The following is a 142,790-nucleotide window of genomic DNA, read 5'->3' as shown; positions in this document are numbered from 1 at the left end:
CCCACCTACACCAGGCTGCCTGTTTGGATCTGTTCTTGCACAAGGCTTCACACAGCCAGAGAAGCTGCAGCTGAAGAGCTCCAGTGGCGGAAGCCGGGTTGGTGGAGAGAGAGGGTCCTTGTCACCAGGCTTTAGTGTGTCTGGGATGCTGATAGGATGAGAAAGAAGAGATGTCATTACTTAATTGGTTACTAATCACCTCAGAGGCTCTGAAGAAGTGGGGACAGTGGCTTCTTAGCCTGTAAGTGTCCAGATGACATTCTTTTTGGTTTTGGCCTCTGCACTGTTTCAATTACAAGTTGTTCTGGCATTTTTCTGCAGCTAAAGTTCGCATAAGTAAAGTGGAGCACTTTATCATTGAAAACTGGAAAACCTAGTGTCTGTACTGTGTTTTAAAATAACCCAATAGTCTAAGGGGGCTGGCTCTTAACCTGTATAGGTCCTAAAAATCTAAACATTTTTTTTAAACAGCTTTATTTCACACATTGTACAATTCACTCATTTCAAATAAGCCATTCAGTGATTGTTAGTATTCATCACTATGAATCCATTTTAGAACACATTCATCCCCCAGTAAGATCTCAGATTTATAATTAATCCTCATTCTGAGCCCCAGCCCCCAACCACCATTGATCTGTTTTCTTCCATAATTTGCCTTTACTGGACAATTCGTATAAATGTAGTCCTACAATTTGTAACCTCTTGCATCTGGCTTCTTTCATATGGCATCATGTTTTTGAGGTTTATCCGTGTAGCATGTTTAACACTGTCCTTTTATTTGTTTATGGCCAAATAATACAGTATGCCTGTATGAGATTTTATTTTTCCATTCATGAGTTGATGATTATTTGAATTATTTCCACTCGGGGCTCTTATGAAAAATGCCACAATGAACATTTATGTACAAGTGTTAGTGTGGACCTATGTTTTCATTTCTCTCATGTAAATACATGCCTAGGAGTGGAACTGCCGGATCATGTGGAAACTATGTTGAACCATTTGAGAAACTACCGGACTGTGTACCATTCTACATTCCCACCAGAAGGGTGCAGAAGGGTCCTGGTTTCCCCCACATCCTCCTCAACACTTGTTATTGTATGTTTTGTTTATTATAGCCACCCTCGGGGGTTTCTAGGTGTTTCTATCCACTTGCCAACTTAGGAAAGAGCCATTACATTATCATGACAGCAGGAAGGGGAATTTTGGTCTGGTTAAGAATATAGGCTGTTCTAGATGGAAAGCTTGGTTCTCTACTTATTTAGACACACTTGTAACTGTTCACAGAAAGTGGGATAGTAATGATGAAGGTTAAAGGAGCAGATGTTTCTGGTACCCTGGGTTAGTTTCCTAGGGCTGTCACAACAAATTACCACAAATTGGGTAGCTGCTAGCGGAAATTTATTCTCAGTTTTAGAGACTAGGAGTCTGAAATCAAAATGTCAGCAGGGACATCTTTTCTCTCAAGGCTCTAGGGGAAGATAGCCCTGGTCTCTCCAGGCTTCTGGTGGTTGCTGACAATTTTTGGCATTCATCACTTCAATCTGCCTCCATCTCCACAAAGCGCCTGCACATCTGTCTCTATGTCCTAATTTCAAGGACACCAGTAAATGGATGAGGGCCCACCCTACTCTAGAATGACCTCAGTCTGATTACTTCTGCAAAGACCGTATTTCCAAATAAGGTCACATTTCCTAGGAGCTAGGGTGAGGGTTAGGACTCCCAGGGTATGCACAATTCAACCTCAGACACACATTAAGTTTATTTATTTTATTTATTTGTATTAAGTTTAATTACAAGTTTAAGTTTATACTTAAGGTTTAGGTTAAAGTGTCCTATTCAAAATAACAGAAGGAGGAGTCTAGGAGAGGACAGAGAGGATCCTAATCTCAGCTGCACTGAAGCCACCAGTGCTTGGTGACCTGCATGCATGAGGTCTCATGCCAGAGAAAGTAGAAGATTATGTAAGACTGGAAATGTTGCTGGGATAGGAATGGAGGGAAGGCCGGTCACCACAGGTGATGGATATAGGGGTTGCCTCCCAAAAACTTAGGCCCTGACCCTGATCTTGGGCCACGGGAGCCTCATGCCAGTGGGGGCCCTCCCAAGAGCCCCTGGCAGACCAGGGACAGAGATGAAGTCCAGAGGTATAGGCTTCACTCCAATCTATTCATCTTATACTTGGCCGGTGAATTTCAGTCACCAGAGTCACCTTACATGTTCATTTGTTCTTTCAGCGCAAAGAAATCATAATTTGGAGAAACAGTCTAATTTCCTCTAAACATGGAGTAAAACTGGAACTGCCCCTTTTAACCCTGATTCCAAAGGCAAGTGGCCCTGGATAGCTGCATTATCTCTGGCCCAGGAATTGGTTTTTCCTCTTCTGCAGTCTGTAACAACTATTAAAGTTTGAGTTTCAGCTGATTGGAAACACTGCCCAGTGCCTTTTTAAACTAATTTGTTCTTGGCTACCTCAGACTTAAAGCAAATTATTTAGAGGGAAAGCTTTGTAGGAAGGAAACACTTATTTGGCCACTTACAGGTAAGGCCTAGTAAAGCATGGGCCAAAAGAGGATAGAAGCAAAGCTTTCAAGATGTTATATTCAGTTTCCAAAAGTAAATTACAAAATATTTCAATCATAAAGAGTAGAGCAAATGGTATAGTGGCCCTTCATTCCCATTACTGAGAGATGAAACAATTATCAGGATTTTGCTACCCTTGTCTTTCTACTCTCCCCTTTATGAAGGCTTTAAAAAAAAAAAAGACTCCAGACACAGCACCATTTCACCCTTCCATAGTTCATCTCTAAAAACGTACACCTGTAAAAATAATGAACTTTCTTACATAACTACAATGTTATTATCCCACCTGGAAAACGTTAACAAATTTTTTGCATATTATCCAATACCCAGCCCATATTCACATTTCCAGTTGTCTCAAAACAGATTTTTTAGGGGTGCCTGGCTGGCTCCGTCCATCAAGTGAACCCACTAGTTCAAGCCCCACATTCAGTTTAGATGAAAGGGGATACAAAAGCAGAAGGAAATTAGATAAAATTAAGTGTCCTTATAACCTGCAGTCCATTGCCAAATGCTTGAGGCAGGCAGAGTATAATGTTACTCCAGGAAGCTCCCACCCATCTTCACGTTAATGCCTTGCTAGAGAGAAAAACAACCTTAATTTGACAATAGCAAGGCCATTAAGTTTCCAGTGATATTTAGCATATGAATATCCTTCTGGAATTCACCTTATCCATACTTCCCCTAACCCCAAAGTATTTATCAATAGCTCCTCACAATCCCAGAGCAGCAGCCACTGCTGCTCTTTCTGCCCAAGAGTCCTGTCCCCATGTTTTAATAAAGTCACCTTTTACACCAAAGACGTCTCAAAAATTCTTTCTTGGCCTTTGGCTTCGGACCCCACCAATATTCCAAAACTACATCATAAAGCTTACTTAAAAATAAGATCTTAGGGATGGCTGGGTTAAACCTCCAACTCTTGGTTTGGGCTCAGGTCCTGATCTTGGGGCAGTGGGATGGGGCCATCCTGGGCTCTGTGCTCAGCCAGGAGTCTGCTGGAAAATTCTCTCCCTCTGCCCCTCACCCCCACTTGTGTCGGTGGACTCTGTCACTCTCTCAAATAATTTTAAAAAACAAAATCTTAGTGTTTTTTACAGTTGGCTTATTAGAATCAGGATGCAAACAAGGGCCTGAGGTTCCTTCACCAGATCTCCCACGGGGTAAGTAAATTTGAGTGAAACCATAATTAGAATGAGTGAATTCCCGAGGGTCTCATCAAGTTAGGGAACGGAACAGCAGGCACAACAATCACCAACCTAGATCTGCTCCCCAAGGCAAGGTCCCTCCCGTGCCCCCCAGGGTGAGTAGCTTGCTTTCCAACTTCTTGCTGACTTCAAATTCTCAATTCTCAATTTTTTTCACCATTCCGTCTCCAAAAATAGTAGCCTCTAGGTGTTATCTCAGCGTCCAAGTTCTTCCCAGTGGTTCTTCCAAGTGGGAGCCACTGGGTTAGGTGGCCGACAAAACACAGGTCTAAGGTCAGTGGTTCTCGAAGAGGCTGCATGTTGGACTCACCCAAACAGTTTTAAAACCTGCTGATGTCTGGGGTCTGCCACCCAGAAATGTGAATGTAAGCAGCCTGGGTTATGGCCTGGGCAGGAGGAGTTTAAAAAGTGACCCAGGTGTGGGCCGCCTGGGTGGCTCAGTGGGTGAGCGTCTGCCTTCCGCTCGGATCCCGATCCCGGGGTCTTGGGACCGAGGCCCGCATCCTGCTCCCCACAGGGAGCCTGCTTCTCTCTGCCTGCGTCTCTGCCTTTCTTTCGGTGGCTTTCGTGAACAAACTAATAAAAGCTTTTAAGAAATAAAAATAAAAGTTCCCCAAGTGACCCTTAGGGCGCAGCCCTGGCAGAGAAACACGGAGGAGCCCCGCGGGGCGAGAGGTCCCACCGGGCGGTCCCTAACTCGGCTGCAAGGGTTCAGCAGGAGCCGCGGGGCGGGGCGGGGGCGGGGCGGGGGCGGGGCCAGGCCAGAAACCCGGCGGGAGAGCTCGGGTCGCCGCGGCCAGCACGCTCGGCTGCGGCTGAAGCCCGCGGAAACGCCTCCGTTGTACAAAACAAAGGGAAGAAGCGGGAGGCGTGCGCGGTGTGCTGGGCGCCGACCTCGGGTGGGCTCCCGCGCCTCTGGGTAGCGATGGAGCGGAGCCCGGGGAGCGGCGGGCGCTGGGAGTGCAGCGGCCCCCCGGCGCCTCCCGAGCTCACCCCGGACGTGGCGGAGCTGCAGAGCCGCGTGCAGGAGACCCTGGAGCTGCTGTCCCCGCAGGACCTGCGCAACTTCCGCCTGCTCCTCAAGACCGTGGACGAGGAGCCGCGGGTGAGCCCCGTGAAGCTGGAGCTGGAGGGCCGCAAGAAGGCGGGGCTGGCCCGTCTGGTGGCCCAGAACTACTGCGAGCCCGCCGCGTCGCGCGTCCTCGTCAAGGTGCTGCGGCAGCTCCGCCGCGCCGACCTGCTCAGGCTCTGGCAGGGCGCCGCCGACCGCGGGGGTGAGCCCGGGCGGGGGCGGGCGGGGGCCGGGGCCGGGGCCGGGGCCGGGGGCGGGGGCGCGCGGCGCGGCCCGCCGGCCTCCCGGGGATTTCCCGCGCGGCTCGCGGGGGCGCGCGGCGGGAGGAGGGAGCCTGGGGGGAAGCGGTCCCGGCAGTGGCCTTCCCGAGCGCCGAATCCGAGTGAGCCGCCCAGGAGCAGCCGTCGGGATCCACCGGCACATTTGGCGGGGAGGGCCCAGAAATGGGATCGACTCAGTAGGCCCGAGATGCTTTGTTAACAGGCACCTCCGAGAGAGCATGATGTGGGAGGTCACCGTCACGTCTCCAGGGCATGTATTTATGGGGGGCAGGCAGCTCCCTCCCGCACACCATGAGACCATTTGCCATAAATCTAAGATGTGGCTTATGATCGAGACACGCAGTATGTAACAGGTTGAGGGAGGCTGGGGCGTCCCTCCTCCAGATTTAATAAACGTCCGTGCACATAATATGCGCGTGTGGGAGAGTACAGAGAGGAAGCAGCAGATATGGGAGAGCCCTCAGATAGACGCTAAAATAAACTGTCGGTGACCTCTCCTATCAGCATGCTTAGGATCTGATGGAGCTTTGAGGTGTGGTACTGTTCCTGACTTTGTTTAGACTGGTAATGGATCCCAGCTGTCTGGCCCACCGGACACGGCCTGTAGGCAGAACACCGGCCGGCCTGCGGAGCTTTGACTCTCCTGTTTTTGTGCACCTGCACAGCGTGTGTGCTGGCCCTCCAGCGTAGTTATTCATGTATTACACTTTTGTTACTACCTCTTTAGACTGTGAGTCTCTTACTCTTGGCAAAGTGTTTGTGGTTTTTTTTTTTTTTTCCCCCAGAATCATCCAGACTACACAATATTGTGGCTGTACACTTTAGGCACCCACTAAATATTTGAATTAAATACTAAGTGATGACGTTACATTTTTAAAAAACACCTAGTCTTTTTATCTGTCCCTTGATGGAAACCTTGATCTCCTTTTCAGGAAGGACATGTGCAGTAATGTCAATCAATTAGACCTTGTCCTTTTCATCTCTGGCTTGGCTCTTTCTGCCCTTGTACCTAACTGGGGTCCAAGGGAGATCTGTTTTAAGTTTCTAGCCTCATGAGTTTGAGGAGAGTGTGTTCATAATCCAGGGAACCTGTTCTAAAATGAGATTGAAGCCTGCTGGACCTGAAAGCATAAAAGGCAACAGAATTCCTGTTAACAAGAATGACAGTGGATCTTGATTGAAAAGAAGAAAATGGGAGTTATACTATATGTTGGCAAATCGAACTCCAACAAAAAAAATATACAAAAAAATAAAAGCTGTAATAGTGATTCTACCCCTTTGACTCTACAGAGGAGAAAACTAAGGCAGAAAAAATAATAATACTTTTTCTGTTTTATTCTCTTTTCTCAAAAATGCATTCAGGGATTCCAAGAAAGATTCTAAAGAGAAGCTATGACTGTGTGGATGGAGAACTGGTAAATATTTTTGCTCTTATATCAGCAGTACACACTGGTTAGGAAAGATGGTATTTAGCCACTTTTTCTAGCTGACATTGGAACATTTTTTGTGCGGCTCTAGTTAGCTAAAGGGGATTGTACGGTTGTCTAAAGTAGTCAGATCTCACTGCTTTCTGTTATGATGGTGAAAGATAAACATGAGCCATTGAAAACTACTGTGCCTGCATTAACCAAACAAGGTAGGCACTGCCGTTATCTCTCTTTGTAAATTGAGAAAATGAGGCACTAGAAGTTCTAGCATGACAGGCTCTATGGCCTTGGATGGCCATGTAAATCACTGGTTGCAGAGTTTGGTTTTTTGTTTTATGATGGAAATTTTCAGCAAATACCAATGAAAAATAGAAAACAAACCTGCCGGTTTCCAGCCCAACTTACTTATGACCCCGCTTCAGCAAATTAATAACATAGGGCCAATCCTGTTTTGTCTGCTCCCCACTCCAGTAATTTTAAAGCAAATTCAGATACCCTCTCACTTTTATCTACAGATGCATGAGTATGACTCTTTGTCTTTGAGCATGACAAAGAGATTTTTCAAAACAGAACCACAATGCCATTATTCTACCTAAAAACAACTTCCGTAGTGTGTGCAAAGATGCAGTTGACATTCAGATTTTCTTGACGTGGTCTGTCTTTCCTTTCGCAGGTGATTTGTTTAAATCAGGATTCTGATTCATACAATACAGTTGATTGCTTTGTGTCTTAAGACTCTTAGGCTACTTCCTACTTCTTTAAACTTTTTTCTTATTGTTTACTTGTTGAACAAACTAGGTTGTCTGTAGAATGTCCCATATTTTGGATTTTGATGACTACAGCCCTATGTTGTCATTGACTATATTCCACTCTCTGCCATGTTTCCTTAAACTGATAGTTATATGTATACATAGGAATTTAAAACTGAGATTGACCTATTAGTCCTAGTGTAAGGAAGATATTTGAAAGAAGTATAAATCCAGTCATGCCTCCCCCACCCCTCCTTCCATAGCTAATAAGAAAGTCAGGCAGTATTGCACCCCTGATCCAAACCGGGAAACCTCACCATTGATTCTAGAAGAAACTCATTATTTCCTATCTGTGACATATTTAGATTTGTGAATTTGGTTTGGTTTAAATGTTGGCTTTCCTGAAAAATAGGACCGTTATGACCTGAGTGGCAGTCGGAAGGCTTTCCTCATGTGTGTGGAGAAGAGCAGACCAGGGGCTCACCGGGACATCGAGCTAATGAAGGAATGGCTTGGCCAGTGCCAGTTTGAACATACAGCGTGCATCGATCCGAACAAGATGGTAAAATTAAAAACAAAAATGAAAAATTGTGACTTGGATCTTAAAATTTTCCTTTCTTTTTTAGAAATTGGATTTTGGGATGCCTGGGTGGCTCAGTGGTTTAGCGCCGCCTTCAGCCCAGGGCCTGATCCTGGAGACCCGGGATCGAGTCCCACATCGCGCTCCCTGCATGGAGCCTGCTTTTCCCGCTGCCTGTGTCTCTACCTCTTTCTCTCTCTCTCTCTCTCTCTCTCTCATGAATAAATAAATAAAATCTTAAAAAAAATAAAAATAAAAATAAAAATTGGATTTTGAGGGGGGCACCTGGTTGGCTTAGTCAATTGAGTGTCTGACTCTTGGTTTCAGCTCAGGTCATGATCTCAGGATCAAGCCCCATGTCTGGCTCTGAGCTCAGTGGGGAGTTGGCCTCTGTAAAGAAAAATTTTTTTTTTAATAAATTAATTTTTTATTGGTGTTCAATTTACCAACATACAGAATAACACCCAGTGCTCATCCCGTCAAGCGCCCCCTTCAGTGCCTGTCACCCATTCACCCCCCACCCCCTGCCCTCCTCCCCTTCCACCACCCCTAGATCGTTTCCCAGAGTTAGGAGTCTTTATGTTCTGTCTCCCTTTCTGATATTTCCCACACATTTCTTCTCCCTTCCCTTATATTCCCTTTCACTATTATTTATATTCCCCAAATGAATGAGAACATACACTGTTTGTCCTCCGATTGACTTACTTCACTCAGCATAATACCCTCCAGTTCCATCCACGTTGAAGCAAATGGTGGGTATTTGTCGTTTCTAATGGCTGAGGAATATTCCATTGTATACATAGACCACATCTTCTTTATCCATTCATAAAGAAAAAATTTTTAAAAACCTTTTAAAGGACAGCCCTGGTGGCTCAGCGATTTAGCGCCACCTTCAGCCCAGGGTGTGATCCTGAAGACGGGGGATCGAGTCCCAGGTCGGGCTCCCTGCATGGAGCCTGCTTCTCCCTCTGCCTATGTTCTGTGCCCCTCTCTCTCTGTCTCTCTCTCTCTCTCTCTCTCTCCCTGTCTCAGGAGTAAATAAATAAAGTCTTAAAAAATAAAAAATAAAAATAAATAAATACCTTTAAAAAAAAGATTGGGTTTTGGGGCACCTGGGTGGCTCAGTAAGTTGAGTATCTGGCTCTTGAGTTCAGCTCAGGTCATGATCTCAGGATCCTGGGATCCAGCCCCGGGAATGCACTCAGTTGGGAGTCTGCTTTAGGATTTTTTCCCCTCTTTCTCTGTCCCCACCCCTGCTGGTGCTTGCTCACTCTCTCAAAAGTAAATAAAGAAATCTTTAAAAAAATAAAATAAAAATTAGATTTTAATACCTGGCAAGAACCGGGACTACTGAGCAATCCCATGCGTGTCCTGATAAAATTTTTGATGCTTTTGTAATCTTAAGTGTGTGATACCTTACTTCCCCTTCTAGTCAAGCAGGGGCCTCTTGGCTCCAGTCTTGGCTAAGGCTCTGCAGTTGAAGAGGGAAGGGGACCCAAGAAGGTGTCCTAAGCAAGATGAGCAAGGAGGCCCAAGGACAAGGTGTGAATGTGGAGTAGGCAAGCTCCAGAGCATTTGGGAGCAGGAAAGACCAAAGAAACCCCTTTGAGAGATCACCAGGAGGCAGGCCAGAGGGATTCCAGTTCTTGTGGGATTCATTTAAAACCTGAAAGAGGTGTAAAGAGGGAGCTAAAAGTCATGAGCAGAATTGCATTTTGGATTAACTAGATGATGCTGAAAAAATAAGATGGAAGAGTGGTGGTGGGAACTCTATTTGACCTCTCTGACTCTAGCTGAGTCAGGACCTACACCTGCCTTAATTTAAGGATTATAACATAAGAAGACCCTTCCTGGATATAAATAAATGTCAAGGAAGAGTGCAGTAGGGGCTGTGTGTGCCACATAGACCGTCTGAGCTGGAATTCTGTCTCTTCTGAGTTGTTACCTTAAATCTGATACTCAAACTGGTGAATTTTCCCTCCTCATTTGGCCATGTGTGGAGACACTTCTGGTTGTCACAACTGGAGTGTACTACTGGCATCTAGTGGGTGTTTGCAATGCCCAGAACAGCCCCTACAGCAAAGGATTTTCTGGCCTCAAGTGTCCATAGTGCAATAGTTTTAGCAACCCTGCCTAAAAAGGATTGACTACTTTCCTTCCTCTTCCTGAAATGGGGTTGATGTGAGTGACTTATCTTGGGGGGCTGTGGTGATAATGAATGAGCTTCTGTGTGTCAAAATTCCCAGAATACGAGCTGGCTTATAGCAAAAGCCCAGTAAGCTTAGATTTTATTTTTGTTTCAAAGGTAAAAACACTCTCACTTTCCCCAAGGATTGTACTAGAATCACTTACGTATTGTCTGGCTTTTTATCTGGTGCCTTCCATTTGAATGGTAGATACTGCCAAAGTTACTTTTATTTATTCTTTTAAGGATCTTCAGTAGTGCTTTTCTTGCATCCCAGCAATGTTTATTTATAAATGTTTAGCACTGTTACTGGCAAAAGTATTTCATTGTTTTGGGTTTCATTTTCTAGATTATTAGTTTAGTTAAACATCCTTTGGCCATTTTTTTCCTTCTGCAAATTATCTGTCCTGTCTCCTTTGCCTTTTTTGTACTGGGTGGTCTTTTTCCTATTCTTACAGTTATTTCCTGGACATTATTCATTTATAAAATGTAGTGCAAATACTTTTCTCTTACTCTATTACTTGTCTTTTGATTCTTTTTGTTCTCTTAAGTTGTATGGAAGTCTTTAAAAAATTTTTTTGAGTAAACTTGTTAATCTCTCTTGGCAGGTTCTTGACTTTTGTGTCTTGATTAAATCCCATGCCTTCCCAACTTAAAAAATTTAATTTTTCTGTATTATTTGTATTTAAAAGTTTTAAGGTTTCCGGGACACCTGAGTGGCTCAGTGATTGAGCGTCTGCCTTGGGCTCAGGGCGTGATCCCAGGGTCCTGGATCAAATCCTCCCTGCTCAGTAGCGAGTCTGCTTCTCCCTCTGCCTATGTCTCTGCTTCTCTCTCTGTGTCTCTCAGGAATAAATAAATAAAATCCTAAAACAAAAAAAAAGTTTAAGGCTTCTTTTCTATTCTCTGGAATCTTGTTTTTGGAACAGTGTGAGATAGGAGGTCCCATCTTATGTCCAGATGGATAGTCAGTTGTCTCAACATTTACTGAATGTTGAAGACATATTTATCTTTCCCCCACATATTTGAATCTCCACCTTTATCATGAAACAAATTCCTATATGTAATCTGATTTGTTTCAGGAATCTAAAATATTTTGTTCCTATATTTGTTTATATTTCTGCCAGTATGTCACTGTTTTCATTCACCATGATTTTTCTAGGATATTTTGATGTCTGATAGAACCTATTCCTCTCCATTTTTTTTACTTCTGAATGTTCTTGACTCTTCTTCAATGTCATCTGTTCTCTGTGAGCTTGGGAATAATCTGGTTAAGGTCCACCGAAATCCTTTGGGAGTTTGATTGCCATGACACTGAATTGAGATTCATTTGGTATGAATTGGCAAATTAATAGTATTAACAGAACCATTGGGCATGTCATGGTGTATGTTGCCTCTTCCCTGAAGCTTTCTTTATCCTTTTCTTCATTTAGGTAGTATGTATTTCTTCAGTTTATTCCTAGGTATAGTCCTAGTTTGGGTGTGACCATGAATGGAACCCTCTTTTTCCATTATGTAGTTTAAATGATTGTTGCCAGGTAACTGGGAGGGGTGTTTTATCTTTGTGAGTTAACCTTGTGTCCAGTCAGCTCACTGGTTGCTAGTTCCAATAGTTAGTTGGTTGATTATTTTATATTTCTAGATAATCATGGTATCTCTAAGTAATGAGTTTTGGCTCCTTGTTTCCTGTATTTAGACTTCATTTTTTAAAAAATGTTTATTTAAATTCAGTTTAACATATACTGTGTTATTAGTTTAAGAGGCACAATTTAGTGATTCATCAGTTGCATATAACACCCACTGCTCATTATATATATCACATGCCCATCACCCAGTTATCCCATCCCCCCACCATCTCCCCTCCAGCAATCCTGTTTGTTTCCTACAGTTGAATGTCTTAGTTTGCTTCCTTCTCTATTTTTATCTTATTTTATCTCATTTTTTAAAGATTTTATTTATTTATTCATGAGAGAGAGAGAGAGAGGCAGAGGCTCAGGCAGAGGGAGAACCAAGCTCCCTGCGAGGAGCCGGATGCGGAACTCAATCCCAGAGTCCCGTGAGCCGAAGGCAGATGCTCAACTACTGAGCCACCGAGGTGCCCCTATCTTATTTTTCCTTCCCTTCCCCTATGCTTATCTGTTCTGTTTCCTATTTTTTTGTAAAGATTTTATTTATTTATTCATGAGAGACAGAGAGAGAGGCAGAGACATAGGCAGGAGGAGAAGCAGGCTCCATGCAGGGAGCCCCACGCGGGACTCGATCCCAAGTCTCCAGGATCACACCCTGGGCAGAAGATGGCACTAAGCCACTGAGCCACCTGGGCTTCCCTCTTTTGTTTCTTAAATTCCACGTAGGAGTGAAATCATATGGTATTTGTCTTTCTCTGACTGACTTATTTCACTTAGCATAATACTCTCTAGCTCCATTTACTTGGTTGCAAATGGCAAGATTCCATTCATTCTTTTTGATGACTGAGTAATGTTCCTGTGTGTGTGTGTGTGTGTGTGTGTGTGTACACACCACATCTTCTTTATTCATCTGTTGATAGACATCTAGGCTCTTTCCATAGTTTGGCTATTGTGGACATTGCTGTTAAAAATATTGGGGTGCATGTGCCCCTTTGAATCACTATTTTGTATCCTTTGGATAAATACCAAGTAGTGCAATTGCTGGGTCATAGTGTAGTTCTATTTTTAACTTTTTGAGGAACCTCTCTACTGTTTGCCACAGTGGCTGCACTAGTTTGCATTCCCACCAACAGCATAAGAGGGTTCCTCTTTCTTCACATCCTTGCCAACATCTGTTTCCTAAGTTGTTCATTTTAGCCATTCTGACTAGCGTGAGGTAGACTTTATTTAACTTTTAATTTTATTGAAGTGACTAGGATCTTGACTGAGGGGCATGGGAGCAGCAATAGTAGGCATTCCTGCCTTGCTTCTCTAGGGGGCTTGATCCTGGTGACATCTCATAGATGCTGGCATGGAAATATTATTGGTAGACACTTCCATTCTCTTCCATTTCTAGCTTATTGATGGAATTAGTTGTAGAGAATAATAATTTCTATATGTTAAAATAAGTTAACGATATAAAATTTATATACATTAGCCCTTTGGGGGATTACCATTCTATTGTATTTTGTGGTAGAGAATCAAAAATGACCTAATTCTGTCAAAGAAGAACCAGTGGCACCGGAAGAATTCTGAGAGCAACCAACAGGGAAGTGACAGGTTAAAGAACTGATATTTACCTCATACTAACCCTGTTCGAGACATTCTTTTCATATTTGTCATGTCCTCAGACTGCCTAGGAAAGGGGCCGTCTCTAGCATTTTTTTTTTTTTTTTTTTTACCTTCAGTTCTTTTGAATATGTTATCCTATTTTCAGGAGTTACTCAGGAAAATAACATTATTTCGTGATGGACTCAATGAAATTAAAGGTGATGTTGGCTGTTGCCTCATTACCCTTATGTCCCATGGGGAGAATGGCTTTATTAAAATGGAAGATGGTGAAAAAGTCAACCTGCAGGACATTTTTGAAATGTTTAATAATAAAAATTGTCCAGCACTTCAGGAGAAACCGAAGATCTTTATCATCCAGGCCTGTAGAGGAGGTAAGTGGAGACTTCTTTCTAATAGCCATGTTTCGGGGATGCCTGAGTGGCTCAGGAGGTTGAGCGTCTGCCTTTGGCTCAGGGTGTGATCCGGGGGTCCTGGGATTGAGTTCCCCATCGGGCTCCCTGAGAGGAGCCTGCTTCTCCCTCTGCCTAGGTCTCTGCATCTCTCTGTGTTTCTCATGAATAAATAAATAATAAATAAATAAATAAAAATCTTAAAAAAATAATAGTCATGTTTCTAGGAAATTTTCATATGGATGATTGAGAAAAGAAGTTAAAAATATTTACTTGTTTGTTTTTTAAAATCAGAGGCCCCTCAGCTGATGTGGCTTTAGTTGCATGGTATCCTGGAGATTTTGGACTGGGAGAAGGGCTAGAAGAGGAATTGAGCTGGGATAGAATGGTTAGCTAAGGCTGAGGTGGGCCTTGTGTCATGAGGTAGGCCAGGGAGGCTCACAACTGAGAAAGATGTGTGCAATTCTCAATGTCCGTGGGATGGCAGGTGGCCTGTGGGGCCGACATCCAACTTTTGTAGCTTCTTCAGATATTTCTCTCTTGTGGAGATACAAGTTTTGTTGGAACTTTGAGTAAGGGTTCTTAGTGTCTGTGGTATATTCCTGTAGTATGTATTTTTGTTCTTCAAAACACAGAGAGAAGAGACAGCGGTGTTGAGACTGATGATGAACCCATGGAGTCTGATGATGTATCTGAGAAGAGGAGGCTGCCCACATTCAGTGATTATTTCATCATCTATCCCACCCAGGCAGGTGAGTTGTGAGGTGTGAGGGTATATGACAGTGACACACACCTTCCAGAAGTTTTGGGTCATTCGTAACTTTCGTGTTGTTTTGTTTTTGTTTTTGTTTTTGTTTTTTAGATTATCAGTGCTTTAGAAATTGACATATATAAGGAGATTTTTTATTAACTCACCATCTCTCTTTACAGATGTTCTCACTTTTAGAGAGGGCAGGTTGACATCTTATTGTTAGTTTCTTACAGGAAGACACAAACCTCTGAGCAAAGTATCACGTGGTAAATAAGATCATTGGCTTTCATATGAAAAAGATCTTGTCCCAAAAGCTAGTTCTGCCACTTGCTGTATTTGAGACCTTCAGCATTTTTAAATTTCTAGATATGTCCATTTCTTCATGTAAAACAGGAATGATGGAATTTACTTATATCGGGATGTTCTATAAATTGAATTATATAACCACAGATGTGCTTATCATAATAACTGGCATAATAAAAAAAAGTAATTAGGTTCTATTATTACTAATACATTATGCTAATAAGATTATTATCATCATTACTAATAGTGTTATTAATAGTAAAAGCCCAAAAGAATCTTGTGGTAGACTTGATTCATTTGTAGGAGAGGTAGAATTGAGAGGTCAAAGACATTTCTTTAGCTTTTTTTTTTTTTTTTTTTTAAGTAATCTCTTCACCCAACATGGGGCTTGAACTCACAAACCAGGCATCAGGAGTTGCACGCTCCACCAACTAAGCCAGCCAGCCAGGTGCTCCCCTTTAGCTGTTTTTATCCTGACCTCTTTCAAAGAGGATAAAGGCAGTTTGCAAAAATACATATGGAATTCAAGATAAAATGTTAGTGAAAAAATGTAAGCAAAGGAGAATAGGGCAACAACTTAAAATTAAACATACTTCGTGGTAAGATGTGAAGAATACTATCCCAATTCAAGTGAGATGTAAGATTTCACTCCTTGGTTATTTATCCAAGAGTGGTGAAAGCACACGCTCTCCCAGAGACTGGCACACAGATGTTCTTAGCATCTTTATTTGAGGTAGTCAAAGACTAGAAACAACCCAAATGACCATCAACAGGTGAATGAATAAACAAATTGTGGTGTGCCATCCATGGAATACTACTCAACAATAAAAAGAAATGAGTTCCTTATATAAGCTAACCACAGAATTATTATGGAGCACTTAAGGGTCAAGGTGAGGAACTTAATGTTCCAGTTTTATTGAATGAATGGATTTTATCACTGTGTGCTGGACTATGTATGTTTAAGGTCTAGAGATTCAGTATTATTATTATTATTATTTTTTTTTTGAGATTCAGTATTGAACAGAAGAACTAAGAATCTCTGCCTACATGGAATTTACGTGCTAGTGGAGACAGACAATAAACACATAAACCATATATTGTGCTACTTTATGATCCCATTTATATAAAGTTCTAAAATAGGCAAAACTAATCTGCAGTATTGGAAATCAGGATACTGTTTGCCCTCGGGGATGCAGTGTTTGGGGTGGTCATGACCAGCGCGTGCAAGAAGAGGACTTCTAGATGCTGGCACCAACTTGTTTCTTGAGGAGAGCACTGGTTAAAGGGTGTGTTCATTTTATGAAAATTTATTGACCTATTATATACCTCATGCACACTTTTCTGTGTGATGGTTACCTTTCAGTGAAATGTTTACTAAAAGTAAAATATGTTGCATGGTGACCAGTGCTATGGAGAAAGATAATGCAGGGACAAGGGATACAGGGAGTGTCCCAGGGCAGGAGTAGAGATTGCAGTTTAAAAAAAAAAAGAGATGGGGCAGCCCCGGTGGCACAGCGGGTTGGCACCACCTGCAGCCTGGTGTGTTATCCTGGAGAACCGGAATCGAGTCCCACGTCGGGCTCCCTGCATGAAGCCTGCTTCTCCCTCTGCCTGTGTCTCTGCCTCTCTCTCTCTCTCTCTCTCTGTGTCTCTATGAATAAATAAAATCTTTTAAAAAATAAAAATAAAAATGAAAAAAAGAGATGTATATGGGATGCCTGGGTGGCTGAGCGGTTGAGCATAGGCTCAGGGCATGATCCCAGGTCAGGGGATTGAGTGAGTCACACATCGGGCTCCCTGTGAGGAGCCTGCTTCTCCATCTTCCTATGTTTCTGCCTCTCTGTGTGTCTCTCATGAATAAATAAATGAATAAATCTTTAAAAAAATTTTAAAAGAGATGTATAGAGATGTCCCCACTGAAAATCTGATTGTTGTGTAGATACTTGGGGGACATGAGAGAGTGACTACAGATATTTGAGAGAATTTGTGTTGTAAGATAAGAATACTTAGTATATAGCAGTAACAAGAACTCTGTATATGGGCAAATAGGCCACAGGCTGGAAGAGAGAACCTAGAGGCAAAACCAAATATGTAGGGAAACTAGACAGGTGACAAAGCAAAGCAGTCATTGCTAATCAGTGTGGAACGAATGGCTGTTCAATAAATAGTGCTGGGAGAACCAGTTTCTTCATGGGAGAAAAATAAAAATTTATTTTCAGATTTCTTGGCCAGGTTTCATTGCATGAAATGTCCAATCTATGGTAGTGCTCCTTTTATCTGATATTTGTGGCTTCCCTCTTTTATCAGTCTTGCCAGTCGTGTATTTATTTAATCAAGAACCTATTTTTAGTTTTGTTAATCTCCTCTGATATCTGTTTTTGATTTCATTAATTTTGACTCTTGTTTCCATTTTTCTTCATTTTGGTGGTATTTATTCTACTCTTCTTTTCCCAACTATTTCATTTAGGTACTTGGCTCATAATTTTCTATCTTTTTAAAAATATAAGCATTTCTATTTTTTAATTTTTTAAAAAAGATTGTGTTTATTTGAGAGAGAGAACACAAGCAAGGGGAAGGGGCAAAGGGAGAGGGAGAAGCAGACTCCCCCACAACCCAGAGCAGGAGGCCTGATGCCGGACTCCATCTCAGGACCCTGGGATCATGACCTGAGCCAAAGGCAGATGCTTAACCAATTGAGCCACCCAGGTGCCCCTCCTGGTCCTAAATAATTTTTCCTTTGACCTTGTTTGGTAAATCAGTGGAAATTGACTAGCTTTCAGCCAAAGTCTAAAGTTCTCCAATGTCACTTATCAGACTCCGTTTTTTGTGGCCTAGAATCTGTCTTGAGGACTGAACCCATGGCCGTGGACTTAGGATCGCTGATTATTTTCAAAGCAATGAGAACTTTATAATCTTTCATTTGATAAGATACCTGGCAGCTACTCTGATTTTCGTTTTACTGACTGGCACATGATTCTTCAAAGAGCTTGAGACTATGTTAGGTTAGAGGTTTTCAAGTGTTATTTGCCATAACCCACAAGAAGATTGTGTTTCATCAAATCTAATGCCTTGATTGTAAGACATACCATTATTTTGTATCCTCAAGAAGCTACCAGTTGATCTATGACACAGAAGATATTATAGAGCACATCCAGATTTCAGAGATGCTAAAGTGGAAAAAAAAAAACCTTTGATCTTAGAATTGATAAAATACATAATTCATTGTAGTTTGTCATATATATTTATGTAAAAATATAAATATATGTGTAACACACTAGTTTTATAAATCATAGCTGCCCTTGCTACCATTGAGCCACTTTAATATTTTCTGGTATAGCCTGCTTTATCCCATTATAAAAAAATGCAGCTTAAGGGACTCCTGGGTGGGCTCAGCAGGTGAGCGTCTGCCTTCAGCTCAGGTCATAATCTTGGGGTCCTAGGATCGAGTTCCGCATTGGGCTCCCTACAGGGAGCCTGCTTTTCCCTCTGCCTGTGTCTCTGCCTTTCTCTCTGTGTCTCTCATGAATAAATAAAATCTTAAAAAAAATAGTGCAGCTTTAATCCACTAAATTGATTTATTGGCTGATTATTGGGCCACAACCTGCAATTTGAAGAACACTGGACAGAATGGTTCACCAAGCTTTGTGAAGAGGGGTTTCTGACTGTGATTTACTCTAAGAGGGACAATACTGAAATTCCTGTATAGTTCCCACACTGAACAGATATGTTCTGTGAATTTGTTTACAACTTCATAGAGATAAAACCGAAGTATGAGCTGTACATGTTCCATGTATGCCATTTGAACACATGTAAGTATACATTCATGACACTATCACCATGATAGAAACAAATGCTTCTATCACCCCAAAAAGTTTCCCCATGTTGTGATCTACCCTTGCCTCCATCCCCATCCCTATGCAACCACAGTTGCACTTTCTGTTGCCACAGATTAGATTACATTTTCTGGGATTCTCTATAACTAGAATTATATAGTATGTATATACTTTTAGTTTTGTTAATCCCCTCAGATATCTGATATACTTTTTAGTATGTATTACTTATATATATTTTCTTGCCTGCCTCCCTGTCTTTTTCCACTCAACATAATAGTTTTGTGATTCGTCCATGTTTTGTGTATCAGTAGTTCATTTCCTTTTATTTCTGAGGAGTATTCAGTTGTGTAAATATAACACAAAGTGAACACAATGTGTTGAGCCATTCACTTGTTTTTGAACATTTGAGTTGTTTCTAGTTTTTGGTTATTACCAACAAAGCTCCTGTGAACACACATGTGTAAGTCTTTGGGCATATGTTTTTGTTTTCCTTGAGTACATACTAAGAAGCAGAATGTTTGATTCATATAGTAGGTATATGTTTGACTTTTAAAGAAACTGCCAAATTGAAAATTCTTTTTCAAAATGATTGCATCATTTACATTCCCGCAAACAGTATATGAGAGTTCTAGTTGCTCCACATCTTTGTTATCAGTTGATTTGACCTGTTTTAAAACTTTCAGAAAGTCTGAGGGGTGTGTAATAGTATCGACATGTGGGTTTAATTTGCATTTCTTGAAGAATTAATGATTATCTTTTCCTGTACATATTGGCCATTCATATATCTTCTTTTGCTAAATGTCTGTTCATATCTTTTACCTAATTTTTTATTGGGTTGTTTGTTTCCTTGTTGATTTGTAAGATTTATTTATGTATTCTGGATACATGTAATTTGGAATGTATTACAGATGTTTTCTCCCAATCTGTGGCTTTTCAATTTCTTAGTAACATTTTCAAAATATAAAAGTTTTTGGGTGCCTGAGTAGCTCAGTCAGTTAAGCATCTGCCTTCGTCTCAGGTCATGATCCTGGGGTCCTGGGATTGAGTCTCGTATCAGGCTTCTGACTCAGTGGGGAGCCTACTTCTCCCTCTCCGTCTACCCCCCCCCCCGTTTGTGCTTTCTCTCATTCGTTCACTCTCTCTCTCAAATGAACAAATAAAATCTTAAAAAAAAAAAGTTTTAAATTCTGATGAAGTCCAACTTATCAGCTTTTTCTTTTATAGTTTATGTTCTTTGTGTTCTAAGAAACCTCTGCCTATGTTGAAGTTGGAGAGATATCCCCATGTTTTTTCTGTTTCAACCTGGATTTATTATCAAAGTGTACAGTTTTGATATCCCCATCAAATTTCTACACTAAACAGACATGTTTGGCGTTCTGTTTTTTTTTTTTTTGGCGTTTTTTTAAAAATCTAATTGATAATAAAAATAATTTCACTAATTAAACTTTTGAGGACCCTAAAATGAATCTCTATGGGTATATTTTGGGGGAATTTAGCTTAAAATCCTATAGCAAAAGCCAGAAATTAAAGAAAAAAAATAGGGAAGGGATAAATGAAGTAAATATGGCAAAATGATGATAACTGTTGAATCGGGGGGATGATTATATGGGAGTTTGTTAAACTTTGCTTTCTACTTTTGTGTATATTTGAAGTTTTATTTGGAAAATTCATATAAGAGAATTGCCCTGTTGAGGGGTTAGTTTGACCATGCTGCTGGTCACAGTAGTCCCCTGAGACACTCAGGTACTTCCTCTTTTTTGTGTCTATGTCTCTTACGGCCCCAGACACTCTTATTAATGCAAGAATGCTTTTTTGTTCTCAGCTTAAAGCCATTTTCCAGGCTTAAATGTGAGTAAAAGACCATGTTTGGTGTGAAGAGAGGAGTAAAATGGAAAAAACGTCTTGTGTTTGTATTGTAGATCACGTTGCTCTACGGCACCCTCGCACTGGCTCCGTGATGATTGAAGCAATGTCCGAAGTCTTTAAACAGTACGGAAATAAGTGGCACATCGCTGACTTTTTCACCAGAGTAAGTAAATTCCAAGGGAACAGGTGCTCCTTTCATGCTGATGGTAATGCACTTGATGAGAGCATTTTCAGGCAAAGGTTGACTTTAGCCATGGAAATATGAGAGATACTGAAAAGTTGCCTGGAATGATGGGCTGATCATAAGTTTTGATGACTGTGGCATTCAGATAACATGGTTGAGCCAGCTGATGAGGGAAATTGATCGTGACATTTTCTGGTCATTGGTAATCTGAGTGCGTTGGATAGGAGGTGAGCATCAAAGTTCTTGCCTGACTTGGCTTCCCGAGAGAGGAGAACCTTGGGACTTTAAGGATGGACTCTAGCTCACATTTGTCTTCCCAGTTGGTAGCCCATAGTAAACAATCATTGAATGAATGCGTGCCCATAGTTACAGTAGATTTATACATGAACCATAGTTTGGAGAATTGCCCGGTTATTGTAGTTTATCATATCAAGATTAAAGGGTAATTTTCTTCTCAATATGAGAGTTTTATACCAAAAGAAAGCTAATTAGAAAAAATTGCAGAAGGGGTACCTGGGTGGCTCAGTGGTTGAGTGTCTGCCTTCGGCTCAGGTTGTGATCCTGGGATCCTGGGATTGAGTCCTGCATCAAGCTCCTTGCAGGGAGCCTGCTTTTCCCTCTGCCTATGTTTCTGCTTCTCTCTCTGTGTCTCCCAGGAATAAATAAATAAAATCTTAAAAAAAAAAAAAAAAAAGAAAAGATTGCAGAAGAGTACAGTAAGAGTGATACTAAAGTCTATTGCATGGCTCACTCCAGAGCAATTACTATTTTCTGCGCTTCACAGAGTAATCCATTAAAGCCTTCCAACACCCCTCAAGTAGCTACTGGGATTCGCATCCACCGTGACACATGGGGGCTAGTCAGTGGCTCAGCTGGCATTCCAGCCTGGGCGGAGTGCTTCTGGAGTTCATGCCCTAATCAAAATTATGTATTAATTACTTCACACCTCCCCAAGGTATAGTAACTACTTTTGTTTCTTTAGAATAGATTTATTGTTAATACTTTACATATGATGCTTAATAGCTTTTAAAACTCCATTTCACCTCATAGGAGCTTGGGGGGAAATATTAAAGGGAGGGGCCATGGATAGTTTTGATGCTTATTTCAACCATATTCCCAAATATCTTATATTGTTCAATTTCTCTAAGAACATAGTTTCTGGTCAGCTCAGGAATATGTCATAATAAAGACAGATTTAACCAGCTCTGAATAGAAATCCATTTTAACTGATGCTAACTGAAAAAACTGTTCATTAAGCCTTTACTCAACACCCTTCATTTTTATTTACATATATGTATTTTACATATTTATTTTTGTTTTTCAATTTTTTTTTTAAATTTTTTTAAAGATAAATAGTGCAGGGTAGGGGCAGAGGGAGGTTAGACTCCTCACTGAGGTGAGACTCGATCCCAGGACCCTTAGATCATGACCTGAGCCAAAACCAAGAATACACTTAACCTACTGAGCCACCCAGGCACCCAGCCATTCATTTTTAAAGCACTTTCTGAGTAGACACTGGCCAAAACAACAACAAAAAAAATCCAAAAATGTGCATGATGAAGCTACATACAGCTTAGGTAGCAGATGGTAGATGTACTTACGACCCACCCTGGGATTGTAGAGTTGTGGGATGGTTTGGACATAGCGTAATCCAACCCTTTCATTTTACCGTGAGTCACCAAGACTCAGAAAGGGTTAATGCCTTGCCTACTATTACCCATGGGCAGGTTGAGACCAAACCCAGGTCTGTGGACCCAAAGCTAGTGCTCTTCGCATCCAGAGTGCTACCTTCCAAGCACTTGGTGGGACGTGCTCATCTGAATGCCGTCTGCATCACTTTCGGGAATGCACAGAATTTCACTATGTGGAGTTTACTAAAAGGCTTTTTGCTCAGGGCTCTTGGACAGTTTGTGCTTTAATCTTTCAGGTGAATAACAGAGTGGTGCACACTGAGTTTCATCTGCACGAGGAACCAATTAAAGTATCACTTGTCATGGAATCAACTTTAACTAAATCCGTGTACTTTTGACAGCGGGAAGATGAAAAACTGAGGACTGTTTTGTAGCCAACTTTGTAAATAGCGGGGAGTATTTGTAGCATAGAACGAATGGTTATCATTTTGCGTTATTACTGTCACTGGCTGTATTTCTCCAATTTGTTTTGTCTACATACGGTATTTCTCCAAGACTGGACCGGGCTTATTTGACACTTGTAAATAATTTGGCTTCTTTGAAAAGAGAACTGTTTTTTGAAAATGATTTTTCCTGAACTGTTATCAAAACATGGGAGTCCAGCTCTATGCGTGGACCATTTTTATCGTGTGCTTCTCTTCTTGATTACACCCCATCATCTTCCACTTTGGTGCTGGTGTCCTCGTTTCCTTGGCTCAGTCTTCATGTAGTCTTACCTGTGTTTCACCTGATTTCCCCCATATTGTTGTCTGTGGCCAAACTCGTCTCTGTTTTGACTCTATAAGCCATTCCTGAGTCTTATCTGGATGTCTTCGTTTGCACTTTATGCCCTTGATGCCTCATTGTTCACCTTCGCCTCATTCCCCAGCTTCTCCTGTGCCATTGTAGTACCTTGAAGAGATACCTGCAGAGTTTGGCTGAAGCATCCCTTGTGCAGGAAAGCTTTTGTAACCCCTCATGCTAGGTCAGCCCTTTCTACATGCCCACAGACCCCATGACTTAGCAGTTAGCACCACTGAACTTATTAAATGACCAAGTATTGGCTGTTGATCTCTTTCTCTGGTTCAGTCAAGCTCCAAGAGGCAGGGGCCACTCGTCTCATTCATTGTTGTGTCTCAGCTACCCCCGCCCATGCCTTAAGACATAGAGAAGCACTGTGATGCATGTTTATTGAATAATTTGTCTCTGTCTTTCCATTATTTTGTTCATTCCTCAGACCTTGCCTCATTACCTCTGTGCATCTAGCCACCTTCTAGTCATCCCCACCAGGTTGGATGTCCTGTGGCCACTTTAACTGAACAAGTTGGAAATCAACCTGTTACCCTTAAATCTCTCCATAAAACTCATCCCATTATTGATAATCTTTGACTCTCCACTGCCTGCAGAATATATGCCAGTTCCCCTAAGAGAATATTCCAAGTCCTTCTCTGTCGGGCCTTAAACTATACTACTTGTTTTGGGGGTTTATTTTTGTTGTTGTTTTAAAGATTTTATTCACTTATTCATGAGAGACAGAGAGAGAGAGAGAGAGGCAGAGACATAGGCAGAGGGAGAAGCGGGCTCCCGGTGGGGAGCCCAATGTGAGACTCAATCCCAGGACCTCTGGATCACAACCTGAGCTGAAAGGAGATGCTCAGCCGCTGAGCCACCCAGGTGTCCCAACCTATACTACTAGTATACTACCCACTTGTCCTGGGTCTTGACCACACCAGATGATTTGCCCTCCCCTCAAAAGTCCCCTCTCCCAGAATCAGGCTTATAGATTACTGAATGTTGAATGAATGCTTTTGGCTATTTTATCAGTTCATTCTCTCCTTTCCCTCTGAAATGCCCTTTGTTTTCATTATGTTCTTCCTCTATACCATACATTCCTTAGGGTGCAAGTTGGGTCCCATCCCACTAGAAGGAAAACCTGCATATAGGCCAGTGTTTCTAGAGTAAGAAACTCCAGACTGAGTATGAGTTTTCATTGCAATCGTGTTCTAACTTTCTGTGTAACTTTGGACCATATTACGCCCGGTTTCCACATCATAAAAGGAGACTTGGCTCGGCTGAGAACTCATTCCACTGGACTTCAATGAACTTTGGCTTCTTAATAAACTGTGAATATTCTGCAGGTGTGGCTATTCCTGAACTTAGAGGTTCAAGCTGGCAGTTGCCTGACATGGTTGGGCCTGTATGAGGATACAAGTGTTTGGTGAAAATGCTCTGAAGATTGAGGGTCACAGTGACTGAAGCAACCCAGAATCTCAGGCCAGTCTCCATTTCAGGGACAATTGTGTCTTTTTTAGTTAATGTGACTTCTCAAGTATATATGTATGTGATTTAATTTTTAAACCTGTTGATTTTGTATTTGATGTGTAACTTCACTTTTTTTATATAAAGCATTAAAATGTCACCTTGGTTCATAAAATATGAATATCAGGTGAGCCTTCTCTGTTCATTTGCATACTGTGTGATCCTAGGATTCCTGGCACAGGGGCTCATCTCAGGGGGACAGCAGCAGCTGAAATAGACAATAGCTCTTATTTCCTGGGAGAGGTTAAGTGACTTGTTCAGAGTCACAGCATGTAATGAAGCTAGGAATCCAATGTATGAACTTGTATTCAATGCATGAATACAAGACAAAAAGTGCCAAGTGAGAGAGAAATGGTATAAGACAGAATCCTTTCGGTGGACAGAAATCCATTTAATTAAGGATATGAGAGCTTTGGGACAAAGGAGGGAACAGGGAACGGTTATTTTGGAACATTGCTCAGGCCATTGCAGGTAAGTTTCCTGGAGAGGGCTGCAGCACAACTGGATAACAGACCAACAGGTGAAGGAGGAAGCTTGGTTGGGGAAGGAGGTGGAAGGTGCCCAAGATGAACTTGAAACCTGGAGCCAGCTATGTGTCCTATATTCTCAGCTATAAATCAGAACAGGGACTCCCCTAGCCATCCAGTGCCCTGCGTAGTCCCCCTAAAACCACAGTCCCTAGCACAATTGTATATTTGGAAAGAAACCTATGCCAGATGTTTATATTTTTATTTTTTAAAGATTTATTTATTAGAGAGAGCCTCGCGCACAAAGGCACACACAAGTTAGGGGAGGGGCAGAGAGAGAAAACCCTCTAGCAGACAGTGCCTGAGCACAGAGTCTAACTCCAGGCTCGATCTGCAACCCCGAGATCACAAGCTGAAACCAAGAATTAGAGGCTCAATTTAGGAGCCCCAAGATTTTATCTTTTTTACTTTTATTTATTTATTTTTTTAGATTTTATATATTTGAGACACAGAAAAGCAGGGGGAAGGGCAGAGAGGGAAGGAGAAGCAGACTCCCCACTGAGCAGGGAACCTGACCTGGGCTTGACCCCCAGGACCCTGAGATCATGATCTGAGCTGAACACAGATGCTTAACTGACCATCCAGGTGCCCCTAGTTTTTATCTTTTTAAATATGAGCCCCAGAAATCAAGTTTGCAAAAGGAAGGCTCTGAGATTTTAAAGAATGGGCATGTATATAAAAATGCTGCAAAGACTTGTGCAGAGAACTGGGAGGCTGCACAGTGGAGGACACCACAGACAGTCTTGGGCAAGTGCTTCTTGGGGCAAGGGCTCCTCACAGTGGTTTACTGCCACTGCAGTTGGTACCTTCATCTTTGGACTTCTGAGAACTCGTTTCTTCGCCAAGGATTTTCATCATGTAGATTAGTTCTCAAGGGAGCCCTGGGTGGCGCAGCGGTTTAGCGCCTGCCTTTGGCCCAGGGCGCGATCCTCGATCCTGGAGACCCGGGATCGAGTCCCACGTCGGGCTCCCGGTGCATGGAGCCTGCTTCTCCCTCTGCCTGTGTCTCTGCCTCTCTCTCTCTCTGTGACTATCATAAATTTAAAAAAAAAAAAAAAAAGAGCAAAGTTATTTTGTGAGAAAAATAGAATTTTGTGGGGAAACACCAATGAGAGTAAAATGTCCTTGTAATGAAGTAGTCTTGGGGCTGAAGGGTGCTTCTAGAACAGAGCTGCTAGGGTGGCTCGGGAATGTCCCACAAGGCCCTCCGGAGAAGTCATGCAGTGACACAAAACTGTCCCTAAAAGCCACCCATTCAGTTCCTACAGCTAGTTTTTTTTTTCTTTTGAGAGCCGAAATGCCTAGATATTTTCAATAGTTTTGAAGAATGCGTAAAGCCACGCCTATTTGTTTCCTTGCTATCAGCTTTTTATTTTTTTCTTTTCTAAAAAAGGTTTTATTTTTCTGTGAGAGAGAGAGGCAGAGACACAGGCAGAGGGAGAAGCAGGCTCCCAGCAGCGGGGAACCCCATGCGAGACTTGATCCCAGGACCCTGGGATCACGACCTGAGCAGAAGGCAGACGCTCAACCGCTGAGCCACCCAGGCGCCCACGTTTTTGTTTTGTTGTTTTGAGAGAGAAAAAGAGAGAGAGAGAGAGACCCCCCGAGAGACCCCTCCTGGGGCGCGGTGGGGGCGGGGCGGGGCGCGGCGGGGCGGGAAAGGCGAGACCGAACCGTAAGCTCCGTGCCGAGGGGGCTCCGTCTCACTCCGAGGACTCCGATCCTGACCTCAGCCAACATCAAGAACTGGCAGCTCAACCGACTTAAACTGTTTTTGTTTTTTGTTTTTTTTTAATTGTAGTATAGTTGTCACGGGCTTCAATTCTTTAAAAATAATCTCCCTGGAGTCTTTTTTGTATCCCAGAATATCTTTCGAATATTTTTCAGTGGCTGCATAGTACTACAGGAACAGAATAAATTTTTAAAAACGAACTTATTGATAGAGATTCCTCTTCTAAAAAATAAAATCTGCCATCTGTACAGTCTTTTTTTCCTTTTGATTGATTCAGGAAAATTTCCCATAATCAGATTTCAAACTCTGGATGTATTCCTGAGCTGTTCTCCCAAGAAATGAAAATAATTCCTTCGGCTTTTACCGATGGAGTACTTGGGCACGGTGTGATCAAAACGTAAGGAACCTGCAGGCTCGGCCAGGGAGCGGCACCGGGCACCGGAGCCAAGAGCTGCGCGGAGAGCCCAGGCCGCACCCCTCGCCGCCGCGGCCGCGCTTTGCTGACGCAGGACTCCGTGGGCGGCCGCGCAGCGCGGAACCTCTTCGCAGCGCCGGAAAGCGCCACCGCCGCAAAGCGCCACCGCCGCAAACGGCTCCGCGGGATTAGGGTGCTGAGCCGCCCTTCCGCTCGGCTTCTGTTGTCATTGGCTGCTGGCGGAGTATATAAGGACGTCACTTCCGCCCGCCGGTCCTTTCCGCGCTACCCAGGGAAGGGTCCATACGGCGTTGTTTTGCGTGAGTGTCTTGTAGAGTTCGTGGCGCCCCCAAAGCCACCAGGAGGGCTTCCTGTTGGGAGTGCGGGGTGCGGGGGCCGGGAATGGAAGCCGGCAGGGACAGCGAGTCCATCCCAGGCCCCGCGCGCTCTCCGCCTCCGCCCGGTCGCCCCGCACGTGGTCGGGCTCGGGCCCGCAAATTCCCACAATGCCCTGGGAGGGCGCGGAGGTCGTGCTGGACCCGGGGTGCCCGGTGCGGGGGTTGGGCGTGCGGACTCGTTTGCGCCGGTTGGCAGGGGTGCAGAAAGCGTCGCCGCGCCGCGATCGGGGCGGGCCCCAGCACTCGGCCTTGCGCTCAGGCCCAGGCGCCTATTTACAACGGCTCGGGCGGATTGGTTTATCCCTTTCTTGTTAAGGTTCTTGGCAAGGTTTTAGAGAAAATTAGTTGTGATCATAGGATTTTGAAGCGCCCACCTGCAGTCTGCTTGAAAAAAAACTTGTTCGCATTTCTGCTTCCTTTGCTCAATTTCTGCAGTTTGTTGAACATGACTCCTATCTTCGTACTTGGTTGACCTGGAGGGTTAAGTGGCAATTCACTTTTCGTTTTATTTGGGTGTTTTTCCCACTTGCACACTCGATGGTTTGCTGTAGTGTGTGGGGTACGTCTCTTCTATTGTGTCATTACACTAGACTGTAAACTGAAAAGTATCCTTGGGTTGGATTCCAATAGGAAGTTGTTTAGCTCTCAAGAGTAATTAGAATGCATCTGGTCCCTAAATCAGTGGAATGAATATGGCTGGATTGTTAACTGCTTTTTCAGGTTCCCATCGTAACTTAAAGGGAAACTTTAACAATGTCCGGAGCCCTTGATGTTCTGCAAATGAAGGAGGAGGATGTCCTCAAATTCCTTGCAGCAGGAACCCACTTAGGTGGCACCAACCTTGACTTCCAAATGGAACAGTACATCTACAAAAGGAAAAGTGATGGTTAGTCTTTGCTTTGGTTTGGGGGGAGGGGCATTGCATTTAAGTTACAAATGAAACCACATCCCTTCATTGGAAATAAGCTTTAAAACTAAGTAAAAGTGGGGTGCGTTACTGGCTTAGTTTGTAGAGCATGCGACCAGTTCTCATAGCTGTGAGTTTGAGCCCCATGCTGAAGGTAGAGATTACAGTTTTTTTTTTTTTTTTTTAAGATTTTATTTTTTTATTCATGAGAAACGCAGAGAGGCAGAGACACAGGGAGAGGGAGAAGCAGGCTCCATGCAGGGAGCCAGATGTGGGACCCTAGGATCACACTCTGAGCTGAAGGCGGGAGCTAAACCACCCAGCCACCCGGGCATCCCTACTTTTAAGAGATTTTAAAGATTAAAGTGTTCTGGTGGTTTTTGGAAGGCTAGCTTTCCGGGTTCCAGTGGAAGAGTATGTCAAATGGTAGATTATGGGACGTGGGTTGCTTCATGAAGGAGCTGTGAGATACAAAGATGATGAGGAAGCTCACTAGCTTATCTTGTATTGTGCATTTTATTTTGCAGGTACTGATACGTGTTCATTTGACTGAATTTTCTTTTTTAAAGATTTTATTTATTCATGATAGACACAGACAGAGACATAGGCAGAGGGAGAAGCAGGCTCCATGCAGGGAGCCTGATGTGGGACTCCATCCCAGGACCCCGGGATCACGCCCTGAGCCGAAGGCAGATGCTCAAACGCTGAGCCACCCAGGGGTCTCGTCATGTGACTGAATTCTGAGCATAAAACAGAGCAGGAGATAGGAACAAATAGGTTTGGAAGGCATGTTGGGAAAGGCAGTGAGTGCTTCAGCTCAAAGATGGAGCCACCGAAGGACATAAGCCTGGGAGTGGCACATTGTAAAGCAGTTTCAGGCGAATCTGTCATGGAGGCAGGTGAAAAGGAAAGTGGCGAGAGGCCAAGAAGTGGCTAAGAACTTGAAGGAATCCACATGGGGGCCTGATGGAGGGAGGCTTAGTGCAGGAAGAGAGATGTGCTTCGCCTGCTGAATCGGGCTGCACACTATTAAAGCTCAAGGTTGAGGCCACCGTGGCCAATGAACTTCTGAGTGTCGGAAGTGTGCTATATAAACAGCAGGGTTTTCGCTAACACCAGTAGAGCTTGTCTCTATGACTGGAGTTTGATAGTACTCACTGCTACATTGTTTTTGAGAAGAAAATCCATTGCAAGTTACGTGAGGTGTTAAAAAGCTCTCTGCCATCATAGGTATCTACATCATAAATCTGAAGAGAACCTGGGAGAAGCTTCTGTTGGCAGCTCGTGCCATTGTTGCCATTGAAAACCCAGCTGATGTCAGTGTTATATCATCTAGGAATACTGGCCAGGTTTGTAAATAATATGCTCTTTATAAAAAATATGCTTACAGACCTTGGTGTAAGGAAAAGTAAGAAAAAGTATTTTACTACTTGGAAATCTTGAATTGCTAGTATTTGAGGTCTTTAACGTATACAATTTGGCATCTGGTGGTGTGTTGAGCTTCAGTTTTCATATCCTTGTATTTTCGTGCGCCACCAAGTAGAGTTGATCTTGTTAAAAATGGTTTATCAGAATGTTCTGTAGTCCGTTTTTTCTTTTTAAAATGATGAAATAGTCAAAATTTGGGTGTCCATTCCAATTTTTTTAAGATTTATTTCTTCATGAGAGAGAAGCAGAGGGGAGAAACAGGCTCGGCTCCCCTGTGGGGAGCCCAATGCGGGTCTCATTCCTAGGACTCTAGGATCAGGACCTGAACCAAAGGTAGATGCTCAACCATTGAGCCCCCCAGATGTTTCTCAACTGCAAAATTTTTAAGAACGTTTTTTTTTTTTTTTTTTAAGTTTTTATTTATGTGTTCATTAGAGACACAGAAGGAGAAGCAGCCTCCATGCAGGGAGCCCGATAAGGGACTCAATCCCGGGACTCTGGGATCACATCCCGAGCCAAAGGCAGGCGCTCAACTGCTGAGCCACACAGGAGTCCCAAGAAAGCTTTTCTAATAGGGTACCACTCCCTTTCTAAGGCTCAATTCTCCTAAGAGTAAGAATCTTTGCCAACACAAAAGAAAACTTAATTTCTTTAAATGGCCAGTGGGATAAAACTTCTGTTTTGCCCCTTTTCTCTTTTGACAATTCTTTTTCTGTTGAGAAAATTTAACAGTTAATAGCCTATTGTTGACCTTTAGCAGCCTCACCAGTAAGCTAAGCAGTCGATTAACACCTTTTGTTAACACATACTATATACTATATTTTAAGCTGTAGAAAGGAAAATACACCGTACTGTAAAATATGTCCTTAATGAGTGGATCTCCATGGTTTAAAGCTAATGGTGGTGTTCAAGAGTCCACTATATATAAAAGCTCGAGCAAGGATTTCGCTGAGCCCATTTATTTCTAATTTGAAAAAGATGTTTAGCTTGCATTTTGACAGGCATTTAAATTGTATAGTGAGACAGGTTCTCTTGTACTTGAAGGTTGATGGTAAAACTGGTTCCCATGAGTTTAAGATTGTTTTCCAGGGGGTTATTCCCCAGGAGCTGGCTTGCGACAGGACTTAGAGTTCAGTGCATGGTAGAAGACTGTTTAGAACGAAAATTAGTGCCCACTCTCAATTTCCCTCAGCAGAAATTTACTGAGTGTTTATATTAAGTCTAGTGTTGCTAGGGGCTTGAGATACAGCAAGAAAACACCAAGTCTGCCTTTTTTGAAGGGATGCAGGAAACCAGTTTTATAAAGGGAAAGAGCGTATATTCCTGCTTTATTAAAATAGGGTAGCTGGGATGAAATTAAACCAGAACGTGGAAGTGCTTATTGCTGTCGGGCATTGTTGTATTGTCTGTGTTGGTAAATTTAACTTTCATGATCCCATGAGGAAGTTAGAAGCACATAAATAACCTACCACATTCACTCCAGGAGTGAATTAGTTGGTTCTTGAAACCAGGCGGTGTGGCCCTGGAGCCTCCAGATGTGAGGAAGCCAGTGAGCTGCAGGTGATCTAAGGGATGTGGGAGTGGGTAGGGCATTCCAGACAGACGGCCTGGAGGTGGGGTGTACTTAGCATTTCTGGGCCCTGGTCTATAAGTATTTCTCAGGTAGCATAGAGGACAAAGAATTGTGGGTGTGAAGTGCTTTGATGTTTTCATTGTTGAGGGGATAGTAGAAGGGCTCCAGCTCCATGGGCTGCTTTGGGGCTATAGAACTGAGTGTCTGCACATGGACATTTGGGGAGGTCCTGGGATGCCATCCCCGGAGCACTGCTAACTCTTGATATTAATTCTTCAAGCGAGCTGTGCTGAAATTTGCTGCCGCTACTGGAGCCACTCCTATTGCTGGCCGCTTCACTCCTGGAACCTTCACTAACCAGATCCAGGCAGCCTTCCGAGAGCCAAGGCTTCTGGTGGTTACTGATCCCAGGGCTGACCACCAGCCTCTCACAGAGGCATCTTACGTTAACCTGCCTACCATTGCTCTGTGTAACACAGACTCTCCTCTGCGCTACGTGGACATTGCCATCCCTTGCAACAACAAGGTAACGGCATTATGACACACTAGAGCCTCAATAGTGAGTACTCTTGAAACAGTTGGGCATTCCTCTGCACATTGTTAGAGCTTGGAGTTGAGGCCACTGGCTGGCCGATGAACTCACAAGTGTAGGTAGTGTGCTACATGAGGGGCAAGTCTTTTCGCTAACACCACAAGGGTCTCTGGCCCAATGAGTGGAGTTTGATAGTAATTCTTGCTACAAGTAGAATTCAGATATGTCAGAACTTTAAGGAGAACCCGTTTTTTAGATGGTTTGTGTTTTCTGTTTTTCTCCATATTTCTTAACTATTTGGGCGACTCAGGCATTACTGGGCTTTTTCGGTTTTCAGAGCAACTTGATGAATCGTGCAATGAGGTCCTTAAAAGGTGGGTTGCATATGGTTCAAATTGGTCCAGTGTATTGGTCTCAAAACCTTGGTTCCATGTAAGAATCACCTAGAGATGTTTTAATACCAGGGTCCAGGCACTCTTTAGGTATTTTGTTTCATTGGGGGCGGGGGGTTCTTGACAGTTGTGTTTTTGTATTTTAATTCCTATGGGTCCAGTGGAGACCCACTAATTATAGAGTACTCCTTGTTAAAAATAAGTGCTTAAAGTGGGAAATGTGTCTATTTTCTTGGTACCAGGGATCTAGATGATGGGACAGAAAAGTGGAATTGGGAGGTGGCTAGGTGTCCCTTCTTAACCTGGCGCTCTTGCAGGGAGCTCACTCAGTGGGTCTGATGTGGTGGATGCTAGCCCGGGAAGTCCTGCGCATGCGTGGCACCATTTCCCGTGAGCACCCATGGGAAGTCATGCCTGATCTCTACTTCTACAGAGATCCTGAAGAGGTAAGCTTCCTCCGCAAAGGCCTGTGGTTACATAGCAAATCAGACATCTTGGTTTATGCTTCTTTGAAATAAAATTTGTCCCAATAAACTTTTTTTCCTTAACCAGATTGAAAAGGAAGAACAGGCTGCTGCTGAAAAGGCTGTAACTAAGGAGGAATTTCAGGGTGAATGGACGGCTCCAGCTCCTGAGTTCACTGCTACTCAGCCTGAAGTTGCAGACTGGTCTGAAGGCGTGCAGGTGCCCTCTGTGCCTATTCAGCAGTTCCCTACTGGTATGTATTGTGATAGATCAGGCTAGTCACTTGGATTTTTGGTAATTCTCTAACTTACAAGATCTCCATGGCTATATATACTAGTATTGAAAGGTTTTTATGCCAGTGCGGTATAGCTGTGCTGATAACTTGACAGATTGAATTTGGGTGCTTTTGAAGTGGTCTGGCCTTGCGTGTTTGTCCTTTGAAATGTGTATTTGGTGGAATTCACAGCACAGTGCTGGTGGCAGTGGGGCTGACTATTTTTTGGTGTTTTCTTAACAGAAGACTGGAGCGCTCAGCCAGCCACTGAAGATTGGTCTGCAGCTCCCACTGCTCAGGCCACTGAATGGGTAGGAACAACCACTGAGTGGTCTTAAGCTGCTCTTCCACAGAAGGAACAGAATGGAAATAAGGTTGACGGAAAATAAACAGTTTCTAAAAGTCTTGTCCATTTCCGCGTTTCATTTACAGATCAAGATGCCTGGGATTACTTCAGGTCTTGACTTCAGTTTTACTTCTCTAAAGCCTGCTTTAGATAAAACATAGTGCTTCTTGGGAGTTTCCTTTTAAGTGCCAACTCTTGATTTCAGCTCAGGTCATGATCTCAGGGTTGTGGGATCAAGCCCATCATTGGGCTCTATGCTGGACATGGAGCCTGCTTGAGATTGTCCCCACCCGCTACTCTTGTGTACACTCCAAAAAAATGGGATAATTGTAAATATTATAGTGGTGCCCTTGGAGTTTTTTTTCTAAGGTCAGACCTGATAATTCTTTTACTAATGTCTGCACTGGCAAATTCTGTAGGGCCAGAGTAGAGTAAATTGGCTTTTAGTGATAGCCCTGCTGTATGCCAGTTGAGTGGCCACTTCCTTTTTTTTTTTTTAAGGGCCAAATTACCATTTGTTTTATTTTTTTATTTCTTTTTTAATAATGAATTTATTTTTTATTGGTGGTCAATTTACCAACATACAGAATAACACCCAGTGCTCATCCCGTCAAGTGCCCCCCTCAGTGCCCGTCACCCATTCACCCCCACCCCTTGCCCTCCTCCCCTTCCACCACCCCTGGTTCATTTCCCAGAGTTAGGAGTCTTTATGTTCTGTCCCTTTCTGATTGTGTGGCCACTTCTTGAGTGGCCTCTATATTTGAATACCAGCCTAGGTTAAAGGTAGAGTAGGAACCACTGGAGGGGCCCCAGCCTGTTACCAGGTCAGCTTGCCTTCAGGTTCTGGGAGGGTTGTACAGGTGTGTGTACAAAAATGTCCTGTTGTGCTCTCCATATCTGTTCTGTGTTTTCGATTCTATTTAATATGCTTAACAGCTCTCCTGAAGTCCTAGTAACATTTGACCCATTAAAAATTAGAGAAATAGAGTGGAGGTTTTGAGGAACCTAAATGATTTGTTGATGAACTCCCAAAGAGCTATAAATGTCTGTGTAACCTGATTTCCAGGGCCCCTTCCAGTAGGACGGGTAGTGAAGGGATCCATAGCTCTCAAGCATGGTGATTGTACATTGGCTATGCAGAACAAGTTTGGATACCTCTACCGTAGAACTATAAAGTGCAATGTGCTTAGGCCTTGAACCCATAGGACTTTGTAGTGCTCTAAGTGGCTAGCAACACCAGTTAATTCCTGGGATCAGGATGGCTGGGGAGGAGGTGGGGAGAAACAGGTGCAGAAGGAAACCTAGGAAATGGGAGCAGGGAGAGGAGTAGATGGTATTAACAGCTTATTTGTTAGCATTATCTGGGGTAGGGGGCCTGTTCAGGGAACAAGGGCTTGAAAAACGATATATTCTGGCAACTTCATCTGTCTTCCAGAGAATAATCATGGCATCCCATACCTGCTCTCAAGCTATGTGTGCTAGTGGCCAGGACCTCCAAACCAGAGACCTTGCTGTGTTCTTTTGCTTCTTGCTCAGGCATTTGTTTCCTGGCATTCCCACAATAAATAGTTGTTTTTTCCCTCTAGAATCCCTGGCATAGTTGACTTGTGCCCAGCATGAATCAGGCAAGGGATCGTAGGTGGAATTTTTCACAGATCTTAGCCACCTAGGTTTAGCTTGCCCAGGGCATCTTCCTGCCTCCAGGAGAGAGATCCTATTTCTTTTGTTCACAGCTAAGATTCTGCCCCAACCCAGCACCGCAAGGTGGCTCAGACCTGTCATCCCACTCTGTCAGCATAGTGGCCCCATGGCTCCAGACCCAGTGCCTTTAAGCCAGCGCGAACTGGAATAGGCATCTTAAACACTTTGACTCAGTGGTGCCTACCTGATGGTCAGTTCCTCAGCACTGCTGAAGGGAAGATTACCTCCCCCCCACCCCGGGTGTGCACCCTGCAACTGGCAGCTTTCCCCCATGGGTGTTAGCAGCCTTGAATTCCCAAGGACCTTGGCTGGAGTGAGGAAGACTTTCTCCCTGCACTGCATCTGATTTGGCCAAGTGGGCCGCCTCTATTTCCTCAGTACCTCTCCATCTCCTTTCACACTAGCACTAAATCTTCCTGGACATGGTAACTCGTTCAATTGTCCCACCTGATCTTGGGGACTGCTGTGAATAATACATGGTTTGTCATTTTCTCTTTAACGATACTTACCACGAGAAATCCCTAGCTTAAGGTTTTTCTTATCATAGCTTCCAGCTTTTGCACTTCCTGGGTTTTCTACACTTCTAGAAAAGGAATTACATCCAGAAGTTTTGTAGAGTTCTCCCATTTCTCCCTCTGCTTTCCTAAATACTTTGAGGACTTCTCCTTCCATAGATGTGTTTCTTGCTATGTCCCAGGACAAGGGCAAATCAACATCCCCATTGAATTCAGCCCTACAGAACTTGACACTTGGTAGATACCGGTGAATGAATACTCTTGAGTGAACAGACTAAATGTTAGGAGTGCCTGAGTGGCTCAGTCTGTTAAACATCTGATTCTTGATTTCAGCTCAGGTCATGATCTCAGGTTGTGAGATTACTGAGCCCCACATGCGGCTCCACACTGGGCATAGAGCCTGCTTGGGATTCTCTCCCTCTGCTCGTTACCCCCCACTTGTTCTGTCTCTAAACAAAATCTTTCCAAACAAATTTTTAAGTCTTTATTTAGGGAGCATTTAAGAAAGAGCTGAAGAGGGGTACCCGAGTGACTCTTAAGTGTCTGCCTTCAGTTCAGGTCATGATCCCAGAGGCCTGGGATTGAGCCCCACATCAGGTTCCCTACTCTGCAAGTAGCCTACTTATCTCTCTCCAGACCTCCCCCATCCCTCCCACCACTTGTATTGTGAATAAAATCTTAAAAAAAAAAAAAAAAAAAAAAAAGCTAGAGAGTTACATTCCACTTGGCAAACCTGGGGCTCCTAACAAGGCTTGAATTGCCCACTCTGTTGCATGTTACTCATCTGCACAGAGCTCACTTCACAGGCAGCTGCATCACCTGCTCTAAATCTTCCTTAGGGTGTTTCAGTCAGCTCCACGTCAAAGCTGCAGCCTCACACGGTGTTCAGGGACATGCTATATACTCCCTGAGCTTGGCTTGGGTTGTCTGGTGAGTGGGTGGGTGGGCCTGGGTCTGGTCTGGGCTATGACCCTGCACCAAGTACACGCTCACATCTCCCAGTGGCAAGTGAAGGGACTCTGGTTGTTGTACTACCCTGGACATCCTATGCTATGAGTGAGGCAGATGGTGGAGCAGGCTTTGGAATCAGCCATGCCTGAGATGAAAGAAAGCCCTACCCAGCTCCTTCCTCGTGTGTGGTTCTGGACAAGAGATGATGTCTCCCAGTGACCCAAGTGGCCCCAGCATGGGAATAATAGAATTGTGATTCAGGGATTGTGCACAGCAATTAGCTTGGGTCCTGGCAGGTAGCAAACATTCATTCTATGTATCACATTGTCTTGTTAGTGCATAATTTAAAAAAATTTTTAAATTGTAAGATGCATCATATGTGCAGATGACTGCAAATTATATTTGTATGTTATATATTTGTATATTCTAAAGAATCAAATGAACGCCTCTGTAGTCATTACGTGGATTTTGAAATAGGTGCCAGGACCTGAGAAAGTTGCCGTGTGAGCCTCCTTCTTGCCCCCTGAAGTCATAGAGCTCCTCTCCTGCAATCCCTTGGTTCACTTGATTGTTTTACCTAAATGTGCCCTTGCAATCAAGAATTGTTTAGTTTCCCTATTTTTGTTTCCCAAAAATGGAATCATAGCATATCTTCTTGTGTGATTTGCTTTTTAAAATTTTTTAATTTTAATTTTTCTGGGGGGAGGGGAGGGACAGAAGAAGAGAGAATCTTAAGCAGGTTCCATGCCCAGTGTGGAGCCTAAGGTAGGGCTTGATCTCATAACCCTGAGTTCATAACCTGAGCCCAAATCAAGAGTGCTTAACCAACTAAGCTGCCCAGGTGCCCCTTGTGTGATTTGCTTCTTGCCCTCAATGTTATTTTTGGCTTTTCATCCCAGTTGCTTTGAACACTTTTGATAGATCCTGGTACACCAAAATTTCCCCAAGTCTAACTTTACCGGCTAACATCAAATGGTTTCACAATACTATACAAAATCCTATGAAAACACAGCCACAATCCTCTACTTTGTATTAAAAACACCATCCTTTCTTTCTTCACTTCTCAGAACTGCTGCCTCTCAAAATCCAGGGTCTGCCCAAGCAAGATCTGATCAGGCTGGCCTCTCTATTCTACCCTTTGCTGACACCACCCAGGCGTCCCAGTTATATATATTTTTTAATCAATTAGTACATTTCTATTATGAATACAGTTGGGATTGACTGATCCTGTAATTTAGAGCAGTATAGACTGATTTACAATACTTTTTTCAATCCTATATATCTTGCCAGTTTCTTATTTTATGTTCTTCCCTCAATGAAATTATATAATTTTTCCAGAAGAGGTTTTACAGATCTTTTGGTAAATTAAATTCCTAGAGACTTTGGATGCCTGGGTGGCTCAGTGGTTGAGCGTCTGCCTTTGGCTCAGGGCGTGATCCCAGATTCCCGGGATTAAGTCCCACATCAGGTTCCTTGCATGGAGCCTGCTTCTCCCTCTGCCTGTGTCTCATGAATAAATAAAATCTTTAAGAAAAAATTCCTAGACACTCAAGATACTTTAGATCATACCCTTTCATACCCTTAAGGAAACCACTTTTAGCAATACTGTTGTAACAGCTTAATCCATATTCTACGTAACAGATAATCCAGTGATGAATGTCACTATTGCCATGGGGCTTCTGACTCTACCTGAGCAATCCAGACCTGTGGAAGGCAAGGATGACATTACTAAATCCCATCCATGAAAAACCTGCTCCATTCACTACTCCATTCTGTACTCATTCAGTAGAGCAGAACCTGTGGTGCTGAGTGCAGCAGGTTTCACTTAGGAATAACCCAAGAATTACTCAATTTTATCTCTGCAAAGAATCTCAAGCAAAATAAGAATTCAACATTCAATAAATATTTATTAAGGACTTACTCCAGGCCAAACAGTATTCTAAACGTTGGGAATAGAGTGGTGAATGAAAACAAAGCCTGTGACCTTGGTACCTATATGTTGATTGGAGAGGCAAATAATTAGTTAACAAGCAAACCATTTTTTATGGGATCAGAAGTGAGGATGATGGAAACATGGAGAAAAAGTTATGTCTGAAACAAGAATCCTAGGCATTAAGCTATAGAGAAGAGAAGCAAATAGAATCATTGAGAGAATCAAAAGAGAGTAAAGAAACCCCTCTGGAAAGAGGAATCTAAGCCCAGTCTCACCAGGTGGAGCTGAGAGAGATCTGTTCTCATGGGGAACTGGGGCCTTTACCATAGGCCCTGGAATCCCTTGGAGCCCATGCTCTGTGAAAGGTATAGATCTCGATCTCTACTGTCTGCCCCACAGAAAATTCATCTACATTTCTCCCCCTCCCTTTTCCTTTAGATATTTCTGGAAATGAGTTGGGGACCAGGAAAAAAAATCTCAAACCACTTAAGACACCTACCCCAGTTCTGCCCCCTTCTCTATCCTCCTGAAAGTGTCCTAAAGAGCACTTTCCCCTTTCCGTGGGTTGTTGGCTCAGTTCACACTGGTGCCAAGAGCACCGCACATTGCCAGAAGTGCCCATCATCATGTCGCCACCAAAAGGCCCTGCACCACCTGCTGGGCCACTGGCCTCTGCATTTCCTTCTATCCAATACCCTATCCCAACCCAAAGGTGTCTTCCATTTATGATTTGCAAGAGAAAGTTACAGCCTTAAGCATGGGAAAGTAGTTCTCCAGACCATCATGGCCATACACAGGACTCTGCTCAGGGCCTCAGAGGCTTTCAAGCCTGAAGGAATGAACGGCCTGGTTTGATGTTTATTTCAAAATCTGTTATAGAGGATAATTTTTTTTTAGAGGATAACTTTTTTGTACAAGTGTATATCATTTTATACAGATATAATTCTGTTAAGCAAATTGGCTTTTCAAAACAATGCCTATTAATATTCTGCATTTGCAATTTAGAAATGAAGAAATATCACAATTTAAAATACAATGGACAGATTTAACAATAAGACACTGTTGGAGGGAAGTTTCGTGAACTAGAAAAGCATGAAAAAGTTACAAGAAGAACAGATACAGAGGGGCAGAAAGAAGTTAACAGGATAAAAATGAGAAAGTCAAACATCTAGTGGGAAATTGCAACAGAAGAAGAGAGAATGAGGAAAATCACTGTCAACAAGAAAAGGCTGAGAACTTTCTGAAATTCTCACAAATCCGCAAATTCAGGAATCCCACTGTGTACCAAGTAGGATCAATTTTTAAAAACCCGTCCTTTGCATTGTTGAGGAATCATGGAAACACCAAAAACAAAAGTGTTCTTGAAAGCAGCCAAGGAGGAAAAGAGCACCTGAGTATTCCCCATCAAGAGAGATGGAAGATGGTTGAATGAGAAAAATGGTCAACCCAACTCTGTTATTCAAGAACTAGGACAATATAAGGACTTTTCCAGACAACAAAAATAAAGTTAATAAGGGGAGAAAAAGGTGATGCCAGAAGGAAGCTGTGGCCAAGAATGCTGGTGGTCCACCAATGCCCATCCTCCCTTCTTCCACACTAACAGCTTCCTTGATTTTTATAGCTGGGCATAGGCTGAGAAGCAGGTACCTCAAATTCCATGGTGATAGAATGTTTGGTCAGGTTTTGAGGCCTGCACTACTTTGGATGGTAGACTACAATTTGACCAAATCTGTAGCATTAGAGAAACGGTAAGAAAGATCCAGAATGATGGCTTATTTTTATTGCTTTGGGCAAAGTCATGAGAGAGACAACTCCAGCTAAATCTAGTGAGCCTATAAAGCAGAAATGGAAGGATCCAGAGTTTTGCTAATGCAGGCATATTCTATCTCTGGCATCTGTATATTCAGCCAAGTATTTCCAACCAAGTCAAACAGTTAAGAGCTATGCATCAGAGGGGGCAAACTCTGAAGGGGAAAACATTCTTACTCTTTGGAAAGATGGCATGCAGGAAGGTGAGTTAAGATAGGATTAAGGTATTGTTTTCTATTCCAAAGCTACCATAAACAAGAAAAAAATCTGGCAAAATCAGATTATGGTAATAGGGCTTTAGAGCAGGAACTCTCCTACTGGCTGGTAGGAGTATAAAATGGTACAGTTTGGCATTAATTAATAATAGAAGCATCCATAATATCCTTGTTAGGGATATGCACCAAAGCAGCTCATGCAATTTGCACTAGGATTGTGGACAAGAATGTTAATCAACAAACCTGGAAGTGGTCAATGGTCCATCTACAACACTGTTGATCAACTGTCCTATATTTATATCACAGGGTACCAGGCAGCAATGAAAATGAACAAAGCACAGCTCACACAATGACATTCATCAACTTCACAAACTTAACTTTCGATAAAGAAAGTGGTAACAAAAATTATTCCTAATATGAACCATATGATCCTAATATGAATCATTTGTAAAAAGCTTAAATACAGGCAAAGGGAAACTATAGAGATGTATTCCTTGGTGGCACACATTATAGACATCAATAAAGCATCCAATTTATGGGGTAAAAACCAAAAAAAGGAAAAGGGGTGCCTGGGTGGCTCAGTTGGTTGAGCATCTGACTCTTGGTTTCGGCTCAGATGGTGATCTCAGAGTCCTGGGATGGAGCCAAGCATTGGGCTCTACACTCAGTGGGGACTCAGCTTCAGATTGTCTTTCCCTCTTCATCCCGCTCTTGCTCTCTCAATAAATATAATAAAATCTTTAAAAAATAGAGAAAAAAGCATTCAATAAAATATATACAAAGAGCAGAAAGGACATGTTGAAGATAAAGTGTTTCAATGTCTTTGTAAATGAGAGAGGTTAAAATACCAACTTTAGAATATAAGAATGTCTCTCATCCCACAGTTTACTGTGTAATATACAACCTTACCACTACCCCACGGATGGATCTGTCCTCCCCCTCTTAATCTGAGTGAAATTTTGGAATTCTCTCAACTAATAAGGAACAGTGGAAACTGTATTGTGTGATTTCCAAGGACAGCGTGAAAGTGCCACCACCTTTGCTTTGGATTTCTTTGTTCTGGGAATTCCACCATCATCCAGTGAAGAAGCCCAAGAAGCTGAAAGAAGCCCACTTGAAGAAGAAGCAAGGCCCCTTGCTCCCAGGCCCTAGACCAGCCGAACTGCCAACCAATAGCCAGCATTAATTTGCCAGCCACATGAGTGATCCGTATTGAAAGTGGATTGTCCAGTCTCTGAGCCATCTCTGTGGATGCCATGTGGAGCAGTTGTAAGTCATTCCTGTCAAGCTCTGTTGAAATTGAATATTTGTAAGCAAAAGAAATCACTCTTGTTTTAAGCAGCTTACTTTTAGGCAAGTTTGTTATTCAATAATAGGTGGCTAATACAATGGAAAAATTCTAGAGGCCTTTCACTAAAATAAGAAAGAAGACATGATGCCTACTATCACCAGTCCTTTGTATCATATCAATGAACTTATCTGGCAATTAGTTACTCTTGTGACTAGGCAAGAGTAACTAATTATAGACACAGTAATAGCCAATTGACTTTTCCCTATAGAATTTACAATAAGCATTTATCTGTAATATTATAGCTTTTGTATCTATTGTATATGTTAGTTATATAATATAAATTGTTAAGTGGCTACCAAATAATTTGTATGTTTATTTTCCTATTTTTAATATTTCACAAAATTTCTCCTTTATAAACATAGCTGTCATGAACATCCTTGTGGCTAACTGGATCAAATGACAGGGATATTTTAAGGATTTAAAATAAAATCATTACATTTTCTTAAACTGAAGTTTAGTAGTGTCAAAAGAGAATGCAGGGATCAATTTATCATCACCCACGATAATTACCAATCTTTGTTAATCTGATTAATGAAAAATTTCATCTCAGTGCCATTTCTTTTGCTTTTAACTAGGTAAAGAGCAATTGCTGACCTGCTTTGAGTTGAATGTCTGGGAAGAGGGTGCAAGGCTTGCCGCTCTGAAAGCATTCCTCCATGCACTGGGAAGTGGGTCTGGGGGGCATAAGGTCCCCTCTGCCAGCAATAATCTATGCATAAGAGGATCAAATAAAAAGCCACTGCCTTCCATGTTTGCTGCAAAAATAAAGAGAAAAAGAACGTAAACTCTCACGCCTTATAATTTTGTTCTTCACCAATATTTGCTGAAAGCCATGTGCTCTTCATGGAGCTAGGAACATGGGATCTGACAAAACTAGAAACATCCCCTACTGTCTGGGAATTTACCTTGTAATTTGGAAAGAAGCCAAATCGAAAGGCCTTTATCATGTGAAGGTGTGGAGAAGTAGAGATATCTCTACTGCTTTTTTTCCCCTGTAGAAAGAGTAGGTTTATGAATTGAAGATAGAGTACTTGAGAAAAAAACTTCTATTTTTATATTTCAAAGAATTTACATCTTTCACCTTCCCCACACCTACAGTAGAGACTACCATCTAAATTAAAATGGGAAAATAGAGAAACAAATGGCTTTCATTCATCTCAATCCGTAAACCAAAGCAGGGCACCTGACAGATCACTGTCACTCTGTTAACCACAGGAGGGCAGTGGCACTCCGCATGTGAAATGCTTCCTGGCCAGTACATTTTCAAATACTGATGAAGACAGGTGCCTTTTCCATCAGCTGAGATGTAGTTCTTGAGACCAGAATACGACCCAGGGTGCTTTAAAACATGGCTTCTCTCCTGTTGGTAGGGTTCCACCGGGAGGTGGCTCGAAGGTCCCCTTTTGTGACAGATTCACAAGGAATTGCTTTTGAGCCCCCTGCATCTTGCCAGTGATGGGCAGTCCAAGGGACTCCGTATCCCAGAAGACTTCCTCCAACTCAGATGGGCACTCACCATGAGAGGGCACCGTGGGAATTTCCCACAGCACCTTCCTGAGGCTGGGAGGGACATATGGTGGTCACCAGTGCAGTTCCAGGTGTCCTAGCCGGCCTGGAATGATCCTACTTTCACTGTGAACAAGCTGTCCTTTGCTTTTTCTTCTTTTTTAGATGATTTTATTTTATTCGAACTTTCTAGAAACCAAATTAATGCATTATTTACCAGAGCACAGATTCCCAAACACTTGCTACTGTAGAAAATGCCATCCACCATTGTTCAGGAAACCAGAACCTTAAATAAAAGACTGAAAAATTAAAAAAAAAAAAAAAAAAAAAGACTGAAAAATTTCAGCAAGAATATCTAATTTAATTCGTACCATTCTGGTGCATATTACACACATTCCAGCATTCCAGATTGAAAACAGCTTTTGTGAAACAACCCAGAAAAATCTAATTAAGAGTTCTTGTTCTTGCCTTCTAAATCCCCTTGGGCAGCAGCTTGGCTTCTTCACTTGGGGGGGTCACAGCTTATTACCACTCTGGACTGCCTCTTGGGAGGCATTCCCCAAAACCCAAAGCCCTTGGCTCAAGGGACTCTGAAATATTTTCCAGCATGGGAAATCTTTATAAGACAGTGAACTGAATTTCTGACACACAGAGAAAGAAGTTTGGAATGTGTGAGGTGAAAAAAAAAGGGCAATCGAACTGCATATTACCACTTGGGATGGAAAATGGAAATTGACGTGATAGGAAATGAGACCAGGTTCTATCACTTCTAAACTGGCTGCAAAGGATATTTCCAGCGAGTGGTCCTAAACATGTTTTGAACACCTATATAGGGCAATATTACTGTGCAAGTCTAGTCTCTAGGTTAAGGGTCAATCATGCGACTTCACTCATATTTCTTACAACTCTGCTAACAGACTGGACCTGCTTTTGTAATGGCCAAGCAGCTCCATTTAGACAATCTTCCATGGATAAACACTAAAAGCTCAGGAGGAGATGTCAAAAGCTGTTGCTGGAAGATTAAAAAAAAAAAAGTGGGTTCTGGAAGGGAGTTGACCCCTATAAAGTCACTAGATGAGTGTCCCATTTTTTTGTAGCTGTTATCTTTTGTCAACCTCTATCAACCTTGATCAGGACATGCATAACCAGAACTAGTTTGAGGCAATTGAGTTAAAATCACCTGTAACCCCCCTGGCCCTTATTGGCTATCATCTCATACAAAGAAAGAAATGTATTTCCTATCCACGTTTTCACATGTGCAGGGATGGAATGTATACCTGAGATTGTTCAAGGACAAAGGATGTCTTTGTGAAAGGACTAACTACAAGGGTTACAGCGCGTGGCAGGCATACAATGAATGTTTTCTTCCTTTCTCCTTTTCCTTCCTAGGAAATAGTAACACTGAGTTCAGACTTCACATCCCCAAATTCCTCTTTTGATCCCTTCTCTGAGCTTGGTATTGTCTAATAAACTTAAAAGGAGGGTGTCTGTCTGTGGATGTTGGTCTCAAGTATTAAGGAGCAAAGAGCCTTCAAACACCAAAGAAATGCCAAGTCCAGGTTACTGCTGGGAAAAAAGAACAGCATGAAGGAGTTTAGCAGAGAAAGTAGCTTTTGGGGGACACTTAACATTAGAAAGTAAAAGGACCTAGTAACCACTGGAAAGGACAGCTAAGGGTTCTCCCTTTATCCAGAAACAGGCCATGGTAGGATAAAACCCAGGAGCCTCGGGCACCCTAGGGAGGATTTAAGGGGGCTGTGTCTTGGCTACCATCACAACCAGGCCCTCATAATTCTATCACCCTTGCTTACCTTTAAGCGTTTGTCTGTCTCAGCGGTGTAGGGTGAGGAAGTGACTTGTCCTACCTTGATGGTGCCTGGCTCTAGTGACAAGGGCTCAGCCCAACCGTGCCTGCCAAGGCCTTTGGCAGACAAGCCCTTGGTAAACGTGGACAAGTCTGATCTAAGCCTGGCTGGAGAAGGCTTCCTTCAGGATTTGCCTTTTGGGAGTCAGGCTCACGTGGTCTGAGTCACTGAGGTCAGCCCCGGGTGCGCAGCGACCCGGCCCCAAGCGCATAGCACTCCCCCTTGGCCTTAGCCCGGACTGCCAAGAGCGGTGGCAGGGGACAGCCGTGCTAGCCGGCTGGGCGAGGCTCCCTCCTCCACGGCCTCTAAAATTGGAGCCTGTGCTCCAGTAGGTCGGGAAAGAGGCACAGGAAGACGGGCAGCTGAGTCCAGTCCCACATCCCTCGCTCCCGGGGGTGCACGGGCCCGGCTCCGGGAGCCTCGGGGCTCCGGGCAGTCCCGGCCTGGGACTTGCGAGCGAGCGGAGGGCCGCACGGACCCGGCTCCCCCGAGGACGAGGACGACGGGCCCGGGGGCTCCTCGGTCTCCCCGCCCCACCAGACCTGCTCCCCGGCCCGGGGGCGCCCTCGGTCCCCCGCCCGCAGAGGGGCTGACCCAGCAGGCTGCTCCGGGGCACCGCAGCGCTCCCCCATCCGCCTGGGGGCCTCGTGGGCTGGGGGCCCCCTCGGATTCCTCTTCACTCCAGGTCCGGGGCGCCGGCGCCAAGGGAGTCCCCACCTTCTAGCCCTGTTTATCTCTGGCGACCCGCCCTGGGCGCAGGCCCGTCTCCCTCTCTCCGCGCTCTCAGCCACTGCCTGTGACCCAAGATCCCTGGGAGATTCCCAACGGCCCCCGCCAGCACCCCAACAGCACTTAGTCACCCTCAGGGGAATCCAGCTAATCCCAACGGACCCGGGGCCCATCCCAAGGGTTCCCACCAGCCCCAAAGGCCTCTAGCCAATCCCCAACGGCAGCTAGCCAGGGGCCAACGGTCCCCAGCCAACCCTGAGTGACCCCTGGTCAACGACCCTACCTTCAGATCTCCTGAGGGGTGGGGCTGGGAGGGCTCCTCAGAGGACGCTGTCTTTAAAGGGGTGCTGGGAGGATGAGGAGGAACTGACAGAGAGGGTCTGTTGTAGGCCGAGAAGAGGAGGCTGCCTGGAGAAGCCATAACTTGGGGTGGGGGGTACCTCTCATTATCTAGAGTCCAGCTGGAGCTTAGAACCAGAAGAGGGGAAGTGGACAATGCTGAGTAGGAGAGAGGAAGCGAGATCACAAGGCCTCCATCTCTAATGGAGAGGGTTGTGCAGTGTAGTCAGATGTCTGGTGTAGAAGGAAGCTCTGGGGACGGGGGGACAATGGAGGAAGTTTGCTGGCAAGTCTGGGGTGAGAAGCTGGCCAGGAGATTGTGTGGATGAACTAAGTAGGAGGGAAGATGGCCTGGGCTAGAAGAAGATGGCCTTTTGGGTGGAGAATTGTAGACTTGTTTTAAAGCTACGGAAGAGAACCTAAGTCACACAAAGCAGGAAAGAATATCCAATGGAAAAAAAGATAATCTCTTCAACAGATGGTGTTGGGAAAATCGGACAGCCACATGCAGAAGAATGAAACTGGACCACTTTTTTACACCATACACCAAAATAGACTCAAAATGGATGAAAGACCTAAATGTGAGACAGGAATCCATCAAAATCCTGGAGGAGAACACAGGCAGCAACCTCTGTGACCTCGGCTGCAGCAACTTCTTGCTAGACAAGTCTCCAAAGGCAAGGAAAACAAAGGCAAAAATGAACTATTAGGACCTCATCAATATAAAAAGCTTTTGCACAGCAAAGGATACAGTTGACAAAACCAAAAGACAATAGAATGGGAGAAGATATTTGCAAATGTCTTGCAAATATACTGTATTTGGATATACTATATCCAAAAATCTATAAAAGACTTATCAAACTTGACACCAAAGAACAAATAATCCAACCAAGAAATGGGCAGAAGATATGAACAGACATTTTTCCAAAAAAAGCATACAAATGGCCTACAGACACATGATAAAATGCTCCACATCACTCGGCATCAGAGAAATACAACTCAAAACCACAATGAGATACTACCTCACTCCAGTCAGAATGGCTAAAATGAGCAAGTTAGGAAATGACAGATGTTGGTGAGGATGCAGAGAAAGGGGAACTCTCTTACACTGTTGGTGGGAATGCAAGCTGGTGCAGCCACTCCGGAAAAAGTATGGAGGTTCCTCAAAAGTTGAAAATAGAGCTACCCTACGACCCAGTAATTGCACTACTGGGTATTTACCCCAAAGATACAAGTGTAGTGATCTAAAGGGGCATGTGGACCCCAATGTTTATAGCATCAATGTCTACAATAGCCAAATTGTGGAAAGAGCCCAGAAGTCCATCGACAGATGAATGGATAAAGAAGATGTGGTATACATATGTAATGGAATACTACTCAGCCATCCAAAAAAAAAAAAAAGAAAGAAATCTTGCCCTTTGCAATGACATGGATGGAGGGTATTATGCTAAGGGTATTATGCTAAGCGAAATAAGTCAGTCAGAGAAAGACAATTATCATATAATCTCACTCATCTGTGGAATTTAACAGACAAAACAGAGGATTGTAGGGGAAGTAGGGGGAAGAATAAAATGACAAAGTCAAAGAGAGAGACAAACCATAAGAGACTCTTAATCATAGGAAACAAGGTCACTGGTATTGGGGGGGGTGGTGACGTAGCTGGGTGATGGACATTAAGGAGGGCACATGATTGTAATGAGCACTGGATATTATATAACACTGATGAATCACTGAACTCTGCCTCTGAAACTAACAATACACTGTTAATTGGATTTATTTTATTTTTTAAGATTTTATTTATTCATGAGAGACTCAGGGAGAGAGGTAGAGACATAGGCAGAGGGAGAAGCAGGCTCCCAGTGGGGAGCCCAATGTTGGACTCGATCCCAGGACCCCGGGATCATGACCCAAGCCAAAGGCAGCCACTCAACCACTGAGCCACCCAGGTGTCCCAATTAATTGGATTTAAATTTAAAAAATAAACTGGGAAACCATAAAAAAAAAAAATCCTGTCATCTGCAAAAAAAAAAAAAAAAAGAACCTGTTACAGACCAGACAGGATGGTGGAGACAGGGGTGTGAAGACAGGGATCCCAGTTCTGCACTGTCCACCCAACATTTTAGTTCTCTTCAGACACCAGTTGTTTTTGTGTTCTGCAGTAAAACCCAGAGTAAGCTCTTAGGTAAAATGACAATGTCTTTCTGGGAAGAGGCAAAACCGGTATGCTGACGATCCTTATCAGAAGTATCATGGTCGGACAAACCTGAAAGTATAATTCAGAAGTTTTATGACCTCCCAGGTATTGAATATGCACCTTTGCGTATATGATGTCTTTGCAAAACAGAATAAATACAAAACTTGAAGACAGAAAACATTTGGCAGCACTTGTAAAAATGGGAATGCAATTCTACTTTTCAGCACCTACCAGGAAAGACAGAGGTGGAGAGAGTGAGCAGTCCATCCCTGCAGGCAGGAAGGGGTGAATTGAGCAGAATTTACCAGCAGTCACTGACTAAAAAGCATATCTTCTGCTAATGATCACCATTCAATAGAAATTGATAACAAGGGCATCGATAGACTCCTCCCCACTGTGGCGACTGCTGCCACATGCCTCTCCAGCTGGGTATGGCCCTAGGGACTAGCATTATTGCTGCCTTGTTTTTAGCAGAGGAACTTTGGGAACAACCTAAATGTCCATCCACAGGGGAAAGGCAAAATCAAAGATGATCCATGCACTTGATGAAACAGGGCAGGGATCCCTGGGTGGCGCAGCGGTTTGGCGCCTGCCTTTGGCCCAGGGCGCGATCCTGGAGACCCGGGATCGAATCCCACGTCGGGCTCCTGGTGCATGGAGCCTGCTTCTCCCTCTGCCTGTGTCTCTGCCTCTCTCTCTCTCTCTATGTGACTATCATAAAAAAAAAAAAAAAAAAAAAATCTTAAAAAAAAAAAAAAAAGAAACAGGGCATACAAGGAATTCATATACCTGTGTGTCTGAATGGATTCTAAAAACACTGAACAAGCAAACATGCTTTGAATATGAAAATATTCATATTGACACTTCTTAAGAAAAAGCACATTTATATAATATGTATATTATATACATATATAAAGTATAAGGAAGACGGGCCTGGAGAGAAACATTCCCGAAGCAGTTATACTGAGCAGGACTTGAGGGCACTGGGGTTGGGAGTGATACTAAAGAGGATTTGGATTTAGGGACGCCTGGGGGGGCTCAGTGATTGAGCATCTGCCTTTAGCGCAGGGCGTGATCCGGGTTCCCAGGTTAGAGTCCCACATCGGGCTCCCTGCATGGACCCTGCTTCTCCCTCTGTCTGTGTCTCCGCCTCTCTGTGTCTCTCATGAATAAATAAAATCTTAAAAAAAAAAATTGGAATTTTGAATTCCAGCAAAGAAAAAAAGGCAAATGCAGTTACTGGTATAATTAAAAGTGGTACAACTGGAAGTAAGCAAGTATTTTTTTAAAAAGTACCTATGATGAGAGGCGCCTAGGTGGCACAAGTTGGTTAAGTGTCTAGTTCTTGATTTTAGCTCATGATCTCAGGGTTGTGAGATCCAGCTCTGCATCAGGTTCATGGGCTGGGTGTGGGCACAGAGCCTGCTTAAGATTCTCTCTCTCTCTCTCTCTCTCTCAACATCCCCTCTGCCCCTCCTCGTGCCTCTCTCTCTAAAAAAAAAAAAAAAAAAGTGTTAAAAATATCTAATGAAAAAAAGGCATCAGCCTCTTCACTCCATTGTTTAGAAAGTACAATACTCTCCCTCCGCCTTGCCTCATTTTGAGGACATGAGTGGGACACCAGAACATCCTGGCCACACCTCACTGACTTATGGTCCTACCTACATACGGAAACTCTCTGGAGCCTTTCAGGCCTTTTCACAGCCTGCTGTTTCTGGGGACCTGAGGGTCAAGTTGAAGCCTTTCCAACCCAGCTGTGCCCCAAGGTCCAGCTTGGGGTAAGCACAGCATGCAAGGTGCTTGTGATTTGCCCCTACCTCCTGTATCTGCCATGCACACCCTCATGAACCCTCTCCACTCACCTCCCTAACCCCCACCCTCTACCCCACCAGCCTCTGTTTGCTCTGTTCAGTTCTAGCTCCTTCCCATCCCACCCAAGGACACCACATTCTGGCCCTGGCTGGGAAGTAAACATGTATGCTTTTGCCACCAATATTGGAATGTTCATCTCAGTAAAGTACAGTATCAGAGCAGCATGTGAGGTAAAGGAAGTTCTGGAAAATGTGAAATGTCCTAACCATCTCCAAGAAATGTGTTCTTAAAAGGACCTTGGCCATGCAGAGAGCCTGGTGTGCTGCCATGAGAGGCAGGTGGGAAACCCAAGGGCTGAGAGGAGAGGCAGATGCCTGTGCAGGGGGCCCAAAGGACACTGTGGTTCTCAGGAAGGATTTTTTTTTTTGAAAGATTTTATTTATTCATGATAGAGAGAGAGAGGCAGAGACACAGGCAGAGGGAGAAGCAGGTTTCATGCAGGGAGCCCGATGTGAGACTTGATTCCGGGACTCCAGGATCACGCCCTGGGCTGAAGGCAGGCGCTAAACCGCTGAGCCACCCAGGGATCCCAGGAAGGATGTTTTTAAACATGGTGGGGAAAACCCAGGTGTAGAGACTGAAGGCTGAGGAGCTGGCCCAATGGCACTGGCTAGCAGTGACAGGAATTCTAAGACCAACAGGGTGCTCAGCTCCAGCTCTGGCCAGGTCCCCCGTCTGTGCAGAAGGAAGGGAGCAGTGCATGCAGGTGTAGGTGTGTGTTCAGCATGTGGATGCCCTGGGATGAGGATAGGCTGCCCTGCGCTCCATGAGGCACTCTCAATCTGCTCTGTGATCACAGCAAAAGGAAGTAGGATGGGTGACAGGTGGCTCTGTCTTCCCAGGATGGCTGGAGTTGTTTCTTTAACTATATTATTTGCTCTCATCTCACTACATATATATAGATGCTGTCTTTATTTTTTTAAAAAACATTTATTACTAGAGAGAGAGAGAGAGAGAAAGCACGAGCAAGGGGAGGGACAGAAGGAGAAGTAGGCTCCCAGCGGAGCAAGGAGCCCGATGTGAGGCTTGATCCCAGGACCCTGAGATAATGACCTGAGCTGAAGGCAGACGCTTAACTGACTGAGCCACCCAGGTGCCCCATTTTGTTTTTAAGTAGGCTCCATATCCAGTGCAGAGAACAACACAGGGCTCAAACTTAGGGTTAAGGTTAGATCAAGACCTGAGCCAAGCAAGATCAAGAGTTGGACTCTCAACCGACTGAGCTTCCCAGGCACCCCAACAGATACTTTCCCAAAAGCATACCATGTGAATTTTTCTCTGACATTTCCTTTCTCCTGTGGTCACAGAGCTTCTACTCTTGTGATACCTTGGTTAACTTTATCGTTTTACCCCTAAATATGTCCTTTTTATCCATACATTGTTCAGTTTTCCCATTTGTTTTTTTTAAAAAAACTTTATTAAGATATAATTCACATACCATATAATTTAGCCATTTATAGCGTATGGTTTCCATGGTTTTTCACGTGCTCAAAGAGTTGTAGTTGTGTAACTATCTTCATAATCAACTCTAGAACATTTTCCTTATCCTGAGAAGAAACCAGAGCCCATCAGCAGTATTCCCCAGTCTCCCTCATCTCTTTCTCCAACCCTAGGCAACTGTTAATGTGCTTATAATCTCTATAGATATTTCTGTTTTGGACACTTCGTATAAATGGAATCATATGCATATGGTCCTTTGTGACTGGTTTCTTCCTCATAATGTTTTCAAACTTCATCTGTACTGTAACATGTATTCATACTTTTTTAAATTGTTGAATAACATACCACCTTATGAATATACCACATTTAAAAAATCTGTTTATTAGTGATGGACATGTGGACCATTTCCATTTTGGGGCTGTTACCAATAACGTATTATGAACATTTGTGTACAAGTGTTTGCGTGGGCATAGGTTTTCATTTCTCTTGCAAATACTCCTAGGAGTAGAATTTCTGGGTCACATCTTAAGGAACTACAGACTGTTTTCCAAAGTGGCTGCACCATCTTACATTCTCATCAGTAGTGTATGAGGGTTCCAACCCTTTTACATCCCTACCCATACTGCTATTATCTGCCTTTAAAGTTGTGTTGATGTGCATTTCCCTGATAACTGTATGCCTATTGGCCATTCATATACCTTCTTTTAGAGAACTATTCAGTCCCTTGCTCATTTATTAATTGGGCTCATTTGTTTTTGAACTTCCTACCAATGGAATCATAGCATATGTATTATGCTTTGTGTGATCTGCTTCCTTTTCTCGATGTTATTTTTGTGCTTCTCATCAACAGTTGCCATGTTCCTGTAGAGTCATTGATGACAACGTCCTGCTATAACAAAACACCACAGCCTGGGTAGTTTATGAACAACAGAAATGTATTGCTACAGCTCTGAAGGCTGGAAGTTAAGAGATCAAGATAGCATCATGGCTAAGTAAGGGTCCTCTTCTGAGGGAATGGAAGGGCTAGGGAACTCTGGGACTTCTATTTTATAAGATACTAATTCCATTAATGAGATCTCTACCCTCATGGCCTAATCACCTCCCCTAGGTCCCACCTTTTATACCATCATGTTTGGTGGTTAGGATTTCAACATATGAATTCTGGAGGAATACAAACATGCAGACAACAGCAACTGGAATGGCCATTTGAGTTGTTTCCACGTTCTGGCTCCTACCAATAAGGGTGCTTTGAATATATTTGATAGATCCTGGTGCACCAAAATTTCTCCACTGTGGGTTTTAAACTCTAACTTCACCAGATAATGTCCAATGGTTTCATAATCATATATCAAATCCTATGAATAGAGCCACAACCCTTGGCATTTTCTGCTGAAAACACCATCCTTTCTTCACCTCTAAGAAATGATGCCTCTCAAAAATCCAAGGTCCATCCATGCAAGGTCTGATCCTGGTCTCTCTCTTCTTCCCCAAGCTCTGTGAGTCTGTCCCTAGGCCAATACTATATTCTTCTAATTAGTAAAGGTTTATAGTTTACTATAAACTTTCATTATAGTTTATCATGACATCTGGTAGGACAGATTTTTTTACCTACAGATTTTGTAGATATCATATAGATATAGATATCTACATATAGATATCATATAGAAAGATAATTTGCCTAGTGTGTATGTGGATATACCAAAGGCATTGATTGGAACAAGGGAATGGTGGTTTTCTATGAGCAGAAGCCCTACAGGATCCATTGTCACAAGGTAAAGTGATAGCTGTGATTGAAAGGAACACTTAATATGATATGGGCCAGAGGGCTGGTGGTACAAACAACAGGAGCAAGGTCTTCGGATGAAAACAGGACTGTACATTATCCTTTGTTCTTCCTTCTTATGGTCTTTCCCTCTCTAGCCTTCCAGAAGTCACAGGATTGTTCCAAATACTTCCCACAGTTCCTTTACCAGTCCTATCTTCGATATCCCAGTGTCAGGGAACTGAAGGGCTACTTACATCTTGGAAAAATGAACATTAAAATAGAAGTTGGAAAATGAACATTAAAATAGAAGGAAAGGGCTTTCATATTTCACTAAGGAGAATTATCACTTTGTACATCATAAAGAAATGGAACTTAAAAACTCATAGCCGAATTCCCTGATTCTGACTATAGGAACGCCATTGGATTTCTCCACTCTCCTATCAATATATATAAGAAAGTGGTGTCCAAACCACAAGGAGTAAACTCTTAATCCTTCTTTAAATTGAATAGCACACCAAGCATCTTTATAAAGAAATGGAATAGCATTGTGAGCATTATAATAAAATAGAAACCAGAAAAGCACTCCTGATATGGTTGAGCAGGGTTTGGTGAAATTATATTTCAGTTATTTATAGCATGAACGAACAAATTCAAGATGCTAAATGCATTTTTAAATGTAGTCTTGTCAAAGATTGTTAAACACAGAATTCTCACCATAGATCTAGGTGTCAACTCAAGGTGCAGAAACATCTGAAGTGTCTGTGTAGGATTCTGTCCCCAGGGGGCCCTCGGCAGAACGCTTTGGCCCTTGGGGCCCACTCTGAGTGAGATGTGGGTCTTCTGCTCTGGAGTCTTACCTTGGTTTTCTTCTCTTCTCTCCATTAGATATGCCTAGAAATGAACCAGGAAGAGGCATCTACCTACATTTCCCTGGGTAAATGAGGTTAACAGAATTTTCCTACTCTTCTTCTGTGGTATAATAAAAAATATATTGGTCTTTGCCTCTAGTTCCTGGCACAGAGCTCCTAAAACTCTTGGAATTTCCTAAGTGAGAAGAATGCCTTGTGTGCTAATAAGATGATTCAAGGTCAGAGCCCCTACATAGCTTCAGGGTGGCAGCTGTTCACTCAAAAACCAACCAGATGATTAGAGGGCCAGACCTTTCAGCCCAACTCCAACCCCTAACCCTGTGACCTCCAGGGAGGCAAGAGGGACCAGATTGTGTTCTACCACCAATGATGGATGATTTAATTAATTATGCCTAAGTAGTGAAACCTTGATTTAAGAAAAGAAAACAGCCTTTATTTTTTCAAGTTTTGTTTTAAAGATTTTATTTATTTCAGAGAAAAAGAGAACAAGCATGAGTAGAGGGAGGGGCAGAGGGAGAAGTAGACTCCCCGCTGAGCAGGGACCCCCCCCCCCCAACATGGGGCTCCATCCCAGGACCCTGCGATCATCCCAGGACCCTGCGATCATGACCTGATCCCAAGGCAGACACTTAACTGACTGAGCCACCCAAGAAAACAACCTTTAAGGAGGTTCCACAAGAACCATAGAGCTACCCTATGACCCAGCAATTACACTACTGGGTATTTACCCCAAAGATACGTATGTAGTGAAATGATGGAACACCTGCACCCCAATGTTCATAGCAGCAATGTCCACAGTAGCCAAACCGTGGAAGGAGCCACAATGTCCTTCAACAGACGATTGGATAAAGAAGATATGGTATATATATATATATATATATATTTTCAGCCATCAGAAAGGATGAATACCTACCATTCACATTGACATGGATGGAACTGGAGTATATCATGCTGAGTGAAATAAGTCAATCAGAGAAAAACAATTATCATATAGTCTCACGCATATGTGGAATATAAGAAAGAGTGAAAGAGGGACCATAAGGGAAAGGGGGAAAATGAGTGGGGATAAATTAGAGAGGAAGACAAACTGTGAGAGACTCCTAACTCTGGGAAACAAAAGGTTGCAGAACGGGAGGTGGGTGGGGAGATAGGGTAACTGGGTGATGGGCATTAAGGAGGGCACTTGATGGGATGAGCACTGGGTGTTATACTATATGTTGGCAAATTGAATTTTATTTTAAAGATTTTATTTATTCATGAGAGACACAGAGAGGCAGAGACATAGGCAGAGGGAGAAGCAGGCTCCCCACTGGGAGCCTGATGCAAGACTTGATCCCAGGAACTGGGCATCATGACCTGAGCCAAAGGCTCAACCACTGCACCACCCCGGTGCCCCAGGTGTATTGAATTTAAATTTTTAGAAAAGAACTTCTGGATTGGGGGTGTCTGGCTGGCTCAGTCTGTAGAGCGTGTGACTCTTGACCTTGGAGTTGAAAACTCAAAGCCCCATGTTGATTATAGAGATTACTTTTTTTTTTTTTTTAAAGAAATAAAGTACTTCTGTGTTGATGAACATATCGTTGTTCTGGGAGTGTGGCTGTCCCAGAGAGGACACAGAAGCTTTGTGAACCCCGCACCTCCCCCCGCCCCCCGCCAACCCCCAAGATATCTCTTCCCTATGTTTTTTTCTTCCACTTGGTTCGTTCCGAATTATACATCCTTTATAGTAAACTAGCAATATAAGTAAAGCTCTGCGGGTCCATTTTTATATATAAAATTTCTCAAGTGAGCCATTCCTGCATGTCAAATAAGGCTCACTAAAGAGATTCCTCCCAGGACTAGACAAGCTCTACACAAAAGACAAATTCCAATCCCACACTTAATGTCAAAAAGGCAGTTTTCTAGAAAGCTTGCTTTGTCCTGCCTTCAGAGTTGCAGATATATCAAAATCACCTTTCTGTTACTGGAGATGGGGTCTTGGGACCCCACAATGCTAGGAATGAAGCCGGATCTAAAATTCAAAGGCACAGGCAAGGCTTAACTGGGGTAACAGGTGGAGGTGAACAGAAACTCAGCACGGCCAGAGCGCAGTTCGGCGGGTCTCCCCGGGCACCGCCCACCTCCCCACCATCAAGGCCCGGCTCCAGTGCAGGTTCTCCCGCTGGTCCATTATGCTAATGAGGGCAGGAAGGGCCTCCTCCTGATTGGTGGATATTGAGAGGCACCTCAGGCCGCTCAGGTGGTTTTGAAGGTGGCTTTTTAGGTTTGTGGAGCCTCCGTGAACCGGCTGTGACTGCAGCTGGTGCACTAGACGCAAGCAGTTTAGTGCTAACAGCCAGCAGGGAATGCATATTTTTCACTTGAGATTTGTTGGTCCCTGACTGTCTCATTTCTACCCAGTTCTTTAAAAACGTGAAGCTGGATTACTTTACTGCCTTAGTGTATTTAAAAAAGTATTCTTTAATCGAGTAAGACACTAAAAGCAAGAAGAGGAAGAAGAGAAGGCAGGAAGGGAGGGAGGAAGGGTGTCCATGGTCAAGTTCGATTTCAGGCAGTGGTAATGCTGTATTTATAAATGTTGCATATTTTTTCAGAATTTAAAATAAAATCAATAGACCACAGAGAGTTTTTGCTTTATTTATAAAATAAGGAATTTGGTTAAGTGATCTCTAAATTCCTTTTTTCTCCCGAGTAGTGGGTGATAGAGCAGGTTCCCCAGGTGACCTGATAAAACTTTACATGGGCATGGACAAAGAAGTGAGGTTGCCTTCTGGGGTCATTCAGCTGTTTGGTGGCAGGATGGGGACTCTCGCCAGCACCCCTCCAAAAAGTGCAAAAGCTCCTGAGGCATCACAACTCCGTGTGGGGGGCATACTGGTGGCATCTGACTCCTCTCTCCCTCTGCTGTAGCTTCAGGCAGGCAGCAGCTCCCCGGGGACTGCAAGAGACCTCCGGGAATTTACTTCGTATGGGTATGGCGTCAGGCTGCAGGGAGGTAGCAGAGGCTGTAGAGGTCTGGAAGGTCTGGAAGACTCAGACCATATTTGCTTTTTAGGAGGCTCAGATGGGCCCACACAACTAAGAGCTCAGCACTGGTCCACGACTGGTGGGAGGAAGCCTGTTCCCCTTTGCTTCCCTTGCCTTGCTGGTGTAAGTTGGGCTCCTGAAGATATTAACTAAAGAGAGGATGAGTAAAGTAGTGATTGCAAAAATGTAGGGCCTGTGGCTTATGAATTACACAATACACGATGAATATTGATTCAATCCTTTTCCCAAAAACTATGTACTTGGAAACCAAGGTACCCAATCTTTGTGCTGGTTGCTGTGGTACTAATAGCAAGAATTCAGTAATTTCAAAAAAACACCGTTGCTCAGCTTAGGGACTGAACTCTCCATGTAACCAATAGAAAATGTCATAAATTTTCTCTGCTCACATCTCCAGGTCCATGTCACTACCCTCTAAAAATCTCTTACCCTCTAGACACACTGAGGTGCCCCATATCTCCCTTCCAGGACTTCACAAGGCACCATTCCCTCTCCCTCTGTAGTTTTTTGTTTTGTTTGGCATATGGCAGTTTTTACCATTTCTCTTGGAGAAAAAGAAGGAGAATATATTTTTGATTTTTTAAATTCAAAATATGTTTCGTATTTTGAGTGCTTGGCTGGCTCAGTCAGTGAAGCAATGCAACTCTTGATCTGGGGGTTGTGGGTTTGAGCACCACAATGGGTGTAGAGATTACTTAAAAAATAAAAATAAATTAGGGGCATCTGGGTGATTCAGTCAATTAAGTGTCTGCCTTCATGATCTCAGTGTCCTGGGATTGAGCCCTGCATTGGGCTCTCTGCTCAATGGGGACCACACTTCTTCCTCTTCCTCTGTGCTTGCTCTCTCTCTTTCTCAAATAAATAAATAAAAATACGTTTAAAAAGAAAAATAAATAAAATATACAAAAACTTAATAAGAGTGTTAAAAATAAAAAAAACCCCACTCTAAATATGTTTCAGTAACAATGAAATAACCACATGCTAATAACTCGAATAAAAATGAAAAACTGTAATAGGTATTTGGTTCAAAAATGTCCCTGAAAAATTTAGAATCACAACTCTTTATGTGTCCTGCAACCTCTCAATTATCTGTGCCAAATTATTTATTGTATAGAATCCTGTGGGAAAACTTCAAATCCTAGGTTGCTCCTGGCTTTCTCTCTAGATAACACTCTCTAAAACCTTTTATTTTCAAGTTAGTATATTCTCAAAGCCTGCAAGGTAATTGAATGTCTGCCTAAGGAAGTATGAAAATCATTCTAAAAATCATGTTCTTCCATAGGTAAAGAGTGCTTTGTTTTCTCCAATCGTCACACAAAACTGATGTAGAAACCCCAGCTGATGTTGGGGTTTGGAGCCAAGAGTCAAGAAAGAATTCTTGCTCTTTGGTACAAAAAGGTGGTTTTTATTAAAGCATGGGGACCGGCCCCGTGAGCAGAAAGAGTTGCGCTGGTATTGTGACAGATTTATATACTTTCAAATTTGAAGGGGGTCAGGGACAGCACAAGCCCCCAAGGATTTTGTAAACAAGGTTTCCAGGGTCCTAAAGGGGTTAGCTATTGTTAGGAAAAGGTCATTTATTGCCTTGTAGTAAAAACTCAATCATGAGACCCTTTAGATGTATATCAGTGGGTCATAGGCTTGGATGATGACTGCCAACATGTATCTTAGAGGGTAGAGATAAAGGAAGCTTCCAAAGGAATTTTTGTATGTTAAAGTAGACTTACAGGATCCTGGGGGATTGGGCTAAGATTGCCTCTTGCCTTTAGCAAAGTATTAACATCGAGGCAGCTGAGTTCCTAGAGGAAAGTCACTCTGCCTGTTTCAAGTATTTGTCAATGGGCTCTAAGTAGTAAAGAAATTTAATTTCTTTTGCCTTCGTTTCCCACATCAAAAACAACTGACCGAATTGAAAATACTGAGGTTATAATGAACAAGTTCCACTTGTTATACAAAGAGAAATAAAACACCCCAACATCTAAATTCTTTAAAATTCCAAACTGGGGAAATATGTCTAAATCACTGACTGCTTAGAGCTTTTCCATCTTCCAACTTCTAGAAAGACAAATATTACGGAAGCCTCCAGTCCTACTCCACAAAGTCCCAAGGGCTTGAAGTACAAGGAAACCAGATCACTGGAAAAGTCAAGAGAAAGTCTTTTTTTTTTTTTTTTTTTTTTAAAGACTTATTTATTTATTTATGAGAGAGAGAGAGAGAGAGACAGAGAGACAGAGAGGCAGAGACACAGGAGGAGGGAGAAGCAGGCTCCATGCTGGGAGCCTGACACGGGACTCAATCTCGGGACTCCAGGATCGCGCCCTGGGCCAAAGGCAGGTGCCAAACCGCTGAGCCACCCAGGGATCCCTGAGAAAGTCTTAAATACCATGAAATGTTTATAAAGAAAAGCATTATAACTTGCAGATGAAAGCAGGCTGTTGAATGTCCGGCTTTGAAAACCATAACATACTATTGCCACCAGGTCAGGTCCAAGGACCCAAGGGGGGATGTCTGGTGGGACCAGCCAAGAGGGTCTTTGCCTTCATGCAGGATGGAAATCAAATGTGAGCCTGCAGAAGGTGAAAGCAGAGTTTATTATTGATATCAATTAATCAATCAATCTATCTATATCATCTATGTAGAGGGTTAGAGAGAGGAGATACAGAGTGTCACGGAGTCTCCTCTTTGTTCAGAGCCTGGGTTTTTTATTCAGGATGGTGGTCTAAGCTATGTGTCCTCTGAGGCATCTCGTAACCAGTTAGAACAAAGGCAAGGGCCCAGGTCTTATTCCTTGGAGCCAGGGGACCTTGGTGTCCATATGTCTAGCACTGGTAGTCTGGAATATACATATGAAGCTTCATCTGGTCATTCTTACCTGGTCCTTCCTTAGATGTTATTTATTCTAGAGAATCATTAATTCCTTGTCCCTTACAAGGAGGACATATGCTATTTGCATTACAAGGCACGTGTAAAGTGGAGTGGAGATGCAGGTCCTAGCAAGAATAGAAGCTGAAAAAGAAGCAAAGGAAAAAAAAAGAATTTTCTCTTATGGGATCCCTTCAGTTTCCCTATCTCAATACAACTCGTAGACACAAGTGTTTTTTAGAATTAATCTATGTTGGGACGCCTGGGTGGCTCAGCGGTTGAGCATCTGCCTTTGGCTCAGGGCGTGATCCTGGGGTCCTGGGATTGAGTCCCACATCGGGCTATCTGCATGGAGCCTGCTTCTCCTTCCTCTTCCTATGTCGCTGCCTCTCTGTGTGTCTCTCGTGAATAAGAATAAAAATTTTTTTTAAAATAATTAATCTATGTTTACCTGTATCCTCTCCATGCTCTCTGACCAATATGTTGGACATTCTGTTCATTGATTTCTCTTGCGGATAATTGCAAATTCATAGCAATCAGTTACTGTGAGCAGCAAATCAGAAATGGTCAGTTCTGAAATATTTAAAATCTGGGGCCCACTGCACCAAAAAAAATCATAAAAGTCCTTTTTATGTCTACTAAATGCAGCTGGATGTATTTTAGACAGTCTACTAATTCTGAACTGTTGGATTTTGTAATTATTATTATTATAAATAATAAGGACTTCAGTTCCTGTGTGACCAAATACGCCAGTTAGGATTTTGCCCTGAGGTTTGTGTGATGGAATAGAAATTGTATGATCAAAGCCTGGTGTTTCATCTGAAAATACTTGAAATGCATTGGCTAAGAAAAATATCCGTCAATGCAATGGGTCATATTTTCTTTATCCTTTAAGTCACTGTTCTTTATAAGTTTCTCCAGTGAAGAAGCCCCTCTCCTTTAGAGGAAGAGGAAGAGGAAGAAATGAGTCTGAACTCTGATCTAATGGGTTCTGGGAAATTAAACCCAAATAAAGAATGGTGTTTCCTTAAAAGCTCTTGTTTTTATTTTACTCCATAATGCACCTGAGTAAAATTAATACTGTGTGAAAAACAAATCATCATTTTATTCCCGAAGACTCAACTACCCTTGTAGTCCTTTTACTCTCCACCTTAATAAGCAAAGCACAAACACATTCCCCAAACTGTGCAGAATTCTAGCACCATTCAGAAATGACAAAACAGGGGCACCTGGGTGGCTCAGTGGTTGAGCGTCTGCCTTTGGCTCAGGTCATGATCTCTGGGTCCTGGGATCGAGTCCCGTATCGGGCTCCCTGCATGGAGCCTGCTTCTCCCTCTATGTCTCTGCCTCTCTCTCTCTGTGTGTCTCTCATGAATAAATTTTAAAAAGAATTGACAAAACAGAGCATAAACATTTTACTTAAGACTAGAGATAAGAGGGGCATCTAACTGGCTCAGTCAAGAAGAGCATGTGACTCTTGATGTCTGGCTTGGAGTTTGAGCCCCATAATGGGTATAGAAATTATTTTAAAAATAAATAAACTTAAAAAAATACGGGGGTAAGAGAATTTGTTTTCATGTGCTCTCTTTAAACATTTCTAAATAGTGGAGGATCAGTTCCCACTTTTCTCTAAAATTCAGTGAATATGTAGAAAAGATTAGCAGGTGAATTTGAAACAGAAGCAAAATCCTGTAGCCATTTGTATTTTTGCAATAGCAAATAAACTACCAGATGAGAGTTCTCTTGTAATGCCAGTTTGAATTACCAAATACCACCAACAATCCCATGAATTATCATATTAAGTTTGGAATTATTGCTAAATTGTTAGGTATGAGGGGGATCCCTGGGTGGCTCAGCGGTTTGGCGCCTGCCTTAGGCCCAGGGTGTGATCCTGGAGTCCCGGGATCGAATCCCACATCGGGCTTCCTGCATGGAGCCTGCTTCTCCCTCTGCCTGTGTCTCTCCCTCTCTCTCTCTCTTTCATGAATAAATAAATAAAATCTTTAAAATTAAATAAATAAAATAAATTGTTAGATATGAGAATAGTATTTTGATCACTTTTAAGAAGTCTTGCTTTGTTTGAGATCCATGCAGTATATAGTGCAGATTTGCGGGGGAAATAATTTGATGCCTGGAATGTGATCTTTAAACTTCTGATCCTCTCCCCTGCCTCCACCAAAATAGTGTTTGTGGATTTGGGGGTCAGGGGAGTAAAAATGGGAGGGTAAATGAAACAAAAGGAAAATGGTGTTATTGGAAATAGGTACAAAAAAACCCCAAAACAAAACAGAATTCCCCTCTAATTTTGTGTATATTTAAAATTCTTCGTAATAAAAACAAACTATCAAGTTATTATGCTGAACACTGTAATTCACTAAAATCTACTGAGAAAAAAATAAAATCAGATTAACATAAAATATTTAAGTGAAAATACTGACCATAAAATACAGCTTCCCCAGTATGTTTCCTGAAATAATTCTGTATCCAACTAAAGTATTTACTGAATCTTGGGTTTTGGCCTTGTTGTGTGTTTTTCTTTTAAACCAATTACTGCCATTAAGCGATACTCAAAATGTTGATTATTCATGAGGAGATCAGAATCCCATGTTATAAAATAACTATGATTGCGACTCCCCAGGCTCAAATCTGTACAGAGACTGAGGGCGTTTGTCATTAGAATGTAAAATCACACTTTGTGAGATTAACAAAGACACTGCAGATGTGGAGAGATGCCACAAGTTCCTTATTTGCATGCCGGGGTGCCCTGTCTTTCAGTATTTCTTTCTCCCAATCACTGGTTCCATGAGGTCAAGTCTATAGCCTCATGAGTGTGGACTTCACGGCTTGACTTAACTGCTTTATCACTGAGCTGGCTGTGTCTATTTGTAATCTCCAAATGTTCAAGCATGAAGTAGTTTCCTTCAGTAATCAAAGAGAATGTTATATATTTATGATTTAACATATACTATATGCAGAATCTGTTCAGATTATTTAAAACTTTTTAAAATATTATTATTATTTTAGAGAGGGGAGGGCAGGGAGGGGCAGAGGAAAACGAGGAGAGAGAATCTTAAGCAGACTCCACAACTAACATAGAGTCTCAGTTTCATGACCTTGAGATCATGACCCAAACCAAAATCAGTCAGATGTTTTTTTTTTTTTTTTTTTAAGATTTTATTTTGAGACAGAGAGAAAATACATGAGTGAGGAGGAGTGGCAGAGGGAGAGGGAGAAGCAGAATCCCTATTGAGCAGGGAGCCAGAGGCAGGACTCAATCCCAGGACCCTGGGATCACGACCTGAGCTGAAGGCAGATGCTTAACCTACTGAGCCACCCAGACATCCCTGCTCATATTATTTTAAAAAGAGTATTTTTCAAGCTAATAACAAAGTAAAGCTTACTGATGGGTAGCATCTTCATATGGGGATGTCCCCAGTCTCAGCAACTACTAATGGACCAGTTAGAGCTGCATCGGGTTGCAGGAAGGACTGCAGTAGCATCTGCCTTAGCAGCAAACAGAAGCAAACACTTGGCTAAATCACGCCAAAGGATCAGGACAGGAGCCCTTGGCTAGCTCAGTCCATGGAGCATATGACTCTTGATCTCAGGGTTGTGAATTTGAGCCCCACCTTGGGTGTGGAGATTACTTAAAAATAAAAATAAAATTTTAAAACAACAACAACAACAACACACACACACACACACACACACACACACACACACACGCAAGGTTTAGGACAAACTAGAGCTTGGTGGATCCAAGTAGGAAAATCCTTCCCATACAAGGCAGACAAATTCCTCCTGGTTTGATGAGGCTACAGGTTATGTGAAGGAACAAAGGGCAAGGGTCACAGGAGGACCGTCCTGTGTTCTGTCCTTAGGTTGGGATCTACCCGAAGCAGACCCAGGGACAAGGATTCTAGTATAAATAACTTACTAGGGAGGTGATCCCAGAGAGCCTGTGCACTTAGGAGAGTGGGGAGGGGAGACTGGGCTGGCCTGTCACTGAGCAGGGAAATGCTATGGCCAAATGGGGCTCCATTCACTGGGGACTCAGGAGGCAGGTGGAACACAGGGGATGCAGGATGGGAACAGATTGCCAAGTTCCTGGGGTTTAATGATAATTGTGATTTGCTAAAGTTTCAAAAACTGGAATTGTTTGGTGCTCTGTTCATTGAATACTTTGACAAGATTCCAGTTGATTTTGAACAAAAACACAGTGAAATTTCAAAGTAATTCATTTACAAAAGTGAGTAAGGACTCTCAGTTTGATTTACAAAGTAGTTCTGCAAAGACTCAAACATTTCTAAAATCTGATGATTAGCACCAAGCTTTTGTTAAGATTTTATTTATTCCTTTGAGAGAGCCTGAAAGAGAGAAAGAAAGAGAGAGAGAGAGAGGATAAGCTGTGGGGTGGGGCAGAGGGAGGAGAAGTAGACTCCCCGAGGAGTAGGGAGTCAGATATGGGTCTCCATCCCAGGACCCTGAGATTATGACCTGAACTGAAGGCAGACGCTCAACCCACTGAGCCAGGCCCCCCATTAGCACCAAACTTTGGATGATAAATGAGCAAAAAATATTTTTTTAAGATTTTATTTATTTATTCATGAGAGACACAGAGAGGCAGAGACATAGGCAGAGGGAGAAGCCGGCTCCCTGTGGGGAGCCCCATGCAAGACTCGATCCCAGGACCCCTGGATCGTGCCCTGAGTCAAAGGCAGATGCTCAACCACTGAGCTACTACCCAGGTGTCCTGAGAAATGAGCAAACTTAAAAGGAGAGTCATTTGAGGGTGCCTGGGTGGCTCAGTTGGTTGAATGTCTGACTCTTGGTTTCAACTCAGGTCATGATCTCAGAGTCTTGGGATGGAGCCCTGTGTCGGGCTCTAAGCTCGGTGCAGTCTATTTGAAATTCTCTCCCTCTTCCTCTGCCCCTTCTGCTTGTGCTCTCCCTCTCTCTCTCAAACAAACAAACGAATCTTTAAAAGGGCAGTCATTTGATCCAAATGAAAAGCCACTTTCATAGAGTGATCTGTAATTGCACGTTTTGTAGGTGCACACATGGAAGGGCCATTACAGGGTGCAGGCTTCTCAAAACACCTACTTATAAAGTAGACCTTGATGCTTTCTCAGCATATTTCTATCATTTTTGGAGGGTGATGTGGGAGGACCAGTGACATCCTCTGATATGATGTGGGCCAGGAATGAGCAGTCAAAAATTCTGGAGATGTTTTTGGTGTAAAAAAGGTGTTTTTATTAAAGCATGGAGAAGGTACCTGTGGGCAGAAAGAGTTGTACCAGGGTTGTGAGGAACGATTGATTATATGCTTTTTTCTTTTTCTTTTTTTTCTTAAGATTTTATTTATTTATTCATGAGAGAGACAGAGAGAGAGGCAGAGGGAGAAGCAGGCAGAGGGAGAAGTAGGCTCCCTGCAAGGAGCCCAATGTGGGACTCGATCCTGGACCCAGGATCCTGCCCTGAGCCAAAAGCAGATGCTCAACCGCTGAGCCACCGAGGCTCACCCTTGATTACATAATTCTAAACTAGGGGAGAGGTAGAGATGAAGGAGGTTTCCAAAAGGATTTTCCTATGTTAAAGAAGACTTACAGGATCCTGGAGGCCTGGCTATTGTCCAGCTAAGATTGCTTTTGCCTCTAGCAATGCATTAACATTAAGGCAGTTGTGAGTTCCTTGAGGATTGTCACACTCTGCCTGTCTCAAGTATTTGTCAAGGGGCTGCAAGTTGTAATTTATTTTTTTAATTTTTAAAATTTTATTTAAATTCAATTAATTAACATATAATATACTATTGGTTTCAGAGGTAGAGGTCAGTGGTTCATCAGTCTTCTATAACACCCTGTGCTCATTCCATAACATGCCCTCCTTACTGAATATCAGCCAGTTACCCGTCCCCCCACCTCCCCTCCAGCAACCCTCAGTTTGTTCCCTATGATTAAGAGTCTCTTGTGGTTAAAAAAGAAAAAAAGTCTCTTGTGGTTTGTCTCCCTCTGTCATTTTATTTTTTCCGCTCTTTCCCATGATCCTCTGTTTTGTTTCTTAAATTCCACATGAATGAGATCATATGATAATTGTTTCTTTGACTGACTTATTTCACTTAGCTTTATATCCTCTAGTTTCATCCATGTCATTGCAAAAGGCAAGATTTCATTTTTTGGATGGCTGAGTAGTGGTCCATTGTATATATACATATCACATCTTCTTTTTCCCTTCATCTGTTGATGGACATCTGGGCTCTTAAGGAAACATTTTTTTTTAAGATTTTATTTATTTATTCATAAGAGACACACAGAGAGAGAGAGAGAGAGAGAGAGAGAGAGAGGCAGAGACACCGGCAGAGGGAGAAGCAGGCTCCATGCAGGGAGCCTGAGGTGGGACTTGATCCCGGGTCTCCAGGATCACACCCTGGGCCGAAGGCGGCGCTAAACCGCTGAGCGACCCTGGTTGCCCAAGGAAACTTAATTTTATCTACATTTCTCTTGCTTTTATTCTCCTCACCAATATATAATAATATATATGTAATACATGTCAATGTATTATATATGATAATCACTTCAGAAATATATTTAACATAGTTTTTTTTTAATTTAACATAGTTGTGAAGGCTAGCATGTTCATCATTTACTCTGTCTGCTGAAGTAGATCACAGAGTTTGGGTAAGATACACCGGATTTAATAGTTGATGTATTCAAGTTTTATGACAGGATATATATTTTTTAAGATTTTATTTATTTATTCATGAGAGACACAGAGAAAGGCAGAGACATAGGCAGAGGGAGAAGCAGGCTCCATGCAGGGAGCCCCATTCGGATTCGATCCCTGGTCTCCAGGATCACGCCCTGGGACTGAAGGCAGCCGCTCAACTGCTGAGCCACCCCGGTGTCACGGGATATTTTATTTTAAGCAGAAATTAGTTGTAACCATGTTGCCTTTTTTTTTCCATTCCTTGTAGATGCCTGCTTATACCACTGAAAAATGATTTGACTGCTGGTTACAGAGGTTTAAAATCACAGCAGCTTAATTAAGATGGGGTGTATTTTTCACTCTTATAAAGTAACTTCCAGACCTGGCAGCTCAGAGATTGTCAGTGTCCCAGGGTCCTCCTATTTGTGATCTGCCCATCTTAGTTTTTATTCTCATTGATGAGAGAGCAGAAGACAAGCTGAGGACAAAGCACAAGCTGACACCCCACAACCTGCCCATCCCCCTACTCCCAGGTGGGATATGTGTGACATTTCTCAGGCACTGCTGGCTGCTCCAAAGCTAAGGGAAGGAAAAACAAATAAATGACTAACTCGTAGAGATTACAACCCTGCAAGACATGAGTCTTCTTCAGTTGTCTTAATGGTTTACAAGGAAAAAGCATTCTTGGGTTGCTCAGTTGGTTAAGCATCTGCATTCAGCTCAGGTCATGATCTCAGGGTCCTGAGCTCAGGGTCCTTGGGCTCTCTGCTCAGCAAGCAGTCTGCTCCATCTCCCTCCCTGCAGTCCCTCTCTCTCTCAAATAAATTAATAAAATCTTTTTAAAAAAGGAAAAAATGTTCTTATCAATAACCCAACTTCCAGAAGGGAACATAGACAAAATTAAATGTCCTGTGGACCTGCAGCCCATTGACAAATACTTGAGGCAGGCAGAGTATTAATGTTCCTTCTGGGAGCTCCCAACTATTTTAATGTGTTTTTTTGTTTTTTAAAGATTTTATTTATTTATTCATGAGAGACATATAAAGAGAGGCAGAGACATAGGTGGAGAGAAGCAGGCTCCCTGAGGGGAGCCCGATGAGGGACTTGATCCTGGATCTCAGAATCATGACCTGAGCCAAAGGCAGATACTCAACCACTGAGCCACCCCGGGCCCCAACTGTCTTAATGTTAATACCTTACTAGAGGGAAAAACAACCTTAACTTGACAATGGCAAGGCTTTCAGTATCTTGTAGGTCCTCTTTAGCCTATGGAAGTTTTTTTTGAAAGCCTCCCCTTTCCTTACCCCCACCTCTCAAGTGTATACTCAGCCACCCCTCACAACCCTGGTGCAGCAGCTCTTTCTGCCCATGAGTCTTATCCCTGTGCTTTAATAAAACCACCTTTTGGGACACCTGAGTGGCTCAGTGGTTAAACCTCCACCTTTAGCTCAGGGCGTGATCCCAGGGTTCCTGGATAGAGTCCCACATCGGGCTCCCTGCATGGAGCCTGCTTCTCCTTCTGCCTGTGTCTCTGCCTTTTTCTGTGTGTCTCTCATGAATATATAAATCTTTTTAAAAAATAAATAAATAAAACTACCTTTTTGCATCAAAGACATCTTGAGAATTCTTTCTTGGCCACCGGCTCCGGACCTCATCTACATTCCAAAACTCCATCATCATGGTTGTCAGATGGCCACCACCACTTCTTACAGGCAGGAGGTAGAAGAAGGGGCAGGGGGAAAGAAAGGGTCCCTCTCAGCCAAGCAAGCCCCCGGAAAGAGCCCCCCCCACAAAGGCCCTCAAGGCTTCTACCCACATCATTGGCCAACACAGGCAGGAAGGCTGGGATGTGCAGGTTCTTTTAAAAGCTAAGCACATGGGAGGTGCCTGGGTGGCTCAGTCAGTTGAGTGTCTTCCTTTGGCTCAGGTCAAGATCCCGGAGTCCTGGAATTGAGTCCTTCATTGGGCTCCCTGCTCAGCAGGGAGTCTGCTTTTCCCTCTCCCTCTGCCTGTCACTCCCCCTGCTTGTGCTCTCTCTCTCTCTCTGTATGAAATAAATAAATAAATAAAATCTTAAGCATATGGTGACTCCAGTCCAAGAGAGGTGATGTCACTGGGGAGGAAAGGTGGAAGAGGTATTGGGTAGGCAGTCCGTGGTTCCCGATTCACTGCTCTCCCCAGAGAGCCCAGGATATTCAGATAACATGCTCTCTTGAATTCTGACTGCTGTCACACCCAGGGCAGAGAGTGTCTGGATCAAGGGTTTAGAACAATTCATGTTCCCAGTTTTTCATATTTTTCTCTCAGGAAACTTAAGGGTCTGCAGACTTGGCTTCAAGGGTTTCACAGACAATAAATTATTTTCTACTGAAAGTGAAAATTTAATGTTCTTGTGGAACACTTCTGTCATTTTTATGTTTCATACCTGAGATTCTCGATTCAAGGGGCTCTTAGTGTTTCTGTGATTTTTTCATAGCACCCATAGGCTAAAAGAAATACCAAGGGACTCCTTTTACAAAGCAGTTAGGCCCAAATAATTTATGTTCTAACAACTTAGTGGTGACTAGAAAACCATACGTAAACTGAAAGGAACAATATTTTTATACTTAGATGGCCACCATCACTTAACAATGGGACATGTATACCTCTTGGGCACTGTACTACTTCCCAAATTTTGGAATCTGATTTTGACACCACCATTTTCATGATTTTTCTGAAATACTTGCTTTTTAGCAAGCAAACATCTAAAAAGCCACCCTTATAAAGGTAGTGATGTCATCTAAAGGAACGTTTTACAATCTGCTGTTGAAATAGTGAAGTATCTCAAGCTACCAGTCCATGGAGTGGGTATAGGACAAAGGCCTGGTATCTTATTGTGTTCTTAAAATTTTACATATGCCATGGCATCCTTATGAGCTTGCAGTGGCACACCAGGGCTTCTTGCAGAGCTGGAAACCGTGACTTTTACACACAGGATGCTACCTGAGATCCACTGGTATGGCCCATAGCAACGTGCTAGCTTGGATGGAGGACACATGGAATGGAGAACCACGGAGGAGGGGTTGACATGATGAAGCTGTGAATGCATCCACATGGATAGCAAACTTTTTTCTTTCCAAAAAGATTTCTGAAACTTCTAACAACAGCCCTGAGGCTGCATAGTCACCGCATTTGCCACTGTCACTCTGAAGGTCTGACTACAGGACAGAGGACAATGCCATACAGTGACATGCTTCAGCAGATAGAAGCAGGGGACTTACATACACACCATTATTCATTATTTCACTTGGAAGGAATGAAGGACTCTCTCCCTGTAAGTAGCAGCTGCTTCTGACAAATGTTTAATATGCAGGCTTGACCAAGGGCAGAATTTCATTCTGGGATCTCTTTTTGTTTTTTTTTTTTTAATTTATTTTTTTTAAGTTTTTAAATTTATTTCTGATAGTCACAGAGAGAGAGAGGCAGAGACATAAGCAGAGGGAGAAGCAGGCTCCATGCACCGGGAACCCGACGTGGGATTCGATCCCGGTCTCCAGGATCGCGCCCTGGGCCAAAGGCAGGCGCCAAACCGCTGCGCCACCCAGGGATCCCTGGGATCTCTTTTTGTAAAGTGGAACATCGCTCTTCTCTTTACTTCAAATATCACATGAAGTTTTCTTTATTGGTAAATGAGTTCAAGGTGTGGTTTATCATGCTTGTAGCTCTTCCTCTCTTCAAACAATGGGGAGGTTATGGGCTCAAGAGATAAGTATGCAGTAACTGTGAGGAACAACCTAAACTTTCCCCTCACAAAGCCCTTTATAAAGTGATGATGGTCCAAGTAACTGCCTTCCAGAAGTCAGGGTTGACCTGGCCAAGTTTGCTTTGAGTGACAGTTCACTGGAAACTGGCCTACTGGGCATTGAACTCAGAATTATCTTATTTTATTTTATTATTATTTTTAAAGATTTTATTTGAAAGAAAGGGACTGAGAATGAGCAGGAGGAGGGGCAGAGGGAGAAGCAAACTCCCTGCTGAGCAGGGAGCCCTATGTGGGGTTCAATCCCAGGAACCCAGGATCATGACCTGAGCCGAAGGTGCCGCTTCACCTACTGAACCACCCAAATGTCCCATATTTTATTATTATTTTTAAAGATTTTATTTTTAAGCAATCTCTATACCCAACCTGGGGCTTGAACTCACAACCCTGATATCAAGAGTCGCATACTCTACCCACTGAGCCAGCTAGTGCCCCTGAACTTGGAACAATTTTCATTAAAAAAAAAATTCTTTTTTTATTCTCACAGCAGTTGTACTGTACTGTACTCTTCCCCCTCTCTGAGAAATGTGCCCAAGGCAGTCCCTGAGGCAGGGCTGGTGAGGAGAGAGAAGCTGAGAGAGAGAGAGACAGCAGGTGACTAGTGGCACTGAGAATGCCCAGGGGGGAACGGTTTTCTTCCCAGAGCCCTGTGAGAGTGGCTGGCTCTGTGTTACCAGGGAGCATGGAAGGTACAGATCCTCCTCTAATGAGGCTGCCCTCGCCCAGAAGCCAAACTTGGGAGTCAGGGGGAGAGGAAGACCGTCACTGGGAACTTCAGATAAGAACTGCAGTAAAGATTGTGTTAAAGAGAGTCTGTTCTCAGTCACATGTGTGCTGTCTACACTTAACAGTGGACTTTAGATTTACAGGATCAGAAACCAGATTTTTAGTTTGTAGGAGCAATAAGTCAGGGAAGCCAGCTTCTATTAGAGAGGTTTTACTGCGCTCCAGGCAATGAGATGGGTGGTTTTTTGTTTTGTTTTGTTTTTAGTAGATTACATGGAATCTGTGATTTTCTCAAAGCATTTTCTAAACAAACCAGTGGATAACAAAATGGCTGCTTGGCGAGCTGGGAATTAAAACAAAGATAATTCTTTTTTTTTTTTTTTTAAGATTATTTCCATTAACGTTGGGTCCCACTTCCCTGTGTGTATTTCTTGTCTCTGGACAACTGACTTCAGTAACTAGACCCTATGATCCCTCACTGCTACATGCTGACATAAGAGACACTCTCCTTAACCAACTTCAGTCAGGTTCCTCTGGACCCTCTTCCTAATCAGGCCTCAACCTGGGAACTTCTGAGTCCATCTTTACACCTATCAATTTTTAAAAATTTTAAAAGACTTATTTATTTGAGAGAGAGAGAGAGAGAGCCAGGGGAGCAGCAGGAGGAGAGGGAGAAGCAAACTTCTGGCTGAGCAGGGAGCCAGATGCGGGACTCAATCCCAGCACCTCAGGATCATGACCTGAGCCAAAGGCAAGATGCTTGACCACTGAGCCACCCAGGTACCCCCTACTCCATATTTCTTAATTAAAATAACTTTTTATTTTTATTTATTTTTAGTAATCTCTACATTCAATGTGAGGCTCGAACTCACAACTCCAAGAGTAAGAGTCACATGCTCCTCCAACTAAGCCAGCCAGACACCCCTGCACTGACCAATTATTTTTTAAAGACTTTATTTATTTAATCATGAGAGACACACAGAGAGAGGCAGAGAAATAAACAAAGTGAGAAGCAGGCTCCTTGTGGGTAGCTTGATGTGGGCCTCAATCCCAGGACCCTGGGATCATGACCTGAGCCATTATCCCAGATGCACAACCACTGAGCCACCCAGGTGCCCCTTGGTTAAGTTGCTTTAACCAGAAGTATCCTGTCACCCAAAATTACCTCTTGGTAATTTCCTATCCATTGGCTCCTCTGACCTCCTTGTTGGCTATAAATCTCCACTGGCGGGATCCCTGGGTGGCGCAGCGGTTTGGCGCCTGCCTTTGGCCCAGGGCGCGATCCTGGAGACCCGGGATCGAATCCCACGTCGGGCTCCCGGTGCATGGAGCCTGCTTCTCCCTCTGCCTGTGTCTCTGCCTCTCTCTCTCTCTCTGTAGCTATCATAAGTAAATAAAAATTAAAAAAAAAAAAAAAATCTCCACTGGCTATGTTGTATTTGGAGTCGAGCCCAGTTTTATACTGAGGTCTCTTTCCCCCTATTGCAATATTTCCTGAATAAAATCTGTTTTTAACACTGTTGTTGGGCTCTGGTTTTCTTTAACACATGATACTGACACATTCTTATTCTGAGTCTTTCTTTTCACTAGGATCCTTGCATCTGGCTACCCTGTGTCCACCTTTTCCTTCTCTAGTGGTAATATTACAAGGGGTAAATCCGCGCATGGGGTGCAGGCAGCTGGCCAGCAAAGGCATGTCTTCTACAGAGTGAGTTTTAACACAGCAAGTTGGACAAAACCAGACCCTTAATTAGGGAACACAGTGTACATTCTTACACAGGTCCCCACTGGCCAGAACACAATTGTGACTGGGCCCTAACGTAGTGCAGAGGGAGAGAGAGAGATTGGGTGTAGAGGTTGGGAACACATAGAGGCTTTGTCTGAGCGGCTGGCAGCTCAGTTGGTATCATAATCCTCTGTTCACCATTGAAAGCTGGGCACTGTGTAGTTAAAAATCTATAAGATCAAGGTCAAAGTCTTGGAAGAGACAGATTTTCTCTGAAAGTGAAGATTGAAGGGCAAGTGAGAAACCATTTAGGTTTGTTTCTCTGAGGTTTGATCAACGATTCATTAGTAAATACCATCTTACAATAATTAAATGGTCTTACAGCTATTTATAAAACTTACCCTCTGCCCCTCCGTATTTCTACTGGAAAAACAGTATTATTGTCATGAATCTGAAAACCTCTAGCTTGCCTTTTATCCTATTAGTCAAAAAACAACGTTTACAACACATATTTTGATACATAATTTGTTGGGAAGCAACAATTGTCTCACTGTGTATATGACTTTATGTACATTTCAGTTTTTAGGTGAAATATGGGGATGTCATTATTTTCTATAGATAATTTACTCATTTTATACTAATTTTCAGTAATCCCCCTAACAAAATATTTGCCATACTCTGTAATCCATTGTATGCTTATGCTTGACTATGTGCTAGTATAAAATAGTATTATGTCTGACTGTTAATGAGTCTAGGTTTATTTTTAGAGTGATGAAAACATTACAGAATTAAGTAGTGGTGATGCCCCCATAACCCCAGGGTCCTGGGATCTGGCCCTGAGTCAAGCTTCTTGCTCAGCAGGGAATCTGCTTCTCCTCCTCCCTCCTCCCTCTCTCTCTCTCTCTCTCTCTCAAATAAATCTTAAAAAAAGAAAAGTGACAGGTTAGGGGCACCTGGCTGGCTTAGTTGGTAAAGCATGCAACTCTTAATCTTGGGGTTGGGGGTTTGAGCCTCATGTTGGGTGTAGACATTGCTTACAAATAAAATCTTTAAAAAAATCTATTAAAGAAAAATGGCAGGGTAACTACACATGCTTATTTTATCTAGTCTCCCTTCCAAAAAATTGTTAAATTATAGCAGTAAAATGTGTATTTTAGAAAAGTAAAGAATTAAAAAATATTTTATTTAAGAGGTGTAGTTGAGAATTTTTTAAAGGCTTTAGCCCTTCAAGAGAAGGAGACACCCCCCCAAAAAAATGAGAGATTATAGCCCAATTTTTGGACATAGAAAGTGGGAAGAGAATGATAAGTGACTTGGCAGAGTGGAAACAATTCCACTAAGTGCTTTCAGAGGCCATGCCCCAAAAAGCAGGCCAAATGTATATGCTACCAGCCATGGTAGAAAGCAGGGCAAAGGCTTGGTGAAGCCTACATTCAGAATGGATTTCAAGTTTCACTGCATCAACTTGGTCTGGTCACTGGAAATTTATTATGGAGAAATTTCAAGACTCAGAATCTGTGGAGAGCAGAGGAGAGATGGGCATGGCTTGGAAAGGGGACACATCCATACAGTCATGCGGTCTCTTGCTTCCCTTGACCACAGAATCAGTAGCAAGATATTCAAACTCCCCTACCTTCTCTATTCCTTCTAAGCTTAAAAGCAGACTACTCTTCTCTGAAGGAGCTGAAAGACCCTAGGGGAAAATCTTCCAGCTACTTGGATTTTGTGGGGTTTATTTGTATTAAGATTTTATTTATTTATTCATTAAAGACATAGAGAGAGAGAGAGAGAGAGAGAGAGAGAGAGAGAGAGGCAGAGACATAGGGAGAAGCAGGCTCCATGCAGGGAGTCCAATGCAGGATTTGATCTTGGGACTTCAGGATCACACCCTGGGCCAAAGGCAGCCACTAAACTGTTGAGCCACCCAGGCATCCCACTACTTGGATTTTGAAGTCTGCTCACATAAAGTCCTATGTGGCTGCCCATTCCACCACTCATCAAGCCCAATGCTTGTACTTGGAGCATCCAGTCACCTCTTGAATGCCTAACAGACACAAAGGGACAGTGAAAGATGACCAGACAAAGGAAAAAGCTTTCAACAAGAAAGGGAGAGATGAAAACAAAAGAAGGTTGAAGGAAACTGGGGTAAACTTACTAATTCAATTCAAGGAACAAAGCTAACAAAGAAGCAAACAAACAACAAGAAGTAAGCAAAGAACCCTAACATAGTATAATTAGTATTTTCTTAGAGTTTAGAGAAAAGACCATGTGCTTTGAAAAAGGGAAAGTCAGCAAACAATAATGAGGTGTTAGAATTTAAAAATCTAATTCCAAAAGAAAATATAAAGTTCAATAGGATGCATATAATTAATAAAATAAGAAAACTTCATCAAAGGTAGAACCAAAAGTTAAAGAACTGGAAGCTTCCTAGAGAGAAAAATGAGGAACAATTGGAGGATCAATTTAGTTTTCTGTCATTACTTTTCAATAGCCAACTAATAAAAGTTTTCAGGCAGAAGCAAGAAAATGAAAGGGAATAAATTAATAAAAATAACAGAAGGGGCACCTGGGTGGCTCAGCAGTTGAACATCTGCCTTTGGCTCAAGATGTAATCCCAGAGTCCTGGGATCGAGTCCTACATCAGGCTGCCTGCATTGGAGCCTGCTTCTCCCTCTGCCTATGTCTCTGCCTCTTCTGTGTGTCTCTCATAAATAAATAAATAAATAAATAAATAAATAAATAAATAAATAAATCTTAAAAAAAAAAACAAAGCCAAAAAACAACAGAAAAATTACAAAATACAGTGTTGTAAATTTCTAAGGGACAATGATCTACCAAGTAGGGATGAAAAAGACTCATATCAAAGGAATGGGGGACTTTTAGCACATTTGGAGTTGAAATAAGATCATGAACATTTCCAGAGATTTTTTAAAAATTACAAAAGAATGGGAATCTGAAAGGTCTAGAGCTTTTCAACAACAGCAGTGGAAGAAACAAAAAACAGAAAAATAATATACCCAGAGTTCTGTGGAACTCTAATTTTCAACTCAGAATTCTATACCCAGACAAACAGGCAACCAAGTGGTAAGAATAGAAATAAGCAGTTTTCAGCATTCAACCACCCAAAAATACGTAACCACTCATATACATATATATGACATGGAATCCAGGGCACAGGTGATCCACTACAGCAAAGCAAAGAAAGGAAGGCCCTGTCCTGCACTGGCTTTGAGAGCATCCAGTTTAAAAACAGAACAAGAGAATAGGGAATTTCAGAAGACAATAGATGGAAATGATCATTTGATGTATTGGAATGCTTGAGAAAATTATTGATGGATATTTGAGAGATCTGCTGGAATGTTTGGGGAAAAATGAGTAACAAATAAAAAACTAAGCAAATTAAAATAAATAAATGAAAGCAAAAACAGGACAACTATTAACTCCAGGAAAAATAAAGTTGTAAAGAGAGAAATAATCACAGTTGATCACAAGTTTCTGCAGGAAATAGTATTTGCATATTTATAAGACTATAGATACTGACCTAGCTACATTCAGTGGGTGAAGGAGAGAGCAAAGAATAGAGGGCAAAAAACCCACACCCTCTTCAAAAAGCCAAAAGCCTACAATAAATAAATACATAAATGGCTGTTAGTGGAATTATTTAGCAATGTGGAAATAAATATAGAAAAAAATAGCTTAAAAAAGTTAAAAGTTAAGTGCGGTTGCCTTTGGAGTGGGATTATGGAGTGGGATGAGATAGCAAAAAGGGCTATTGTTTTTCAACATAAGCCTTTTAAAAATTGGGGTATAGTTGACACACAACATAAGTTTTTTAATACCATTATAAATAATCTCATGCATGTATTATTTTGATAAATACAAAAACTATTTAAAATAGTACATATAGGGATTATGGTGTATTGGTTTGCTGGGGCAGCTGTAACATAGTACCACCAACTGGGTGGCTTAAGTAACAGAAATGTATTTTCTTACAGTTCTCAAGGCTAGAAATCTGAGATCAAGGTGTTGGCAGGGTTGGTTTCTTCTGAGGCCTCTGAGAGAAGGTCTATTCCAAATCCTTCTCTGTGACTTGTAGACGACTGTCTTTTCCTCATGTCTTCTCATTGTCTCTCCTCCATGCATGTCTCTGTGTCCACATGTGCAGACACTGGGTGAAGGGTGTGTGGGTTGGTAGGGTGAGCTGGCATGTTGGTTTGGTTGGACCTGGCACATCGTTTGATGTGTGGAGTTGGTGAGGGGTGAGCTTTGGTGAGGGGTTTAACATGGAGTGTTGATTATGTTCCAACATAGAGGACCAAAATATGTGACTGTGTGTAGAGATATAGTGTGGATGTGGGGTATGTGTGTATCTCTCTGTGTGTATATATGGTATGGCTGTAGCTTAGTTTAGCTTTTGTTTAGATTTTCCTTTGCCCTTTGTTTTAGTCTTTGTTTTTGTCTTTGTTTGGCCTTTGTTTTGTCTTTGTTTCACTCTTTGTTTAAACTTTCTTTGGCTTTTGTTTGGTCTTTCTTTAGCCTTTTGTTTAAAGTTTGTGTGGCCTTTTTGTAGTCTTTGTGTAGCTTTTGTTTTTAAGTGGATCTTGGCTGAGAAGCCTTCAAAAATACCTTGTGTAATGAAAAACCCGGATATATAATCTCTCCCTATATATTCTGTGTGCATTGAAGTAGGCTCATCACCCCCAGGGACCTGGTGCAGACCTGGAGCCTGTTTCACACGACTGCTACTTGAAGGTAAGGGAATTCCATAGGTTTTCATTTTACTTCAGATTGTACTTCGGTTCAAGTGGTAACTGCACATTTTTGTATGGGCCATTTCATTATATTCCACAGGGAACTTGCTATTATAGCGGTCAAGACTGCGAGAACATAAAATGATGGAGAAAACAAGAGCAGAAGACACCAAGGTTATTCTAATGTGAGCAGAAGGCCCCTTCTGGAATGTTCCAGCTACAGTTTGGGAATTGTCTGAGCCTGGGGAGAGATTCCAAACCCTAACTCAGATTCTTTCAGGTTTAAAGCTTCAGGGACGCCTGGGTGGTTCAGTGGTTGAGCGCCTGCCTTTGGCTCAGATCAGGGTCTTGGGATCAAGTCCCTCATCGGGTTTTCCACAAGGAGCCTGCTTCTCCCTCTGCCTATGTCTCTGCCTCTCTCTGTGTGTCTCTCATGAATAAATTAGTAAAAAATCTTTAAAAAAAAATAAAGCCTCATGTGTCTGGAGCTAGATTTGTGGAGCTATTGGCTTCTTCTTTTTCTATTTCTTCTTTCATTATTTGTCATGATTTGAAAATGAGTTTTTCCTTCTTATCTAGAAGCAACATCTTCCCTCACTTAGCTAGGTTTATGTGTGGTGGATATTAATGGAATAAGAAAGTCTAAGTCTTGTTAGAATTTTGCTCCCTGTAGATTAGAAACCTTAAATGGAAAGATGTTAATGCTCTGTCTTGTGCAGAATCTCTTAGAAACCAGAGTTTTGGGAACCCTGGGTGGCGCAGCGGTTTAGCGCCTGCCTTTGGCCCAGGGCATGATCCTGGACACCCGGGATCGAATCCCACGTTGGACTCCCGGTGCATGGAGCCTGCTTCTCCCTCTGCCTATGTCTCTGCCTCTCTCTCTCTCTGTGTGACTATCATAAATAAATAAGAATTTAAAAAATTAAAAAAAAAAAAAGAAACCAGAGTTTTCCAATGTTGTGGTGGGTAGAACAAAGAAAGAAAAGATTTTGTGTCAAGGCAATAAAGCAATGAACTTGGCTAAAATACTAGGAGAAAAATAGGGAAAATAATTTTTGCTGCTTTGTGGATGAAACAGAAAGGAAAAAACAGATTGGTGTTCGATGCATAGCTTTCTGTTTTATGTTTATTTAGATTAACAAGAGAATGCCTTAGTGAGTGGATTTTAAAAATTGTTTCAGGGGCACCTGGCTGGCTCAGTGAGTAGAACATGCAACTCTTGATCTCACGGTTGTGAATTTGAGCCCCACGTTGGGTATGGAGCCTATGTAAAAAAAAAAAAAAATTGTTTTAGATTAGCAGAAATATCACAAACTCTAGGAACATTCCAGATATACCCAGATCACCCAAATGTTGACATTGTTACACATTTGCTTTATCATTCTCTCTCCTCTTTCTCTCTATACACATATACATATTATTTTTTCTGAGCCATTTGAGATTTTCAGATATGATCAAAATCAGAGAGCCAACATTAGAAAACAGACATCTAGGTTTTGTCAACTATTCCAGGTATCAGCCCCAGATCATGCATCACTTTGGTCACCACATGTCTTATTGTCCTTTATTCTGGAAGACACCCGAGACAGCCATTCTCTTTCATGGTCTTTACAAGTTTGAAGAGTATAGGTCAGTTATTTTGTTAAATGTTGCTCAGTTTGGGCTTGATCTGATGTCTCCTCATGATTAGATTCAGATTATGCAGTTTTGGAAGGAATATGCTTGTATTTCAGGCCATACATCTCCAAATTTATACTGGAATCTGATTGTACAGACTTTTTAACTTGAAGTCTGGTTTCTGTAATGGGTAACTAGAATTTTAAATGAATACCTAAAATCTTACAAGAAAACATAAAAAATCTAAAATCCAGAGCTTTTACAGATAATTCCCAAGTATTCACTAAAAGTGTATAAACGGTGGTCTTTTGTTAAAAATGACAACTGCAACAATATGTACATGAAGTTGATAGGAATAAAGTGAAGTATTTAATATTGACTCTTTGCATGTGTTAGATTCATGTCTACTGCTTTATTTATTATTTAAAAAATATTTTATTTATTTATTCATGAGAGACACACAGAGAGAGGCAGACACATAAGCAAGCTCCTGGCAGGGATCTCAAAGCAGGACTCAATCCCTGGACCCAGAATCACACCCTGAGCCAAAGGCAGACACTCAACTGCTGAGCCACCCAAGCATCCCATGTCAACTGGTATATGAGTGTTCATTTCATGAATGTGATCATTCTTTTCTAAGCAAAATCATCTGCTGAAAACAGGTATAGTTCACAAAAGAGTGGTCCTGGATAGCCACTCCAGGCTTGCTGGCAACCTTTAGCAGGTTGGCAAGGTGTCGAGAAGAGAACAAACTTTTGTTTGTAAGTGGGAAAGCTTCTGTTTGGAGGTAGCTGGCAGTTTTATCGTTCTGAAGGTAGACACCAACTTCCTAGCAGATTTCCTTTGTTTTAGGAAAGTTATTAAAATAGAATCTTAAAAAAAATTAAATAGACTCTTAAGATTTCCAAATATAAAACATCTATTTTTTTTCCCTAGAGGAAATAATGAAGTCATCATAAATATAAATGTAGGGCAGTTGGTTAACTTGTTAAATGGTCTTTTTAGTCAAATAAATGTATTATGGTTTTGATGGGACTGTTCCCTGGATGAAGTAGATAAATATTTTCTTTCCTAATATGGAATTAGATAAGAAATTTGGAGTTCTGCTCATGCTACTATTTAATGTTGAGAAACTCAGCTTTTGGGAAAATGTAGCATTAGCTATTTTGATTGCCTTATCTGGTCCATAGGAATCACCCTGGAGTTTGAGGAAGTGACTTTTACTTAAGGATTATACGTTCCCATGATGAACCATTGGATCAGAAAATGAAGGTGTCCTTTGGTCACTCACCCTAAAGAATTGGAAGCTAGGACCAGGAAGGTTTGGAAGGCCAAAAGAACATGTGGATGGGAATTGAGTTGTTTTCCACAACCTGGAAGTCTGCTAGGCTGGAATTAGGGTCCCTTGTGGAGTCTCCAAAGGTGACCTCTTATTGGCTTGGCAGGCCTCTCTGGTTTCTGTTACTCTGTTACCTCTAACACATTCGGTAAAAACTTGATGGTATTAGCTGTGGTTAAAAGACCAGTCTGTTTTAAATGTACTCAGGATTTTGTTTTCATTCAGGCATGATGAGGGCAGCAGATTAGAAGATGATTGCCATTGAAGATTGACACTCACAATTCCCAAAAGGAGGATGCATGCCTGACCATGCAGAGCCACATGAGGAAACACCTGGATTGACAAGGAGCCAGAGGGAATGAGGGGAAAGCATGGCAAGAGCTTTGTGGGGTTTTTTTTTTGCAGGAAGGACTGGGCAAAGCAGGGTAAATAGACTAGGTAAATTTAGGATGGGCTAGTTTGAATAATTTCAGTGGGTTCTGGCATAAAAGGACTGTCCTGGGTTGTCTGGTTCCTAGCCATAAAGTGATTAGCACAGAGGAATGTTGGCTTAATCTGTGGGACCTTGGTGAAAAGGGTAAGTGGCAAGTGTAGGCTCTGGATTGGCTGGTTTAAACATGAAAGTTACATTCATAGGGGAGTCATTTGTTGTCCCCAGGAATTAGCTAGCCTGGGGAAGGGCAATGTATCTGGGATCAATAGGCCTCCAGGTGCCAGAGCATCAAGAATAGAGAAAGGAAAATATAGTTAATACACAACAGCCACATTTGGAGTGAATGGGATTGGCAAAAGTAGGGCCGCATTCAGACTCTGAAGCAACAGCATTTAAGATCCAAGGACATTTGGTGTAGACAGGTCCATGGAATGTGTATCTATTTTTTATGCCAGTTCAAAAATTAATTGTGAAGATAGAGGGATGGGTCTTCAGTGATCCACAGCAGTGAGGATATTAGCTTGATGCAATATTATATTAGTTTGGAGGATATTACACTGTTGTGTAACAAATTACTACAAACTGAGTGTTAAAACCATGCCCATGTATTATTGCACAGTTCTATAAATCAATTGTCCAATAGGCTTGGTACTCTGCTTAAAGTCTCACAAGGCTGAAACCAGAGTGCTGACGGACTAGCCTCTTACTTAGAGGCTCTGGGTGAAAATCTACACCCAAGCTCATTCTGGGTGTTGGCAGAATTCATTTCCCCATGGCCCAGGTCCCTGGACCCCCATTTTCAGGTGAGCAATGGTGGATTGTATTCTTCTGGTGCTTCAAATATTTCTGACCTCTTCCTTTGTCCTAGTTCTCTGATTCCAGCTAGAGAAAATTCTTGGCTTTTAAAAGATGTATGTGATTAGACTGGGCCCACTCAAATAATGGGTAATCCCCCTATTTTAAGGTATATCTGCAAAGTGTCTTTTGCCATGAAAGGTTACATAATTCATAGGTGTCAGCAACTAGGATTTGGAAATTGCTTGGAAGGGTCATGTTGCCTACCACAGAGGGTTTATGATTAAATATTGAACACTTGATAAAGGTGGTATTTGCCAAAATCTCCATTATAAAATTACTATTTTTTGTTTTTAATTAATATTTATTGGGAGGGAGATATTTTGAGGTACTTTCATATTTATAATCCCGCCCTCTGTCTTCCTGTGAACATAATTCAGGTTTCTACCTGAATCTGTGTCTCTTGAGTTGCAATTCAGATTGCCCAAACTTATGCATCTTTGCTTAAATTTTCAGGGAATTCTTTCTTGGTCAACACCTATAAGGAAAAAAACAAAAACACCTATAAGGGGTTAATATCCTAACTACATAAAGAACTTGTGCAACTCAACACACACACACACACACACACACATACACACACACACACAAGAATAATCCAATTAAAAGATAAGTGGAGGGTCTGAAAAGGTGTTTTTCCAAAGAAGGCATACAGATGGCCAGCAAGATGCAAGTACCTTGTTTCTCCTCAAACTTTCACCTGCTGTTTTTACCATCCGTTAGTGAATATTGCTTGCAGAAGTTGTTACTGTGGTATTCTTATGATGATTTTTTATTTCCCTCATTGCTTCTACATTTATTAAATGAGAATTATTCCTTTTGCTTTAGAGTGAGGGGAGGGGCAGAGGGAGAGAGAGAATCTTAAGCAGGCTCCATACTGAGCACAACCCTGAGCCAAAATAAAAAATCTTTACTGACTGAGCCACCCAGCCACGTAGGCACCCTAGGATTATTATTCAAGGAAGAGTTTCTCTTCATTTACTTTGATTTTTTTAGATTCCACATATAAGTGAAATCATATAGTATTTGTCTTTCTTCTCCTGTCTCATTTCACTTAGCATAATACCATCACAAATGACAAGATATTATTCTTTCTTATAACTGAGTAATATTCCATTATATGGATATGTACATACTACATCTTCTTTATCCATTCATCTATCGAAGGACACTGAGATTACTTCTATATGTTGGCTATTGTAAATAACGTGGCAATAAACAGGGGTGCATCTATCTCTTTAGATTAGTGTTTTCATTTTCTTCAGGTAAATACCAAGTAATGGAATTACTAGATTATATGATATTCCTTTTTGAGGAACCTCCATACCATTTTCCACGGTGGCTGCACAAATTTACATTCCCACCAACAGTGCACAACGGTTCCTTTTCTCCACATCCTCACCAACACTTGTTCTTTCTTGTCTTTTTGGTACTAAATATTTCAACTGGTGTGAGGGGATATCACACTGTGGTTTTGCATTTTCCTGATGACTAGTGATGGTGAGCATCTTTTCATGCATCTTGTTGACCATCTGTACACCTTCTTTGGAAAAATGCCTATTCAGGTCCTCCACTTATCTTTTAATTGGATTATTCTTTTTTTGGGGGGGTGGGGAGCGGTGAGTTGTACAAGTTCTTTATGTAGTTGAGACATTAGCCCCTTATAGGTGTTGACCAAGAAAGAATTCACTGAAAATTTAAGCAAAGATGAATATGTTTGGGCAATCTGAATTGCAATTCAAGAGACACAGATTCAGGTAGAAACCTGAATTATGTTCATAGGAAGACAGAGGGCAGGGTTATAAATGTGAAAGTTTACAAGTGCAGTTCTCAGTCAGGGTTGTTGGACAAAACAGACTGAAACTAGGTCAGCTGGAATTGGTTGTGTTAATTTACCAATGAGGGATTGAAACTTGTCAAATCTCATTGGTTCCTTCTGAAGTGAAGAATGGGAAAGAGTCCAGTGTCATGGTGAAGAGGGAGTTAAGTCCAGGCCCAGGGCTTGCAGTTGGCAAAAAATTCACAGTTCCTTGAGGAGAAGGTGCATAAACTCCTCCTTCCATATGACCTCCTGGGCTATTTCATTCTTTTTTTTTTTTGAGATTTTATTTATTATTTATTTGAGAAAGAGGGTGAGAGCACAAGTGGGAGGAGGAGCAGAGGAAGAGAGAGAGAGAGAGAGAGAGAGAGAAGCAGCTTCTCTGCAGAGCAGGGAGTCCGATGCAGGGCTCAATCCCAGGACCCCGGGACCATGACCTGAGCTGAAGGCAGACACTTAACCAAATAAGCCACCCAGATGCCCCATTTTATTCTATTTTAAAGATTTTATTTTTAAGAATCTCTACACCTAACGTGGGGCTTGAACTCATGACCCTGAGATCAAGACTCTTGAATGCTCTACTGACTAAGCTGGAGGGAGGGGGGCTCCACCCTATTTTAAAAGAGACTCTCCTAGCTAGGTTTGCTTGCTCTATCTTGAAATCTTTTTTACACCAGATATATTATTTGCAAATATCTTCTCCATTCAATATGTTGCCTTTTCATTTTGTTGATGGCTTCCTTTGCTGTGCAAAAGCTTTATATTTTGGCGTAGTCACAATAGTTTATTTTTGTAATTTATTTTTAAAAATTAATTTAAATTTCAAAGGAAGAGGCTCATCTGATTTGACAGAGAAATCTTACAATAATTTTTACAGTTAGTGATACAGAGTTGTCAGTTGCATCATTACTATGATTAGCTATTGACTAAGACAAATTATCAACTAAGACAACTGTGGTATTATGATTTATTTATTTATTTTTTAATATTTTATTTATTTATGACAGATACAGAGAGAGAGGCAGAGACACAGGCAGAGGGAGAAGCAGGCTCCATGCAACTGGGAGCCCGATGTGGGATTCGATCCCGGGTCTCCAGGATCACGCCCTGGGCCAAAGGCAGGCGCCAAACCGCTGCGCCACCCAGGGATCCCGATTTATAAGGAATATATATTTAGTCATGCAAATGACCAAAATATATTTCTGTCGTGTATTTGGTTTTTGTCTATGGTTTCTGGTGCATAGCTCCTAAAACCTTTGAAATTTCCTACCATGGGGGCATAAAGATATCTTGTGTTATGTTAATTAGATAAGCTTGGAAAACCCTTAGACAACATAAGGATGCAAGGGTGGGGGTAGGGGGCTGAAGGTGATTAGAAGGATGGAACTCTTATTCCTACTTCCTGACCCCTGAGGAGGAGAGGCTGGAGGTTGAATTGACCAATGGCCAGTGATTTAGTCACTGACAACTGTGTAACGAAACCTCAATAAAACCCCAAGGGGTTGGTGAATGCTTGGAAATGCAGGGAGAGCCACATGTCTGGAGAGGGCAAGCTCTGCCTCCTTTCCCTATACCTCATTCACTGTATCTTTTCATCAGGCTGTTGATATGTAACTAGTGTTTCCCTGAGTTCTGTGAGCCAGTCTAGCAAATTAAGGGAACCCAAGGAGGAGATTGTTAAAACCTTCAAGCTGTAGCTGGTTGGTCAGAAGCACAGGTAAGAGCCTGGGATTTGCCACTGGCCTGGAATCTGAAGTGGAGAGTAGAAGGCAGTCTTGTGGGACAGATCTCTTAACCTGTGGAATCTGATGCTATTTCCAGGCAGATAGCATCAGAACTGAGTTGAATTCCCTGACACCCTGCTAATGTCCCAGAATTACTTGGTGTTGTGTGCATGGTGGTGGTGGTGGACACACCCCTCCTGCACAACACTGGAATCTGGTCTAGGAACTTTAAAAGAACCAATCAGAATGACAAGTTTCTTTTGCAGGTTATTTTTCTATCTATAAGACCTCTTTGTTCAAACAGCACTTCCAAGATCTGATATATAGTAAGAAAGGAGGGGGCAAATGGTTATGGATGGTCAGTCACACATCTCCATATTGCAAGGGAAAACAAGATTGATGTGAAATTCTCAATTTAATGTCTTATCAAATTGGATTCCTTCCTTGAGTTTTTAATGTAAAAAATGTGTCTCTCTTCCAGAACTGTATAGAAGGAGGACATTCCAACTCCCTTCTTGAGATGCTTTACTTAATTACCATGACTTGCATTTTTAAAGGCAGACTCTGAAATTTCATTTATTTTAGGACTTTCATTCATTAGTGTTATAAGTAAAAATCTGATTTGTAGAGCTCAGATTTACTAGAAGTGACTGAAGAATGTTTACTTAATGGCAATGAATGAACTACAGCATTTTTCCTCTCTAATGATAAGTTAGTCTTTAAAAAGTTTGCATGCGATTTTGTGATTATATTCTCTCCCTAGCCCCCAAAGAACAGATAACATCTAAATTACATCTCACAATCCTTTCTAGGATGGTGAGAGTGAAGTTCTGTCTATAGTACATATGAAGTAACTACAACTCGAATTACCAAAATACTGAATTAACCAGAATACATTCTACTGCTTCACTTTTAGGGAAAAAAGGAGCAAATGATACCAAGACAAGCTCATAACAGAGATCTAATCAGCAGATGTGTACGGATGAAAATACAGGTACAAATGAATTTCTTATATTCTTTTGGATCTCCATCTAAATCGTAGTATAATGATTACTAGTATTCAAAATGTTAAAGTAGAATGTGGAATCAGCAAAAGATTGAGCAATCAAACTTTCAATGAGAGTTAAACACTTTAGAAAAGCTTATTCCAGGTGTTTCACAGTACCTAGGTTTAGGGAGGTGGAAATATGAAAAAAACCACTTCTCTGCATTCGAGGAATGATGACCCCAGACACTATTTGTCTACTTTTGGCAAACCCATGTACTATGCATGGGGAGAAGAGCCATTCTATGAAAAAGAGACTCCCTTGACCTTTATCTTTAAATTCTACTCAGAATATTCCTTCTATTTCTTTGTCTTAACTGAATCTAGACAATCTTCTAAGAACAAGGCTTCATCTGTCAGCCTTCCAAATGGGGGGACATTTCCCCTTCAAGTGACTCCAGAATTGAGTGTGCCAGTGTCCTCCCCATTGCCACATTCAGGCCATTACTCCTTTCCTCTCTAGCTAGTTTTCCTTGCTTTGAAGCTTGTGCTCCATTCCTTGTGCTGGTCTTCACCTGAACTCCAGTCATGCCTCCTCCACTGGTGCTTCTCTGGTCAGCTCCCTCACCCCTTCACACCAACCCCATCTATCAGCCCACATGACTTTAATGTCCCTATGAATGAACAATTCACCACTCCAATGAATTACCGACTCTGCCTCATCCATTGCATGTTATGGAACTTGGCAATACTTGAAACTATTCCATTTCTGAATCTAATGGTGCAAACATCTCGTATTCATTCATAATCTTCTTTTCTTTCAACTTGCTTTGTTAAGTACCCTACTACTTCAAGTGGACCTTCCCTTCCATCTCTACATCCTCTAATGAATCTATTCATCAATTGCTCTTTTCTACCTATTTTCATTCTATTATTGGTAGATTTTGGGATCCATCATGCCAATTACTTTGCGGCAAATTCACTCCCAACCCTAGATGAACCCACGCCTTCTCCTTGTCTGCACCCTGGCTGCTGAAAACACCTGAGGAAAAACACAGTGAGACAAACTGCTACCACGACACATTAGTGGTCAGTGGTGACCCCACCCAGGCCATCAATACTACCTGGCAGCTTGGTCTTCAAATGTCTACAGATTCTCTGTTAAATCTGTTTTATTTTTCACAAATTCCCAACTTTCTCATTCTCAGCTATGTTTGCTTCCTGTTTCACTGGAAAAATGGAGTCCATTAGATAGGAACTTCATACAGCCAACTGTTTTCCCTCTTCCAACAAAGGCTAACCCTTCTGCATGTGCTCTGCAATCCATCTCATCAGGGTTTTCTCAGGGACACTAATTATTTTCTCTTTTATTTTATTTAAATCTCTTCCTCTCTTAGACCCTTCCCATCAGTACTTATGTTGCTATTAGCCGTCACATTATAGTAAAAAAAAAAATAAAAAATTCTGGAAACCACATAATCCTCTAGCTACCACCTCTCTCCTGCCCTTCATTCTCAAATCTCTGGCCTGAGTTGCCTACAGTGTCTCTCTATATTCTTAGCTCTAATTCTCTTCACAAATCTTCCCATTTACCTTCTGTCTCATCCACTCCATGGAAACAGTTCTTGTTAAAGTCACGAGTTATCTCCATATCACTTAATTCAATGTACTCTTTTTTTTAAACTTTTATTTATTATGTAATCTCTACTTCCAAAGTGGACTTGAACTCAGTACCCTGAGATCAAGAGTCTCAGGCTCTACTGGCTGAGCCAGCCAGGAGCCCCTCAATGTCCTCACAACACACCACCTCTCAGAATCATTCCACCAAATTGACCACTCACTCTTTTGAAACCCTTCTTCCCTTTGGCTCTCATGATATCACGCATTCCAGTTTCCCTCCCTCATTCTGACTCTTCCCCTCACCCTTTGACAAACACTCCTCTTCCACCTACCCTGTAAATGTGGGACGGCTCCCTGACACAGTTCCACCTTCTCCCCACTCCACATTCTGCCACCAGGCAATCCCCTCCATACCCCTGGCTTCAACTGCTACCTATGTTCCCACCAACTTAAGTTCTATCTTCCACCCAGACTTCTCTTTTGAAACATTCATTTGACATCTCCATCTAGATGTGCCTCAAATACCTCAACCTAAGTGCACCTAAAACCGAACTCATGATTCAGCCTCTTCCCCTAAAACTTCTCTTCCAGTAGATGCTTTTACCACTCACCTAGTTCCTTGAACTATATATACCTTGGGCTCAGCCTTGACTCCCCTTCCTGCTTCTTTGAATAGACGAATGATTTCAACATAATATAGTAAATATGAAGATGGAAGCATATAAATTGCAAAATGGAACAAAGATAAGTGGCATTTCATCCATCTGAGGAAGTCTACCAATGTAGCTGCTAGTGAGTGACTCAGAGTGGCCTTGGACCCAAAATTCAGACAAAAGCTTAGTCAACAATCTGGTGCTTATTTCAGCTTCCCTTATAGCTGGTTCTTTTCTTTGTCTTCCTGAGACTAATGCCCTTGGAGAACCCAAGGCAGTTTAGCAGCTCTCTTTGCCGAGCTGTCAGTGGAGCAATAAATCAGCCCATCAGGTAATCTAGCTTTCCCTTTTTGCCCTCTTGCTGTGAACATAGGCCAAATTAACATTTAGGTTTTTCTGTAAGACAATGCAAATCTGGAAGATTGGTTACCTATACAGGGAAAAGGTGAGCAGGGACCAAATCACTAGGAGTCTTGTTTGACTTCTTAAGAAGCAAGGACTTGCTTTGTAACTGGGAGAAGCCTCTGAAGTTTTAAAGTAGGAAATGGATACATGAGGAGATAAACTCATGCCTTTGGTTCTTTCTCCTGGAACCTCCTGCCCCTTATTTATAGAAAATTGTGGAATTTCACATCCGAATAAAATTCTAGTGTAAGTTCACCAATCCATACAACAGTGTATTGCATAACTTTTAGAAAAAAGAATGTCAGGTTATGAAAATTACATTCAGAAAATTATTGTACTTCTTACATGTTTATCTGGCTCCACTATAATAAGCAAAGTTTTTACTCCCCAAACATTTGCAAAATATATTATCTATGTGCTAAGGATACCAACCTTGGGTCACACTTGTTCCTTTTCCTCTAATAGCTGAATTCAGGTAGAGTTTGTTGTCAGAAAGGGCTCTGCACAAGTCTATGGGATAGTGGCCACTGTACTTTGTCCTTGTCACCTGGCACAGAGCAATGAGGGCTTTGTTCGCTCTCCAGATGGGTTGTCAATCCTTAGACAAATCGAGGCACTTTTATGCTGTTATTTTAAAGCCTCAGCAGCTCCCCAACTCAGTATTGGAGTTTGGCAGGATGCTGCTGTCTGTGGGAAAGTACCCTGATTCAAAATAAATATCTCTAAGAAATTTTCCATTACCTGGAACCGGTTTCTTAGTTCAAGAACCCACTGTTCAACATTCACGCTATTGATATGTAAACATTTTGGTTGCTAAGGAGATAGACAAATGGATAAAAGAGGTCAAATGGATAAAGACATCCTCAGAGAAGTCATGTAGTGACAACCAAAGTTTACTTCCTAGGCATAGTTTTACTGCTGCGGACGATCAACACGGAAGGCACAGCCTTTTATTGTGTAAATCTACACTCAGAGGAAAGCATTGCCCTCGGCCTGGTTTTAGAAAGCATTAAGGGTCTCTAAGGAAGGTGGTGAATGTGAAGTTGAATTTGCGTCGCAGTGATACTTTCTTTCCTGGCGGAGGAGCTGGGGCTGAGTAGAATTTGGAAAGCTATATGGTAGGTGAAGGATGCCCTGGTCTGCAGCGAGCGAGACCGCTGAGCCTCCGGGTTTTATTCCAGAAGCAGCTCTTCGCAGAGCAGTGGGCACCTGCGGGAGGCCCGGGCTCGGGGCCGGGGGCGGGTCCTCGGGGGAGCTCCAGCCCAGCCCAGCCCCGGTTCCCTGCGTTCCCGCCCCCTGCGCGCCTCCGGGCCCGCGGGTCCGCGGCCTTCTGCTCGCCTTTTAGCTCTTCTGGTCCTGTTTTAGCTCTTCTTTTTGGGTCGGTCGGAGTGGGCGTCGATTTACATTTCCTTGCTGTCATTTCCTGGAGTCCTACGGAGTTCAGGATATTTGCATAAGATTACCGGCTTTTAAAGATACTTCCTTTATATTTTTTGTGTGTGCCTGTTTTCATATTTTTAAAAATTTGTCATTTGTTTTCTCTTTAACACTCTGATTATGAAACCTTGTACTTTTATATATTCCTATATTTTTCTCCTATAATGGCACCGATCTTTTACCTTGTAACTTCATGGCATCTTTTGTTCTATAAAATCATAATCTTTATGATTTGTTTTCTTTCTCTTCACATCTGCTGTGTTAGAAGCCCCACAGACCAGCCTACCTTAGGTGGGATCCTGGGGATCCATTTACTAGCTCTGTGTAGGTTCTTTGACTTCTCTGTATCTTTGCTTTCTCACTTGCAGGAAGGGGCTACTGTGAGGTTGTGAGGATGACGTGAGTTGAATGCACAAAGCCCTGGAACAGTGCGTGGCTGGTATCTCTGGACAGGTGTTTGCTATTGTTATTCCTACCCGGGTTATTAGTCTGCTTTCATTTTTCTCCATTTTGAGTAATCTATCATTTTCCAGTAAAAAACAAACAAACAAACAAACAAACAAACAACCCCTCTGTTATGAACTATACTATGTTATACCTATGTGGGTCTGTTTCTAAGCTCTGTCCAATCCCCTTGATCTACTGGTCTATTTCCAAGGGCAACACTCTATTCTGTGTGTGTGTGTGTTTTAAGGTTTATTTATTTATTTTAGAGAGATAATGTGAGAGCAGGGGGAAGGACAGAGGGAAAGTGAATCCTCAAGGGGACTCTTCACTGAGGGAAGAGCCCAGGTGGTCAATCCCAGGACCCTGAGATCATGACCAGAGCCGAAATCAAGAGTCCCATGCTTAATCAATTGAGCCATGCAGGCGCCCCAATACTCTATTGTTTTAATTAGTATAGCTTATGATAAGAGTCTCTATGTGGTAGGATAAGAACCTACGCTTATTCAAAATTGTCTTGGCTTAACTTGGTCCTTTATAGCTTCATAAGAATGATGAAATCATCTTGTCAATGACATGAACATTTGATATTTATTGGAATAGCATTACGTTTATAGATTTGTTGGGGGATATTCAGCATATTTACATTGACTGTTTCTTTTGCAGCCTTCAAAAAAGATTTGCAAATTTATTCACAAAGGTCTTGCATTTCTTTTATTAGATATATTCTTTTTATCTGAAGTTATCCTGTGGTTTTGTGGTCAGCTTGAATGGATTCTTTTATTTTACATTTCTAATTGAATCTTCCTAATCTATAAAAATGATTTTGATTTTGGAATATTGATCTAGTGTCCAGAAATCTGGTTGGAAATCTTGAAATCTTCTTTTTAGTTCTAATTAGCCTGTAGAGCTTCAGTGTTTTGTTTATTGCACTGGTTAGGATTTCAAATACAGTGTTGAATAGTAGTGATAGCATCCCTCTTGCGGTGTCTGATTTAGATGAATGTTTCTAAAATTTCACCCACAGTAAGCTGTTATTATAGATGTTTTGGTAGCTAGCTTTTAATAATATTAGGACCATCCCCTTCCCCACCTTCTTTGTTAAGAGTATCTATCACGATTGGATTTCGAATTTTAGTTAATGCTATGTTACTGATCTTATTTCTCCCCTTATTCTGCTAATATGGTAAGTCATACTTATGGACTTCCCAAATCTAAAACATCTGAGGTTTACCATCTCTAGTTTGCATTATGAAACATTTTACCTATCAGGTTGGCAAAAATCTGAGGGTTCAATAATCTACTTTTATTGTTGATGTGTTGGGAAAATGGGCTTTATCATGCATTGTTTGTAGAATAAATAATAATTTGTACCAATCCCACGGAGAGCAAATTGGAAGACACCTATCAAAATCTGCAGAATTACAAGTGCACAGATTCTTTGATCCACTGATCCCACTTTTAGAGATACATCCCTCAGACACTTGCACGTGTGTGACATGATGGGTGCACAGTTTTATTCAGTATGGTATCACTTGTAATAATAACAGATGGGAAACCATCAAACTGTTTACTTGTAGGAAACTAGTTTATGCTCTGACCTTTAGCAAGTTAGAGGCATCTGTCATGCTTCTTTCCATCCTGCCATGTGTCATCATCAACATTAGATCCTCCTTGGCAACTCAAGATTTAACATGTTTGGTACATAGTAGGTTCTAAGTTAATATGTTGAATAAATGAATGTTCAAAACGGTACCCTTTCTCCCCTCTTTTGGAGCTTTCCCCACCTCAGTAAATGGCTCCACTGGGGATTTGCTCAAGCCATATGCCTGGCAATCATCCTTGCCAATGGACCCCACATCCAACCCATACTCAAGTTATATTTGATTTCCAAGATCCATCTTTGTTCCCCTGCCTCAATTGAAGTCCTTGCCTCTGTCATTGGTCCCTTGTTTCCTTCCTATTTGCCTCCAGTCTATGTTGCAAGAAGCCTGAGTGATCTTCATGGAACATAACTAGGAAGACTTACCTTGGGATCCCTGGGCGGCGCAGCAGTTTGGCGCCTGTCTTTGGCCCAGGGCGCGATCCTGGAGACCCGGGATCGAATCCCACGTGGGGCTCCCGGTGCATGGGGCCTGCTCCTCCCTCTGCCTGTGTCTCTGCCTCTCTCTCTCTCTCTCTCTCTCTCTCTCTCTCTGTGACTATCATAAATAAATAAAAATTAAAAAAAAAAAAAACAGGAAGACTTACCTCCTCCGGTCCAGATCTTTCAATGACTTACATTCTTCCTATCCTTTAGTTCACCTTCAAGGCCCTGCCTGGCCTTTCCGCACCTCATCCTGCCACCTCGTGATGCTCCAGGTGTATCCTTGCTTTGTTTTCTAAGCAAATCAAGTGTCGGGACTTCTGTCTGAACTCTGTCCTTCCCTGTGCATGGCTGACTCCCACTTATCCTTCAGATCTCAGGCAGAGATCTGCCTTAGCCTCCCATCTTAGCTCCCCCCACTCTAAAGGGGTCTCACCACTATATTCTCTCTTAGTACCCCACTCCCTTCCTCCAGACCCCTCATTAGATGGCAGTCATACATTGGCTATCCTGTTCTTGAGATGGCCTAGTGAGTCTCCCTCCACATTCCCTGAGCTCTGCAAGTACCCAGACCCTCTCGGTTTTGTTCAGCCCCCGGCACTTCAGCGTTCAACAGCTGTTTGAATGAATGGCTGAGTGTTAGTGTTGTGTTTGGCTGTACTTACTTCAGTCTTGTTCTGTGTATAATTTTTACATGTGCAGCCTGATGTTGCCTGGCCCCTCTCCCACCAGGGTCACCTGGTCCCCTCTGTCATTTATGATCACAGATTGTTTCCAAAATTCCTCCTGATGCTCCAGAGGGAGCTCACCAGCCTGAACATTTGCCCAAGTTTGCTTGAGGACCAGTAGCTCATCTCTTCAAGACAGTGTCTGAGCCTGCAGCCACCTTGCTAGGGGCCTTCTGGTTCCTATACCAACCCTGGCTGAGGCCACAACCACTGGAGATGTCTGGGAGTACCTGAGACACTACCACATGGGCTGTCAGCTGGCTTTAGTTGCAAGGGCCAGCTTCCTCCAGTTGATGCATGCAATAAATAATCCAGCTTCCTGTGCCTTTCACTTTGGTATTTTGAACATATTTTCTATGTTAATACAGCTTCTTTCACTTTGTAAAAGGGCTGCCTAATATTCAGTCAGCCTTCAAATGGCTACTTAATATTTCCATGATTAATCAATCATAAGAATATCAATAATTAAACAAAAATCAAAGCCTTGCCAATTCCATTGTATTTGTACAAAAATACTAAGATTTCCTTGACCACCTTCTCCTTTCATAAGCTAGCCTAATTTAAAAAAAATGTATAGAATAATGAATGTTGTACTTTTTCTGTTGTAACAATGTCTTGAAAGACTATCCCCTGTTTCTTGGGGAATATGCAGAAATTAAGTTGGGGATTTTCCTACCATCTCCCCAGAGAATGTCCCTCCCAGTAAGTAAAAAGCCATTTAGTATTTCCCGTCCATATTCTTACATTATTACTGGAAAATGTGTTTTACTTCTGTCTCTTCTTCTAGAATGAAAGGTTAAAGATTTTATTACTCTCAAGGTCTTTGCTTTTCAGAGAATAAATGTTAAATTGTAAAATAGAGGCAAGGTTTGACAGAAATTCATTCAAGATTTATAAGTATTTTAAGCACTTGAAGTTTATTCTCCATGCTTTTGAAATAATTTTGTATTTTATTTTTATTTATTTGTTCGTTTGTTTATATTTAAGATTTGATTTTTGAATGATCTCCACATGGGTCTCAAACTCACAACCTTGAGATCAAGAGTTGCACGCCCCACTGACTGAGGTAGACCAGTGCCCCTAACTTAGTATTTTAAAAATTGAACATTTCATGTTGTTCTTGAGACAAGTCTATGAAAATTGCAATTCCTGGTTATTCCCATCTCTTCCTTACTGTTTTCCTAATCACTTGAAGGCAGATAGGGTGGCAGTAGGGGATTTAATGAGAATTTATAGCCATAATGGGGAGGAGTTGGGTAAAGGAGAAAAAAGGCCTAAGAAGAGCATGTCCTTATTTGCTTAAGCCTTCTTCACTTTGTGAATTTTTTTAAATTTTTATTTATTTATGATAGTCATACACACACAGAGAGAGAGAGGCAGAGACACAGGCAGAGGGAGGAGCGGGCCCCATGCACCGGGAGCCGGATGTGGGACTCGATCCTGGGTCTCCAGGATCGCGCCCTGGGCCAAAGGCAGGCGCTAAACCGCTGCGCCACCCAGGGATCCCCACTTTGTGAATTTATGGAGGAACTCTGCACTCCAGGAAGCTTATTCAAGGTAGGGGGAGAGAAAGAAAGCTAAGAAGCAAACATTCATGTTCTCTCTTTTCTCCAGATGAAGCCTCAGAATCATGGCAGGGGCTGTGGTATGGTGCGGTGGAATCATCCAGATAGGTTTGAAATTGTGTATACGCGTGTGGTGGGTGATGGGTCCTACTGACACACTTGAGTAGGAGCAGTGAGGACAGGTTGCAAGCCCCTGGCTTTGCCCATCTAGTGTGGCCCATGAATCAATGCACAGCTTCGGTTGGGGAGCTTGTCTAAGCCAATGGTCCCAAGATAGGACTCTTGATTCCCCACCTGTAACACATGACACACACAGGAGCCAGAGGTTGCCTCAAGTAGATATGGAGGAGCTGAGAGGACAGAGTAGGGGGCTACTGAATAGGGACCCTGATGACCAGTGGCTTTGCTGGGGTTAGCAGTAACTTGCGTCATTCATGCTATGGCATTCCATGGCCAGCAGACGAGGATACTACCCAAACTAGCCACCTCTTCCCTCATAGCCATGAAGACCACCAGCTTCCCCATACCCTTATCCACCTTTAGAAGGATCAGAGGGAGGGCAGGAATAGTTCTGTCAAGGAGCTGAACTTTAGCTGACCACTTATAAGAAGAGATAATTTACGCCAGAAATGATCAAGGCAGAATAAATTCAGAAGTTAGTTTTGTCTCTCTTTTCCCAGTTAGTATTCAGCGTGAATAGCCTTGTAATACTGTAATTATATAATTATGAAATGAAAAAATGAAAAAGTCCTTTTTTGGGGGGTGCAACAGAGTTGATTTTGTATGGATTTGAAATGTCTTGCTAAAAAAAGAATAAAAGATAAAATAAAATTTCTTGCTTTGTTATTTTTAAAAGATTTATTTATTTATTTATTTATTTATTTATTTATTTATTTGAGAGAGAGAGGGAGAGAGATCGTGTGCAGGGGTGGGGGTGTGGAGAAGCAGAGGGCGAGAAAGAGAAACTCAAGCAGATTTCTCACTGAGTGTGGAGCCAATGCAGGGCTCCAACTCTAGACTCATGAGATCATCACCTGAGCAGAAACCAAGAGACACTTTACCAACTGTGACACTCAATGCCCCATCTTGCTTTGGTTTTTAATTAAAATTTCCCCAAGTTTATGTTAAACATTCCATTCCTTAATCCATATAACACATTACATCCTCGGGACTGATCATTATCTTCCTTTGGGGTTTTGCTTTCTGAAGCCAGAATATTGTTCTCACTGGTTTTGGACCATGAGAGGGTGAAGGGTGGCCTCCTGTCTCTCCCATGGTGAGTTCCTTAAACAAGACAAGTGCAGGCCCTTGCTCATGGCTCTGACAAGAACTGAAGGATTGTTCTGTGTTTCCCAAGTACTGACTTTCATCCACTCTTCACTGCACAGAGCCTGTACCCATTTCCACATTTGACTTCCTGTGATGCCCTGTGGATGTAAGGAGTACATAGCTGCAACATGTCAGCTCACTACTTGCATTGTCTTTCCTTACCAGAGGACTGCCTAAGACAAGGGCCACATGCCAATGCTATTAAATAACTACCTCACCTCCCTATTCTCTTTTAAGAAAACATAGTGGAAAAGAAGGAAGGATGGATAAAAGGAAGGAAATCGATTTTATATTTAGGGTTCTAAAGCCACCTGCAGTCTCTCCTTAGGGAATAGTGAAGCTATGTTTAAACACAGCTGGTGGTTATATAGAGATGCTAATGCCATTTCTAGAATATGTAATTGGATGTGTGTGTTGACTAAAGCTTCCTAATTAATTTGCATGAATTAAGAAAAGATGTAGTGGGTTCACAGAAAAATTTTTTTCTGAAGAATCCAGTTTTATAACTTTCAAGGTCATTTGGAAAGGTCGCTTTCTGTGTTACCTTCTCATTGAACATACACTATTGCTTGAGCCAGAGCAGAGGTCCTTGTGGGGACATCTGGAGACAGGCAGCACTTGTGGGACACATCCTTGTTCAGTCATTTTAATCAAGTATCGACTGAACACTTGTTCTGAATCAGGCATTGAACAAGATTCCAAGGGCAGAATTTTTAAGAAAGCAGTGAAAGGGTAAGGGTAACAAAAGCTTTCAGATGCTTTCCCAGAATTATGTATAGTACACAAGGTCAGGGCATGAAAGAGGAAGGAGTGATGGTTTCTCTTTGGGGTAAGGGAAGGCTCTGGAAAGATTTGAAGAAATGACTTGCTTTTGGGCAAAGATGATGGAGGTGTTTGCTGTGCAGTTGTTGGATGGGAAGGAAGCAAGGGGAAGGAGCCCTATGGACCAAGTGTGAAATAATCCTACCTACTAGGAGCTGGAGACAGCTGGGTTGGGCTGGATGCACACACCAAAGAAGAGTCTCTCTCTCTCTCTTTTTTAAAGATTTATTTATTCATAGAGATGCAGAGAGAGACAGAGGCAGAGACACAGGCAGAGGGAGAAGCAGGCTCCATGCAGAGAGCCCGACATGGGACTCGATCCGCGGTCTCCAGGGTCACGCCCTGGGCTGCAGGCGGCGCTAAACCGCTGCGCCACTGGGGCTGCCCCGAGTCTCTTCTTTTTTTAAAGATTTAATTAATTTATTTATTTATGAGAGAGTGAAAGAACACAAGCAGGGGGAGTGGCAGAGGGAGAGGGAGAAGCAGACTCCCTGCTGAGCAGGGACTCCCCCCCACCCCCAGCATGGGGCTTGATCCCAGGACCCTGGGATCATAACCTGAGCTAAGGGCAGATGCTTAACCGACTGAGCCACCCAAGCACCCCAGGAGCATTCCCTTCTTGAATAAAGCCTTATCATTAAAAAAAGGTCATCTCCTTATGGACTTTTGCCTGCAGCTCACTGTCAGAACATGATCACATGGGGAGCTGTACATGTTTAACTGGGTATGTCATGGTACCAAGCAAAATCCAGATTTGTTATTGAAGGGAAGAATGGATATTGGGCAATCACCTAGTCATATTGACTGTGATGAGTTTGCTGTTTTATTATTATTATTACATGATGTTGGAGCATTTACTCCTTCAGGCCTCAATTTCCTCATCTCTAAAATGGTGTGAGTAGGGACTACCTAGAAGGATTATTTTGGGAACTAGAAATGATGGATATAAAGCATCCAGGACATAGCAGGTATTCAATAAATAGTGGGGTGAGGTTCATGTTCCCCTCCCTTTGGTTCCTCTCTTTTACTCCCTTCTTCTCCTTCTTCAAGTACATGCCTCACTTTCCTCCTCTTTAGTTTTAGAGTATATAGAAATATCTGGAAAGCCTGGAGACTGTATTTTAGTTTAAAATTAAAATTCTCCATCCTGCCAGATAGTTCATGTTGTCTTTGCTCTGCAATTAGGTGACATCTTTTGTGAAAACATCATGCGGTGTTCATAATGATTTGTCTTCAGCCACTAACATCAAAAAAGATGTAATTAATGCTTGAATTAAATGTCATCAGAAATAACCCACTGAGATTCATTGAGAATGTGTCTGAAGGAGTCAGTAGAATTAGATAGGTTGTTTGAATTCTCAATGAAAGGGAAATAGAATTTATTAAGTGAGTAATTTACATAAGGTACAGTGTTAGGTTCTTTACCTACTTTATTTAATATTTTCAAAGGCCTCTTGAGTTAAGCATTATTATTATTTGTTCTTCTCTTCTGTTATGGACTGAATGTTTGTGTCCCCAAACTTTGTATGTTGAAATCTAACCTCCAATGTGATTGTGTTAGGAGATGGACCTTTGGGAAGTAATGAGGTCCTTAGGTGAAGCCCTAATGAATGGAGTTAGTGTCCTCATAAGAGACCCCAGAGAGCTCCCTTGCTCATTCCACCATGTGAGGACATAGCAAGAAAAATGTCATCTCCGAATTAGGTAGGGGTTCTCATCTTGCAATTTGATATTGGATTGCTTGACTTCTAGAACTGTGAGAAATAAATTTCTGTTGTTTGTAAGCCACCCAGTTAGATGAAGAAACTGAGCATATTTTTTAAAAAAGATTTTTATTTATTTATTCATGAGAGACACACAGAGAGTGTGAGAGAGAGGGGGGCAGGGGAGAAGCAGGCTCCACGCAGGGAGCCTGATGGGGAACTCGATCCCGGGTCTCCAGGATCAGGCTCTGGGCTGAAGGCACGCTAAACCGCTGGGCCATCCGGGCTGCCCGAAATTGAGCATATTAATTTGAATTGTATTTGCTTGCTTGTAACTGAAATAATAGTAGTTTAAATGAGGTGCAAGTTTGTCTTGTCTCTTGTGTAAAAGATATTCAGTGTTCATGAAGATATAGATTTTTTCAGTCTGGCTCTTGGCTGATGCACAGAGCCAAGTTGTAACCCAGCTATCCTAAGACCAGAACTTGAAGTCTTGACCACAATGCAGGCTGCATCTTGCAGGTCGATATATAAAAAGATCCAAACATTTAGGTATTAGGCAGCCTCCATATTTAATTTATAATTTATTATGAACGTGTGCCATGAATGGTTTATTTATTCAATGTCATATTATCTTTTTTAAAAAATTAAAAAGATGTTTAATGTTCAAGAGTTAGTCCTAGAACAGCAACTCCATAGTCAATGCACTCAGTCTTCTCCAGTCTTTCTGCTCTTCCGCTGGCTTCCCCTGCGGTGTTGAGCCATGATCCAAGATGGCTGTTGTGCCTAAGAATAGATGCTAGATGGTAGTTTGTGCACATTTTTACCTTCACTAGACAATCCTAAATTGTTACATATTAGTTATAGAAAAGATCGCAATCTTTTCAATCACATGTGGAACATTGTAAAGTATTGACTATGAACTAGGCCACAAAGCAAATCTCAACACATATCACAGTCATTATTGCACAGGCCACTTTCTCTAACTAGAATGCATTTAAATTAGAAGTTAATGTACAGTTGAAAATTTTGTGACAGATTAAAAAATAATGGATGAATCAAAGAAGAACTCAGCTATATTCAAAATGAAGTGAAAATGACTTATAGTCATATTTCTGGTATACAGCTAAAGTTGTACTTAATGGAAAAGTTCTAACCATAAAAGCATATGTGAGAAGTGTTTGACTCAAGAATAGAGGAGGAGCACGAGGCTGGCTCAGTCAGAAGAGTATGCGACTCTTGATCTCAAAGTCATGAGTTTGAGCCCCACAGTGGGTGCAGAGATTACTTAAAAAATAAATAAACTTCGGGCACCTGAGTGGCTCAGAGTAAGTGTCTGCCTTCAGCTCAAAACATGATCTCCAGATCCTAGGATTGAGCTCTGTGTTGGGCTCCCAGCTCAGTGGGGAATGTGCTTCTCCTTTTCCCTGTACTTATCCTTCTTCTTGTGCTCTCTCTCTCAAACGAATAAGTAAAAATTTTTTAAAAAAACTTAATAGAGAAAAAAAGACACAAGCCGAAAAAAAAATGAAGAAAAGAAATAATAAATGTCTACAGAAATTAATGAACTAGAAAAAAATAGAGAAAGAAACAAGCAAGAAAACCAAGAGCTTGCTTTTGAAAAGAATAATAAAGTCGGATAACTGCTGGCAAGATGACTCAAGAAAAATGAGACAAGATGCAAATATATGAATTATAAAGGGGGTTGTAACTATAAATTTATCACGGATTTTAAAAGCCATAAGAATACTATAAATAATGTGTATATCTGTAAAACTTAAATAAAATGAATGGTTTTTCCAAGTATATAAATCTGAACAGTATGTAAGATATGATCCTGCTTTTTATTAACTATATATTTATATGTAACTATTGTAAAAGGAAAAAATGTTCAAATATTTTGTGTTAACTATGGGATACAAATTTAGGAATTTTTATTGTTTTTATCCATCCAAGTTTTCTAATTTTCAACAGTGAATGTAGATTTTATTTTATTTTTTTTTAATTTTTATTTATTTATGATAGTCACACACACAGAGAGAGAGAGACAGAGACATAGGCAGAAGGAGAAGCAGGCTCCATGCACCAGGAGCCCGACGTGGGATTCGATCCCGGGTCTCCAGGATCGCACCCTGGGCCAAAGGCAGGCGCCAAACTGCTGTGCCACCCAGGGATCCCTGAATGTAGATTTTAAAACCCACTAAGGGCTGGTTGGGAAGGGATGGAGGAGGGTCACACTGCCTCCAGGACACTCGGAGTTTATATTCTAGTGTCCTTTCATGGGCCTCTTGCTCTGGCAGGGACACCATGCTGTATGATATTCCCCAACCCATTCTCTACTCTTCCTTCTGGAGTGAGCTGTTTCTCCAACTTACAGGCTTTCTCACCCTGGGACATAAACCCTTGCATCTATGCAGCCATATCCCGTCCTAGGCCCATTTCCAGTCCTTCAAAGTCCAACCTTTTTGGGAGAAGAGGGTTGAGCACAGGAGGCACAGATAGTGATGGGTCTGGTCAAAGGACCTGGGATGTTGGAGTCACACAGATATGGATTTATATCCCTTGTTTGCCTCTTTCTGGCTGTATGGAGTTGGTCCTGTTCCTTAGCTTCTCTCATCTTTAGTTTGTTGGTGATGATGCTATGTTCTAAAATGAGGTGAAGTGTATGAAGCAACCGCCATGTAATGGATGCTCAGAAAACGTGAGTTCTTTCCTCCACTGTTTGCCTGTGGTTATAACTAATTTACTAGTAAGCTTGGAGTGTTGGGAAAGGATGATTCGCGTGTGTGTTGCTGTTGCTTAGCACGTGGGGCTTAGTATTCCTAAGCTGGAGCATTGTTGGGGGGCAGAGTTGGAGAGGCAGGGAGTATACGCAATTAATCAGATACCCCAGCAACTAAATGCTGGGTTTCTGCTAGCAGGAGAAATAGTAGCCAGAGACTTTCCATAGACTATAAACATTTTACTAGGGGAAAGGGGGTATGAATTTTCATCTGCTTGCCCAGGAAGAATGTCAAGGTCCACAGAAGGGAACTGCTTTTCCTTTAGGGAATCATACACGGAGGATAGCAGGAGGTGAGACTGCCTCCTGCTGGACTTGTTGGGGGAAGGCAGAGGGTGAGAAAATTCCTGCAATGAGAATTTGAGAACTTTTCTCTGTGCTGGGGGAAGAGATGGCTGGGTGAAGGTCTGGCCATGCATGGAGTGAGCCAAGGCATCAGTCAAGTGGGTGGGAATTGAGAATTCAGTCAGAGCAGGAATTCAGAATCACAGGTCTTACTCCATGCCAGTCATTTTTTAAAATTTAGGGCAGGTGCTAGATTTTCTGCTATTTGTGATGAATGCCTGAACCATTTGGGAAAAGAGGATTCCAGAAAACTGGAGAAATTGGTGGATGTCTGGGTTGGCCATGAAAAGTTGAGTAACATTGTCTCCATGTGCTAGGAGTCTAAAGAAATGACTCCTACAGGTTAGTTCTGGAGTGTTTCATCGCTTCCCACTAGAGCAGAGACTTGCACTGAACTTTGCCACATTGTGCAGAACTTGGGTAAGAGTTTGACAGATCTTTAAGAGTCTTGGGATGAATCAGACCCTAAAAATCAACTTTAGCTTCTGGTTGGTTGAAAAATGCCTGTCTGCCCTAAGGGTTTCTTTGGGTACTCTTGGCCATGTCCTTCTCTGCAAATTTGGAAATTCCTCTTCTAAGAGGCTGTTCCTCCGCCCACCTCTCTGGCTGCCTCTGTTGTTCCTTTCCCTTGCCCCTCTCTCGGTAGTTTGAACATAGTGACTCCTCCTGGCAGCCTTCTCCAGCCCAACTCCTCGCTCAGTTCATACTCACCACATCCATTTCCAAGGCTGTGCCTCTTCCAGGAGTTGAAGGACTCACAAGTTGACAGCCGTAGCTGCTGTGTTTTGGGTGCCCACTTCCCCATGAATGTCCTGAGTGCCTTCAAGTCACCATATCCCAGACAATGAGATGATCTCCCTCTCTCTCATCTATTTTGATGACTGATGGGCTGATGGCCATGACAGGGCTCCCAGTCCCCAGGACTAGATCCTTCACGATGACAGTTAACTCTTGTCCTGCCTCATCACTTGCATCTGGCCACCCTTGCTTCTCCCACACTGCAGTGCCGACAGAGTGGGCTCTCAGGCAGACTGTAGTTGACCCTCTGTGTCTTTCTTAGGTATCAACCATTCCCATCCCTCCACTAACTCTTATCTCTGACTGTCCAAACCCTTACGGTGAGATGTGATGTTTGTCCCCATGATTCTCTACCTGCTTCCCCACCCCAGCATATTGTCCTTCTCCTGTGAGCCCTCCAGGCCAATTTACCCACACATTCTCATGTTGCAGAACATGCTGTCTTTGTATCCCACTTACTGACATCTATGTAATATTCCTCCTCTACACTGTAAGCTCATTGTTAGCAGGATGTTAATCTGAACCATCCCCTTAACTCCCTCAGGATCTGGTACAGATTTGGGCTCAATAAGTGGGTTTTGTGGCTGTCAACACCCCTTGTGCATCCTTGGCTGCCTGTCTACCCAGATTGTGGATAACTCTCTTGAGGACCGTGATGATTCAGCTCTGTGTCCCTGACAGCAGCTGGGCACTGTGCTCGCTTGACCTAAATATATAAGTGTTTAACTGAATGGTTGAAGATGACCCCATTAATCACTTCCTGTTTATGTTTATTGTACCTCAAAGAACTGCAACATTAAAAGTTTTGGACAAAGTGGTTTTGGATAAAGCGGGTGAAACTTTATCCAAAGGATAAAGAGGGGTTAGAGATGGAGAAGGGATTCTAGGAGAATGTAGTGTGACAGGAGAGGAAGCCTTTAGATGGAGAGAGGGATCAAAGAAGACAACTGGTTTGATAGCATGGAGGTCTCTGGGAGGCTATGGAAAACCATTTTTCTTTGGAAGGAAAGGAACAGAAGCCAGATTGAAGTACAACCAAGGGAGCTCGATGTCATGACCCTGAGATCATGATCTGAGCCTAAGTCAAGAGTCAGGCGCTGAACCGACTGAGCTACCCAGGCTCCCACAGTGAATTTTGACATGCATGTGCACCCAAAGCGATCCCTCTCAGATCCAGGCTCAGAACATTCTCTGGCCTCAACAGGCTCCCGGTGCCCTTTCCTAGCCGGACTTCACCTTCTCCAAACATAGCTATGTTCTGATTTCTAGAACTGTAGACTAGCTTTGCCTATTTTTGAACCTCATGTAAATTGAATCAGGCAGCTTGTATTCCTCTGTGCACCACTTTTTTTGTTCAAGATTATGTTTATGAAATGCAAACATGTTGATCGTTCTTTTTCATTGCTATGTAGTAATTTTGTATGAATGTTGATTATAATTTTAGTACCGAAATATTATTATTATATTTTAGAGAAAACGCCTTTCCTAAACCTAGACTATTATTTTGCCACAAATATGTTTGATTTTGTAATATTTTTCTTACACTAAATGGGTCATTAAAACATAAGTGAAAATGTGTCCATTTTCAGAAAACATGATTAAAAACTGTGCAAATAAAAATCAATAAACTCTTAATTTAGTTCCTTTCCATAGAGTTGGACAAGAAGTTGATCTTCTAGAGTCAGGGTGTAGGACAAGGCTGCATGTTAATATTGGACCTATGGGAGTGGCAGGGAGTAGCCTCCTTGAGTAGAAAGCTCCCCGCCTCATGTGCTGTCTTATTTCTCCCCACTGCTCCTTGCTCCAATGATTTCTAGTGAGATGAGTCAAAAAACGACTAAGGAGGGTCCCAGACTCTCCAAGAACCAGAAGTTTTCAGAGCACTTCAGCATACATTGCTGCCCGCCATTCACCTTCCTCAACTCCAAACGTGAGATCGTGGATCGGAAATACAGCATCTGTAAAAGTGGCTGCTTCTACCAGAAGAAAGAAGAGGACTGGATCTGCTGTGCCTGCCAGAAGACCAGGTAAGTGGTCTGCGCTGCCCCGGGCATCTGCCGGTGCGGCCTGCGGTCTCTCGCTCCACGCCCCCGCCTGCTCTGCTCTGCGATTTCTGGGCTGCTCGTCCCCGACGCCCTGCAGTCCGCTCCCCGTTAGACTAGACTCTGCCGCTGGAAGGTGCTGCAGGGCGATCGGAAGGTGGGAGGGGGAGCAGGGCCTGCCTCCCGGTTTCCAGCTCCTGTCAGCATCCCTTAAGCAGCAGAGGAGAGCCATGGCTCCAGCCTCCAGCTTCTTTTGGCCCCCTCAGCACCAGCCGCCGTGCAACGTCCCCTCAGAGGCCCAAGCACCAGCCAGCTGCACCCCCCGCCGTGGTCAGAGCACCGGCCAAGCCACGGTCCCCTCCGGCCAAGCCACGGTCCCCTCCGAGGTTCGAGCGTCAACCACGCCCCCGCCCAGAGGTCCGACCACCACCAGCCAAGCAGCGCCCCCCTCAGAAGTCCAAGCAGCCGCCGCGCAGCAGCCCCCAGAGAGGGCCAGGCACCAGCCGTGGGGGGTCCCCCATCAAAGCTTCTAGGTTCTGGTAACACCATCTCTTCCCTTTTGTTCCCCCAGCCCTAAGGTTAGTAGCTGCCTCATGTATTTACTAACATCTGGGTTACCTCAATGGTGCTCTCTTGGCCTTGCCAAACCTGTGTCAATTCCCTGCATTAAATCCCCTCATTTGAAATAACTAGTGTGGCTTGTGTTTTCCTCATAGAGCTGCGGGTACAGTACTTCCGATGGCAGTATCAGTTGCTTCTTTAGTCTAGGAGGACTTGATCAGTTGATTAGTTTATCAACTCAGAGATCCACCCCAGTAATAGATTGTGTAAATGAGGCCCTCCAACACTGTGCCTCAGAGAGAGGAGGAAGGGTCATGAGGGAACTGGTTCAGCCAATTCATGCACCCATCCTCCTGACATTTCATCTGATGTTAATCTCAGTGGCAAGATCCTTCATTCATTCACTTATTAAGTCATTCAACAAACTTGATTGCATACCAAAGAGTTCCATATATCATACAGGGGGATGGGACTATAGCAGTGAACAAGCCAGGTTGTGACTCACCAGGTTGAAACAAGAGAATAGTTGGTCACTATGTGGGGCGTGATTGCCTTAATATTGTCATAATCAGCAAGTATATGGAGCTATGGGAACCTGGAGCAGGGCTCTGCCCATCTGGGGTCTCAGAGGAGGTTAGGCTAGGGTAAGCAGAGAATAAAAGGAGGTCATGCAGGGATCCCTGGGTGGCGCAGCGGGTTAGTGCCTGCTTTTGGCCCAGGGCGTGATCCTGGAGACCCGGGATCGAATCTCACATAGGGCTCTTGGTGCATGGAGCCTGCTTCTCCCTCTGCCTATGTCCCTGCCTCTCTCTCTCTCTGTGACTATCATAAATAAATAAAAATTAAAAAAAATGTTTAAAAGGAGGTCATGCAGAGACAAAAGGTGAGCCATAGACATGTTTTTGTCTGTCCCATCTGAGACTGGTCAGCTTTTCTCTTTTTTATTTTTATTTTATTTATTTATTTATTTATTTATTTATTTATTTATTTATTTAAGATTTATTTATTCATTCAGAGAGAACGAAGAGAGAGGCAGAGACACAGGCAGAGGGAGAAGCAGGCTCCATGCAGGAAGCCCGATGTGGGACTCGATCCGGGGTCTCCAGGATCACACCCCGGGCTGCAGGCGGCGCTAAACCGCTGCGCCACCAAGGCTGCCCCTCTTTTTTCAAATAGACTTCATTTTTAGGTCAGTTTTAGGTTCATAGCAAAATTGAGTGGAAGGTACAGAGACTTCCCTCCCTGCTCAAACACATGGCAGGCCAATCTTTTAGTCCTTTTAATATTTGGAAATTAAGCTGTTTTGCAGATTAATAGTGGGCACTAATTATATTTGAGATTTTCATACCTACTCTGCTTAGCATGTTACTGTGTGCGCATGTCATGGGCTGTTGAATGACTTACAGGGGAATCAACTGAAGAGCATGTTAAAGATGCCCCCGGAGAATCTAATTCCTTGGGTCACCAATGAGGTCTGGAGATCTGCATTTCCAACAAGCAGCACCTCCACCCCAGCATAGTGACACAGGTGGTACACCCTTTGAGAAGCACTGATTTAAACCATCCATAAATAAATGATCCACATTATCTGTAATGTTCAGTAAAGACACGTGGAAGGGACCACACGTATGACGAAAAGTGAAAGCATTAAAAAGATGCAAGATAAGTGAGGTTAATTTGTGAAGGAGGTAAGAGGCCTCCAGTCTCTAACCCTGGAACAGGAAGTTGCATGCTAAGTTAATTAGTCATTAACTAGTCATTAATTAATTAACTAGTCTCCCAAGGGGCCTAAGTCCAAGAGGGCTGGCCAGGTAAGATAGGAAGTGTGAGAAGCAGGGGAAACTAATTAGATACAAGGCATGTCATCTGTGGGGGTGCCTTCAAGCCACCATTTGCAGCGAGTTGCGTGATGGCTGCTTGGATGGCTGGGGGTTCAAGCAGTACACAGACAGGAGATGGAAGACCGTTAAGGCCAGCTTTATCTGTCTGCACCCAGCCTGCTGGTTTTATTCACCTAAACTCCAGAGACATCCTAATTAATGTTGGCGTCACTTGATTTCCTGTTAACTGTTCTCGGTGGGTATCAGGCCGTCTTTGCCTCCTCAGTCCTCGTTGCTCACCCGGGATAGGGGACCCAAAAGCCTCCGTTTATAATGTTCCACTACATAGAGGATGGATGGACCATTGGAGTTCTTCCTGAGATACTTATTTTTCTTTCTCAGATTTCCAAAGGTTCTGAGGAAAAGCATTAGAGCCATTGCTTCACCATGTTATTTATTCCCTCTGTTGATACTGGTTAACTATCCCAAGTCAAAGGGGTGGGAGGAGTGTTAATGGGGAAAAAATTCACTCTTAAGCAGAGCTACTAAATTGCACTTGGAGAAAGGGTCAAAGAAGAGTTTCTGAAACAGACTTGCTTTCTGAAATGGTGCCATTCCTGAGTTCTGACCTTTAAAGATAAAACAAAAATTGACAAAGGCCTTTTGAATCCTTACTAATTCCCTTGGATAGATCTCAAAAACCAGAGAATATTTATATCTTAGGACCTGATTGGTATAATTCCATGCAGCCTAATTGAACATGGTAGAGTTCTTGTATCTGATGGGAGGAAACCCTGGCATCTCCCTCTTAATTTATTCTACTCTCAATTCCTCAAAATTTTAGGATTTCACAGGTCATCCTTGCCTTTAGTGTTAACACATGTTTTCTGGGCCAACCTTCTTTTGGTTCCTTGGTGTTTTGCTTTAGGAGCATGGGATCTGTGGTTTTGTGACTGATTTGGGGCAAGTCACCCAACTTTGAGCAGTGTGATGTATGCCTTTGACTCATTCCTTCACAAAATGTCTTGTACCAAATTGAGCCCTGCACATCAGAAACTTGGAGGACCAATCTATTTCTACATGTATTTGCAAACTTATTCATCAAGACTATGTGCACAGCACTGCTCCAAGCTCTGGGCAATCAAAGGAAATGATATATGCCCCTGGACCAGCTGCTCGTGGTATTTATGAGTGCCCCCCGCCCACCCCATGTGATGCTGCTCTTCCCTCCAAGAATCACCCCAAGCTTGGCTGCTTCCATACTGCCTGCTCCCTGCCTCGTCCCTCTTCTCCTCCAGCCACTTTTTTTGCTCTCTTGTCTCACTTCGGCAGATGATAAAATCAAAGCCCAGGAAAGTAACTGATTGCTAGAGGGTTAAGGTTCTAAGTGGCTTCACGTTCTCCACAGAATTTGGTCTTTTGGAGACAGAGTGCTTTAGTTTTGACTCTCAAATTGAAGCAAGCAGGGTTTGGTGTTTTACTGACCATGCATTGTCCTGAGCTAGACATGGTAGTGCATTGCTTCTAAAGGTTAGGACAAGTACACCCACTGAATGACTACGTGCTACGTGCTCGTTACATTGGTAATGGAGTAGAAACCACTCTACTTTTCCTTTGTACTGTAGAAGAAGATATATGTGTCAAACAACAATGCAATTATAAACACTTACGTACTTGATGAGCTAGAATTTACTTCTGAAGAGCACTGACCCAGAGCAATTACTCTGATGGTCTGAGAGTGTGCACTGACAGAACCAGGTATCGGGGCTAAGATTCAACTGTCAGGGGTACCTGCCTGCTTTTTAGGTGTGCAGGCCCAAATTATTTCAGACTTTTTCTATGACATGACTTGTCCTCACCTTGTCCTTCCTGATGCCAAAAGGAACACTGCATTTTGTTCTTCTGGAAAACCGTGGATCATTTTCTCTTTCCTTGTGCAGGACTGACTAAACTTCCGGTCCCTTTTCTGAGCTCTCTTTGTATTTACAGAAGCAAAAAACCTACTCTGTACTCCTTTCTTACATGCTTGTGGAAAAATCCCAGCCAGGCATGTATTAGGCTTAATTGCATCCCAGTGTTTATGCCCCGGCGATCTATTTTTGGTCTCTCATCGGCCAAACAGAATCGGAAATTCATCATTTCTCAGATGATGTCAGGGTTAGGGAAAAGGCCTGAGCGCTTTGCTCTTTGATCAGGTTCTGGCTCTGCCTGCCTCTCAGGTCACATTATTGCTTTTATGAGTTTCGATGACTGAACTCTTGAGTTTTGCCCTAAGTCATAAATCCCTTCCTGTCCAGAAGCAGGCTTCTATACACTGTGCTGGTCCCCATAGCACAGGGCCTGTGCAGAGCAGGCATTCGCAGAGGCCTGGGTTAGCCAGAGAGGCCTCTGGTCTGATGAGCTGTTTGTGCTCTTCCATTCTGATGTCCTTAGTCTGGAGCACATGGTTAACGACTCTCTGTAACAGACTTAATGCCATTGTTGCCCATCCTCCGGCCACATTCATTCCACATATCCCTCACGTAGATCAAGCTGATGATCCACGTGTACTACTCTGGCTTCCAGCTGCTGAGATGAGTCATGGATACAGAGAGCTGCTGAGTACAGCTAGGAAAAGCCTCTAGCCTTAAGGGTTGGTGCTAGCATGAATGGATGAGCACCTGTGTCTCTCCAGGCTAGTTTGCCTCCACAAGCCCCAACATGTCAGGATATGCATCTGTCATTCAATCCTTCCTGTCAGCCCCGGAGGAGGAAGCATTTTTTCCTGATCAGATCAACCCTTCCTTCCTTCCACTCAAGTGTGATCTGTGTGATCTTCTTTCCTCTACTCGCGTTTCCTCCAGGGTCTTACTGTACCTCCCTGACAACTTTAGCCTTTTTCTAGTGTCTAAAGAGAAAGCACTTCAGCTTTTAAACATGTCCAGCTATCTCTTAATGACTGAGTTCACCTCTGGTCCCTGTTTTGTCTCTCCTTTTCTCAAACAAATTTTTAAAAAATAGTGTAAATTCATCACCTTAACTTTTCTATATTGCATTTACTCTTCAACTTACTGTGCTCTGATTCTTTCCCATAGCACTTCACTGGAATTTCTCCTGTGCAGATTCCTCCAGGAGCAACCATTCAAGGGCAGGCAGTTTGGGAGGCAAAGGAAATGCTGAAGGAACGGGGAAATGAGGAAGGGAAGCAGCTAATAGAGAGTGTGTTATCAAACCAGTTCTCACTGTGGGCTCCTGGGGCTTAATCCTGCTAGGGAGCCCTAGGAGCCAGTGTAGGAGTGCACTCAGTTTTCCTATCCAATCAGCAGGTGAAAGAGCTGGGATATTTATACAACCAGGTCCTGTCAGTCATTAGTCAATCAATGCTACTTTAAGGGTAGAGATGTTAATTCATTGACCTTCTGGCCTGCCAAGCAAAGTGGGCTACAGCAGCAGGAAATAGCCCACAGGCAGAGAAAGGCATCTGGAAATTTAGCCAGTGTGCACACAGTGGTAAGAGCAAGGGGTCATAGGCAAGGCATCAGCAGCATCTGCTCTAATAGCTTACCTATGGTCTTTGTTACTTTACTTTTTTTTTTTTTTTGAAGATTTTATTTATTTATTTATGAGACACAGAGAGAGAGAGAGAGACAGGCAGACAGGCAGAGACACAGGCAGAGGGAGAAGCAGGCTCCATGCAGGGAGCCAGATAGGACTCAATCCCGGAACCCCAGGATCATGCCCCAGGCAGGAGGCAGGAGCTAAACTGCTGAGCCACCCAGGGATCCCCTATGTTACTTAACTTGATGAATGTTGAGTCCAATCTTTATATCAGTGATGCTGTCTGTTAAATTTGTTGACTACTCACTCATTCAGTTATTAAATTCTCTGTTCTCTTGCCTTCAGTGACTGTCCTGTTTCCTGATTCTCTGTGTGACCTTTCCTTCTGTCTCTATTGTGAATCCTTCCTTTTCTGCTAATTGTTAAATCTTGGAATCCCCTGGGGTTCCATCCTGAGCCTGTTACTTGGGTGATTTTTCCTTCTCTCATGACTAGCATACTGATTGATAACTTTCAAATCTTCCTCCAGCCCTGACACCAAACTCACGTATGGGCTTGTTTGTCCAGCAGATCAACTTGGATGTTGTCAAACCTGACTGTCTCCACTTGACTTCTTTACCATGAAGACTTGTTCTTCCTCTTCTCTCAGCAAGTAATGTTACTGTCTCTCCTTCCACACATGTTGAAAACCTTAGCACCATCTTAACTTTCAAACATCCCCCCAACAAATGACTGCCAATTTTACTCCTAGGGTTTTTTTTTCAAACTGTTACTTAGAGCACTCTAAGAGCCAATGGAGAGGGGTATAGACATGAGGGTGAGACTGAAAACAAAAGAGGGAGAATGGAGATCGTTGATAGAGTAAGACTCCTCCTTCACAATATGTGTGGAGGGACTGGCTTTCGATGAGAGCAGGAAAAGCCATTTGGTTTTGCAAAGGAGAGAGAGACCCATTAATGGGCATTAAGATGGAGGCAAGTTCTACCCAAGGATGAGAGAGTTGGGGGATTGAGAAGGTTAGGGTAGGTTTTGAGTACCTGAGACCACACTGAGGCAAGTACTGAGGGCTAACTGAGCTCTGATCCATGGAGCCGTGTCTGAATCTTTTGTTCTTATGGAGTTGATTCTCCAAAGAGGGAAACAAATTATCATCTTCACAATTGCCATTGGAATCATCCAACTCCACATCAGGTCTGCTTTTCTTCTAGCTTACTTTGTCAAGTGTCCCCACAGCAACTCTTCCTAAATTTCACTAGGCATCTCTACTACTCTGACCCTTGTTTTTCCTTCCCCATTCATCAGAATCCCCCCTTTCCCCCCCTGGTAGTTTGATTTTTGTATTTATTATGTTGTATAGTATTGTATTATAATTATTCAATTTATTTAAACCAAAAAAAAAAAAAACTCAGTTCACTCATTTCTCCTGTCCCCTACTCCCTACTCTCCACCTTTGGCTACTATCAATCTATTCTCTTTATCTATGAGCTTGATATTTGTCTTTCTCTGTCTGATTTGTCTGTGTAATGCCCCCCACCCCCGCCTTTTTAAAGATTTTATTTATTTATTTATGAGAGACAGAGAGAGAGAGAGAGAGAGAGAGGCAGAGACACAGGCAGAGGGAGGAGCTGGCTCCATGCAGGGAGCCCAATGTGGGACTTGATCCTGGGTCTCCAGGATCACACCCTGGGCTGAAGGCAGAGCCTTCAGGCATCCATGCAGGCCATGCAGGCATCCCATGTAATGCCCTTAAATATATCCTTGCTGTTGCAAATGGCAGGATCCCATTCTTTTTTTACTGCCAAATAATATTTTATTGCATATATAAACCACAATTTTATTATCCATTCATCCATTGATGGACATTTAAGTTGTTTCCATATCTTGGCTATTGTAAATAATATTGCAATGAACATGGAGGTGCATATATCTCTTTGAGTTAATGTTTTCATATTCTTTGGATAAATACCCAGAAATGAAATTGCTAGATCACAGTTTTAATTTTTTGAGGAACCTGTATGCTGTTTTCCCCATAGCGGCTGCACCAATTCACATTCCCATCAACAGTGCACAAGGGTCACCTTGTGTTCTCCACACCTTTACCAACACTTGTTATTTCCAGTCTTATTGATAATAGCCATTCTAAGATGTGTAGGTGATATCTCATGTGGTTTTGATTTGCATTTTTCTGATGATTTGTGATGTTCAACATCTTTTCATGTACCTGTTGGCCATCTGTATGTCTTCTCTGAAAAACTAGGTACTCATCTTCTTTCACCACTTTCCTCCCTTCCCAAATGAGAAGCCATGGCTCAACATTTTAATCTTTTTCAAAAATACCCTACACCCCTCTAACCTCTGAATATCTGTCTTATATCTTTGGAAAAACTTTAACTTTGGATAAATCCAGCCATCTGTCTTCACCACGTCTGTTTCCAGGCAGTTGAGTCTCATTGGAAAATAACCTACAGCAGGGCAGTAGTAGTTGGGTGTAAATAGGATTCTGCTCATCATATCACCTGGCACTGTTAATTTTGGGGCAGTCATGGTTCAATTACTGCATTCAGATAAAGGAGGAGATCATAGAACCCAAAAATGTCATGTATATATGTGAAAAACACTCACTCACCACCACACATACCAACATATATCAGGTTTATTGAGATATAATTGGCATGCAGCAGGATTTCACCTTTTCGGCAAACAGTCACACAATCATGTAAACACCATCACAGTTGAGACATTTTCATCACCTCTTCCTCCCACCAAATTTCCCTCATAATTCCTCTGCAGTCAATCCCCAAGCCCCTGACAACCACCAATCTGTTTTCTGTCCCTAGAGTTTTATAAGTCTAAAATGTCATATAATGGAATAATACAGTATGTAACCTCTTGAGTCTGGCTTCTTTAACTTAGCATAATGCATTTGAGATTGAATCATGTCATTGTATTAATCAGTAGTTATTTCATTTTTATTGCTAAGTAGTATTCTGTTATATGCATGTACCTATTGTAGTTTTCCATTAACCAGTTGAAGGGTATTTAGATTGTTTCCAGTTTTGGGTGATTATGAATAAAGCTGCTGGAAACATTCATGTGAGTGTAAATTTTCTTTTCTCTTGAGTAAATAACTAGAACTGGTATTGCTGGGCCATATGGTAAGTATGTGTTTAAATGTGTAAGAAACTGCTAAATTGTTTTCCAAAGTAGTTATATTATTTTGTATTCCCACTAGCACTGTGGGATGCTCTGCATTCTTGTCATCTTTTAAAATTTTATCCATTCCAAAAAGTGTGTAGTACTATCTCATTGTAGTTTTAATTTTGTATTTTCTTAATGACTAATGATGTTGCACATATTTAAATGAACTTATAATAAATCATCCACCAAAGATAGGTGATATTTATTAGATAAGTGTGTGCTCAATCTTTTGCCCATTTTGGAAAGTGGATTGTTATTTACTTATTATTGTGTTTTGGGAGTGTAAAGAATATATCTGGATATATTTTTAATGTATAATCAAATATAACAAATTTAATATATTTATCAAATATATGTTTTACAAATATTTTCTTCCAGTATGTGGCTTGGTTGGCTTGCTTTCTCATTTTCTTAAACTGTCTTTTGAAGAACCAAAGTTTTGAATTTTACTGAAGTACAACTTATTGATTTTTTTCTTTTTAAGATCATGCTTTTTGTATTGTATGTAAGAATTCTTTGCCTAACCCAAGGTCACAAAGCTTTTCTCCTATGTTTTCTTCTAGAAATCTAAAACTTTAGGTTTACATTTACATTACTGTACATTTTGAATTAATAAGTATGGATCGAGGTTCAATTTTTTTTTTTGCACATGGATATTTAGTTGTTCCAACACCATTTGTTGAGAAGATTCTCTACTGAATTACTTTTGCAATTTTGTCAGAAATTGGTTGACTACAATGTTTGAGTTTATTTCTGGACTTTCTATTCTATTCTGTTAATTTATATCTTTTCTTTACCAATTCTATTACTATAGCCTTATAGTAAGTATTGAAATCAGTTTAGTGTGAATTCCCCAACATTGTTCTATATTTTTGGAATTGGTTGTGACTATTCTAGTTCCTCTACTTTTCCATACAAAATTTAGGGTCAGTGTGTCAACCTATGCAATATATCCTGGTAGAATCGAATGGGATTATGTTGAGTTTATAAATCAACTTGATAAGAACTGTAACAGTATTGAATCTATGAACATGGCACATCTGTCCATTTAGGTCTTTTTTTGTTTTGCCTTTTCAGCATATGGATTTTGTACATAATTAGTTTGCTTTATAATGAAACATTTCATGCTTTTAGTTACTATTAAAATAGTTCTTTTTTCAATTTCAGTTTCCAATTGTTTGTTGCCAACACATAAAATATAATTGATTTTTGTATATTGATCATGTATCTTGTGATCTTCCTAAACTCAGTCTAGCTTTTTCCAGGGGCAGACGCTGAGATTTTCTACAATGACAATCATGTTTGTGAATACAGACAGCTTTTTTCCTCCCTTTTCAATATCTATGCCTAATTTTTGTATGGTTTACGCTACTATTTCACTTAGAACATTTCCTTCTTGGAGAAATATTTTTAATGAGATTAAGTCCTTGCAAAATTGGCTTTCTGAATCATTAAAGGGGGTAAAGCCCAAATTACATGCTCTGCTATGTGGATGGACAGTCTTTATAATTTTCATCATTCAAAGCTGTGCTACAATAACATGACTAAGGCATTTTATATAGGGTTTGACTTTTGTGTAATAATGAAATAATGTTGTTTTCCTATTTTCAGTTTGTCAATGGGGATGATGTACAGAGTATTTCATGTAGGCATAGAACTCCTCTCCTGTGTCAGCAGAATCATCGTTATTATCATTGTTAAGGAACCTTGGCGTACCCCTTTGACTTAGCCTTCACACTTCTTGCTATCAAATGGCCACCTCACCCCTGGGGTTGTCTCCTACTTCCACTACTACACATCAGACACAATAATGTACATATTCCTTGCTGGAACATTCATGAGTCAGGACCCAGGACTTTTACACTCATATCCCTGGGGACTGACTCAGGGGTTGGCTGATGTTATTGACTGAATAAGACCTATAAATACAACCTACCTGTCATTCTGGCAATGGGAAGGGCAAGGGCTCTGACATCAGGTTTGAGTCTGAACTCTGCTGTCTGGTCAAAGTTATTTTTTTAAAACTGTATTTTTCCCATTTGTAAAATGATGATATTATCTTCCTCATTAGTTATCAATGTAAAGTGCATAGTTCATCATCTTATACTTTTAGATGAGTGGGTATTATTAGAATTTTTATTTAATAGATACTTTGTGTCATTTAATCTTCCTCCACTCAGTTGCTTCCTCTTGTTGAATTGGAGTTTATGGGCTATTGCTGCACAATTTGGCCATCCCAGTGGCATCCATCCCAATGGCTGCCATTGCCAGTGGAGGACTAATTAGATAACAAGCTGGTCACACCATCTAAGATGCCACAGTGGCTGATTGCAGTGCTGCCTGCATAGGATTATGCCTGGGATCTGAGGGCTTCCATGTCAGTGCCAACACCCAGGGTTTCATATATAACATAATTTATGGGGGGTTCGCTTATGAACAGGTTGTCATGTCTGGAGTTCGTGGAAGAAATCCAGAAAATATAGGGATTCTCTTCTTAAATTTCCAGGGATGCATTCCAACCTTCTCAGGCTACAATTCATTCTACAAGTTTCAATAAAATATTTCTTCTTTTATTTTTCTTAGTATCCAGCCCTGTTAGTTTGATATATAATTTGGGGTTTGGGAAAATGGTATTGCTAACACCTGAATGTGAATCTTATTTCTAATCCCCCCCCCCCCCCGCAGTTATGGGAAATGTTATGTTTCTCTTAAGTTTAGTTTTCAGTGTAAAAGCATGGCACACTCCTAATGCATGTATCTTCGTGGGTTTTTTTGTTTGCCTTTTAAATTAAATTAAGAACTTTGATGATGTTCTAAAACTATTTGACAAGGCCTCATTTCCAAGGTGATCACATAGAGTTCTGCTATCTAAATAAATTGTGGTTAATTTGCAATCCCTCAGTTGGAGAGCAAGCTTGCAAGAAATTGTTGTCTGGGTCCACATATTTATAATGCTTTTACTGGGTGTTGTTGATATCCTGAACACAATCTGTTCCCCATCAAAACAGGAACATGTCAATATGGTCACAATTTTATAAAGTGAGTTCAAATACCCCAAAAGTATGTATGTGTACAAACATATTTTTATGTCTATGGGCAGTAAAACTAGTATTTTTTTAGGAGTGAGATATTTTGATTTCCTTTGTGTTTTTCTGTATTTTTAAATTATTTGCAATGATTAAACAGAAAAGCAATAATTATTGTACATAAAAACAGAAGAACTTCAAAAGAATGTCTATCTTAGGCTCAGGCCAGGAAAAAATTATATATGATTTTGGCCAGATACTACCAGAATTATGAAATAAGAAAAAGAATTTAAGGCTAGATTTCCCAGAAGAATAATAACCCCAAAGATAGCCTACAAATTCATAATTATGTTAACTGAGCACAAAGAGAGTGTTCATCACTTAGAAACACTGGATTTTTGTTTCTCTTTGTAAACCAGATTGAAAAGGAGGACCAAGACTACCCCACGGAAAAAGTGAGGGAGGACTTTCAAGCGAATGGGCCACCTCAGGACCTGGACTCACTGCTTCTTGACCCACGTGCCTTTGGGCAAGTTATCCAGCTTCCAATATGATGCGGGCGCAGACACCTGCTGATGTGGCAACTGCCAATGCCCACAGTCCCCTTGGTTCATGGGCTGCCAGGCAGCCTGCCTGGAGGTGAGAGGGGGCATCTTTGTGCATCATGTTCTATTGGTGGGTCCCAACAGCGCCCCTTGGGCCCCAGAGCTCAGTGCGTGGATTCTTTGGTCTCAGCTGTGCTCCTTTCTTTTCCAGAGCATGCACAGACCTCCGGGGTCTTTGGATCAGGATGGTCAAGTTCCAGCCCTTGTGTTGTCCTCTAACCTCTCTTCCCCTCAGTCTCTGGCATGCTGTTGCCTAGTTTGACATTTGACTTTCTTCTTTGTAACTAATCCTCTGCCTGGTTCCTCTCTTCCTTGGATTCCATGTGACCTCCTTAATCAGTTCCTTGTATTAGCACACAGTCAGAGGCACAGTTGGTTCTGGGGAAGATCCAAGTCCTTTTGAGTAAGTTATTAGGCTAGCTGATGAACCAGATATGCAAGGAAATTCCCAAAAAGGGTAGGAGTTGTCTAAATCCACATGTTAGATGCAGTTAATGTGCTGTGTCAGAGCTGAGAGTAAACTCATGAAGAAGTAGATCTCTCCCACTCCCTAGATCCCTGTCTCCAACCTCACACAGGGATTTGTGTATGTCTTCTTCTGGTCCATGCCTGGGTGAGAGCAAATACTCTAAGACACTGCCTTTGAGCCTTATCCAATTCACCTGGACAGTTCCAACTCCAGAATTAATTGCTTCAACTAGTTGCAACCTTGGGCAACTACTCAATGCCTTACCCCTGGCCCCTCTCCTGAAGGCTTCTGGAGACAGGGTTGCTAAGAGGGGCCATCTGTGAGGCAGAGATGTTGCTCTCCCATGCTCCCACTTCAGGACACAGGCATGTGGCCTGAGGGCCCTTCATAGGACCAGAAGGGGTACTCAGAGTTGCTATTTCTAGGCCACAGTGCCCCAAATTTCCAGGGAGAGCTGAGTCCAGGTCCCTCTATGCTGTTTCTGACTGATGCATCTATATACTATAGTGGGGTCAGGCAAAACAGGAAAGGAGCTTGGCCTTGGGGAGAGGAGAATTAGGGGGGGTGGGGGTGGGGACAAGGCTAGTTAAGGTAGATAAGCAGTCCAAGACCTCCCTCCCTGTGTAGAAAGTTATCCCGTCATATGTCCAAGTCTGAACCCAATTATAATGGAGTAAGGTTATGGGTTGACTTCTCATCTCTGATTTGCCCCCACTATCTATAGCCCCAGATTCTTAGGAAGAACTTTGATCTTGAATATGAGTCCTCAGTCAGGGGCATAGGAAATAATGTCCTGACTCTTTCCTGGCTACACCACACACACACACACACACACACACACACACACACACACTTGTTTGGTGGGGGTTGCCCCTGGCTTAAATGGAGGACTCTCAGATCATCTTGTCCTGTGGATTGGTGTATGTGTTATGTATATGTTGGGGAACTTGGCTTTGGGGGAATAGTTTTGGGCTCTCATTTTCTCTCCCAGGCCCCTCCTAGTCTCACTCAATTCCATTCTTCCCCCACCACCCCTGCCACCGGAGGACCCACTGAAGCTGATCACATGGGAAGAAGGCCACACCACTAATAGACTCCCTTAAGGGGCCTGACCTTGACTTAGGGTTTCACCGTTTACCCAGCAGCAGCCTTGCAAGAACCTCTCTTGGACCACTTTCCCTACTCATCTCAGAGTTGGGGGATAGAAGGAGGAGGGTTGGAATGGGCCTATTTGTCTTGAGGCTCTAGTGGGATCCACTCCAGAAACTATCTTAGCTTGTTTTAATCCCAAGTCCAATGCCTCCTCACCCACACCACCCTCAATACTTTTCTACTTAGGGAGACAGTAGAGCATGGCTCCAGCTCCTAGAGTACAAGACTTATTGCCTTTCCAGGTTTCATTTACCCCACATGTGGTTCAGAAGCCCTTTCCCTACCCAGAAAAATGACACTTTTCCTGTCTTCTTTCTATTCTTCCCTTCTGTGGGTATAAACATTATGTTGTCATAGCTACTCAGTGCTTGTGCTCATTCGGGACTCTGTTCTTGCTATTCACACTGCATGTGATGCTCTGGTCCAAGATCTTTGAACTGGTGACTTTAGCTCAAATATCATCTCAGAGATGTTCCCCCTGGAAGCAAACTATAGTTTCCATAGTTACTCTCTATCTCACCACTTTAGATTTGTTAGTTATGTTTGTCTTTACAGCACTTATCATCTTTGGGAATTATCTTGTTCATTTATTTACTTGTTTATTGTTCGGCTCTCCTTCTGCTCCTAATGTAACCTCCATGATCACCAACACCTGTTTCCTGCTACATCCTCAGTTTTCAGTACTAGGAAGAACTCAATAAACACTTGCTGACTGAATAGATGTTTGGTTGTTGTTTTTTTAAATAGGAATGATTTTTCAAAAGTTTAGATACTTTTGAGAAGCCAAAGGTGTCTATTGTATTTAGCAATAAGGAACGATTGGTGCCATGTTAGGGCACTTTTGGAGTAAATAGGAAGTCTGGAACAGGAATTTGACTATAGAGGGAAGCAGGTAGTCCAGTAGTTGGGGTGTTCCATGAACTCAGGAGATGGTTGAGCATGGTGAAGGCTATTGGAAAGGAAGCAGCAGAGTGGGTGTGCAAAGGAGGAGGAAGTATTGAGGAAGTCAAGAATGCAGGAGGTGGGAGGGGGAATCTGGGGCACAAGTGAGGGTATCAGGCATGGAGCAGAGGTCCCTTTTCAGTGGAAAAGGGGGAAGGAGGGAAGAAGGATGTTGATTCTGGTGGGTTTGCAGGATCAGTGGGAGGAGCTTGAGGCAGTTCCTTTCTGTGGCTTTGATTTTCTCTTGAAGTTGGAGGTGAAGTGACCTGTTCACAATGGGATTGTCGGTGGTGTCAAGGGTCAGAGATACAGGGACAGTGGAGGGGATTATAAAGAGATCATTTCATTTCAGGTCTTTGGAATCTTTAAAAAAAACCTCTTTTTCCAGAGGACTTACATTAATTAAGTAATTAATTAACAATTCAAGGCAACATTTTGCCACTAAATGGTTGCCTACAACTTCATATTTAGATGTAAATCCTAGATCTAAACTTAAGTTCCATATGGTCTCAGATGGAAGATGGAAGATGAAAGAATTAGAGAAAGAAAGGCAGAGTCTAATCTTAAGGAATAAAGAATCACAAGGAAGCTTTCACTACGGGAAGCTGCCAAAATCCTCACAAATCACAGAGAGATGAGACTGTACTGTGAGACAGTAATTTGCTGAATGTTCATCTGGACTCTTCCAACACCAGAGAGATATGGAAACTCAGACCAGGAAGGGTCCTGGGAGGGCTTCTGGACTCCATAGCACATGTCTCGATCCCACTAATAACACCATCAACAGGCACTTATTATCTCTGCTTAAACAAAATGCAGGTTCTTCTTTTTTTTTTTTAATGCAGTGTTCTTAATGAGCAAAGGTGATTCTGTTAACTCAACAATAGAACATACATTTATAACTTGGAGAGATTTTGCACGCTCACTCTTCTTGTTTGTAACATACATACACACTAGTAGGAATGTTGGCTAAATATAGTGATAAAAGTAACTTCTTTTCATTAAATATCAAGTATGCATCCATTCTACACTACATGTGTTTTGGGTTTGTAAATGGGAGAGGTTGGCCATGGCTGCCATGGCCACTGAAACTGTGACCTTGGTCTTTTTGCTACCATGCTGCAACCTAGAAGTTTCCAAACAGAGATTGATGGAGCCCGGGATACTTGGGGTACCATGTTGTGAGATGAGAGGGAGGTGGAGCCAACAGGACCCCAAGCTGCAGTTCCACATCAACTAAGGCAGCTTTTAGGGTCTACGCTGACTTCTAATTTTATATAGATGAAGGCTTCAACTGAGGTTAAAGAGTCTGACAATCTCCATTGTCCTGACCGAGAGCAAATTCTGATACAATACTTACACTAGTGATTTTCTAAATGATTTATTGAATCAAAGAGTGTACTATTTGGCATTACATCATAGGCTTGCGTGTTTCAGTGACAACTTATTTCCCGTTAGGCAACAAGTTACCCACCACCAAGTTGAGTGTTTTGACTTTTGATGGCTAGGTTTATCCAAAGCATGGATGAGCAAAAGTACACAGATTAGCAAACAGTCCTGATAATTATACCTATACTTAATTTTTAAGCAAATATATAAAAGTATTATATTCAACATGGTACTAAAAATCCACTTCTGTCGCATAAGCTATATTAACTAAATAAACTACATTAATAATACATAAAATAGAATGGAGAAAATGGAGGCTATAGTGTAAGTGGTGGTCTTATAATAGCAAATCAAGTATCTATCAAATTTGAATCATTTGGTTCAAAAAGATCTGTGAACAATAAACTAAGTTCTAAAATAGTGTTAAATTTTAGTATCAAAGTAATATTAGCCTTGGATTTTGAAGTACATGCACTGTCCCAAGAGTCCATTCATAATGTAAGGCTAGAAGCCTGTGGGACTCAGTGGTGATATGTGGGAGGCTGGTGCACTCCGCTTTAGAATCCAAAGGCTATAAATATTTTGTAGAGAGAAAGGTAGATAATCTCAAGTAATTAGGCCTAGAAAGAAGATACTTTTAGATGAAAAGGATTTGGGTTTCTAAGATTTCCTTTAGTTAGGGGATGTAAGCTCACCAGCAAGAAAGGTTGGAAGTATCTAAGTTCATGTTTGAGAAGGTGGTGATGGCAGTTGGAAGTCTTTCATCTGTTGAGTTAATAGATATTCTTAATAAATATAGGAAGTTATTTGCATTGGCATTAGCCAAACCAGCCCTCACTGCAGAAAGTAAGAGATTTTGGGCCAGTCTTTTTAAAAAAACATTTTGTTTATTTATTCATGAAGGACACAGAGAGAGGGGCAGAGACACAGGCAGAGGGAGAAGCAGGCTCCCAGTGGGGAGCCTGATGAGGGACTTGATTCCAGGATCTCAGGACCACAACCCGAGCCAAAGGCAGACACTCAACCACTGAGCCACCCAGGCATCCCAGGGCCAGTCTTTGTTAATGAAGCCACACTAGGGCCAGCATTAGAGGCAGATATATTATCAGATAATGCAAATGGTCCCTTGGCCCCTGTGATGGTCCATGCACAGCCCCCTGTTGATTAATGCTGAAATGGAGATATTCCTATTGTGCCCACCATCAAAGAGGTTGGGTAATCTATCATTCAGTGGGTGCAGGATTCAGTAGACATTCTGGCAACTTTTCATCAATTATATTATGTTTGCACAAAGATCAGAGGGTAACGTTTTTCCTGACACTTCATAGGTTGCCCTACCCAGGTGGCAGGCCATTCATAGCTAATTTACTTCTAGGAGTGCTTCTTCCAAAGCAGGAAAAAGGTGAATGGCACAGTGGGAAGTAGCTTGCTCCAGTAGTCACAAGGAGTGTCCCATGGGAGACAGCCTGGCTTCCAGGATCTCTTATTGATAGGAGTTATGTAGTGATCTTCCTGGATTTGGTTTTACGTCGGATCTCTGAAGTACACTAAGCTCTGAGTTTGCTATTTACAATTTCTGTCTCAGCAAGGCAGCATCTCTTTTCCATCCAGGAATAAATCTTAATGCATCAAAAAGAAAAAGTCTAGTATCGTAGGCTTTCTTTACCCTCACATGGCAGTCCAATAGATTTCTATGCAATCTATTTTCACTGTGCTCACCCTCATTTCTCGAATTCTCTGTGAACATCCCCTTCTGCAACTGACAACCTCTGTTCTTTCTCTCTGGCTTATGAGCTTTCTGAGTCAGACCCTTTAACAGAATCTTAGTTTTCTGCTGATGGAGATCATTAAGGATCTCTACTGCCAGGTGCAAGATTTTGTCTTTAATTTTCAACTAGAGCTTTGGCTTACAAGCAGAAAAAAAAGAATAATTTTCCAACTTTTGTCTTCCAGCTGATGCCTTGCTGACACCTCATTATTTGACTTGGAATGTAAATGGTATCGGGTTTTCTTCAACTCTTGTTAATGTGGATTTTGGTACCATCTGATTTCCCTGACTCTTTATCTTCTTACTGTGGTAATCTACCAACTAACTCTTATTTTTAAAATGATCCTGTTTATTACCTTCCCTGTGAATTTTCTCCTCTGATGCAAAGACGAAGAACAAGTGGTTTCAGCTGCAGAGCACATTTATTCAGAACTTCAACTCCATGATTTTGCTAAGCCACAGCTCTTTTCTGATACTTGAGATCTTCCCTGATTTACTTGCTGATCTCAGTAGGTAGGGCTAGGGGGGAAGGGACAACCAGGGGCAGGAGGAGAACATAGCTTTCCACTCTGCCCCCTCCAATGACTACACCTTCCTCTTCTCCAGCTCCTGTCTTTCTTCCATCTTGCATCTCTTTCCTCACTCATCTGCTTTCCAACAATTTAAAATCACAAAAGAACTTGATTTTTAGATTTCTAGCAGAGCTACCAACAAGCTTCATACATTTTTATTGCTCTGGGTTTCATACTGTCCTCCTCAGATCTTGTTCTCAGCTGCTGAGATTCTGCCCAAACCAGCAGGACTTTGAGTTACACAGATTCCCCACTGTCAGGTGACCAAGAATGATCTAGATGGGGTGGTGACCCAAAGCCAGGTTCATTCTGACTCCAAGTCCCTCCAATTCCAGTTTGTCTTGCCTTCTCACATGGCTTGGTGCCAAGCTGCCACCATGTCTTGCAAATGTGCTCATCTGAGTTAGGATGGTTGCATCACAGCTGTCTACCTCTTTAACTTGCTTTCATCTATTGTTTTATTTTTTTTTCATCTATTGTTTTAATTTGCTGATACTTGCATTGTCTCATGTCTCCAAAAGTCCTCAGTCAAATACTGGAACTTAGGTTCTCATGTGATACCCACCCCTTTCTTCTGGTGTAATTTTCACTTCAGTGAACTCTTGGAGTCCTAATAAGAGAATCTCTGGAGTCCAAAGGAATGCTGGGAGCATTTGGCACCAAATGTATATGTGGGTGGCAGAGCAGGGGCGGGGGGAGAGAGATTCTTTCCTTTTTGTGGCTTCTTTCCTTCTGCTGCTTCTTGTGTCCTGGGGGAGGTGATTTCTTTCCCTTACACTCTTTGTCTTCCCCTTGCTCAAAATCATATGCAGGTAGAGGTAGAGGGTAAACCTAGTGATGCTTCTTACCCATACAGATGGAGGTCTGGTTGGCATGCCATTCCAATTTCCTTTCTTTTCTGACTTGCAAAATTCAGGTTGCTGTGAAAATGAAAAAGTGTTAGTGTACATATACCACCCAACAAATCTTCATATAGCTGCTTTTTAAGCAGCTCTGTGTTCTGAACATTTTTAACCCTCTCTGGAATATAACTGATTTAGAATAATGTTATTTAGTGACTTTCTCATACAAAGATGCATTATGCCAACCAACCTGCTTATCCCAGGGCATTATTTATACAAGGGAAGAATAAGGCTTGTGTGCATATGCTTTCTTCCTAGATATAGAACTCATTTTGTCTTAAAATCTGAGTCCTCATTTAAAATTTTTAGAGGGCTACCTGAACCTTGTTCTCCATCCATGTTTTTTAGGAGCCTTCCTTCCTTCCTTGGGACCCAAGAGCACTAAACACTTTTGTACTTGTATCTAAAAGATCAAAACAAAAGTGTCTGTGTGCAAGTCCAGGGATAAATGTGCTCATCTCAAGTATCCCTGGACAACAGGTCAATATTTGCTGACTGAATAAATAATGAAAATATATTGAAGAAGAAAAATCATTTACAGATTTATTGAGTGTTGTAAAGTCTCAGAAGTGAAATTTCCAACCATCAGGGCTTTAGAGCCCAAGATTACACAACTATTTCAGAGGATAACAAAGTGCCCTAAATATATGCTACCATTTCCTCCGTCCATACTGGACTGGGCTCACAGGTGCATCACTGAGCATACTTTGTGTTGGTGAGTGCTTGCTCTATTAGCTAATGGTCTTGTGATGGAAGGGTGTGGGTATGGTTCTGGGCCATATCACTTTTCCTCTGCCCCAAACAATATTTCTATGGGTATTCATACTTAAATTTTATATGCAATTAATATTTATAAAATAAGATTTCATTTGAATATGTTACCTCTTTGTATAATCTAATATATATCTTGATTTTATAAAATTAATTATCTTGTTTCTCAATATATATTCAATTTCTTGATATTTCTTATCTTGTTAACTACATTTTGGTTATTTTACAAAATTTCAATACATTCATGTAGGAGCAAATATAGTAATTAAATTGTTGGTTTTTAAAATAGTGGCTCAAAGAAAGTTTCATGAAAATGGGCAAGAGCACTGGATTCTGGAAAGAGCATTTATGAGCATAATAAATATTGAGCTGGGACATGGCTTTGTTTCTCACTAGTTATATGACTTTGGACAAGTCATTTAAGCCAACTTTCCCTTCTCAGGCCTGTCAAGCCGACCAAAAGAAGATAAATTTTTTGAGTCTAAAGGATTTAGCAAACTTACATGAAAATAAACCTTCAGAAGGAATATTATAAAAAGTGCTAGTTGACAGTGTTCAGCTTACCCATTTTTAGTCATGTAGAACTTCAGGAACCTAAGTATTGTTTATTTTTATTTTTATTTTTTATTTTTATTTTTTAAGATTTTATTTATTTATTCATAGAGACAGAGAGAGAGAGAGAGGCAGAGACACAGGCAGAGGGAAAAGCAGACATCATACAGAGAGCCTGATGTGGGACTCGATCCAGGGTCTCCAGGATCAAGCCCTGGGCTGCAGGTGGTGCTAAACCGCTGCGCCAGGGGGGCTGCCCGGAACCTGAGTATTGTGATCAAATAGAGTCTAGTGGTCTGTTTATTAATATAGGACAGTAATTGGAGCCACACTGGACTGAGAAAAGAATGTGTTGGTCTCTGGACAGAGAAACTTGCATGTACTACCTGTACCGCTAACTGAACAAACTGGGATCCCTAAGGTGGGGCAGTCTTGAGGAACGTGAAATACTTGGTTAGACAAAACACATTGCCTTGCCAAGTGTTGTTTGTAACTCTGAGATGGAGCTAAAGGGCTCTGGACAAAGGATGGGGCTTTCAGGACAGAGGAGACAGGAAAGAAACTCCAAAGAAGACATATGAAGAGACAGACTTTAGAAAGAGAGTAAAGTAGACTTGATGGCAAAATCCAAGTATTACTGAATGGATTGTGAGATAGTCTCTGCTCCAGTGTCTCTTGAAGACTTCGCTTTTTTTTTTTTTTTTTGAGTAGGATTTTTTTCTTATTGGGATGCATTTTTTCTTATTGTTGAGCATGAATTTAAGGAGCACTTGGAGCAGAGTTCACCCCAAATTGCTGGGTCACATTTGTTTTTCCCACAGCAGTGTATTATCTGCTCCAAGATACCTGTACCCACTCCGTTTGTTTATGATGATGGTATGGGCTAACCCCCCTCATATACAGTGGTGGGGTCTTCAGCTTACTGGCAGGATTGTAGGACATCAACTTTAACATTAAACCCAAGAACTTTCCAGGAGAGGAAAAATGGAGAAATGAGAAGAGAAAAGAAGGACATAGTGAGTAGCCAGCATTTAAAATATTCCTACTTCAGACAGAGAATTATAACAGGCACATTAGGAAAGCCACTTCAAAAATTCAGCCCATATGGGTGCAGAGGTGGTGTGACTAGGAGAAGAAGAAGTGATTTGGGGGTTAGGAGATCCGAGTTCTGTCTCTATATCTGTCACTAACCAGCTATGTTGCTCCAAGTACCTCAATTTGTGGTCTTTGATTCACCCATCTATACAAAGAAAGGGTGTCTTTCAGAAAATTTCCAGGTCTGAAATTCTGTGATTTAAAGGATTTTATCTATTTATTCATGAGAGACACAGAAAGAGAGGCAGAGACATAGGCAGAGAGAGAAGGAGGCTCCATGCAGGGAGCCTGATGCGAGAATCAATCCCAGGACCCCAGGATCACTACCTGAGCTGAAGGCAGATGCTCAACCACTGAGACACCCAGATGCCCCTGAAATGGACTATGTTATCTTTAGTTTGAATAAAAAGAACACAACACAAGGATATCAGATTCAGAGTCTCTGTGCTTGTGAGGGAGTAAGCACACATTGAGATACTCCATTTCCTGGGTTAGAAAGTTGTTGGTAGGTTGGGCCTATCAAAGTTCATCCACTGATGGTCAGTGCTTTCATCTGGTGCCTTTTTTGGTTGCCTCTGTCTCCCATCTCTCACAATGGCTGGGCTATATTTTTCCCTGTCCATACAGCCTACCTGCCCTCTACCACTCCTATACCTCCAGTCAGTTAAACAATGAACTCTGACTAGAATCTTTTATTTTTTTTATTTTTTATTTATTTTATTTTTTTATTTTTTTTAATTTATTTTTTATTGGTGTTCAATTTACTAACATACAGAATAACCCCCAGTGCCCGTCACCCATTCACTCCCACCCCCCGCCCTCCTCCCCTTCTACCACCCCTAGTTCGTTTCCCAGAGTTAGCAGTCTTTACGTTCTGTCTCCCTTTCTGATATTTCCCACACATTTCTTCTCCCTTCCCTTATATTCCCTTTCACTATTATTTATATTCCCCAAATGAATGAGAACATATAATGTTTGTCCTTCTCCGACTGACTTACTTCACTCAGCATAATACCCTCCAGTGACTAGAATCTTTTAAATCTCTCTCTTTCTTTCTCTTTCTCTCTCTTCCTCCAAAAGCTTCCTCTCATTACTCTCAGATGGAACAGACCAAAAGAAAGAAGATGCATGGAAAGAGAGCTCTTTCTGTCTTTCTTTGTTTATATACCTACTCTTTATATCTATCTATATCTATATCTATATCTATATCTATATCTATATCTATATATCTATATATCTATCTATCTATATATATATATATATATATATACTCTTTGAACAAATCATGTGACCAGAGGGCATGAAGCTCCAAGACTGCCCAGCTTCTGACACCTACCTAACACTTCAGTCAAGGACCAATATCTGTTTCTGAAGAAGGTGGGGGACGCCGATTGAGGTTGTGCAGATACAATGGGAGAATAACATAGAATTCTAGTGTGATAGGTTTTTTGTTTGTTTGTTTGTTTGTTTTCCAACAGCCTTGTGAAGATAACACCCTATTGTCTTCTGACCTCTGTCACTGCCAATGAGAAATATGTTGTCAGTCTACTTGTCCTTCCATTGTAAGTGAATTGTTATTTTCTCTTTAAGAGTTTTCTCTTTGTCTTCATTTTCTGAAGTTTCACTATGTCACTAAATATAGTCTTATTTTTATTTATTTTGCTTAGGATTCAAGTTTCTTCAATCTGAAGATATATATCTTTCTTCAGGGATCCACACAAAGAAGATATTGTTGTATAACCATCATAATGACAAAATTTAAAAATTATCAGTGTTGGCAAAGATTTGGGAAAAATTCTGAAAAGCCACTGATGAAAATTTATAAACTATTATAACACTTCTGGGGTGCAATCTGGGTATGCTAGCAAAAGGGGATATTGTATAACTTATGATCAAGCAATTATAACTTTAGGTACCAATCCTGGAGAAAACTTGCATTCATAGGAAAAGGAGGCACAAATACATCTATTCAGTGAAGCATTGTTGGCTATTGGAAAACAAAAGAGAGAAAGAGAAAGAAATTAATAAAAATGTCCACTAACAAAATGAGTAAATCAACAATGGTATATTCATAAAATAAAATCCTTAACAAAACAAAAACAAATGAATCACATATACCTACACCAGGTAGACAAATTTGTAAGACAAATGAGGAATATAAAAAGCAAATAGTAGATGGTAAATGCAATCTGATGCCTTATGCGTGTATTTTAACCACGCACAATACTGTAATTTGGCAATAAGCAGAAACCATGACGTCTCAAATGCTCTCTATAATGGAATAGAATTAAAAAATGACAACAAAATGAAAGCCTATCCAAGAAATATCTATCCCCCTGGAAATCAGTAGGAAGATTTGAAATAATTCCTGCTTTGAAGAAGTAACAGAAATGAAAAGCTATATAGAAATGGTCAACAATATTAGCCAGACACAAATGTGTATGGACGAATAAGTGGGAGACTAATAATTAGCCTGGGGTCTCTCCAAGGTTACATGTCTTAGAAAACAGAACACTTGCTCATTTTGAACCTGGGTTGTGCTATGGCTTCAGCAGGTTTCTGACATGTGGACAAAGGACTAGAGTTAGAATATGCCAACCCTCCTAACCTTCCTGTAGTAATAAGTAGGAAAGCACAGTAGAAGATAATGGAATGTTGTAGAATGTGGAGGGATGTAAAATGGGCAGTATAAGTAGAGGGAAGCTCAGAGTACAGGAAAGCAAGGGCATCCGAAGCAGTCTTGTGCTGGGGGTTGGGTGGCCAAGCACAGGCAGATGCCTGAAGCTGCAACAAGGCCCTGGCTCTGTGTCTTTGAGTGAGCACCAGCAGACCCAGCCAAGTTTAAAAGGTAAGTGGGAATATGGGGCAATGCCAGAGAAAGTCTGCTCAAGGTGGGGCTGGGGAGAGAGGGAAGACAGAGAGTAGGGAAGAAGAATGCTAGACTCAGGTGCGATTCAGCTCAGAAGGCCATACCTCCGCAAAGCGGAATCAGGCCAAATACTGTCCCAAGGTAGCTGGAACGTGGGGCCAGAGCATCTGGCTTCTTTACTTGGGGAGGCCGCTTCTCTGGGCAAGTGGCAATAAAAAGGCAGGGGAATTGAACTACACAGAGCCTTCATGTAGAAATGTTTCTCCTGCCTAAACTCAGGTGCTAAATGAACAACAAAATGAGAACCTCTATTATGAACACTTTTTAATGATGAAATATGTGAGGCTGTTACATTTCTGGGAATGACACTGGGGCTCCATAACAGACCACTAGAAAGAACAAATTAGTGAGCTAGTCCCACTCAGACCCAATAAGGAAACTCAATATTCCTTCCACCCGTTTTGGATTTTGACAAAACCAGACTTCATGCTCAGAGCTCTATCCTCCAGATAGATACACTCAGAAGATAGTTATTATGAAATGCAAAATTGAGAAGGAAAGAGCATGGTAGTACTAATGCATGTAAAAAATTGGATATTAGCATGGAAATGTTAATAAGTAGAAATTACTGAATTCTCTGTATATGTCTGTTGTGGAAATAAAAGCCCTGGGGATGGATCAGAAATATCTGGAAATTACTTGAAACTGGTGGATAACTAAATGGATATTATAACTAAAATGTGCTATAATCCAATTGTATTTTTTTTTTTGTCTTCTAAGGTTTGGTTCTGGCAAGCACTATGCAGTGAATATTGCAAAAATTACATAAAGCTCCAAAAGCTATTCTATGTAAAGTTCTTAAGTGGGGATTCTTGACCATAATATTTGGCATAATAACTCTGATAATTCTGTATGTTAATGGGTTTTATGTTCTGATATTTTGACTGGTTTGGGAAAAACGGAGTTGTCCCAAAGCTGAACTCAGAGTTGTCCCGGTAAATGCTTAACAACCGACTTTTTGGGTGGAAAGCCCTGATCCATAGTGTTTGTCAATTTCCATGACTTAAACACTTTCACTATGGCTGATTGCAGGCTGTGAGAGTGACATCACTGAGAGCAGAATCGGGGATGATGTATGCAGCCGACCCTTGTAAGTTGGTGTACCCACTTGTATCCATGGGCATGTGTGAAATTGCAGTTTTTTTATTAAAAATTCTGCCCCATAGATATACAAAGGCACTAGTGGAAGAACAAATATAAAGGGAAAATAAAATAAATTCAAATTGGGAGCTCAAACGGAGATAATTGACAGTGGATTTTTTTTTAATTTTAAGAAGTGGTATTTGTGTATTATTTGCATTTTACTATTATCTTTTTTTATGCAAACAAGGTATCAATGTATCACACTGACTGAGTGCTCTGAACTCTGAGTTTCTTTGGTGTTCCCCTAGACAAAGGCTAGGACTGTTTCCCTTCCAGATGTTGGTGTGAAGGCAATGATCAAAAAATTGATGGAATCTGTGCACTATGGAGCCAGTTTCAGGATGGCTGAGCTTATGGTCAAGACAGAAGAAAAGATATGGAGCTTTCTGAATTTGGGGGAGGCAACACTGATATTTAGACCCACGGTTCGGTATGATAATACAATTTTTTTTTAAATTAACATTAATGAAAACAAGGAAAATTAGTTGTTGAATAATTGAAATGGATTAATAAACTCTTCTATCAGGCAAGAGGAACTTATTCAAATGGAGGTGAATTGGAAATATCAATAAGAATTCTGAACATTTTTTAAAGGAGAGTTTATCTGTTCATCCCTACAGTGATTCATGCTGTTGGACATTTTTGCTATCATCCTTCCAAATTCCAGTCAGTATGTGAAACAAGCTTATTTGTAGAACTAGTGCCTGTGATTTCTAAAACCATTCTCTAGTGAAAGACAAATGCCCTTGGAGGAGAGTTGATTTCATATTTCTGGGCATTGGGGGAAAAAAAGCAACATTAGTTTGTGGGTCCTAGGTGTTGAAAGAGGTGTCAGTGAGCTGTAAGTCCATAATGATATAAAAAAGATATAACAAACTTACCTGAAAAACATACCTGATTTCTGAAATTTTTTCTTAAAAAACTATATATTGATTAATACAAATCATGTGAGGCCTACGCTTAAGTTTTATAACCAACAGTTGGAAAATGCCAGATCCTGTTTTTCCCTATAAAGAGAAGGACCTGTAGCAGGACACAGTCAGAAACGGTATCACATGACATTATCAATATTCCAAAAATCTCTGTGAAGTGTGATTTATTTGATTAGCCAAGGATGCCAGTGGATTGAAAGAATCAGGATGTCTGGTTATTCCAGGGATGACCTTTAAGAGTTGTTGCTCTTATCTTTCTAGCAGTAAATCACAATCTTCCTTAAGTATTGCTGGCAGTGGTTGCACTGTGGACAGAGGCATCCCCTGAAAGCTGTGCTGAGTTTTATCAACTGGCCAGCACACGTGCCCTATTGCAAATTATGTCATGTTGGCTATGGCCATTTATTTAATAATGATTTACTCTGCACAGGCAGGGGCTTTGTATCCTATCTCTTTATTGTTTTTATTACTATGTGGCTGTGTGCCTCAGATGGCCAATCAGAACCAGCTTCTCTACCTTCAGTAGACCTGACTAGGACTCACCCCAAGGGGAGAAAATCCTACAGATGTCAGAAAATGTTAAATGGACACTGATGAAAAAAATTTTGAGTGGGCAATCTCAAACAAGAAAAGCATGTTGAAGTATCAAAGGTATTTAAAAAGTAAAAGGAAAATGATAAAAAATAAAGGGAAAATATGCCACAGAATATGAATTTTAACTGAACTTTAATTTCTAAGATTTTAAAATTAAAAAAGTAAGGGCACCTGGCTGGTCTAGTTGTAGGATCATGCAACTCTTGATATCAGGGTTGTGAGTTAGAACTCCACATTGGATGCAGAGATTACTTAAATAAATAAAGCTTTAAAAAATAAATAAAATGAAAGAAGCAAAAGAAATAAGTGAAGGAACAGAAAATAGAATGATAAGGAGTAAGTTTGGTCATAAATATATAGGAAAAAATGCTTGTGCTAAAACCCACCAAAAGCCAAAAGTAAGTGGGAAATGGGTCAATATAATGCCAGTTGATGTCTGTAAGAATTAAAGGTATGATAAAACAAGTGAAGAAAAGGTCATTTAGCAACAAGTTATTGCCTATGACAACATCCTGTTCCTTGCAAAATTTGTATCTTAGACTTACACTATGGTTTATGCAAAATTGGAATAAAACCAACTAACAATAGACATCAACAACGGATAGCTAAAAGCCCAACATATGCAAGTAGGAGGTCAAACCACTTTCCTCAAAGGAGGTGGTGGTGGAGGTGTGCTTTGAGCAAGAAGTCAGCAGCTCCGTGGGACAGTCTGATGGAGGTGTGGTAGAGGTACTTGGTGGAAACTCAGTGAGATTTAGGGAGGAGTAAGGAAAAGAGGGTTTTGGCCTTGTATAACACATGAATCCAAAGGTAAGGGGCTTCAAGCCTGTCAGCAGTGCCGATGGTCAGCATCAATTACTTGGGATTGCCAGGTTTGCCCTGCTTGATCTTCTCTGCTCTGGGGGTCACTGTGAGGGTTATAAATCAATTGGGATTCAGAGTAAAGAAAAGAGCCTACTGCTCTAACCAAACTGTCCTTGTTCCTGAGGGACCCGTAGAAAGAGGATATAAAAAGAGGCTGTCAGTATATAAACATCCTTCCTTTACTGGCTCTAAAGATCCAGTCATAGAGTTTGTGGCAATATAAGGGATACTGCTTTGGACTCCACTGAACATCTGCTGCCTGGATGTATGATAAAAAGGAAAAAAAAAAAAGATAAATCCAGAAGGCTCTATCTCCAGGCCTTTGGTAAGCAGGAAAAACAGGACCTTTGCAGATGGTGAACACCAGCTTGAAGAGAAGACTGATGTTTCAAGAAGGCTTTCGTGGTAATTGCTGAGGAAGGCTGCGTGGTCAGCCTTACTGTGAACACTCAGAAAAACTTAGGGGTATTTCCTTCACAAGGTGGGGATTGGAGTCGTTTTGGAGCAGAAATATAAATGTTATCTCCTTTCTCCAGTCATAGGCTGGTGACTCCATAGTTCAAATAAGGTTCCATTTACAAATTCACTCATTCCTCCTGTAATATCCTACTTTTCTTGCTTTGCTTCCTTATTCAGACTGAATGGATTTTTATCATATAGTTTTTGTAGGAGCAAAGGGGAAGATAATCCACTTCCATGGGATTAGTTTCCTTGCAAAGTCTGCAATAGATGTTCATTGTACCCTAGAACTCAGCCATTGAGAAGGTTCCAGAGGAGGATCCAGCACAAGAGTGGAGGGGTTGAATGCTTCATACTAAAGAGAATGCAAATATAGACACCTGTAACTTCTGTCTGTGAGCTGGGAGCCATAACACAGGGGTAGGATAGAATATGATGGAGGCCATGGGGAGACTCTTGGAGCAGGGAAGAAGCAGAAAGGTGTCCCAGACCATGGCTCAGAGCTGCCCTAGGAACAGGGGATGCTACTGAGGAAATGGAAGTTTCTGAAGCTGGTCTACTGGGTGGAGCATACACTTGTTCACAGATTCTTAAGTATAAACCAACTCAGCATACACTGGGCATTGTTAAATGTTTATTCACAACTAGTAATGCTCTAAGTGTGGTTTTTAGAATAAACTGATTTTTTTCCCATGCCTGGCCAGCCACTTACCCATCAGCACAGACCATATAGACACGTTTCCACCCTTCCACTGACATGTGTTAAAGATTTATTGAGCTATGTCCTATTAGGTATTTCATAAGATAACGTTATCTGATTTAGTCATAATGCAGTTCTTTAAACACTATCATATTTTAAGTGAGAAAAAATTAGTTTCAAAGACTTACCCCGAAGTCACACAGCTGATATTTAGAAGATCTGAAACTCTGACACTCATACAAGCTCCACTTTTCAGCCCTTTTTTTGGTAAATCTCAATGAACGGACACTGCCTGGTGTCCCCCTCTGAGTCGGCCAGGCCTTGGGGGTCCTTCCCTCAGGGATAGGTGATACTTGCTGTGATTGCCCCCTGCCCCATGTAAGTGGCCTGTTTGCTCCTATATGCTACTCCACACCTTACATCCAGATGGGGCAAGACCAAAGGTCAAAGGCAACAGCTTCAGATGGAATTTGTATTGAGCAAAACTCTGGTTCTTACCCTTGCTGGCCTTGCTCCTGGTTTATGCCAGAGCCTAATTCCCCAAGGTGTGCTCCATCATTTTTCTCATTTGTCTTAATAAAAAGTGGTCATCATTTATTGATAGTTTACCATATGCTAGACACTAAACTTTAGGTATATTTAATTTTCATGCAACCCTTTTAGACATATAGCTTTATTATCCAAGCTTTATAGAAGAAGAAAGAGACCAGCCCAGAGACATTGATAAGTTGCACAAGACTCCATAATTAGTAAGGAATGAAGCTGGGATTTGAACCCAGCAGCCTAGATCCTGGATTTCTTGGCTTCTATATTGACCTGCCATCCTGCTAGGTTCTTGATTTTGCCAACTTGCTTGACTCCAGACACTGACCATAGTTCTTCTTCCTGGTTGCAGCTCAATGACTCACAGGTAATGTAGGCTCCTTAGTCTCTGGTTATGGTCCTGTGTTATTTGAACAAATAAAGTCCTTCAACTGAACACCTCCTCCCCCAGAAGCTTCTTGAGGCATATGGTAACACTGCCCAAGTATTCTGGGTTTAACATTTTGGAAAGTCAGTTATTCCCCTGTGCCAACTTAGATCTACTCCAATGTTGAAAACCAAGATTAACCCATGCCCTGAACTATTTGCTGGATAAACATCTGCCTAGACTATTTCCTACTTGTTAAAAGATCTGCTGAAATTCAAATAGAAAATGTGGGTTTATTGTGTTTTGTGTCAGTCACATGTATTATTTGTGCTATACTAGGCTAAAGTGACAAACACATCATGACTAGTGGCTCAAAGACAATCAAAATTTGTGCCGTGGCTCACAATTTTGGGCAGGTATGTGAATCAGCTGGACTCCTCTCTTCCACACAGTTATTTAAGGCCCTAGCATAACAGAGGCTCTGCCATCCTCAGTACAGGGCTTCTGATGTCATTATAGTCATGTCCTTCTCAGTCAAGAAGAAGGAGGAAGGAGTATGGAAGATTTTCACAAGGAAGATTTTCATAGACCAAGTAGCACATTAGCACATATCATGTGTATTCACATCCTACTGGGTGAAATTAAAACAAAGGCCTCCAGCTGCAGGGAGGCTAGGGAGTGCAAGCTAAATGCATGCCCAAGAAGAAAACCTGATTTTGGTAAACAGTAAACTATTCTTACCACTTTCCACTCCTAATAAGTAATAGTCTATACATTCATAGTTTAACTTTCTCCTTCAGTTTGCTTTTCTGAATTTTCCTGGACTCAACTTTTATATATTTATAGTTTGCTACTTTATTGAGTGTGTCTGTTCTTTAAGTCTGTGGAAGGTGGCAGAAAAGAAATTAAGTAAGTGATTAATAGTACAAAGAATGTACAGCGAAGTATAAAATGATGCCTGTCATATATGGAAGGGAAAATGGGAAGATAACAGGTTGTTTGGGTTTCGAAGAAAAGGCTACATTTGGGTAACATTTGCCAAGATTTTATAGGAGCTAAGTTGTACCATGAACATTGTTCACTTCTTTATTGGTATTTCTATCATTGTAATCTGGATAAACTGATACCCTTCATGTGAGCAGGCCCATTATAGATGTAGATGACTGAGAAAGCAGACATTCATGCTTACCTGGAATTCTACTTACGGATATTTTCATGAAGATAGAGAAAATTAAAACCATTATATTTATAAACATTTCATATAATAAAAGGCAGGGTCTTTCTCATTTACCTTGAAATGTTATTTATCACTAATTAAAGTATGTCATTCTAACTTCAGACTTGAATAAAGATTTCTTGACTTGAATTTTCTTACTAAAACTTGCCAAATTAATTATTGGAAATTCATATATTGGGCTAATATATAATATTGAAAAATAATTAAAGCTTTGTTTGATGTTATTGAATAATCTCCAAGAAATCTGAATGAAGAAAGTAAGGTTCAGGAAAGTTTAAAGAGAAAGTCCTGGTTTATATTCATAGCAAAGCCTGCTCATTTTCAGATGAAGGGAAATGAGAAGACTGGTAGATGTGGGTCATTTTTGTTCTCTTCTCAAAGAGAAAGCCAACTCTTTGTTGTGTATGTTTTGTCTTGAGAGGACCCCATAATTAGGTTTCTAACTCAGGAACTAGTGGAAAAGAAAAAAATAAAAAATAAATCTCTTTAAAGAAAAATATACTTGGAATTCCAATATAAACTTATTTGTTTGAGACAGTAATCCTCTCTTGTACATTATAAGGAAGCAAGAGATGAGGAGGGAATGTATTAAATATCACTTAAACCAAAAAAAAAAAAAAGAGAGACATAAGATCTAAGTTGCAAGAGATCAGGGCTGCAAAGGCACCTGAAGTAAGCTCAGAGGCTGCTTAATGGAAGCGAGTAGGAAGGTGGCCATATGGTAGTAGATTTCAAAAATGTACTTCCTGTAGGTAAGGATACACACAAAAGTACTACAAAAGCATTTCTTGCACATATCAGGAGCTGACGGATTTGGGAAATAGAAGTGGGGACTGAATAGAAACTATGTCAGGGTAGGAGAAGACAGGCAATAAAAATGTATGGTAGAACCTTATGCATTAAGCACAGGGTTACATTTTTTGTTATTAGAAAATACATGATCTTTGATTCTGGACAACAACAAAGAAAATGTATGAGGGAAAGCAAGCAAAGGCAAATCTCAGAAAACATCAAAAAAGCCCAAACCCCCACCACCCAAAAAAACCCTAAAACTTAAACAACAAAAATACCTACTTGCTGAAAACAAACAGGAAAATCCAACTAATCAATGCTAAGAATAATAAAAAATAGTTGACCAAGAATCATGGAAAGACAAAATAATTTAATACTGAGCAAAACTGATCAAATGAAGAATAACAAAGAAACTTGCAAGACAATAGATGAACATTTTAACAAAATATTTTGTCTTGAGTTAAAGAAAAAAGAACTCTTAAAAAAATCAATTGCCCCCATGAAGGAGGATTACCTAGCAGAAACACAAAAACCCAAGGGAAGAGATACGATGTGAGCTGTCAAACGAAAAAGGAAGAAAATTAAAAAGCAGTAACTCAGTATAAAGTAATCTTGTAGGGATCCCTGGGTGGCGCAGCGGTTTAGCGCCTGTCTTTGGCCCAGGGCGCAATCCTGGAGATCCGGGATCGAATCCCACGTTGGGCTCCTGGCATGGAGCCTGCTTCTCCCTCTGCCTGTGTCTCTGCCTCTCTCTCTCTCTGTGTGTGACTATCATAAAAAAAAAAAAAAAAAAAAAAAGTAATCTTGTAATACCCTGTTGGATTGTAAGCTCCTTGAGAACTTTCCCAGGTGTAATCCAAAATCAGCCCCCAAACATGGAGGGCAGGAGAGATGAAGAAAGAGGCTGGCCAGCCACTCCAGGTTGGTGGATAGCAGGTTTAATAAGAAAGGGAACTTACATATGAGGCTTGTCTTGGTAGGCAGCAAGACAAATGGATCTTGGTACCTGTTTGCCAAACCTTAAAAGTTTATAGAGGCCTTAGAGGAGTTCAGTCACACATACCCTGCAGGTGTTCTCACCACATCACCATCTCAAGGCTATGTCCTTGGAGCAGCCTCTGGTGGGAAAGGGAAGTAGAACTCACATTCCAAAAACAGGGGAGAGGTAAAGAGTTCTCACAGGTCAGCCAGCAGTTATATCCTCTCGAAGACTTTCCCCAACACACTCTCATTTTTCTTTTAAGTAGTAAATTCCATCGGTGAATATTTGTAAGAATTCCAGCCAGGTCAAAACTGCCTTAGGTATCCCCAAGGAGGGAGGGACAAGTTCAGACCACTATAACCCCATCTTTCCAACAAACCTTCTGAAGAAGAAATATACACAAAAAATTAACAAATGCACACTGCAAAACTCAAGAAAGTAGAAAACATATAAGGTTTAACAATATGACAGACCAAAGGCCAAATATATTTGTTATATTACTAAATGTAAATAGGTTCAAATCACCTATTAAAAATATTTTCAGATGAGACTACAAAGCAAACTATATAAGAAAAACATCTAAGAGTGATTCAGAAACACTAAAAATAAAAGAAAGGGCAAAGGTATATCTGAAACATGCCTCCTACTTCAACTAAAAAAAGACAAGGAAGGTCACAATCTCAGTATCAAATAAGAATGTTAGTTAAAGCCAAAGACTATTAAGTGAGACTACTGCTTTTTATATAATAGCAGTGTGCACTTGATAAAAAAGTAACAAATATCTATTCACAAAAAAACCCACATCGTTAATGTTTATTAAACTGAAATTACAGGATAAGAAAGCAAATAAAGATTAAAGTATAGTAGTAGATGACTTTAACTTACTTCTCTCAGTCCATAACAGAGCAAGTAGGCAAAAGAAAGAAGCAAGGATATAGAAATCTTTTTTTTAAAAAAAGATTTTATTTATTTATTTGAGAGAGAGAGAGTATGCAAGTAAGAGAGCACAGCCAAGGTTCAGCAGCAGGGGGAGAGGGAGAAGCAGACTCCCCGCTGAGCAGGGGGCCTAATGTCAGGCTTCATCTCAGGATCCTGAGATGGTGACCTGAGCCAAAGGCAGCTGTTTAACTGGCTGAGCCACCCAGGTGCCCCAAGATATAGAAATCTTAATGACACAATTAGTGAGGTAGATGTAATTGATATGTACGGATCTATTATTCCTGAAAATATACATGACTATGGAAGATCAAGAAAATTGACGATTTTCCAAAGATATACAAATGGTCAACAGGTACGTGAAAAGACGCTCACCATCACTAATCGCCAGGGAAATGTAAATGAAAACCCCAATGAGATACCACATCCCACCTAGCAGATGTCTAGTCTCAAAAAGACAAGGGCTAACAAATGTTGGTGAGGATGCAGAGAAAAGGGAAAACCTGTGCACAGTTGCTGGCAATAGTGTAGCCACTGTGGAAAACAGTATTGAGGTTCCGCAGAAAGTTGAAAATAGAACTACCATATGATCTACCAGTCCGACTTCTGAATATATATTCAAAAGAAACAAAATCACTATCTCAAAGAGATCTGCACTGCTATGTTTATTGCACCATTATTCACAGTAGCCAATGTATGGAAACAACATAAGTCCCAGTCCAGGGATGAATGTTTATAAGTGTCACACACACATACACATATACACACAGGATTATTGTTCAGCCGTAGAAAGAAAGAAATCCTGCCAATTGTGACAATATGGATGAACCTGGAGGGCATTATGCTAAAAGAAATAAGTCAGACAGAGAAAGACAAAAATATTTTGTGGCATCATCTACATGTGGAGAAAAAAAAAGTCAAACTCATAGACACAGAGAGTGGGATGGTGTTTGCCAGGGGCTGGTGGGGTGGGGTGGGGGGGAAATTGGGAAGATAGGGAAATGCTAGCCAGTACAAACTTCCAGTCATAAGATGAATAAATTCTGGGAACCTAGTGCACAGCATAGTGACTATAATAAATAATACTGTTTTGTATACTTGATATTTACTAAGATAGTAGATTTTAAACATTCTCACAAAGAAAGAAGAGGTAATTAACTATGGAAGGTGATAGATGTTAATTAGCTTGATTGTGGGAATCATTTCACAATGTGTATGTGTATCAATCATTACATTGTATGTGATATATTGTATGTGATATCATCTTTAAACATATTGCATTTTATTTGTCAGGTATACCTCATTAAAGCTGGAAAAATCCTTAAGTTCCACAATGCAAAAGAAAAAAAAAGAAAAATAAGAAAAGAAAAAAGTTAATAATGATAAAACCCAGAAAGACTTTTTCATTTTCTCATTTGAAAATGCCACCATAGCTTACTGAAAAACAAACAAACCTATAAATAAATAGAAGAGGGAGCGCCTGGCTGGCTCAGTCGGTAGAGCATAGAACTCTTGGTCTCAGAGTTGCGAGTTTGAGCCCCAACCTTGGGGGTAGAACCTACTAAAAAATAAAGAAAAAGTAAAAAATTAAAAAAATAAAAATAAAAATACCGTCACCATCATGCCTTTCTCAATTTTTGGGTCAAAGAGGAAATATAGGGGCACCTGGGTGGCTTAGTCGATTAAGTGTCCGATTCTTGATTTCCACTCAAGTCATGATCTTGTTTCAGGATTTCTTTTCCTTTATTGCCCATAGTTCTTGGTCATGCTACTTCAAAGAATGAAGGAGTAGACCAGACGAAAAGTGGTGGGCAGCAAAGCAAAGTTTATTGGGTGATAGTACAAAGCTCCTGAAGAGGGAGGGGAACCTAGCGGTTTTCCGTTGGAGTTTCTAAGTCTAGGGAGTTTTAAGAGCTCCTTTGCGGAACTATCTTAAGTAACTAGGGTGTGCTGAGTCATGCCAATCAGGGCTTTGATCATGTATCTGTCTACCTATTACGTTAACGTTCATGTGCTGATGTTCTTGGGCTGACATCTGGCGACTTAACTGCCTCAGCTTGTGATAGTGACATGAAACTATTTTAAGCAACCAAGGTGTGCTATTCAGGGCTTCGATCACTATTTGCTGATGGTCCTGT

General features: G+C 41.8%; 4 protein-coding genes, 2 long non-coding RNA genes and 2 other non-coding genes across 29 annotated transcripts in view; 7 read left to right on the top strand and 1 right to left on the bottom strand.

Moving 5' to 3' along the window:
* The window catches only part of SLC25A38 (solute carrier family 25 member 38), a 12,077-nt gene extending 11,170 nt beyond the window's left edge, over positions 1 to 907 (top strand). For all 3 annotated transcript variants that reach the window (XM_072793269.1, XM_072793268.1, XM_072793267.1), the window contains one exon: positions 1 to 907. This exon is cut by the window's left edge and continues 424 nt beyond it. The gene's annotated coding sequence lies outside the window, so the exon portion shown is untranslated.
* Positions 908 to 4,529: 3,622 nt separating this feature from the next.
* Positions 4,530 to 24,751, top strand: LOC140614233 (caspase-14-like). Of its 2 annotated transcripts, none has more exons than XM_072793295.1 (7): positions 4,530 to 5,056; positions 6,498 to 6,550; positions 7,724 to 7,873; positions 13,461 to 13,686; positions 14,340 to 14,456; positions 20,511 to 20,620; positions 22,569 to 24,751. In XM_072793295.1, the coding sequence occupies exons 1-7, from the start codon at positions 4,708 to 4,710 to the stop codon at positions 22,668 to 22,670; spliced, it is 1,107 nt and encodes a 368-aa protein (XP_072649396.1). In that variant the 5' UTR covers positions 4,530 to 4,707; the 3' UTR covers positions 22,671 to 24,751. The 2 variants fall into 2 exon arrangements, with proteins under 2 accessions (XP_072649396.1, XP_072649397.1); XM_072793296.1 differs by lacking the exon at positions 22,569 to 24,751 and adding an exon at positions 21,426 to 22,552 and having other exon boundaries at positions 4,537 to 5,056.
* Positions 24,752 to 27,465: 2,714 nt separating this feature from the next.
* On the top strand, positions 27,466 to 33,685 carry RPSA (ribosomal protein SA). 8 transcript variants are annotated; one of them, XM_072793300.1, is made up of 7 exons: positions 27,466 to 27,624; positions 28,423 to 28,588; positions 29,840 to 29,958; positions 31,891 to 32,136; positions 32,852 to 32,980; positions 33,087 to 33,252; positions 33,517 to 33,685. In XM_072793300.1, exons 2-7 carry the CDS (start codon positions 28,456 to 28,458, stop codon positions 33,609 to 33,611), a joined length of 888 nt encoding a protein of 295 aa, XP_072649401.1. In that variant the 5' UTR covers positions 27,466 to 27,624; positions 28,423 to 28,455; the 3' UTR covers positions 33,612 to 33,685. The 8 variants fall into 8 exon arrangements, with proteins under 8 accessions (XP_072649401.1, XP_072649398.1, XP_072649405.1 ...); XM_072793297.1 differs by having other exon boundaries at positions 29,813 to 29,958; XM_072793304.1 differs by having other exon boundaries at positions 27,585 to 27,624; positions 29,824 to 29,958.
* LOC140614524 (small nucleolar RNA SNORA62/SNORA6 family) lies at positions 29,628 to 29,777 on the top strand. The gene has a single exon (XR_012015372.1). It is a non-coding gene; the product is annotated as a small nucleolar RNA SNORA62/SNORA6 family (small nucleolar RNA).
* LOC140614573 (small nucleolar RNA SNORA62/SNORA6 family) lies at positions 32,200 to 32,354 on the top strand. The gene has a single exon (XR_012015407.1). It is a non-coding gene; the product is annotated as a small nucleolar RNA SNORA62/SNORA6 family (small nucleolar RNA).
* A 4,988-nt stretch (positions 33,686 to 38,673) lies between the features above and the next one.
* LOC140614236 (uncharacterized) lies at positions 38,674 to 46,459 on the bottom strand. Of its 4 annotated transcripts, XR_012015141.1 has the most exons (6): positions 45,412 to 46,453; positions 43,611 to 43,789; positions 43,000 to 43,086; positions 42,689 to 42,849; positions 41,781 to 42,033; positions 38,674 to 41,481 (listed from the first exon to the last, which is right to left on the bottom strand). It is a non-coding gene; the product is annotated as an uncharacterized lncRNA (long non-coding RNA). The 4 variants fall into 4 exon arrangements; XR_012015143.1 differs by having other exon boundaries at positions 38,674 to 42,033; positions 43,611 to 43,886; positions 45,412 to 46,459; XR_012015140.1 differs by having other exon boundaries at positions 38,674 to 42,033; positions 45,412 to 46,454.
* On the top strand, positions 45,418 to 58,913 carry LOC140614237 (uncharacterized). Of its 2 annotated transcripts, none has more exons than XR_012015144.1 (3): positions 45,418 to 50,769; positions 52,890 to 53,031; positions 54,690 to 58,913. It is a non-coding gene; the product is annotated as an uncharacterized lncRNA (long non-coding RNA). The 2 variants fall into 2 exon arrangements; XR_012015145.1 differs by having other exon boundaries at positions 45,703 to 46,150.
* A 19,214-nt stretch (positions 58,914 to 78,127) lies between these two features.
* On the top strand, positions 78,128 to 132,339 carry MOBP (myelin associated oligodendrocyte basic protein). Of its 8 annotated transcripts, XM_072793261.1 has the most exons (8): positions 78,143 to 78,285; positions 78,385 to 78,469; positions 86,988 to 87,065; positions 105,591 to 105,800; positions 106,082 to 106,348; positions 118,377 to 118,596; positions 129,653 to 129,736; positions 129,842 to 132,339. In XM_072793261.1, the coding sequence occupies exons 4-6, from the start codon at positions 105,595 to 105,597 to the stop codon at positions 118,414 to 118,416; spliced, it is 513 nt and encodes a 170-aa protein (XP_072649362.1). In that variant the 5' UTR covers positions 78,143 to 78,285; positions 78,385 to 78,469; positions 86,988 to 87,065; positions 105,591 to 105,594; the 3' UTR covers positions 118,417 to 118,596; positions 129,653 to 129,736; positions 129,842 to 132,339. The 8 variants fall into 8 exon arrangements, 7 of the variants coding, with proteins under 7 accessions (XP_072649360.1, XP_072649361.1, XP_072649367.1 ...); XM_072793259.1 differs by lacking the exon at positions 78,385 to 78,469 and having other exon boundaries at positions 78,128 to 78,285; XM_072793260.1 differs by lacking the exon at positions 78,385 to 78,469 and having other exon boundaries at positions 78,128 to 78,285; positions 129,817 to 132,339.
* The last annotated feature ends 10,451 nt before the right edge of the window (positions 132,340 to 142,790 follow it).

The sequence above is a fragment of the Canis lupus genome, chromosome 22, assembly GCF_048164855.1.
Source record: "Canis lupus baileyi chromosome 22, mCanLup2.hap1, whole genome shotgun sequence".
Taxonomy (NCBI): Eukaryota; Metazoa; Chordata; class Mammalia; order Carnivora; family Canidae; genus Canis; species Canis lupus.
This window is presented reverse-complemented; position numbering and strand designations above follow the sequence as displayed.

Bases quoted from the DNA above. Each gene is read 5' to 3' on its own strand.
- MOBP (XM_072793259.1), top strand. From the start codon at position 105,595: ATGAGTCAAAAAACGACTAAGGAGGGTCCCAGACTCTCCAAGAACCAG. The intron at 105,801-106,081 runs GTAAGTGGTCTG...TGGCCCCCTCAG, and splicing joins TGTGCCTGCCAGAAGACCAG to CACCAGCCGCCGTGCAACGT. The intron at 106,349-118,376 runs GTTCTGGTAACA...TTTGTAAACCAG, and splicing joins TCCCCCATCAAAGCTTCTAG to ATTGAAAAGGAGGACCAAGA.
- LOC140614233 (XM_072793296.1), top strand. From the start codon at position 4,708: ATGGAGCGGAGCCCGGGGAGCGGCGGGCGCTGGGAGTGCAGCGGCCCC. The intron at 5,057-6,497 runs GTGAGCCCGGGC...AAATGCATTCAG, and splicing joins GGGCGCCGCCGACCGCGGGG to GGATTCCAAGAAAGATTCTA. The intron at 7,874-13,460 runs GTAAAATTAAAA...TCCTATTTTCAG, and splicing joins GCATCGATCCGAACAAGATG to GAGTTACTCAGGAAAATAAC.
- RPSA (XM_072793297.1), top strand. From the start codon at position 28,456: ATGTCCGGAGCCCTTGATGTTCTGCAAATGAAGGAGGAGGATGTCCTC. The intron at 29,959-31,890 runs GTTTGTAAATAA...TAATTCTTCAAG, and splicing joins CATCTAGGAATACTGGCCAG to CGAGCTGTGCTGAAATTTGC. The intron at 32,137-32,851 runs GTAACGGCATTA...GCGCTCTTGCAG, and splicing joins CCATCCCTTGCAACAACAAG to GGAGCTCACTCAGTGGGTCT.